The sequence below is a fragment of the Dryobates pubescens genome, chromosome 24 (genome assembly GCF_014839835.1).
Source record: "Dryobates pubescens isolate bDryPub1 chromosome 24, bDryPub1.pri, whole genome shotgun sequence".
Classification (NCBI taxonomy): Eukaryota; Metazoa; Chordata; class Aves; order Piciformes; family Picidae; genus Dryobates; species Dryobates pubescens.
Genome location: NC_071635.1, coordinates 15,667,221 through 15,802,451, shown reverse-complemented (window position 1 = coordinate 15,802,451; position 135,231 = coordinate 15,667,221). Strand labels below are relative to the sequence as shown.

At 59.0% G+C, this 135,231-nt stretch overlaps 3 protein-coding genes across 12 annotated transcripts; 2 read left to right on the top strand and 1 right to left on the bottom strand.

Annotated features, from left to right (window-relative positions):
• Positions 1-5,291: 5,291 nt before the first annotated feature.
• LIN54 (lin-54 DREAM MuvB core complex component) lies at positions 5,292-43,100 on the top strand. Of its 3 annotated transcripts, XM_054172724.1 has the most exons (13): positions 5,292-5,973; positions 16,175-16,295; positions 20,888-21,033; positions 23,112-23,267; positions 26,837-27,053; positions 28,345-28,418; positions 29,598-29,795; positions 31,827-31,918; positions 34,612-34,683; positions 37,167-37,269; positions 38,162-38,299; positions 39,758-39,960; positions 42,899-43,100. In XM_054172724.1, exons 1-13 carry the CDS (start codon positions 5,308-5,310, stop codon positions 43,098-43,100), a joined length of 2,388 nt encoding a protein of 795 aa, XP_054028699.1. In that variant the 5' UTR covers positions 5,292-5,307. The 3 variants fall into 3 exon arrangements, with proteins under 3 accessions (XP_054028699.1, XP_054028700.1, XP_054028703.1); XM_054172725.1 differs by lacking the exon at positions 23,112-23,267; XM_054172728.1 differs by lacking the exons at positions 16,175-16,295; positions 20,888-21,033; positions 23,112-23,267.
• A 4,284-nt stretch (positions 43,101-47,384) lies between these two features.
• THAP9 (THAP domain containing 9) lies at positions 47,385-56,492 on the bottom strand. Its single transcript, XM_054172518.1, has 10 exons — positions 56,393-56,492; positions 56,116-56,314; positions 55,760-56,036; positions 54,192-54,342; positions 51,290-52,979; positions 50,089-50,170; positions 49,265-49,500; positions 48,790-48,867; positions 47,690-47,827; positions 47,385-47,510 (listed from the first exon to the last, which is right to left on the bottom strand). Exons 1-10 carry the CDS (start codon positions 56,470-56,472, stop codon positions 47,385-47,387), a joined length of 3,057 nt encoding a protein of 1,018 aa, XP_054028493.1. The 5' UTR covers positions 56,473-56,492.
• Positions 56,493-58,383: 1,891 nt separating this feature from the next.
• SEC31A (SEC31 homolog A, COPII coat complex component) lies at positions 58,384-129,646 on the top strand. 8 transcript variants are annotated; one of them, XM_054172470.1, is made up of 30 exons: positions 58,384-58,573; positions 58,910-59,150; positions 59,719-59,801; positions 60,868-60,991; positions 68,001-68,199; positions 71,566-71,661; positions 72,964-73,104; positions 75,072-75,214; positions 78,845-78,944; positions 80,824-80,985; positions 82,041-82,193; positions 84,130-84,360; positions 85,941-86,015; positions 87,890-87,940; positions 89,330-89,407; positions 90,457-90,532; positions 91,985-92,163; positions 98,955-99,081; positions 101,014-101,159; positions 103,286-103,459; positions 105,573-105,746; positions 109,056-109,148; positions 110,393-110,522; positions 112,237-112,596; positions 116,768-116,806; positions 118,405-118,460; positions 122,500-122,769; positions 124,313-124,432; positions 126,651-126,722; positions 128,942-129,646. In XM_054172470.1, exons 3-30 carry the CDS (start codon positions 59,723-59,725, stop codon positions 129,119-129,121), a joined length of 3,828 nt encoding a protein of 1,275 aa, XP_054028445.1. In that variant the 5' UTR covers positions 58,384-58,573; positions 58,910-59,150; positions 59,719-59,722; the 3' UTR covers positions 129,122-129,646. The 8 variants fall into 8 exon arrangements, with proteins under 8 accessions (XP_054028445.1, XP_054028449.1, XP_054028447.1 ...); XM_054172474.1 differs by lacking the exon at positions 109,056-109,148; XM_054172472.1 differs by lacking the exon at positions 116,768-116,806 and having other exon boundaries at positions 112,237-112,551.
• The last annotated feature ends 5,585 nt before the right edge of the window (positions 129,647-135,231 follow it).

Here is a 135,231-nt window from a genome sequence, read left to right as displayed (position 1 = left end):
CTGGAGGCATTAAGAGGAGTGTGGCCAGCAGATCCAGGGAGGTTCTCTTCCCCCTCTCCTCTGCCCTGTTGAGACCTCCCCTGCAAGATTGCTTCCAGCTCCGGGCTGCCCAGCTCAGGAGGGACAGGGAGCTGCTGCAGAGAGGCCAAGGCAGGCTGCAAGGCTGCTGAAGGGACTGCAGCACTGCCTGGGGAGGAGAGGCTGAGAGCCCTGGGGGTGCTGAGTGTGGAGAGCAGAAGGCTGAGAGGGAGCTGAGCAATGGCTCTCAGGAGCTGAGGGCTGGGGGGCAGGAAGGGAGGCACAGGGACAGCCTCTGCTCACTGTGCCCTGGCACAGGCCAAGGGGCAGTGGATATAAACTCCAGCACAGGAGGTTCCACCTCAGCATGAGGAGGAACTTCTTGACTGTGAGGATCCCAGAGCCCTGGAGCAGGCTGCCCAGAGAGGTTGTGGAGCCTCCTCTGGAGCCTGTCAAGCCCCATCTGGATGTGTCCTTGTGTGACCTGTGCTGCTATGGTCCTGCTCTGGCAGGGGGGGTTGGATTGGATGATCTTTGGAGGTCCCTTCCAGCCCCTACCATCCTGTGAGCCTTTGTTTCCAGTTACAGGAGGCAAACCAAGCTGCTTTGAAGTGCCCCTGCTGCAGTGAATGTTCTTTCCAGCTCCTTCCTGGAAAGCTGCTGTAACTTAAGGTGTGTGCTGAGCAAGACTTTAACCTTACCCTGATAAAGTGACCTTAAACACCCTTCCTGGAGGGGGAAGGAGGATACCCAGATGTGGGTGGAGCCTTTCTGAGGTCATCAGCATGCATCTGGTGGGAATCAGAGTGTAAACAGCTATCCTAATTGCTTCTGTTTCTGCCCTTCCTTAGCCTGGGCCTGCTAATCCTTGACAAGACAACAAAAATCCATCCTGGTCTAGAGTAGAATTGAATCAACCAGGTTGCAAAAGGCCTCAGAGATCATCAAGTCCAATCTGTCACCCAGCACCATCTGAGCAACAATACCATGGCACCAAGGGCCTCAGCCAGGCTCTTCTTAAACACTTCCAGGGATGGGGACTCCACCACCTCCCTGGGCAGCTCATCCCAGTGGCCAATCTCTCTTGCTGGGAAGAATTTCTTCCTCACAGCCAGTCCAAACTTTCCCTGGCACAGCTTGAGACTGTGTCCTCTTGTTCTGTTGGTGATTGCCTTGGAGAAGAGACCAACCCCCACCTGGCTACAGCCTCCCTGCAGGGAGTTGGAGAGAGCAAGAAGGTCTCCCCTGAGCCTCCTCCTCTGCAGGCTAAGCAACCCCAGCTCCCTCAGCCTCTCCTCACAGGGCTGTGCCCCAGACCCCTCCCCAGCCCTGTGCCCCAGCCCCCTCCCCAGCTTTGTTGCCCTTCTCTGGACACCTTCCAGCAGCTCAACCTCTTTCCTACCCTCAGGAGCCCAGAGCTGGACACAGGACTCAAGCTGTGGCCTCAGCAGTGCTGAGCACAGGGCAGAATGACCTCCCTGCTCCTGCTGGAGGAAGGTCTAGTGAAAGGTGTCCCTGCCCATGGCAGGGAGGTTGGAACTAGATGGTCTTTAAGATCCCTTCCAACCCAAACCATTCTTTGGTTCTGTGGGGCTGCAAGCAGCACATGCTTAGTGATCATAGAATCACCAAGGTTGGAAAAGACCTCAAAGACCATCAACCTGTCACCCAAGACCTCTTGCCTGCTAGACCATGGCACCAAGTGCCACATCCAATCCCCTCTTGAACACCTCCAGGGATGGGGACTCCACCACCTCCCTGGGCAGCTCATTCCAACAGCTACCAACTCTCTCTGGGAAGAACTTTCTCTTCCCCTCCAGCCTCAACCTCCCCTGGCACAGCTTGAGACTGTGTCCTCTTGTTCTGCTGCTGGGGGCCTGGCAGAAGAGCCCAACCCCCAGCTGGCTCCAACCTCCCTTGCTGTAGGGAGCAAGAAGGTCTCCCCTGAGCCTCCTCTTCTGCAGGCTAAGCAATCATACCTCAGCTCTGCAGTGCTCTCTGGAGTTTGCTTAGCACCAGTGAGGATTAGACCCTGAAAGGGGACTAAGTAATTGTTGAGAAGCAGATTTATCCCCAGCTTGCAGATCCTGGTCCCTCTTCACAGCCACATGGAAGGGTTTGATGTCTGGCTTGCTGTGGGCTACAAACAGCAAGCACTGAGGGTGCTGCCTGGTGCCTGGGACGTAGCTGTGCAAACCTGAAAGGTAGATATGGCCTGAAGTGCAGGCTCAGGCTGCTAGAATGCTATGGGTTTGCTCCCTGGGCACTTAACTAGCGTGTGAGAGCTGGGTAACAGCTGTGAGCCAGGCTTGGAAAGCAATTTGACCTTTAAGTGGTTTAGTTTTCTAGATCCTGAGGGTTCTGGCTGAGTGCTGGGAGCTTTGCTGGCTGTGTTCTCAGGACTGCTGCTCAGTCTCTCCCAGTAGCTGGAGTGTTCTGCCTCCATCTTCAAGGTCTTTTCCAGCCTGGACAAGGCTGTGTTCCCGTGGTGTGGTTCCATCCTGGCTAAGCCCCCAGCAGTGAAATCTGCCGGGGTGGGGAAGCCTCCCCTGAGGCCGGCGGCTGGGTGAGGATTTCATTGTTGGGCTTTGTGTGTCTATTTCAGTCCCATCCCACAAGCCAGGAAGGAACACAGGGAGGGGTTTGTGTTGTGCCTCTGTTCTTGCCCTGCTTGCTGGGGCTGGCCTGAGTTGTCAGTGGCAGCTGCCTGTGGAATAGAATAGAGTAGAATAGAATAGAGTAGAATAGACCAGACCAGACCAGGTTGGAAGAGACCTTCGAGATCAAGTCCAACCTATCACCCAACACCACCTGATCAACTAACCCATGGCACCAAGCACCCTATCAAGTCTCCTCCTAAACAGCTCCAGTGATGGCAACTCCACCACCTCCCTGGGCAATCTCTCTCTGTAGAATTTCTTCCTCACCTCCAGCCTAAACCTGCCCTGGTGCAGCTTGAGACTGTGTCCTCTTGTTCTGGGTGCCTGGAAGAAGAGCCCAACCCCCACCTGGCTACAGCCTCCCTTCAGGTAGCTGCAGACAGCAATGAGGTCTCCCCTGAGCCTCCTCTTCTCCAGGCTGAACACCCCCAGCTCCCTCAGCCTCTCCTCACAGGGCTGTGCCCCAAGGAGTTTGCTGCCTCCTCCCCTTCATGCAGGCTGCAGCAGTCTGCTTTGGTTTCATCTGCTCTGCACTTAACCAGTTTGAGTTCAGGCCAGCAGTGCAGGAGTGCTGCTCCTGTCCTTGGGCACAAGCTGTGCTGTGCAGCACTGGTTAGCAGGCCTGGCACCCCTGCAGGCTGCAGCAGCATGACTTTGGGAGACAGGCTTTCCAGAGGAGGTATTTCTGGCAGTGGCATCAGATAACTCTGTCTCTTCAAATGCCTGCCAAGAAGTGAGCTGTGTGTGAGCCTGACCATAGGTCATCTCAGTGAGTTCTTTTGCAGCTTGGGCTTCTTGAGTGTGGTGGCAGTTTGTACTCTGGAGCTGAGGGCAGTCACCACAGCACCCTTCACGCTCAGGAAGGCTGTGGGCTGCTCCTGAGCTCAGCATGGAAGCCAGGGTGATGACAGCAGAGCCTCTTCTCCAGGCTGAACACCCCCAGCTCCCTCAGCCTCTCCTCACAGGGCTGTGCCCCAGACCCCTCCCCAGCTTCATTGCCCTTCTCTGGACACATTCAAGTGTCTCAATGTCCTTCTTAAACTGAGGGGCCCAGAACTGGACACAGGATTGAAGGTGTGGCCTAAGCAGTGCTGAGCACAGGGCACAAGGACTTCCCTGCTCCTGCTGGCCACACCATTCCTAATGCAGGCCAGGCTGCCCTTGGCCCTATTGGCCCCCTGGGCACACTGCTGGCTCATGTTCAGCCAGCTGTCAATCAGCACCCCCAGGTCCTTTTCTGCCTGGCTGCTCTCAGCCACTCTGCCCCCAGCCTGTAGCTCTGCCTGGGGTTGCTGTGGCCAAAGTGCAGCCCCTGGCACTGGGACTTGTTGAATGCCATCCTGTTGGCCTCTGCCCATCTGTCCAGCAGGATGACAGAATTCCATACAGGCTGTTTTGTTTTGATGACAATTTCTTGCTGTACCTCTCCTGTGCCTCCAAAATGCCTTCAGCCTGGGAGAAAATACTACTGCTGTTATTTTCTTCTCAGGTAACAGGGCTTGGAGCTGGAGGAGGGGAGATTGGAAGTGGAGATTAGGAAGAAATTCCTGAGAGTGAGGGTAGGGAGACACTGCAACAGGTTGCTCAGGGAGGTTGTGGATGCTCTCTCCCTGGAGGTCTTCAAGGCCAGGTTGGACACAGCATCAAGGAAAGTGTGGCCAGCAGGGCTGGGGAGGTTCTTCTCCCCCTTTCCTCTGCCTTGCTGAGACTACAGCTGCAATCCTGTGTCTACTTGTGGGCTCCCTAGTTCAAGAGAGACAGAGAGCTGCTGGAGAGAGTCCAAGGGAGAGCCACAAGGAGGATTTGGGGACTTGAGCATCTCCCCTGTGAAGAGAGACTGAGAGCCCTGGGGGTGGTTAGCCTGGAGAGGAGCAGGCTGAGAGGGATCTGATGAGGATGATTAGGGGACTTGAGCATCTCCCCTGGGCAGAGAGACTGAGAGCCCTGGGGGTGGTTAGCCTGGAGAGGAGCAGGCTGAGAGGGATCTGATGAGGATGATTAGGGGACTTGAGCATCTCCCCTGGGCAGAGAGACTGAGAGCCCTGGGGGTGGTTAGCCTGGAGAGGAGCAGGCTGAGAGGGATCTGATCAATGCCTCTCAATAGCTGAGGGGCAAGGGGAGAAGGCCAAGCTCTGTTGGGTGGTGTGCTGTGGTAAGCCAAGGAGCAATGGACACAAACTTGAACGTAGGAGATCTCACCTCAACAGGAGGAGAAACTTCCCTGGTGTGAGGGTGCTGGAGCCCTGGGGCAGGCTGCCCAGAGAGGTGGTGGAGTCTCCTGCTCTGGAGCCTTCCCAGGCCCACCTGGATGCATCCCTGTGCAGACTGCCCTGGGTGCCCCTGCTCTGGCAGGGGGGGCTGGACTCTGCTGATCTCTGGAGAGGTAGAGTCTCTAACGTGCTCCAGCCTCTAACGTTCTGTGACTGTACCCTGCTGTGGCAGCAGGTGACCCTTGCCCACGGCGGGGGGGGTTGGAAGGCGATGATCTTCGCGTTCCCTTCCAACCCAAAGCGTTCCGTGGCTGTCTGCAGCCGGCTGGTACAGCTTTGCCAGCGTCTGGGTTCCGGAAGCCAACCCTTTCTTTGCCCTTCTTGCAGCCCCGGCCGCCGCCGCCGCCACGGCCGCCGCCATGGAGGTGGTGTCAGCGGAGGTCAACAGCCTGCTCCCTGAGGAGATCATGGACACCGGCATCGCTCTGGTGGAGGAGGACGGCATCGAGGCGGTCATCGTGTCCTCCTCCGTGCCGGACTCCATCCCCATGGAGACAGAACTGGAAGACATGGTGACGGTGAGCTCGGCCGGCGACGCCTCCGCCGCGGTCACCATCAAGACGGAGGAGCCGGACGTGCCGGTGAGCGCCGCGGCCCCCAAAGCCGACGTGGCGGCCGTGGTCAAGTCGGCCTTCCCCGGCGGCCTGCGCAAGCTGGGCGCCCAGAGCCCCGTCACCATCTCGGCCAACCAGATCATCCTGAACAAGGCCGGCGCCGACATCAAGATAGGCGGCCAGAGCCTGAAGCCGGAGGGGCAGAAGCTGATCGTGACCACCCTGGGCAAGACCGGGCAGCCCATCGTGCTGGCGCTGCCCCACAGCCAGCTGCCCCCGCCGCAGAAGCCGGCGGCCCAAGCCCAGAGCGGCGACTCCAAGGTCCAAGGGCAGCCCATCAAGGTGGTCCTGGGGGGCCGGTCGGAGGCCAAGCCGGTGGTGGGCGTCTCGGCCCTGCCGCAGGGCGGCCAGCTGATCAACGCCGCGGCCCAGCCCTCCGTCCTGCAGACCCAGCAGCTGAAAACAGTGCAGGTAACCCCGGCTCTGCTGCTGAGGCAGCTCGGGAGCAGGGGGCTGGGGGGCGGAGGTGGTGGGGGTGGTGTGGCAGCCGGAGTCCCCTTCCTTCGCTGGCTGGCACCTGGCGGCTCTCCGGCTCCGCGCGGGCTCCTCGTGTTGAGCAGCGCAGCGCTGCCCTTACCCCACGCCTCCAGCTCGGCCTGAGTTGGCTGTTTGATGCCCTTTTACCTCTAGCTACTCCCTAGAAGCTCAGGGCTTGCCTCAGAGGAAACCAGCAAATGGAAGAGAGCTTTCCCAGTCCTTTCATGTACCTCCTGTGTGCTCTCAGGAAGACTGAAGGGAACTCTCTCTCTCTGCCTGTTGTTCTCTGTGCTGCTTCACTCCCCTAGCTTCTGCCTGCTTCGTGTAACCTGTGGACATAAACCCTCTGCAAAAAGCTTCCAGCCTCTGGAAAAGAGCAGAAAGGTAGAGCTGGTCTGCCTCAGGCCTGCCTGAGCTTCTTAATGGCTACTGGTAAGCTGGGTGCTACCCATAAGCTTAAGGACGCTGAAGGGCCTCGTTCCCCATCTCTGGCAGTGGCTCTTGAGATACTTGGAACCACAGAGGGCTCTGAGATTGGTGTTGCAGAGCCTTGGGCTGTGACCCCAGGGCTCTGATTTTCACCTGGGGCACGGCAGAAGTAAATGGGAGTGAGGGTTTAGGTGGTGTTCTGTAGCTGGCAGCGGGGCAGAAGGAAGACCTCAGGGAAGGGAAGGAAAAGTGGAACTCCGTGCAGGTTGTGATGGGAGGAAATGGTTTCACAGCCTAAATTCCAGAGGCCAAGGAAGAAATTCCAGAGGCCAAGGAAGAAATTCCAGCCCCTACCAAAAACCTAATTTGCTGCACATGAAATAAGAAGGGTGAACTTCCAAGCATGGCCTTAGCTGAATGGCAAGGCCCTGGCTTGCATGGCAGCCACTCTCAAGCTGGTTTTGAAGGTGCAGCTCATCCTTGCACCAATCTCTGCTTTCTCCCTTTGTATTTTTGGGGTTCCTGCATCCTGCCTGGGGGAAAGGTGTTGAGTGATGGCTGTGTGAAACACAGCCAACTCCCTGAGTGCCTTTTATTGTTGGACCTGGCTCCTTACTGCAAAGGTTGCCATTAGAGCTGTCAGAGGAGCCTCTGCTCTTGGCTCAGCACAGGAATGTTTAGGAGTGGGTCAGTGCCTCTTAGCTTGGCTTCAGTTAGTCACTGCCAAGTGGCAGGTACAGGAAACTGAGGAGAGTGCCTTAGCTGAGATGTGCTTTTGCTTGCATGAGCTTAGCTGTGCCATCAGTGACTGAAATGCAGTGACTTGGTGATTTGTCCTCTGCTTTTTGCCACCCTTTGGGGCTTTTGCCTCCATTTCTACATCTGCTTAACTGCAGTGGGAGGAAGCTGTCCTGCTGTGATCTCTCTGTTAAACCTTTGCTCCCATTTGCAGAGCACCTGGTATGGGCATGTCATCACACCATGCAGTGGTTTGGGATGGAAGGGACTGTAAAGGTCATCTAGTTCCAGCCCCCTGCCATGGGGGCTGCCATTGTTCAGGGTGCAGCCTGGCTTTGGAACACTTCCCTTCCATGGCTTTCCTGGGCAACCTTGGCCAGTGCCTCACCACCCTCCTGGGGAAGAATTTCTACCTCCTGGGGAAGAATTTCTACCTCATGTCTCATCTGAATCCAGCTTCTTCCAGCTGGAAGCCATTCCCCCTTGTTCTGTCACTCCAGACCTTTGTATGAAGTCCCTCCCCAGCAGCTTTCCTGTAGCCCCCTTGGAAGGCTGGTCTAAGGTCTCCATGGAGTCTTCTCCAGGCTGAACAGCCCCAGCTCTCTCAGCCTGTCCCAGCTGGAGGTGCTCCTGCTCTTGGATGATCTTCATGGCCTCCTCTGGCCCCACTCAAGCAGGTCTGTGTCTTTCATATGCTGGAGGCCACACAGGCCTCTGGGTGGGGTCTGAGCAGAGCCAAGGGGCAGAATCCCACCCTTGACCTGCTGCCCACACTGCTGGGCACGCAGCCCAGGATACAATTGGCTTTCTGGGCTAAGATGCCACACTGCTACCTCACATTGTTTCCCATCCACCAGCAGCCCTAACTGCTTCTCAGGGCTGCTCTTGAGCCATCTTCCACCCAGCCTGGATTTGTTCTTGGGATTGCCCTGACCCAGCTAGAGGACCTTGCACTTGGCTTTGAACTTCATGAGGCTGGCATGGGCCCACTTCTTGAGCCTGTCCAGGTCCCACTGGATGGATCCCTCCCCTGCAGCATGTCAGCCACCCCACACAGCTTGGTGTCCCTGGCAGACTTGCTCAGGGTGCCTCACTCCCACTGTCCATGTTGCTGATGAAGATGTTGCACAGCACTGGTCCCAGTACTGAGCCCTGAGGAGCACCACTCACCATTGGGCTCCACTTGAGGATGAAGCCATTGACTGCAGCTCTTTGAGTACAATCAAGCCAATTCCCTGCTCACTGAGTTGGAGACATGGATGGTGTCAAACACTTTGCCCTAGTCCAGATGCATTACATCAGTTGCTCTTTCCTTTTTCACCAGCACTTAACCACAGCCTAGAACTGTTTGGGTTGGAAAAGCCCTCTAAGGCCATGGAGTCCAGCCTTCAACCCAACACCACCATGGCCACCAAACCATAGCCACCCAGTGCCTTGGCCACACATTTCCTGAACACCTCCAGGGATGGGGACTCCACCACCACCCTGGGCAGCCTGTTCCCATCCCTCACCTCTCTGGCAGCAAAGAAACCTTTCCTCCTCTCCAACCTAACCCTCCCCTGGCACAATTTTAGGCCATTTTCTCTCATTCAGTCACCTGAGACTAGGGAGAAGAGGCCAACTCCCACCTGGCTCCAACCTCCTCTCAGGGAGCTGCAGAGAGCAATGAGCTCTCCCCTCAGCCTCCTCTTCTCCACACTCACCACCCCCAGCTCCCTCAGCTGCTCCTCCCCAGCTCTGTTCTCCAGACCCTTCCCCAGCTTCCTTGTCCTTCTCTGGACCAGTTCCAGCCCCTCAATGTCCTTGCTGGAGTGTGGGGCCCAAATCTGAAACCAGTCCTCAAGGTTTCCTCAAGGAAACCAGGCCTCCTCAGTGCTGAGCCCTGGGGCACCATCACTTCCCTCCTCCTGCTTTCTTGGCCACCTGGGCACACTGCTGGCTCTTCTCCAGCCAGCTCTCAACCAGCACCCCCAGGTCCTTTCCAGGCACTCTGCCCCAAGCCTGGAGCCTTCATGGGGTTGTTGTGGCCCAAGTGCAGGACTTGGCTCTGTTAAACCTCATACAAAATGACCTCAGCCCATCCAGCCAGCCAGGCCAGATGCCTCTGCACAGCCTTCCTACCCTCAAGCAGCTCAACACTTCCACCCTGTTTAGTGTCATCTGCAAACTCACTGAGGCCACCAAACTTGTCAGGCACCATCTGCCCTCAGTGAAGCTCTGCTGGCTGTCACCATTCACCTCCTTCCATGCTCTGTGCTCTAGCATGGTTTCCAGGAGGATCTGCTCCATGATCTGCACAAAAATGCAGGAAGGCAAAGTTCCCTGGGTTCCAAAGACCCAGGACTGCAGGGAGGAGGATGGCAAATGGCATTGCCCAGGCACTGCCTTTTCCTCTGGGAGGTTTCCAAAGGATCAGAGAGATGGGGTCAGGGAGGGAGTCATGGTCTGCCTTGTCAGGGCTGAGGGGAGGTAACCCTTGCTTGGAGGCCCTGGCTCTTTTACCCCTTCATCCTCAACAAGCCTCTTAACCTTGCAGTAAGTGGCACAGGAGGCTGTGAAGCCTCCTAGGGGCCTTGTGTAAGGTAGCCAACACTGGTCCCTGGCAGCCCAGAGCCAGCTGAGTGCTGAGCTGCAGCCCAGAGCAGGGAGAGCAGCAGCACAGGGAGGGGATTCTGCCCCTCTGCTCTGCTCAGTGCCCACCTGCAGGCAGTTCTGCACAAGAAGGACCTGGAGCTGCTGGAGAGGGTCCAGAGGGCTGAAGCACCTGTCCTGTGGGGCCAGGATGGGAGAGCTGGGGCTGTTCAGCCTGGAGAAGAGAAGGCTCCAGGGAGACCTCAGAGCAGCCTTCCAGTACCTGAAGGGGCTTCAGGAGAGCTGGGGAGGGACTTTGGACAAGGGCTGGGAGTGCCAGGCTGAGGAACAATGGCTTGGAGCTGGGAGAGGAGAGACTGAGAGTGGAGATGGGGAAGGAATTGTTGGCAGTGAGGCTGGGGAGCCTCTGGCACAGGCTGCCCAGGGAGGCTGTGGCTGCCTCCTGCCTGGAGGGGTTCAGGGCCAGGCTGGATGAGCAAGCTGGGGCTGGTGGGAGGTGTCCCTGCCCATGGCAGGGGGGTTGGAACTGGATGATCTTTGAGGTCCCTTCCAACCTAAACCAGCCTCTTGCAGGTTTGTGAGTCAGCTCCTGCAGATGCCAGGCAGCACAGCAGCTCCCCTGGCTGCTGCCAAGTTGATTGTTCAAAGAGTAGATGACAAAGAGCCCTCTTCAGTTCTCTTTGCATCCTCCCTGCTGCACAGGCTTCGCGGGTCATTAGAGAGCCTCGTTTGGCCTTGCTGTGATCTCATTGTGAGGTCTGAAACCTCAGCACTTGAGAAGAGGCACAGCTGCCAGAGCTGAGCACAGTGCTGCTTGGAATCTGCTGCCTCTCTGACTCCAGGTGTAGAGCTGTGGGGCTGGGAGGTGCCAAACCTGGCAGGACCTTGGGCTTCGTGTCCATGCAGAGGTTGTTTGTCTTTTACTGCCCTTTGGCAGCTTGTCCTGGCTTAGTTGAAACCCCTGCCCTGGGTGTGGGGACCAAAGTGGATGTGTAGCTAACAGTTCCTCCCAGAAAGAGAGGTTGCCCCCTGGAATGAGCTGCCCAGGGAGGTGGTGGGGTCACTGCCCCTGGAGGTGTTCAAGAAGAGCCTGGAAGAGGCACTTGGTGCCATGGTCTGGTTGATTCCCCATCACTGGAGGTGTTTAGGAAGAGCCTGGATGGGGTGCTTGGTGCCATGGTTGAGTTGATTAGATGGTGTTGGGTGAGAGGTTGGAGGAGAAAGTTCTTCCCAGAGAGAGTTGTTTGCCATTGGGATGTGCTGCCCAGGGAGGTGGTGGAGTCCCCATCCCTGGAGGTGTTCAAGAGGGGCTTGGATGTGGCACTTGGAGCCATGGTCTAGTAGTCAGGAGGTCTTGGGTGACAGGTTGGACTTGGATGATCTCTGAGGTCTTTTCCAACCTTATTGATTCTGTGGTTCTGTGATCTCAAAGGGCTTTTCCAGCCTGGTTTATTCTATTCTGTTAGTTAGGGTTGTGTGATTGGTTGGACTTGATGAGCTTGGAGGTCTCTTCCAGCCTGCTTGCTGCTGTGTGACAGAAGCAGAGAGCAAGTGGATCTGCTTCCAGCCTGTGGCTGCTGGCTGTGTGCTCTGCTGCTGTGCTGCCTCAGCCCCAGTGCCTGCAGCAGCAGGCTGACCTTGCAGATGACTCTCCAGCCAGATGTCCAGACCCATCACTGTTGCTGTCACTGAGCTAGTCTGACTTGAACCTGCCTTGGTGTGGTGAGTGGCTCTTGCAGGGGCACAGCTGCTCTGCCATGCCTGTGGCTTCACCTGCTCACAGAGGAGTGCCCTGGAGTGCTCCCTCCCCTCAGAGCAAGCTCCTGTTCCTAGCTCAGCCTTTCCACCTTCTCAGGAGCAGGCTCTCCTCTCCCTGCAGGCCCAGGCTGGCCTTGTCACAATTCCCTGGGGGCTGGCTCCCATGGAGTGGACTTGCAGTGTGGCAGCAGGCTGTGGCTGTTGAGTTGGTGAGAGCTCCATGTGCCCTGGGACAGCTGGAGGCTGAGGCCAGCCCTAGGCACTTGGGTGTTTGGGAGCTCCCATAGTGACCTTCTCAACACAGTCAGTCTCTTGCCTTCTGCAGGGGGAAGGCTGCTCTGTGCTTCTGAAGATCATTTCCTTAGGTCCCAGCCTGTTGCCCCAGGAAGTATTTCAGCAGTCTGATTCAAAATAACTTGCAGAGAGGGTGCTTGGCTCACATGGGCAGAGGGCTGACCTTAAGCTGCTTCTGCTTCCTACAGGCAGTAGCTGAGCTGACCTTAAGCTTCTTGTGGGTCCTCCAGGCAGTGGCTGAGGGCTCCAGAGAGCTTGCTCCTGCTGAAGCATCACAGGGGGCACTCTGTCACCTCAGTCATCACCTCTGGTCCCTCCAGCAGTAGCAAGCTTCCCACCAGTGCCTAGAAGGCTTTCACAGGTAGCTGGAGTTACCAGCTCCTCAGCAAGGCTGACTTGGCAGCAGGGAGGAGCAGGAGGATGCCAGAGGACCAAGGGCTGTTCATCAGCTGCAGCCAATGTTTGCCATGTTTCCTGAGCCCTGAGGGGGATTCACTCATTGCAGAACCACAGAGCTGGCAGGGCTGGAAGGGAGCTCCAGGCTCAGCCAGCCCCAGCCCCTGCCCTGGGCAGGGACACCTCACACCACAGCAGGTTGCTCACAGCCACCTCCAGCCTGGCTGCAAACACCTCCAGCCAGGAGGCTTCCACCACCTCCCTGGGCAGCCTGGGCCAGGCTCTCACCACCCTCCTGGGCAGCAACTTCTTCCTCACAGCCAAGCTCCAGCTCCCCACTTCTACTTCTGCTCCAGCCCCCCCACTCCTATCCCTCCCTCACCCCCTCCAAAGTCCCTCCCCAGCTCTCTTGCAGCCCCCTGCAGCTCCTGGGAGGCCACCAGAAGGTCTCCTGGGAGCCTTCTCCTCTGCAGCCTGCACAACCCCAACTCTCTCAGGCTGCCTCCATAGGAGAGGTGCTCCAAGCCCTTTTGTTCAACTCCCTTCAGGAGCAAACAGTTGACCCAAAAAGCAGGGGGGGTTTATTTGAGCAGGACATTGCAAGCCAGGGGGAAGCAGGGTGGGCCTGTGGTGAGCAGCTTTTGGGGGGGTGGATTTTGACTTCTCTTGTGGTTTGTGCAGTACTGGCTGTTAGCAGGCAGCTAGTGATCTGCACATGGTCATGGAAGTCATGCAAGCACACTCATTGAGTGTGACTGGGAAACAACTGCAGCTGCCCAGGGCTGGCTGGGCCTGGGGGGTGCTGATGGCCTTCTGAGCCAGGCTTTGCCCTCCCTTTGGTGCAGCCTGTTCCAGTAACTCCTTATGGCAGGGCAGGGCTGACTGCAGCAGAGGACATGAGCAATCAGGCAGAGGAAAGGTGGGAAACTTATCAGGGGTGAAAATTTCCCCTCAGAACGTGTTGGGGAGAATGTTTGCTCCTCTGCCCCCTTGGGGTGTGCTGAGAGGGCACTCAGGTGCCTGGGAGGTGGATTTGGCAGCTGGGCTGGCAGGGAAGCTTCCTCCTTCCACCACTCTTGTTTCCAGCCCTCACTTAATGTGTCTTCAGGAAGGCCCCAGCCTTGGCTTCTCTCTTCCATTTGAAGCCTTTCTCCTGCTGTGCCACCTGTGAAGCAGCTCCTGTGGCCTGAGCACAGCACAGCTGGGCAAGAGACAGCCACCTGCCAGTGCTCTGAGGGGCAGGAGTCATAGGGTGGGTGAGGTTGAAGGGGTCTTAAAGCTCATCCAGGCCATGGGCAGGGAGACCTCCCACCAGCCCCAGCTTGCTCAGGGCCTCATCCAGCCTGGCCTTCAACACCTCCAGGCAGGAGGCAGCCACAACCTCCCTGGGCAGCCTGTGCCAGAGTCTCCCCAGCCTCACTGCCAACAATTTCTCCCTCATCTCCACTCTCAATCTCCCCTTTCCCAGCTCAAAGCCATCCTGGCACTCCCAGCCCTTGTCCAGAGTCCCTTCCCAGCTCTCCAGGAGCCCCTTCAGGTACTGGAAGGCTGCTCTGAGGTCTCCCTGAGCCTTCTCCAGGCTGAACAGCCTCAGCTCTCCCAGCCTGGCCCCACAGGGGAGGTTCTGCAGCCCTCTGATCATCCTCATGATCTCCTTTGTACCCTCTCCAGCAGTCTGTCTGTCTTGTGCTGGGGGCCCCAGAGCTGGAGGCAGTGCTGCAGGTGGGGTCTCAGCAGAGAGAGAGCAGAGGGGCAGCCTCCCCTCCTGGTTCTGCTGCTCCTTTCTGGCCCTGCCTGCTGTCAGAGCTCCTTATTGTTGCCTCCCTTGCCTGGGCACAGCTCAGGCACACAGAGCTGGCATGGGAAGGCTGGAGGATGCCCAGTGCCAACTCAGGTGTGCTCTCCAGCTTCCCTGGCCCTGCTGTGGCTGTGCTGCTGGCAGAGCCTCACTGGTGTCCTTTGCAGGGCAGCTGGGGAACTCATTTTGTGCTGCTGAATGCCTGGAATGTTTTGGTGTTACTCTGCTGTGCAGGAGATGTTTTCAGTCAGCAAATTCTATAAATAGGGCTCTGTGTAGGACAGCCCCAAGTCCAGCCCCCTCAGTGCCTTCCTCCAAGCACTCACAGCTTGCTTCAGCTTGCTCTTCAAAGCAGCTGGCAGCTCTGGGGCTTTGCACCCCAGTGAGGTTTCCCCAGCTGCTTGAGTCACAAAGGTGGTTCTGCACCTTTGAGAGGTGTTGCAGAGCACAGTATGGAACAGAGAATGAACCAGGTGGGCAAAGACCTCAGAGCTCACCAAGGGAGCTCTCACCCTGCACCATCTGAGCAACTCAACCATGGCTCCAAGGGCCTCAGCCAGGCTCTTCCTGAACACCTCCAGGGATGGGGACTCCACCACCTCCCTGGGCAGCACATCCCAGTGGCCAATCTCTCTTGCTGGGAAGATCAGCAAATGTTTCAGAGTCCTCCTATTTCAGTCCCTCAAGGGGGCAAATTTTGTCCTGGCTGGCAAAAGAAAAAAGAATCATAGAATCAATAAGGTTGGAAAAGACCTCAGAGATCAGCAAGTCCAACCTGGCACCCAACACCCCCTGACAGCTAAACCATGGCTCCAAGTATCACAGAATCACCAAGGGTGGAAGAGACCTCAAAGGTCATCGAGTCCAACCTGGCACCACAGAGCTCATGACTAGACCATGGCTCCAAGTGCCACATCCAATCCCCTCCTGAACACCTCCAGGGATGGGGACTCCACCACCTCCCTGGGCAGCTCATCCCAGTGGCCAATTCCTCTTGCTGGGAAGAGCAAGAGTGGCCCCCTCTCTCTGGGAAGAACTTCCTCCTCACCTCAAGTCCAAACTTCCCCTGGCACAGCTTGAGACTGTGTCCTCTTGTGCTGGGTGCTAGAGAGAACAGACCAACCCCTTCCTGGCTACAACCACCATTCAGGTAGTTGTAGAGAGCAATGAGGTCTCCCCTGAGCCTCCTCTTCTGCAGGCTAAACAACCCCAGCTCCCTCAGCCTCTCCTCACAGGGCTGTGCTCAAGGCCTCTCCCCAGCCTCATTGCCCTTCTCTGGACATGGTGCCACATCCAGTCCCCCCTTGAACACCTCCAGGGATGGAGACTCCACCACCTCCCTGGGCAGCTCATTCCAGTGGCCAATTGTTCTCTCTGGGAAGAACTTCTTCCTTACCTCCAGCCTAAACCTCCCCTGGCACAGCTTGAGACTGTGTCCTCTTGTTCTGCTGCTGGGGGCCTGGCAGAAGAGCCCAACCCCCAGCTGGCTCCAACCTCCCTGCAGGGAGTTGGAGAGAGCAAGAAGGTCTCCCCTGAGCCTCCTCTTCTGCAGGCTAAGCAACCCCAGCTCCCTCATCCTCTCCTCACAGGGCTGTGCCCCAGCCCCCTCCCCAGCCTTGTGCCCCAGCCCCCTCCCCAGCCTCATTGCCCTTCTCTGGACACCTTCCAGCAGCTCAGTGTCCTCCTTAAATCGAGGAGCCCAGAACAGGACCCAGGACCCAAGGTGAGGCCTCACCAGGAGTAACCTATTGTTTTTTAAAGCTTCAAATGCTGAGAGTTGTGCACTTAATGAGTTTGGGGGTTTTCTGTATGGACCAATGGCTTGCAGGAAAGCATTCCAGGGCCTTGAGGAGGAGGTTGGTTTGCAGAGAGGAAGACAGAAAGGCTGGAAGGGATTTGGGCCGTCCTGCTTCGGCGGCTTGGCTCTCTCTCAAGTGCAGTGGGGGCTGGCCTGAGCTCTGCAGGAGCAGCCAGAGGGGTGAGATGAGCAATGACTTCATGGTGGGCAGGTGTTGGCCCTCTCCCCCCACCACCACCACCTTTTTGCACTCCTGATGTTCTGCACAGTGATAACTCAGCTCCCACCTGCTCCCAGTTACTTTGAGACCCTTTCTCTCCTCCGTCTTTCAGATCGCAAAGAAGACTCGAACCCCAACTTCTGGCCCAGTCATCACCAAGCTGATCTTTGCCAAACCAATCAATAGCAAAGCTGTGACAGGGCAGACCACTCAAGTGTCACCAGTCATTGCAGGTTGTACTCCTTTGACTTGGTTTGCTTTGCCATGTTGGGTGTTGCTGTTCAAGGCTTGCTGGGTGCAGACCTGTGCCGGGGGTCCGTGCTGTGATGGGAGCTCTGCTCTTGGAAGTACCTCAAGCAACTGGGGGGGGGAGGGGGAAGGGAGGGAGGGGGAGGCAAAAATAAAACCCCCCAACCAATCAGCTGTGGATTTTGTTGGTAGAAGCAGGTGAATGCTGTTGGTGGTCCCTCTGCACACAGCTCACTTGGAGCTACCTTGGGGACTGCAGAATTTGATGGGGTTTTGCCTTTACTCCAAGATGATTTTACTGGCTGCAGCCTGGGGAGGAGGGGGAAGAGGAAACCCCCTCCCAAAGAGAGACAAGGCTGCTTGAGAAGCAGGCAAGCATTTGTCAGTGCATTGTATGAGCACCCAGGGGAGCAAGGAGACACCTGCTCTTGTGTTATTTGTAGCCCTTTGTGGTTGGACTTCCATGCAAGTACCAGCAGAAGTGTTGGGAGTGAAGCTGTGTGGTTGCTGTTAAGCTGCTCCCCTGCTTCAGATAGAATCACAGAAGGGGAAGGGTTGGAAGGGACCTCCAGACAATGAGCCCAACCCCTCTGCCACAGCAGGGTCACCCAGGGCAGGACACACAGGAGCACATCCAGGTGGGGTTTGAAAGTCTTCACAGAAGGAGGCTCCACAACCTCTCTGGGCTGCCTGCTCCAGGGCTCTGTCACCTTCACCACAAAGGTTTCTCTTCATGTGGAGGTGGAACCTCCTGGGTTCCAGTTGGTTCCTGTTGCCCTTGTCCTATCACTGGGCAGCACTGAAAGGAGCCTGGCACCTTCCTCCTGCCAGTCACCCCTCAGATATGTAGAGACAACAGCCTTCTCCAGACTAACCACCTCCAGCTGTCTCAGTCTTTCCTCACAGGAGAGATGTCCAAGTCCCCCCAGTCACTCTTGTAGCTCTCTGTTGGACACTCTCCAGTAGCTCTCTTGAGCTGGGGGAGCCTAAAACTGGACACAGTCTTCCAGGTGTGGTCTCACCAGGGCAGAGTAGAAGCATCCCAGAGCATCCCAGAATCACCAAAGGTTGGAAGAGACCTCAAAGATCATCGAGTCCAACCTGGCACCACAGACCCCAGGACTAAACCATGGCTCCAAGTGCCACATCCAATCCCCTCTTGAAGCACCACAGAAGAGTCTGAGAGAGTAGCTCAAGCAAATAAGGGCAGGTTCATCTCTTTGGGAAACAAAGCCATGTTTGTCTCCTGTAAGAAGCAGCACAATGAGATTAACCTCTCCCCTCCCCTCCAGCAGCTGATTACAGCAGTGGGCCTGATGTGTCCCTTGCTAAATTATCTCAAAAGGAGAAGCCAGAGTCACCCTCAGACCTTTGAAAGATGCCTTTAACTGCTTCCAGGGTGACCAACCCAAGGAGGCCTAAAACCTTTGCCACAGAGTTAACCATTTGTTAAGACTTGACAGGACTGGGCCTCCAAGGTGCTTTCAAACAGGCAGCTTCTGTCTCCTGCACTCAGACCTTTGCTAGGCACAAGTGAGTGGCACAGGACTGAAGCAATCATTTCCTTGAGTTGTCAGCTTGCCTGCAGCCCAATTTGTGTTTCAGGTGCAAGGGGGATTGCTCATTCTCCTCCCTGGCTTTTACCCTTTCTCAAACAAGAAAGCCAAACCCCAAAGGAGTCACTTGCAGCTGCATCACCTGTTCACAGAGTCACAGATTGCAGTGGTGTTGGAAGGGGCCTTCCAAGGTCATCTTGTCCAACCTTCCTGCAGGCAGCAGGGACACCTCCAGCTGGGTCAGGCTGCCCAGGGTCCCATGGAGTCTAATCTTCAATGGCTGCAGGGATGGAGACTCAACCACCTCCCTGGGCAACCTGTTCCAGTGTCTCCCCACCCTCCCTGTGCAGAACTTCCTCCTGATGTCCAACCTCACTCTGCCTTGCTCCACTTTCAAACCCTTGCCCCTTGTCCTATCCCTACAGCCCCTCCCCAGCCTGCCTGTAGGTTCCCTTCAGCTGTTGAAATGCAGCTCCAAGATCTCCCCAGAGCCTTCTCTTCTCCAGGCTGAACAGCCCCAGCTTTGTCATCTGGCAGTACATGAGTACTGCTAAACAAACAAGAGACACACCAGAAAGAGCATGGCTGGAAGAAGAGAATAGAGTAGAACTAACCAGGTTGGAAGAGTCCTTTGAGATCATCCAGTCCAACCTCTCCCCCAGCACCATCTGATCAACTCAACCATGGCACCAAGGGCCTCAGCCAGGCTCTTCTTAAACACCTCCAGGGATGGGGACTCCATCACCTCCCTGGGCAGCACATTCCCATGGCCAATAATTCCTTCCATGAAGAACTTTCTCCTCACCTCCAGCCTCAACCTCCCCTGGCACAGCTTGAGACTGTGTCCTCTTGTTCTGGTGCTGGGGGCCTAGGAGAAGAGCCCAACCCTCACCTGGCTACCACCTCCCTTCAGGTAGCTGTAGAGAGCAAGAAGGTCTCCCCTGAGCCTCCTCTTCTGCAGGCTAAGCAACCCCAGCTCCCTCAGCCTCTCCTCACAGGGCTGTGCTCCAAGAAGCTTGCTGCCTCCTCCAGAAGGAAGGGTCCAAATCCACCCTTGCCTGCCTCACATTTACAAGCAGACATGCCACCAAGTGCACCACTGCCCAGCTTTCAACTCACTGTCTTGGAAACTCCTCAGTGCCTGCCCCTGTGGGAGAAGCATCACTGGGAGGTGTTGATGCTGCCCTGCTGGAGAGGGAAATCTTTTCAAACCTCTGCTTTTCCTCTTGCCACCCCAAGCAGCCAGTGTGGCTTGCCAGCTTTAAGAAGGACATGGAGAGACTTGAATGTGTCCAGAGAAGGGCAAAGGCCTTGAGCACAGCCCTGTGAGGAGAGGCTGAGGGAGCTGGGGTTGCTTAGCCTGGAGAAGAGGAGGCTCAGGGGAGACCTTCTTGCTCTCTCCAACTCCCTGCAGGGAGGCTGTAGCCAGGAAGGGGTTGGTCTCTTCTCCAAGGCACCCAGCACCAGAACAGGAGGACACAGTCTCAAGCTGTGCCAGGGGCAGTTTAGGCTGGAGGTGAGGAGAAAGTTCTTCCCAGAGAGAGCTGTTAGCCGTTGAAATGTGCTGCCCAGGGAGGTGGTGGAGTCCCCATCCCTGGAGGTGTTCAAGAGGGGCTTGGCTGTGGCACTTGGAGCCATGGTTTAGTTGTCAGGAGGTGCTGGGTGCCAGGTTGGACTTGCTGAGCTCTGAGGTCTTTTCCAACCTTGGTGATTCTGTTCTCTGCTCGTTGTGGGCAGGGTGTAAGGTGGGTGCTGTGTTCTGGGTTGCTGTGCATGTTTCTGTCAGCCTCACCAATGTTTCTGACTGCCTGGGCACTCCTGCAAGCTGCACCTCTGGAAGGTTTGGCAGTGTGAGCAAGGAGATTCTCCTGGGGAAGCTCCAAGGGGTGCAGAGGGGATGTAGTGAGAAAGGGAAGGGTGCCCCCAGGAGAAAACAGCCTCAGAGCATTCAGTAGTGTGGGTGGTGGAATCCCCCCCCGCCCCAGACTGGCACTATTGAGGTTTGCAGGTGGCTTTAGCAGCTCCTGGTGCCTCTCTGCACTGTTTCTTAGGCTGTTTGAGAGCCACACAGAGCTCAGCTGAAGGCAGCTTTCCACTTGACTGAGTTGTCACCCCACTAGTCTGGGCTGGAAGGGTTGGGCTGCTGTGGGTTTTGTTTCTTGTCTTGAGAAATGCAGTCTAGGAGAGGGGGTGACAGAGAAGCTGGGACAGAAGGGAGTCTGAGAGGAAAGCTCTGTGGTGGTGGTGGGTTGAAAAACCACCCCAGTGGTCAAGCACTCTTTGGAAAGAAAGGCAGAAGTGTTGAGGGGGGGGGGGAGGGGAAGAAACTGCTTCTCACTCTGGGAGGCTTGTGGTGTTCCTAAGACTGATGTCAGCATTTGGAGCTGCTGGGCTTTGTGCAGGTAAAAGCAGGGAGCTTGAGGATGAGGTTTGCTTGCAGAGAGAGGGAGGGATCCTAACCCCCCCCCCACCAAACTGTTCTCATGAGGATCATAATGCTGTCAGGCAGTGAGGAGAAAACTCAGCACACAGCACAAGACAGGGAGGCAGCAAAACCTCAGGGGGGAGCGGAGGCAGAGCCAACAGCTTCACCTTGGTCACTGCCAGGTGGTTCAGTCCTGGTGGCTGAGGAGTTCAAAGGAAGCAGTCTCTCAGAGATGTTCAGGTTCTCTGGCCATTGGCAGCAGCCCAGGGAGTTCCTGGGAGAATCCAGCTGGGTGTTGGGTGCTCCAGGCAGGTGTGTAAGAGGGCTGCACACCTCAGGATGCTGCCCTGGCTTCAAGGAGTTTCCAGCTGAAGGGCTCACAAAGCCACAGGTGCATTTTGGGGGTTTGGAAGCACAAGGAAACTGCCTTTTCACTGGCAAGAATGCCAGTGATTTTCTTCTTGCCCATGTCCTTCCTGGCTGGTCACACTCCCAGCAGCAGGGCTCAGGTGTTCTATGTGCAGAGGAAAGTTTGCTTGGGAAGTGGATGTGGAGAGGGCTGACTGTGAGCTGATGGTGTCTTCGTTGTTTGTAGGTAGGGTTCTTTCACAGTCTGCTCCAGGAACACCACCAAAGACAATAACCATCTCTGAGAGTGGAGTCATTGGATCATCCCTGAGCACACCACCACAGCAGACACCAAATAAAATAGCTATCTCACCACTCAAATCCCCTAATAAGGTAAGGACCTGATTCTGGCTGCAGCCTCCCATCCCTCCTGCACAGTCAGCTGCCTGGGGCTCCCAGCTCCAAGCTGGTTAGGGATCTCCCTGCTCCAGAGCCTCCACTGCACATCCTGCTGCTCTGCAGCAATGGCCTGAGATAGACTTGGTGCTCCTGGTTCCCTTTCTGTGGTTTCAATAACCCTGCATTCCTGGCTTCCCATCCCTGCCAGTCCTTCAGCAGCCATTCCCAGAGCAGCTGTTCTCTCTTAGCCAGGTGCTCAAACCTCTGACTGCCTTCCTGAAACGTCCCCAGGCTGTTGAAGAGGAGACCTCAATGGCATGAAGAGCTCAGCACTCATTGCCCATCACCTGCAGGAATAACTTGGGTCTTCTCTAAGCACATCTGGAGGCAATCTGTAGTGGTCCTGGACAAGTAGTGAGCTGGAGACTGGCAGAGGGGGGCAGGAGCTCATCAGCCATCCTGAGCTGTGTTGCAGAGGAGTGTCGTGGTGACAACTTGCATTTGAGACTTGATCCCATTGTCTTGGGCAGAGGAGTACTGCTGGAGAAAGGAAGGGCCTGGAGGGAAGCATGGAAATGCTTTAGACAATGACAGAATCACAGAGTGGTTTGGGTTGGAAGGGTCTCCCAAAGGTCACCCAGTCCCAACCCCCCCTGCAGTCAGCAGGGACATCCTCCACTGGAGCAGGCTGCTCAGAGCCCTGTCCAGCCTCACCTTGACTACCTCCAGGGATGGAGCCTCAACCACCTCCCTGGGCAACCTCTTGCAGTGTTCCAGCACTAACAGCATGAACATCACCTACAAAATCTAGCCTGAGATGGAATAATTCCTTGGTGGGCCTGTGCTGCAGCTGTGGAATGTGACAGAAATGGAGTGCAGGGCTTGTGCTTGAGAGGTGTTAGCGAGGGGAGCACACTGAAGAAGGGAGAAATAACAGCTGGAACCAAAAGTGTCAGTGGGCAGGGGTGAAAAGGCTTCCTGGGGTTACATCTTGAATGGAGACTCAGAGAATTGTCAGGGTTGGAAGGGAGCTCAAAGATGATCCAGTTCCAACCCTCCTCCAGGGACACCTCACACCACAGCAGGTTGCTCACAGCCACCTCCAGCCTGGCTGCAAACACCTCCAGCCAGGAGGCTTCCACCACCTCCCTGGGCAGCCTGGGCCAGGCTCTCACCACCCTCCTGGCCAACAACTTCTTCCTCACAGCCAATCTCCAGCTCCCCCCTTCTACTTTTGCTCCATTCCCCCCAGTCCTGTCCCTCCCTGACACCCTCCAAAGTCCCTCCCCAGCTCTCTTGCAGCCCCCTGCAGCTCCTGCAAGGCCACCAGAAGGTCTCCTGGGAGCCTTCTCCTCTGCAGCCTGCACAACCCCAACTCTCTCAGGCTGTCTCCCCAGGAGAGGAGCCCCAGCTGCAGGGAAGTCACTCTGAGTATCTCCTGAAAGCAAATGGTTTCAAACAATGGGAGCTGGCTTCAAGTAGAAAGCACAAAGTGCAGAACCCGGAGTATAAAACCCAGCTGGAAAGGGTTGTGGCTCCACAGCACAGGGTGCTCAGACCCTGTGCTCTGCAGCAGGGCTCTCAGAAGCCTCTGTGGGGATCTGGGAAGTAGCCTGGGAGATGCAGATGTGCATTGCCTTCAGCTGAATCAGGAGTGTGAGGGGAGACTTTCATTGCTGTCCCCCAGCTCTTCTTTTCCGTTGTCCTTGGTGATGCCAGCTGCCAGGCTGGGGTTAGAAACTGCATCCTGACGGTGTTCAAGCTTCAATGGGCTGCTTTCCTGGCCAAAAAAAAACCCAACCCTTCACTCAGCCAAACAACAGAACAGCCCCAAAGCCAGCCAAGCAAGGCAGAGCAGCTGTGCTGGCTTTCTGCAGCACCTCTTGGTGCTGGGAGCCAGCAGTGCCTTGAAGCTTCTCCTGCGTCAGACCTGTGCCGGCTGCGAGCTCCTTCGCAGCCAGGACTCCTTTGTCCCGCTGGGGAGCCGTGCTTCCTCGAGGAAGGGGAAGTGTGTGTACAGAGGGTGGTGTCCTGTGCAGAGATTTAAACTGCTTCTTTGTTTTGCCAAGCAGCTAACAGTGGTGTCAGTGGCCTCCCAGCCTCCCAGCTCCCCCCAGAAGACGGTGGGCGTCCCACTGAATGTAGCGTTAGGACAGCAGCTCCTGACAGTGCAGCAGTCAGCACCCTCCTCCCCTGGCAAAGCTGTAGCCAACCACACAAGCACCCAGGTACAGACTGGTTTTTTCCTCTGTGTTCTAGCTTGCCTCTGTCTCCTCACTTGTGTGAAGCTGGAGCCTGAAGGGGTCAGTCCCAAGGGGCTCCTGTGCCGGGGGACAGGCAGAAGCGCTGCCCCGAGGAGCGCAGGCTGCTTCGGGCCGGGGCTGCAAACCACTGCAGCAAGCAGCTTTCCAACCTGGAAAGCTCCCCTTGCTGCTGCTTCCCATCTCCCAAGTCAGCTGGAAGGAAGGCTTCCTGTGGCACAAGGAAGAGTTCTTGTGATGGTTCTGTCTCTTCTACCAGTGTTTCTATCCCGCTGACCAGAGCGGCTTTGGAGCGTTCCTGAGGTTTCACAGCATGCAGCAGGTTGGAAGAGACCCTCAAAGGTCATCCTGCTCAGCCCCCTTTCAGCCAGCAGGGACACCTCCAACTACATCAGGTTGCTCAGGGCCTTATCAAGTTTGATCCTTGAATGGCTTCAGGCAGGGGGCCTCAACCACATCCCTGGGCAGCCTGTTCCAATATTTCACCACTTCCCTGGTGCAGAACTCCCTCCTGGTGCCCAGCCTAAATCTGCCCTGCACCTGCAATGATGGAATCACAGTCACCAAGGCTGGAAGAGACCTCAAAGATCATCAAGTCCATGGCTAGACCATGGCACCAAGTGCCACATCCAAGCCCCTCTTGAACACCTCCAGGGATGGGGACTCCACCACCTCCCTGGGCAGCACCTTCCCACGGGCAATCTCTCTGTCTGGGAAGAACTTTCTCCTCACCTCCAGCCTAAACTTCCCCTGGCACAGCTTGAGACTGTGTCCTCTTGTTCTGGGCCTGGGGGCCTGGGAGAAGAGACCAACCCCCAGCTGGCTACAACCTTCCTGCAGGGAGTTGTAGACAGCAATGAGGTCTCCCCTGAGCCTCCTCTTCTGCAGGCTAAGCAACCCCAGCTCCCTCAGCCTCTCCTCATAGGGCTGTGCTCAAGGCCTCTCCCCAGCTTTGTTGCCCTTCTCTGGACACCTTCAAGTCTCTCAATGTCCTTCTTAAACTGAGGGGCCCAGAACTGGACACAGGACTCAAGCTGTGGCCTCAGCAGTGCTGAGCACAGGGCACAAGGACTTCCCTGCTCCTGCTGGCCATACTCTGCCTGATGCAGGCCAGGCTGCCCTTGGCCTTCTTGGCCCCCTGGGCACACTGCTGGCTCCTGTTCAGCTGCTCTCCACCAGCACCCCCAGGTCCCTCTTTGCCTGGCTGCTCTCAGCCACTCTGCCCCCAGCCTGTGGCACTGCCTGGGGTTGCTGTGGCCCAAGTGCAGCCCCTGGCACTTGGACTCAGGCTGTGCCTGAGTGTGAACAACTGGAGTGGCTGTAGCAGGGAGTGGACACAGCTGTATGCACAGCACAAGACCAGAGACTCAGCCAGATGTTACCTGGCTTGCCTTGCTGGTGCAGGTGATGACTGGAGTGCTGGATGTGGACACCAGCATGATCTGAAACTGTGTGGGGTTTTGTCAGACCAAACCTGCCCCAAGTGTCATCTTGAAACAGTCATTCACAGGTGAACTCACTCTGGCTGGAGCCAGGTGGAGATGGCTGTGCCAGAACACATCCTGAGTTCTGATCCAAAGCTCTCTGCCACCACACAAGGTTTTCACCTGTCTCTTCACTGCCTTCAGGAACTTGTCTTTAGCAGGAAGTGCCTCTTGGAGCATCCCATGGAGCTGGTTGGCAGCCCTTGGATGGCAGCCACCAGTTTGTGTGCTGGAGGGAACTTTGGCCCTGCTGCTCTGCCTGTGATAACCCTGAGGCTGGCACCCTGCTTGCTTGGAACTGCTTTCAGTAGGTCAAAGAAGGCCTGGCTTGTACTGCTGCTGGAAGATCTGCAAACTGGCATTGCCTTTGTGCTGCTGAAAGCTGGGGAGCTGGGAAAATCACACAATTGTCAGGGTTGGAAGGGAGCTCAAGGCTCAGCTGCCCTGGGCAGGGACACCTCACACCACAGCAGGTTGCTCACAGCCACCTCCAGCCTGGCTGCAAACACCTCCAGCCAGGAGGCTTCCACCACCTCCCTGGGCAGCCTGGGCCAGGCTCTCACCACCCTCCTGGCCAACAACTTCTTCCTCACAGCCAAGCTCCAGCTCCCCACTTCTACTTCTGCTCCAGCCCCCCCACTCCTATCCCTCCCTCACCCCCTCCAAAGTCCCTCCCCAGCTCTCTTGCAGCCCCCTGCAGCTCCTGCAAGGCCACCAGAAGGTCTCCTGGGAGCCTTCTCCTCTGCAGCCTGCACAACCCCAACTCTCTCAGGCTGTGCTCAGAGCAGCTCCAGCCCTCTGCTCCTCCTCCTGGCCCTGCTCTGGACACCTTCCAGCCCCTCCAGAGCCTTACTGTGATCCTTCTGTTTGAAGCCACATCATCCTCTCCCCCCCATTTTAGCATTCAATCTTAATGCCAGGGGCAGTGATGTATTTTATATCTGTGTCAAAAGAGACTGGGAATGAAAAGCTGAGCTCCAAAGGAAGTTAGATGGAAGGAGGAAAGGGAAGAACAAGCCAAGGTCTGAGGTGGTCAGCAGTGCTGTTATCAAACTGGCAGCTTCATGACTGTGAGGATGACTGTGGGCAGTCTGAGAGCAGTTGGAAAGCTGAAGGCTTGCCAGGTCCAGGTGTGTTGTTATTCCAGCTGTGGGGCAGCACAGCTGCCCAACAGATTTCCTTTCCCCTTTTTGCTTTGCTCCTCTCCATTGCTCTTGCTTCTTCCCCCTCTCAGATTGTGCCTTCCCTGGTGGCCCAGCTCTCAGGGGTGGGCTGTGTTGCCCTTCCCTCTCAGGCACTGCACAGCCATTTCTCTGTGGCAGTGCAAGCTGTCTGAGCAGGGCAGGTCTGCACCCAGAGAGGAGTCGTGCCAGGCTCCAGCACCAGCAGTTCTGCAAGCTCTCCCCAGGTGTTGCCTTGGTAGGGATCTTTCTAGCTTTGGTCATTGCTTGGTTTCCAGGACTGAGCAGTGCTCTCTGGAGTCACCTGCAGTGGGTTTGGCAGGCAGTGTGGCTGGGAACCTGGAGGGAGTCCCCCCCTGCCTGTGTCAGTGTCTGTGGTGGAGAGCAGTGAAAATGGAGCTCTGAGGCAGTTAATCCCTTCCCACCTCTTACTTTGGGAAGCAGAACTGGGGATAACTGACTTGCTTCTCAGAGGTCTCAGTGGAGGGAAGAGTTCTTCCCCAGCAAGCTGAGGACTGAACCTACTGATCAGAGAGCCATAGCATGGTTTGGATTGGAAGGCACCTCCAGGATCATCCAGTTCCAACCCCTCTGCCATGGGCAGGGACACCTCCCACCAGCCCCAGCTTGCTCAGGGCCTCATCCAGCCTGGCCTTGAGCACCTCCAGGCAGGAGGCAGCCACAGCCTCCCTGGGCAGCCTGTGCCAGTGTCTCCCCAGCCTCACTCTCTTCCTTCTCTCCACTCTCAGGCTCCCCTCTGCCAGCTCAAAGCCATTGTCCCTCATCCTGGCACTCCCAGCCCCTGCAGCAAAGCTGGTGTTGTTTCTGCCTTAGTGCAAGTAACTCTGTGCTCTCTGTGTTGGGTTAACAGGCTGTGAAATCAGCAGTGCAGACCCTCACTGTAGGAGGAGTGAGTACATCTCAGTTTAAGACAATCATTCCCTTGGCAACTGCACCCAATGTCCAGCAGATCCAGGTCCCTGGAAGCAAGTTCCACTACGTCAGGCTGGTCACTGCCACCACAGCCAACACTTCAACCCAGTCAGCCAGCCAGCCCCCCAGCACCAACACACAGCCTCTGCAGCAGGGTAAGTGCTGGTCTGAAGGAAGTCTCTCTTGATTTTTGCTTCTCTCCTCCCCCCTCCCCCTGCTCCCTGGCTGTTTTGTAAGGATTGAAATGAGTGGCTCAGAGAGATCTCCCAGCACTGCCAGGTGCCCTTGGGTTTGTGGGGCACTCCTGTGAATCTCACCCTGCTGGGCTGGGGGTGGTTGTTCTGTAGCTGGATCCTTAGAGCATTTTAGCTTGCTTTTCCCTGCTTTACCAGCTTTGTTGGGTGAGTCATGGCAAGTCCCAGGTCCTCTGTGTGAGAAGCCCCCAAACACCCTCCCAGAACTCCTGCACCATGAAGGTCCTTGCATTTCAAATGCTTTGGAAGGGGCAGATAGTCATGCTGCTTCCTGGCCTTATTCCTGATGGAATAAGATGGCAGGGGTTGGGAGGGACCTCTGGAGATGAGCAATTCCAAGCCCCCTGCTAGGGCAGGTCACACAGGAACACATCCAGGCAGGTTTTGAAAGTCTCCAGAGGAGACTCCACAACCTCTCTGGGCAGCCTGCTCCAGGCCTCCAGCACCCTCACAGCAAGGAAGTTTCTCCTCCTGTTGAGATGGAACTTCCTGGGTTCCAGTTTGTGTGCACTGCCCCTTGTCCTCTCACAGGCACCACTGGAAATAGCCTGGCCCCTTCTTCTTGCCCCCCACCCTTCAGATAGCTGTAACCATTCCTAAGCTCTCCTCTCAGGCTGCTCCCCTCCAGGCTAACCAGCCCCAGGGCTCTCAGCCTTTCCTCATCAGCCATGTTCCAGGCCCTTCATCATCCTCATAGCCTCCATTGGGCACTCTCCAGTATAACCCTGTCCCTATTAAACTGGGGAGCCCAGAACTGGACACAATACTCCACCTGGGGTCTCAGCAGGGCAGAGCAGAGGGAGACAGAACCTCCCTTGGCCTGCTGGGAGGCCACGCTGCTCTTCATGCGCCTCAGGAGACCATTTGGCCTTCTTGGCCCATGGATAACTTAGTGTCCACCAGCACTCCAAAGTCCTCCTCCATGGAGCTGCTGTCCAGCAGGTCAACCTCTAATCTGATCAAGCTGTGCTGTTTGTATCCCTCCTGCCAAGGGAGGGGCAGCGTCCAGAGGAGCTCTGCAGCCAGGCTGGGCTCTAAGCCGTCGCTGTGCACACAATCCTGTCCCCAGAGCTGCTGCCAGCAGTGTCCTTGAGCTCAAGGGGGGTGCAGGGTGAGGTACCTTGGTGCCACCTTCTGCTGGGAGCTCTGACTCAAGGCTGGCTGTTAACCTCTTCCTGTTTCCTGATCCCAGCAAAGCCAGTGGTGGTGAACGCCACCCCCGTCAGGATGTCGGTGCCCATCGTGCCAGCACAGGCTGTCAAGCAGGTGAGCACACAGGGACACAGGGACAGCCCTGCCTGGCCAGCACAGGCTGTCAAGCAGGTGAGCACACAGGGACACAGGGACACAGGGACAGCCCTGCCTGGCCAGCACAGGCTGTCAAGCAGCTGAGCACACAGGGACACAGGGACACAGGGACAGCCCTGCCTGGCCAGCACAGGCTGTCAAGCAGCTGAGCACACAGGGACACAGGGACACAGGGACAGCCCTGCCTGGCCAGCACAGGCTGTCAAGCAGCTGAGCACACAGGGACAGCCCTGCCTGGCCAGCACAGGCTGTCAAGCAGGTGAGCACACAGGGACAGCCCTGCCTGGCCAGCACAGGCTGTCAAGCAGGTGAGCACACAGGGACACAGGGACACAGGGACAGCCCTGCCTTGCCCTGCCTGGCCAGCACAGGCTGTCAAGCAGCTGAGCACACAGGGACAGCCCTGCCTTGCCCTGCCTGGCCAGCACAGGCTGTCAAGCAGCTGAGCACACAGGGACAGCCCTGCCTGGCCAGCACAGGCTGTCAGGCAGCTGGGGACACAGGGACAGCCCTGCCTTGCTCTGCCTGGCCAGCACAGGCTGTCAAGCAGCTGGGGACACAGGGACAGCCCTGCCTTGCCCTGCCTGGCCAGCACAGGCTGTCAAGCAGCTGAGCACACAGGGACAGCCCTGCCTTGCCCTGCCTGGCCAGCACAGGCTGTCAAGCAGCTGAGCACACAGGGACAGCCCTGCCTTGCTCTGCCTGGCCAGCACAGGCTGTCAAGCAGCTGGGGACACAGGGACAGCCCTGCCTTGCTCTGCCTGGCCAGCACAGGCTGTCAAGCATCTGGGGACACAGGGACAGCCCTGCCTGGCCAGCACAGGCTGTCAAGCAGCTGAGCACACAGGGACAGCTCTGCCTGGCCAGCACAGGCTGTCAAGCAGCTGAGCACACAGGGACAGCTCTGCCTGGCCAGCACAGGCTGTCAAGCAGCTGAGCACACAGGGACAGCCCTGCCTTGCCCTGCCTGGCCAGCACAGGCTGTCAAGCAGCTGGGGACACAGGGACAGCCCTGCCTTGCCCTGCCTGGCCACCAACCACAGCCAGCTCCAGGCCTGCAGTGAAATGTTCTGCTCCTGAGAGCTGCCTCCTGGAGCCACCCAACTGTGATCTCATCAAGACCTTTCTCCTCTGCAGGTGGTGCCCAAGCCAATGAACCCAACCTCCCAGATTGTCACTACCAGCCAGCCCCAGCAGAGACTCATCATGCCAGCCACTCCACTGCCACAGATCCAGCCCAACCTCACCAACCTGCCCCCTGGCACTGTGCTGGCCCCAGCCCCTGGCACAGGGAACGTTGGCTATGCAGTGCTTCCAGCCCAGTATGTCACACAGGTATGCTGGCACCCTGGAGAGACTGAAGGAAGCTGTAGTGCACACTGCCTTCTTCTGGAAGGTTCTTGCTCCCCAGCTGTCCACCTGGCACTGAGGGGACAAACAGTTCCTCCTGGGGCCCTCAGGCAGAAGGCTGCCTGCACTGAATCCCAAGTTACAGCTCAAAGGGTTTTCTTCTCTTCCCAGGGACTGTTTGGTTCAGCACTGATCATCAGAGCAGCACAAGGCTGTATCAGCAGGAGCAGTGGGCTGCAGTTTTATGGGTAGCATGCTACAGCCTTTGTAATAGAACTTCAGGCCCTTCCTGATCACCCAGGCTCTCTGCAAACCTTACTACATGGTTTGCTTTACCAGTGGGACAGCCTCAATCCAGCTCTGAAAGCCATGTGAGAGAGAAAGAGATGAAGCATACAAGAGTCTGAGTCACTCAGTCCTTGGAAGCAGGAGATCACAGAATGGTTGAGCTTGGAAGGGACCTTTAAAGATCATCCAGTTCCAACCCCCCTGCTGTGGGCAGGGACACCTTCCACTACAGACCTGCTCAAGGTCCTGTCCAGCCTGGCTTTGAACACCTCCAAGCTTGTGCCAGTGCCTCACTAGCCTCATGGAGGACAGCTGATGGTGGAGGTGTCCCAGCCCATGGCAGGCTCACAGGTCTCCCTGGCCAGCAGCAGCTCTGGTCCAAGCTCCTGCCTTAGGACTGCTAACCAAATGATTTCACTGACAGCAGCCTGCATGCTGCTGTGCTTCCCTCTTCTGTGCCAGGGTCACCACCTCCTGCCTCTCTGGGTGCCTGCCACCTTCATGGCCCCTAAGGAAGGGACCAGTCAGCCTGGTGCCTAGCAACCCTGAGGCCAGCAGGGAAGGCAGGCCATGAAGGGAAGAAGGAATGTGTCTGTGCTGTCCTGGTGGCTCACAGGGCCTTCAGGGCCTGGGGATGCAGGGCAAAGCACCAAGCCTGAGAAGGGTCACAGCATGTCTGTGTGGCTGTGCTGTCCTGGTGGTTCACAGGACCTTCAGGGCCTGGGGATGCAGGGCAAAGCACCAAGCCTGAGAAGGGTCACAGCATGTCTGTGTGGCTGTGCTGAAGGGCTGGCACTTAGGTGACCATGTTGCCAGGGCTCAGGAGCAGGCTCACACCAACCCAGGTCTAGGGATTAGCTCTCTGCCAAGGGCTGAGCAACACTCAGAATGCAAAGGGGGATCCATGAACCGTTCTGCTAAGGCCAAGGAGCCAATCTGTACAGACCAGGGCTCTGCCAGCTCCTGGCTTGACTCCCACCAGCCTCACTGCTGCTTCCCTTCTGGTTTTGCCACAGCTGAAGAATTCTGCTTTCCTTCCAGTCCACTTCCACCAACCTAAACCAAGTAACACCACTGGGCCTCTCCTCAGAGGTTCTGTGCTCTGGACACAGCCTGTGTCCTCTCTGGGCTGGTCCCAGTGGCTCCCAGCCCTTGTCAGCTGCCCATCTGTCCTCAGAACCTGCCCCAGCAGGAGGGAATGGCTGCACCTCAGCCACACAACAGAAGGCAGTTTGCCTCTTAGGGGGCTTGGGGGTTTCTCAAGGTGCTGAAGCAAGCTGTGGCTGCAGGTGTGCAGAGCAGCTGGGGTGTCAAACATGTCGCTGGTTGGGGTTTCATCCTGCACTCAGTGACAGTCAGGAGGCTGCTGGGGTAATCCGTGCAGAGTGACCCTGCTCCATGAGGGACAGGGCTGCTTAGCAGGAGGAGAGGGACAAGGAGCATGGCTGTAGGAGCTGGAACTGTTTGTGGTCTGAAGGTTGCTTCTGTGTGTGAGCCCTGGTAGCTGTGTGGCTGGGGGCAGTGTGCTGGGGAACAAACCCAGCAGCTACAATCAGGCTGGCATGCGAAGGGTGGAGGCAGGAGGCTGCTGCCCGGGCTGCAAGGGGGGCTGCTTGCAAGGTGCCACTTTGGCAGCAGCCTGTTGGGAAGCTCCTGGGAAGCTGAGCCCCACATCCTCCTCCTGAGCAGCAGGGACTCTGCTAAGCACTGATGGTTGTGTTTTGCCAGCTCCAGCAGTCCTCCTACGTGTCCATAGCCAGCAGCACGGGCTTCACGGGCAGCGCCAGCACCCAGTCCCAGGCACGCCTGCCCTTCAACGGGTGAGTGCTCCCCAGCCTGCAGGGGCCCAGGGCCTTCCCCCAGCCCCTGCCCTGCCACAGGCAGCTCCCACCAGCCCCAGCAGAGGCCTCAGCCAGCCTGGCCTTCAACAGCTCCAGGGCGGGGGCAGCCACCCTGGCCGGCCTGTGCCAGAGGCTCCCCAGCCTCACTGCCAGCAATTCCTTCCTCATCTCCAGCTTCACTTTCCCCTCCTCCAGCTCAAAGCCCCCTGGAAGCTTCAGTTTCCCCTCCTCCAGCTCCAAAGCCCCTTGGAAGTCTCTTCTTTCAATTGGAAAGGCTCTCCCTGTCCCTAAGCACCCAGAATCCTGCCCTCCCCAGCAGCCCCCAGGGCTCTCCTGTCCCTCAGCACCCAGAATCCTGCCCTCCCCAGCAGCCCCCAGGGCTCTCCCTGTCCCTCAGCACCCAGAATCCTGCCCTCCCCAGCAGCCCCCAGGGCTCTCCTGTCCCTCAGCACCCAGAATCCTGCCCTCCCCAGCAGCCCCCAGGGCTCTCCCTGTCCCTCAGCACCCAGAATCCTGCCCTCCCCAGCAGCCCCCAGGGCTCTCCTGTCCCTCAGCACCCAGAATCCTGCCCTCCCCAGCAGCCCCCAGGGCTCTCCTGTCCCTCAGCACCCAGAATCCTGCCCTCCCCAGCAGCCCCCAGGGCTCTCCTGTCCCTCAGCACCCAGAATCCTGCCCTCCCCAGCAGCCCCCAGGGCTCTCCCTGTCCCTCAGCACCCAGAATCCTGCCCTCCCCAGCAGCCCCCAGGGCTCTCCTGTCCCTCAGCACCCAGAATCCTGCCCTCCCCAGCAGCCCCCAGGGCTCTCCCTGTCCCTCAGCACCCAGAATCCTGCCCTCCCCAGCAGCCCCCAGGGCTCTCCTGTCCCTCAGCACCCAGAATCCTGCCCTCCCCAGCAGCCCCCAGGGCTCTCCTGTCCCTAAGCACCCAGAATCCTGCCCTCCCCAGCAGCCCCCAGGGCTCTCCTGTCCCTCAGCACCCAGAATCCTGCCCTCCCCAGCAGCCCCCAGGGCTCTCCTGTCCCTCAGCACCCAGAATCCTGCCCTCCCCAGCAGCCCCCAGGGCTCTCCTGTCCCTAAGCACCCAGAATCCTGCCCTCCCCAGCAGCCCCCAGGGCTCTCCTGTCCCCAGACACCCAGAATCCTGCCCTCCCCAGCAGCCCCCAGGGCTCTCCTGTCCCCAGACACCCAGAATCCTGCCCTCCCCAGCAGCCCCCAGGGCTCTCCTGTCCCTCAGCACCCAGAATCCTGCCCTCCCCAGCAGCCCCCAGGGCTCTCCTGTCCCTCAGCACCCAGAATCCTGCCCTCCCCAGCAGCCCCCAGGGCTCTCCCTGTCCCTCAGCACCCAGAATCCTGCCCTCCCCAGCAGCCCCCAGGGCTCTCCTGTCCCTCAGCACCCAGAATCCTGCCCTCCCCAGCAGCCCCCAGGGCTCTCCTGTCCCTCAGCACCCAGAATCCTGCCCTCCCCAGCAGCCCCCAGGGCTCTCCTGCCCCTCAGCACCCAGAATCCTGCCCTCCCCAGCAGCCCCCAGGGCTCTCCTGTCCCTCAGCACCCAGAATCCTGCCCTCCCCAGCAGCCCCCAGGGCTCTCCTGTCCCCAGACACCCAGAATCCTGCCCTCCCCAGCAGCCCCCAGGGCTCTCCTGTCCCTCAGCACCCAGAATCCTGCCCTCCCCAGCAGCCCCCCGGGCTCTCCTGTCCCTCAGCACCCAGAATCCTGCCCTCCCCAGCAGCCCCCAGGGCTCTCCTGTCCCTCAGCACCCAGAATCCTGCCCTCCCCAGCAGCCCCCAGGGCTCTCCTGTCCCTCAGCACCCAGAATCCTGCCCTCCCCAGCAGCCCCCAGGGCTCTCCTGTCCCTCAGCACCCAGAATCCTGCCCTCCCCAGCAGCCCCCAGGGCTCTCCCTGTCCCCAGCAGCTTTGTGTCACTTCCTTTCAGGCTGTCAGGCCCAGCTCCCTGTGTGCTCACTTCCCTTTGCCAGCCCAGCAGGCTTTGCTGTGGTGGTGTCTGCTGGAAGCTCTCAGTGCTCTGGTGGTTGTTGCAGCCTCAGATGATGCAACCTAATCCCACATCCAGCTGCAGCTCCTCAGCTGAAGGGCTTTGGTTTAATCTCCCTGCTGGGAGCTGCAGCAGTTGCTGGGCAGGGCTGGGACCCCATCTCACCCCAGGTGATTAGGGATGATCCCAGCTTGCAGAGCAGCTGGAAGGCTCTGGCTGCTGGGGCAAGTGGGGTTCATCCACTCCAGACCACCCTGTGCTTTGCTTTCCCATTTCCTTCCAGCTCTCCCAAGGCTCTCCCTGTCCCTAAGCACCCTTCCTTCCAGGATGGATCCAATCCTGCAGTGTCAGCCTTGGCTGCATGCAGAGGGATTCTGGGCTGGGGGTTTTTTCCCCACCTCCCCATTTCCAGCCTTCAGTGGCTCTGAGCCTCACTCCTGTGCTTCAGGCACACAGCCAGGCCTGCAGCAAGCAGCTCAGCTCCTTCTGGGCTGGGAGAGCTCTCTTAGCCTACTGGTTCCTTAAACAGGCAGAGAGGGGAGTGGAAGAGGAGCTTGTGAAGAGGTGTTGTGATGGGCTCTTGGCTAGGGTGTAGGCTGAGCACGCTGGGGTGGGCAGGCATGCACTCTTGTGTCTGTTTGTTTGTTTCCCTTTGGTCTCTTTTGTCTCCCCTCGGCAGAATCATTCCCTCCGAGTCTGCAAACCGCCCCCGGAAGCCTTGCAACTGCACCAAGTCTCTGTGCTTGAAACTGTGAGTACAGCTGGGGCTTGGCTGCTTGCAGCCTCCCTTCCCACAGGACATCAGCTCTGTGGAGTGGCTCAGGAAGGTTGTGGCTGGCTGCTGAGCTTGGGGCTGCTGCTGCTGCTGCTGGAGACCTTCCAGTGCCTGTGTAACTCTGCAGCACCTGGGAGCTGTGTGGCTTTCACACATTCACAGGCTGCAGCAGGTTGGAAGGGGCCTCAAAGGTTATCCAGCCTCCTCCAGGGACACCTCACACCACAGCAGGTTGCTCACAGCCACCTCCAGCCTGGCTGCAAACACCTCCAGGGATGAGGAGGAGGCTTCCACCATCTCCCTGGGCAGCCTGGGCCAGGCTCTCCCCACCCTCACTGTGCAGAGCTTCCTGCTGCTGTCCAACCTAACTCTGCCCTGCTCCAGTTTCAAACCCTTGCCCCTCATTCTGTCCCCACAGCTCCTTCTAAGCAGTCCCTCCCCAGCCTGCCTGTAGGCCATAGAATCAGTAAGGTTGGAAAAGACCTCAGAGCTCAGCAAGGCCAAGCTGGCACCCAGCACCTCCTGACAGCTAAACCATGGCTCCAAGGGCCACAGCCAAGCCCCTCTTGAACCCCTCCAGGGCTGGGGACTCCACCACCTCCCTGGGCAGCTCATCCCAGTGGCCAATTCCTCTTGCTGGGAAGAACTTTCTCCTCCCCTCCAGCCTGAGGGTCGAGGTCCCCTTCAGCTACAGAACTGCAGCTCCAAGGTCTCCCAGCTGCTAGCCTCTTGTTCTGGCTGGCTGGGAGCTCCTGGAGGCTGCCTTGCACTGGCTGTGAGGTGGCTGCAGCAGGCCAGGCCTCCACCTGTGGGTCAGCCCCCCTTGGAGATGCCCTAGAGACAAGCCTCATTAGCTTCTCTTGCTGAGGGCACTTGAGCTAAGTGACCACAGAATCAACCAGGTTGGAAAAGACCTCAAAGATCATCAAGCCCAACCTGTCACCCAACACCTCATGGCTACTGGACCATGGCACCAAGTGCCACATCCAGTCCCCTCTTGAACACCTAAACATCATCTCAGCCCCACTGGAGCTGCACTGCAGCCAGCAGCCAGCTCTGGGGAGCAGAGCTCAGGGTGACCAACATGGATTGAGGAAGGGCAGCTCCTGCCTGACCAACCTGATCTCCTTCCATGCCCAGGGGACTGCCTGGGGGATGTGGGGCAGGCTGTGGATGGACTCTGCCTGGACTGCAGCAAGGCCTTTGCCACCATCCCCCCCAGCAAGCTCCTGGCCAAGCTGTCAGCCCCTGGCTGGGACAGCAGCTCTGAGCTGGGTGAGGAACTGGCTGGAGGCTGAGCCCAGAGAGTGGTGGTGAATGGTGCCACAGCCAGCTGGCAGCCAGGCACCAGTGGTGTGCCCCAGGGAGCAGGGCTGGGCCCTGTGCTCTTTAACATCTTCACTGATGATCTGGAGGAGGGGGTTGAGTCAGTCAGCTGCAAATGTGCAGCTGACAGCAAGCTGGGGGCAGATGTTGGTCAGTTAGAGGGCAGAAGGGCTCTGCAGAGGGACCTGGCCAGGCTGGGCAGATGGGCAGAGGCCAACAGGATGGCATTCAACAAGTCCCAGTGCCAGGGGCTGCACTTTGGCCACAGCAACCCCAGGCAGAGCTACAGGCTGGGGGCAGAGTGGCTGAGAGCAGCCAGGCAGAGAGGGACCTGGGGGTGCTGATTGACAGCTGGCTGAACATGAGCCAGCAGTGTGCCCAGGGGGCCAAGAGGGCCAATGGCATCCTGGCCTGCATTAGGAATGGTGTGGCCAGCAGGAGCAGGGAGGTCATTGTGCCCTGTGCTCAGCACTGCTTAGGCCACAGCTTGAGTCCTGTGTCCAGTTCTGGGCCCCTCAGTTTAAGAAGGACATTGAGAGACTTGAAGGTGTCCAGAGAAGGGCAACAAGGCTGGGGAGGGGTCTGGGGCACAAGGCTGGGGAGGGGTCTGGGGCACAAGGCTGGGGAGGGGTCTGGGGCACAGCCCTGTGAGGAGAGGCTGAGGGAGCTGGGGTTGCTTAGCCTGCAGAAGAGGAGGCTCAGGGGAGACCTTCTTGCTCTCTGCAACTCCCTGCAGGGAGGTTGGAGCCAGCTGGGGGTTGGTCTCTTCTGCCAGGCCCCCAGCAGCAGAACAAGAGGACACAGTCTCAAGCTGTGCCAGGGGAGGTTCAGGCTGGAGGGGAGGAGAAAGTTCTTCCCAGAGAGAGTTGTTAGCCATTGGGATGAGCTGCCCAGGGAGGTGGTGGAGTCCCCATCCCTGGAGGTGTTCAGGAGGGGCTTGGCTGTGGCACTTGGAGCCATGGCTTAGCCATGAGCTCTGTGCTGCCAGGTTGGACTGGATGATCTTTGAGGTCTCTTCCACCCTTGGTGACGCTGTGCTGCTGTGACCCTGACCAGCACGTGTCTGTGCCAGCTGCCAGCAGTCCTGCCAGCAGTGCCACAGATCCCAGTGCCTCCTGCACCTTCTCTTCCAGGTACTGTGACTGCTTTGCCAATGGGGAGTTCTGCAATAACTGCAACTGCACAAACTGCTACAACAACCTGGACCACGAGAACGACCGCCAGAAAGCAATAAAGGTGAGGGGCTGGGAGCTGCTTCCTGGGCTGCCACAGCATGCCTGGCCTTGGGAGGCACCTCAAAGAGCAGCCCCTTCCAGCCCCCTGCCCTGGGCAGGGACACCTCCCACCAGCCCCAGCTGGCTCAAGGCCTCACCCAGCCTGGCCTTCAACACCTCCAGGGCAGGGGCAGCCACAGCCTCCCTGGGCAGCCTGTGCCAGAGTCTCCCTAGCCTCACTGGAAAGAATTTCTTCCTCATCTCCACTTTCAGTCTTCCCTGTCCCAGCTCAAAGCCATTGCACCTCAGCCTGGCATTACAACCCTTGTAAAGCATCCCTCCCCAGCTCTCCTGGAACCCTTTCAGGTACTGGAAGGCTGCTCAGAGGTCTCCCTGGAGCCTTCTCCAGGCTGAACAGCCCCAACTCTCCCAGCCTGGCCCCACAGGGGAGGGTCTGCAGCCCTCTGATCATCTTCATAGAATCAACAAGGTTGGGAAAGAGCTCAGAGCTCATCAAGTCCAAGCTGGCACCCAACACCCCCTGACTACCACACCATGGCTCCAAGTGCCACATCCAAGCCCCTCTTGAACACCTCCAGGGATGGGGACTCCTCTGGACCCACTTCAGCAGTTCTATGTCCCTTTTGTGCTGGGGGCCCCAGAGCTGGAGGCAGTGCTGCAGGTGGGGGCTGAGCAGAGCAGAGCAGAGGGGCAGAATCCCCTCCCTGTGCTGCTGCTCTCCCTGCTCTGGCTGCAGCTCAGCACTCAGCTGCTTGTCCCTCAGAAGCTCTGGCGCGGGGCAGGGGGTGTCCACGCTGCCCCCATCTCCTGCCAGGCTGAATGTCTTCTCTTGGACCTCTACATTCTGCTCCCCCCCACATGCAGTGAGTGACCCTTTGGGTCTGCATTGACAGGCCTGCCTGGACAGAAACCCTGAAGCCTTCAAGCCCAAGATAGGGAAGGGGAAGGAAGGCGAGTCGGACCGGAGGCACAGCAAGGGCTGCAACTGCAAGCGCTCGGGCTGCCTGAAGAACTACTGCGAGTGCTACGAGGTAGGCAGCACCTCCTCCCCCCCAGCCACAGCCTCCTTCCCTTCACTGCTGGCCCTGCTCATCTCCTCTCCCTCTTGCTGTGGTGTTTTCCATTGCTGTAACGTTGGGTGGCAGAGCTGCAGGCTTCCCTCGGGTGAGGTGGATTTGCCTTTGTAAAGCGTGCAGCAGGGTTGAACTCAGGCTTGGATTTGGCCTTTGAGAGCGGAGTTTGAAGGGCTGTGCTGCCTGCAGAGAGCTCCACCAAGGAGCTGCTGAAGCAGCATAGAATCAATAAGGCTGGAAAAGACCTCAGAGCTCAGCAAGTCCAAGCTGGCACCCAACCCCTCCTGACAACTAAACCATGGCTCCAAGTGCCGCATCCAAGCCCCTCTTGAACACCTCCAGGGATGGGGACTCCACCACCTCCCTGGGCAGCTCATCCCAGTGGCCAATTCCTCTTGCTGGGAAGAACTTTCTCCTCCCCTCCAGCCTAAACCTCCCCTGGCACAGCTTGAGACTGTGTCCTCTTGTTCTGGTGCTGGGGGCCTGGGAGAAGAGACCAACCCCCACCTGGCTACAGTCTCCCTGCAGGGAGTTAGAGAGAGCAAGAAGGTCTCCCCTGAGCCTCCTCTTCTCCAGGCTAATCAACCCTCAGCCTCTCCTCACAGGGCTGTGCCCCAGCCCCCTCCCCATCCTTGTGCCCCAGACCCCTCCCCAGCTTTGTTGCCCTTCTCTGGACACCTTCCAGCAGCTCAACATCTTCCTTAATCTGAGGAGCCCAGAACTGGACACAGGACTCAAGGGGTGACCTAACCAGCATCCCACAGATGCTCTGGCCCAGAACATCTCTGTGCAAGACAAAAGACAAAGTTGCTCTACATCAGGCTGCTGTAGAGGCAGCTACAGAGATATATGTCATGGAATTGTCAGGGCTGGAAGGGAGCTCAAGGCTCAGCCAGCCCCAGCCCCCTGCCCTGGGCAGGGACACCTCACACCACAGCAGGTTGCTCACAGCCACCTCCAGCCTGGCTGCAAACACCTCCAGCCAGGAGGCTTCCACCACCTCCCTGGGCAGCCTGGGCCAGGCTCTCACCACCCTCCTGGGGAAGAGTTTCTTCCTCACAGCCAATCTCCCTCTGCCCATTTTTGGTGTTCTTCTCTTTGCTACATGCATTTCTATGTTTGTTTGCCTGCTTTCCCATGCACATAGCAGATGGAGAGCCAGAGGCAGGCTGACCTCTCAGAGCTCACCAGCAAAAGCATCCTGGGGAAGACAGGGATGAGTGGGGAGCCCCTGACTTGCATTGGCTCCCAGGAGACATTGTGGGGAAGGCTTCTGGCTTGGAGAAAGCTACTACCTGGGGCTGCCTTCTGGTGGCCACCTGCTAAGAGAGTCCAAGCAGACCTTCTCTTTGTGGCTTGGCACAAAGGGAGTCCAGGCTGCAGCAGGTTCCTCACCTTTGGTTTTGTTCCCTTCAGGCAAAAATCATGTGCTCTTCCATCTGCAAATGCATTGGCTGCAAGAACTTTGAGGAGAGCCCAGAGAGAAAGACTTTGATGCACCTAGCAGACGCTGCAGAGGTCAGGGTCCAGCAGCAGACTGCTGCCAAGACCAAGCTCTCTTCCCAGATCTCAGACCTGCTGACAAGGCCAGCACCAGCACTCAGCAGTGGTGGTGGGAAGTAAGTGAATGCAGTGCTTCAGTTCCTTTAAGGTCTTTTGTCTGGTGAGGGGTGAGGAGGGGGGCAGGGAATCACAGACCCACAGAATGGGAGGGCTTGGAAGGGACCTCCAGAGATCATTGAGTCCAAGTCCCCTGCCAGGGCAGGGTCACCCAGGGCAGGCCACCCCAGGAACACAGCCAGGTTGGCCTTTCAAACCTCCAGAGCAGGAGACTCCACAACCTCTCTGGGCAGCCTGCTCCAGGGCTGCAGCAGCCTCCCAGTAAAGAAGTTTCTCCTCATGCTGAGGTGGAACTTCCTGGCTTCTAGCTCACATCCATTGTTCCTTGCCCTGTCAGTGGGTGCCACTGAAAAGAGCCTGGCCCCTTCCTCTTGCCCCCCCAGCCCTCAGCTATTGATAGGCATTGATCAGATCCCCTCTCAGCCTTCTCTTCTCCAGACTAAACACCCCCAGGGCTCTCAGCCTTTCTTCACAGGGGAGATGTTCAAGTCCCCTCATGGACTCTCTGTTTCTGTTGAACTGGGGAGCCCAAAACTGGACACAATATTGCAGGTGGGGATTGACCAGGGCAGAGTAGAGGAGGAGGAGGAGGAGGAGAACCTCCCTAGACCTGCTGGGCACACTTTTACTGTAGGCCATTTGCCTTCTTGGTCACAAGGGCACATTGCTGTCCCATAGATAACTTACTGTCCACTAGGCCTCCAAGGTCTCTCTCTTTGGAGCTGCTTTCCACTGGTGTGGTCTGTGTGAGCTGGAGCAGCAGGGGCACACAGGTGGATGGAGCAGCCAGCCCTGCCCTCTGGAACCTGGGCTCTTAACAGCTGGACTCAGGGATCTGAAATGTCCTTTCCAAGCCAAAGGGTCCAACAGCTGTGTGTAACCACAAGCTGGCTTCTCCTGGCTGCCCCTGTGCTCACAGAAAGCATCAGGCACCCCATTTGTTGTGGGGATGTCATCCTTGAGCTGCCCTGGCAGCACAACCTGGGGCATTTCAGAGTCCCCTTTCCAAAGGCACATTGCTGGAGGCACAGTGGCCTCCCAGTTTGTTTGAGCCTAGCAGCTTTCCCTCCCTGTTGGTTGTCTAAAGGCTCTTGGGATCATGGAATTGCTTCAGCTGGAAAAGCTTCAATCCAGCACCACCATGGCCACCAAACCATGTCCCCACATCTTTCTGGAACACCTCCAGGGATGGGGGCTCCCTGGGCAGCCTCTGCCAGGCCCTGACCACTCTGGCAGCAAAGAAATTGTTCCTCACCTCCAACCTAAGCCTCCCCTGGCACAACTTCAGGCCATTGCCTCTCCTTCTATCACCTGAGACTAGGGAGCAGAGCCCAGCACCCCCCTGGCTCCTGCAGAGAGCAAGGAGGTCTCCCTCAGCCTCCTCTGCTCCACACTCCCCACCCCCAGCTCCCTCAGCTGCTCCTCCCCAGCCCTCTTCTCCAGACCCTTCCCCAACTTTCTTGCCCTTCTCTGGCCCTGCTCCAGCTCCTCAAGGTCCTTCTTGCAGTGAGTGCCCCAAAACTGAACCCAACCTCACAAATACAGAGGGAGAATCCCTGCCCTGCTCCTGCTGATCCAGGCCAGGCTGCTGGTGGCCTTCTTGCCCACCTGGGCACACAGTGCCTCATCTTGCCCAGCCCTGCAGCTGGCAGCAGTGGGTGCTTTGCCCACATTGGGAGCCAATTGGGTTGAAATTTGTCCCCCCAGCATTACCTTTGCCAGCCCAGCCCAGCTGGAAGCAAGGGAGAGCTGTGTTTCCAGGCAGAACTGCAGTCTGCAATGGGCTGCAGGGGATGTGGACAAAACATCCAGGAGTTACAATAGTGACAGGGATCTGCAACTCATGAACAGCACAAGAACCCACCCAGGTCAAAGAGCAGGGGGAAGCTGCCAGCTTCTCCTTCCCTGCCTCCCCCTGAGCAAAAGGGACAAGAGAAAGGAGCAGAGAGAGGTTAATACCAAAACAGTGCAGCCAAGGTGAAGCAGAAGCAAGTTAGGATCTCTCCCAGAGCGAAGATGCAAGAAGAGAAGAGAGATTGTTTTGGTCCAAGCAGTTTTAGTGCCTTCTCTCTTCCCATGGCATTGGTGAGAATTATCTTTGTCTTTCCTTCTGTACACCCAGTGGTGATTCATTGACATTTGTAGAGTCACAGAGCTGCCAGGGCTGGAAGGGAGCTCCAGGCTCAGCCAGCCCCAGCCCCCTGCCATGGGCAGGGACACCTCACACCACAGCAGGTTGCTCACAGCCACCTCCAGCCTGGCTGCAAACACCTCCAGCCAGGAGGCTTCCACCACCTCCCTGGGCAGCCTGGGCCAGGCTCTCACCACCCTCCTGGCCAACAACTTCTTCCTCACAGCCAATCTCCAGCTCCCCACTTCTACTTCTGCTCCAGCCCCCCCACTCCTAGCCCTCCCTCACCCCCTCCAAAGTCCCTCCCCAGCTATCTTGGAGCCCCCTGCAGCTCCTGGGAGGCCACCAGAAGGTCTCCTGGGAGCCTTCTCCTCTGCAGCCTGCACAACCCCAACTCTCTCAGGCTGTGCTCAGAGCAGCTCCAGCCCTCTGCTCCTCCTCCTGGCCCTGCTCTGGACACCTTCCAGCCCCTCCAGAGCCTTCCTGGCACAGAGGCTGCAGAGCTGGCCCCAGAGCTGCAGCTGTGGGCTCAGCAGAGTGGAGCAGAGGGGCAGAATCCCCTCCCTGGCCCTGCTGGCCACACTTCTCTTGCTGCAGCCCAGGCTCTGCTTGGCTCTCTGGGCTGCAAGTGCTCCCTGCTGGCTCCTGGGGAGCTTCTCCTCCCCCAGCACCCCCAGGGCCTATTCTTCAAGCCAGTCCCTGCCCACTACTTACCTGCTTGGTGTTCGGGCTCTGTGGGGAACCGCTCTGGAGGCGCAGGCTGCAGCTGCGTGTGCCGAGGGTGAGCGTCTGTGTGTCCCCTGCAGGCTGCCCTTCTCCTTTGTCACCAAGGAGGTGGCGGAGGCGACCTGCGAGTGCCTGCTGGCGCAGGCGGAGCAGGCGGAGAAGCTGGGCAAGTCCAAGGCCGAGGCCGAGAGGATGATCCTGGAGGAGTTTGGGCGCTGCCTGATGAGGGTCATCAACTCGGCGGGGAAGTCCAAAAGCGACCCCGGCGCCATGAACTGCTGAGCGGGGGCAGGGCAGCGCCCCCTGCCGGCGGACCGGAGCGGCGGCAGGCGCTCGGCGCAGGGAGCGCTCGGGCCGGGCACGCAGGAGTTCCCCAGAGCCGCTCACCTGGTGCTTGGCTGTGCCACCCAGCTGCCCGAGCCCCACGGGAGGATAAACCTGTTCTAATCGAGGTGTAGAGCCTTTGAAACCTTAGCTTGAAACCCTCTTCTCCTTCAGGCAAGGCCTCCAGCTCATTCTTCTTCCTAATGTGCAGCTTTTAACCTTCAAAATTAGTGGTGGGTTCCTTCAAACTTGGCTGTGTGCTCCCTCTCCCTCCCTCCCCCCACCCCCAGATCCCCTGCCTGAAGGGCAGCTGTAAATTATTCTAATGTATATTGTTGGCAGTCTGTGGAGCTGATGCCAGCAGCCAGGTGATGCTTTGGGGTGCCAGGCCCGAGATGAGGAGGGGCCAGTGCCGAAGGGCAGTGTGTGACAAGGAGCATCTGAAGGGAAGGTGGCAGCTGACACATTCCCTGGGGCACAGAGCCCTGTGCAGGTAATACCAGAGGGGCTGGCTCACAGGTCTGGAGCAGAGCCCAAGGAGTTGAAAAGAATGATTTGGAATCTTTTGGTAGGAATGTGGCTGAGCTCAGGTGGCTCTGAGGCTGGAAGCTGAAGGTGAGGACAGGGAGTGGCCTGTCCTCAGAAGTGAGGAAGAGCAGCCAGGGTAGTGTTACCAGAAGCTTGGTTTCTCAGAGGCTCTGCAGCAGCCTGATCCCTCACTGGAGGCAGGGCTCTGCCATCCCTTGGTTTCTAGGATCAAGCTGTAACCCTGCAAGTGTTTTAAGCCTGAGGTAGTGGCAGATGGGGGAACCACAGCTGTCTTAGTGAGGGCTGGAGACAATCTGCATTCAAATGGCCTTGCAAACTCAGGCAGGGATCATGTTCAGCCTGGGTGTTGGTCTGCAGGATGCTCCTTCTCTCTGTGCTGACAATTTACTTGGCCTAAGGCCTTTTTAGTGTTGAGCGTGACTGAGAGCCATGGTCAGAGAGGGTGCAGGTGCAGAACCAGGAGTGGGCACCAGACAGACATCTGGATCCTGTGGCACAGAGCTGGGGGCAGCTGTGTGTGCACTGGGGCAGAGAGCTGGTGAGTACTGGTTCCAGGCCACCTCAGGTCACACTTCTCATAGTGCAACACATCTGCACTGCTCAGCTGGCAGGTGACTGCCCTGCCACGCACACCAGGAAGGATGTTTTATGCCAGGCAGTGCTGCTGGGTGTCTCCCTTCGGCCTGGCAGACTCTCCCCAAAGGGATTTGCTCATTTCTGCTGTCAAACCCTAACCACAGAGAAACGCAGCGGGGCTCAGCCTCCTGGGGAAGGGCAGGGCCCAGGCAGAGCAGCAGCAGAGCCAGGTGTGATGGTGGGGAGGTGGGAGCTGGTGGGGAGGTGGGAGCTGGTGGGGAGATGGGAGCTGGTAGGGAGATGGGAGCTGGTAGGGAGGTGGGAGGTGGTGGGGAGATGGGAGCTGGTGAGGAGGTGGGAGCTGGTGAGGAGATGAGAGCTGGTGGGGAGGTGGGAGCTGGTGAGGAGGTGGGAGCTGGTGAGGAGATGAGAGCTGGTGGGGAGGTGGGAGCTGGTGGGGAGGTGGGAGCTGGTGAGGAGATGGAAGATGGTGGGGAGATGGAAGATGGTGGGGAGATGGGAGCTGATGAGGAGGTGGGAGCTGATGAGGAGGTGGGAGCTGGTGAGGAGATGGAAGATGGTGGGGAGATGGGAGCTGATGAGGAGGTGGGAGCTGGTGGGGAGATAGGAGAATGCCTCCCCTCCTGCCTGCACCCCACAGTCCTCTGCACCGAGCCCTCCCTCCCTCCTTGCCTCTTCTCTGCCCCCCTCCTCCAAGCGCTCCGGGGCGCGACAGGCCTGGGAGGCAGCCACTGGCTGCCTTTGCAGACGGCTGCCCTGCAGCCACCCTCTGCTATCCACATCTCCCTGAGCACAGTGCACCTGTGCACACCCCCAAGAAGGGAATCCACCTCTCCTGTCAGTAAGTTCTCCTCAGCAGGAGGAGGAGGAGGAGGGCCTGGCTTGGGCAGCGCAGGCGGCCGCCGGACTGCTGGGCCCCTGTACAGTTTGTACAAATGTAAAGTAGTGTAAGTGAAAACAGAGTCAGAGCTGCTTAGGGGCATTTCTCACACTGCAGTTTGCCTTCTTGGGGTGCTTTTTTTTGGGGGGGGTTGGTTTGGTGGGGTTTTGTTTAGGCTCCATGTTTCTTTTGTACATAGCTCCCCTCCCTCCCCGGCTTCCTCTCAGCCGCACCTTTCGTGCTGTGTATTTATATCCGGCGTGCAAGAGCAGCCCCTGGGATGTAGCTGCCAGCTGTAATTATGTATGATGGGTAGTGTGGGAGAGTATTTTGCTTGTAAAGACTCTGGAGGTGCAATCAAACGCTCTTAAGTTCCTTCCCTCTTTGGTTTTGACCAAGCTTTCCCAGACAGGGAGCTTGGGGGTTCCTCTCTCTCTCTCTCTCTCTCTCCCCCCTGGTGTACGGAGTGTGTGAAGTGGGTTTTGTACTTCCCCAGCCATCTGCATCACACTGCTGGACAAGACTGGCAGGAGCCAAGAGTTCCTCCAGCTCCATACCAGCGCTTGGGAAGGGGGCAAGGGTTCATTTTCTAGTTCTGTTTACATCTGAGGGCAGGCAAATGACATTTGTATTTCCTAGGCCTTATGCAGAGAAGAGAACTTTTCTATCTTGTACAAATGAAGCAGTCAGGTAAATCACCAAGGGGGGGGGGCAGGGGGGGGGAAACAAACCATAATAAACATTTATACTATTCTGTAACTGTGATTTTTAGGTTTGGTTTTGCACTCCTTTCCTGCAGCACTGCCAGAAGAGGGTGGTTTTTTCACCCCATGGCTAGCACCGGGCTGCTTCTGAAGCAAATCTTGGCTTGGGTTGTCAGGATCGGAACAAGCCCTGCCAGAGACAGCCTTTGCTTCCTCTCCTGTCCTGTCCTGCACAGCAGCTGGTGCTACATGGCAGCCAAGCTGAGCCACAGAATCACCAAGGTTGGAAGAGACCTCAGAGCTCAGCAAGTCCAAGCTGTCACCCAACACCTCCTGACAACTAAACCATGGCTCCAAGGGCCACATCCAAGCCCCTCTTGAACACCTCCAGGGAGGGGGACTCCACCACCTCCCTGGGCAGCACATTCCAATGGCCAACAACTCTCTCTATGAAGGGTAGGGTTGGGAAAGGGATCCCTGGAGATCATAGAATAGAATCATAGAATTAATTATGTTGGAAAAGACCTCAAAGATCAGCAAGTCCAACCTGTCACCCAGCACTTCCTGACCACTAAACCATGGCTCCACATGCCATGTCCAATACCCTCTTGAACACCTCCAGGGACAGGGACTCCACTACCTCCCTGGGCAGCACATTCCAATGCCTAACAACTCTCTCTGTGAAGAACTTTCTCCTCACCTCCAGCCTAAACTTCCCCTGGCACAGCTTGAGACTGTGTCCTCTTGTTCTGGTGCTGCTTGCCTGGGAGAAGAGACCAACCCCCACCTGGCTACAGCCTCCTTTCAGGTAGTTGGGGACAGCAATAAGGTCTCCCCTCAGCCTCCTCAGGGGATTGTTGAGTCCAACCCTTCTGCCAGAGCAGCATCACCCAGGGCAGGTCACACAGGAACACAGCCCTCTTGAAAGGCTTCGGAGTCAAGTCTCCGGGGGGGCAAGTGCCTGAAAGGGTTGATTTGGCAGCCTGCAAACTGACAGCGGCGGGGGTCGAGCGCTGATGACGCACAGGGGGGGCGGGAGCGGGACCGCAGCTCTCTGTTCCTCTCTGCGGCAGCTTTGCTCTCTGCCAGGCGCTCGCCGGAGCAGGGAGGCGGGACACGAAGGCAGGGGCTGGCAAGCAGGGGCTCCTCACGGCAGGCAGTGACCGCCCCTTCCCCTCTCAAGCAGCTCCCGAAGCAGACCCTTAAGCAGTTTCCCAAGCAGCTCCTTCAGCAGTCTCCCAAGCAGCCCCCAGGCAGTCTCTGAGCAGCCTTTCATCGTTCCGCACCTCGCCGCCAAGCAGCTGCCACTGCCCGGACTGGCCAGCAGAGGGCGCCCCTAAAGCCCTGCCCCTGCTCCAGGGCTTCTGCTGCCTTCGCCGCCAGGGAGTCCCCAGGCTCCTAAGTCTCGCCGGGGGGGCTCCCGCGTTCAGAGCCCCTCGTTTGACCCCAGGGGGCCAAGTGCCAAACTCCTGCACCCCAAACGATTATCCCAAATGATCCTGAGCCACAGATCTATTCCCGGCCCCTTACACCACCCCCCATCACCGCCACCGTCAGCGGCGCTCCTCGCAACAGTACAACAGCAGAGAGCAGCAACTGTGGTACAGCGCGGAGCTCATTCTGCGCTGTGCGGCCGCGCTGTGAGGGGCACGCACAGCTCTGATTAGGTGCATGAAACAAGCGATGGTTCCAAGCACCAGGAATGCCAATCCACCTAACAGACAGAAAGAGTCCTTTCGCCCGGGGTCCTGCTGGCACCGGCATGTGGCCATTAGGTTGAAAGTATGTGGTGGCATTTAGCGGCCCCAAAGGATTACGGTCCCATCCTCCAGAGTCTCTTCTACACCATTTGCATCTCCAAGCCCCAGCCCGAGGCTGCCAAGTGCGATGGGTGCCTCCAGCTTGACACCCACTTGACTCCCTGTGCCCACTCCCGTACCCATTGTACCCATTGTCTGATCGGATAGAGCTAGGCTTCGGGAGGGAGCTAAGCCAATTCCTCGAGGCTCGCATTGCTCTTTCCCTCGGTCCTACGGCTGCTGCGATTAGCGAGTCCCCTTTGGTATTCACGGGGAGTTAACTGCCTGATCCATCCTCTGTTCCTCACCTCCCGGGGACAGAGGGATTCATTTCCTGCCGCCGCCTTTAACCGGCTTCTCCCCAAGGTCTGTCAAGGGTGGTGCATTAGGGGTTGTTTGAGGGGGGATTTCCTGCACTGCCCGTGTCTGGATGAAGCTTTCTAATGTCTGGGTTGGGAGCCCGTCCATGAGGTCCCGGGGAATGACCTTCTGAAGCTCCATCTGCCACCGTCCCTGTCGGGCTAGGGACCTCTCTCTCCCGAAGCTGTCGCGGCGCAGCCCCAAGTCCTGACTTCTCCCGACGGATGGTGGCTGGCTGCTAGCCTGCTCTGTAGCCCCTGCTGCCCTGGTTTCGGCTCTTTGGGACCATACCTCCTCCCGAAGTCAATTCCTGAGCTACCTCTCCACATAGAATCATTAGGGCTGGAAGGGAGCTCCAGGCTCAGCCAGCCCCAGCCCCCTGCCATGGGCAGGGACACCTCACACCACAGCAGGTTGCTCACAGCCACCTCCAGCCTGGCTGCAAACACCTCCAGCCAGGAGGCTTCCACCACCTCCCTGGGCAGCCTGGGCCAGGCTCTCACCACCCTCCTGGCCAACAACTTCTTCCTCACAGCCAATCTCCAGCTCCCCACTTCTACTTCTGCTCCAGCCCCCCGACTCCTATCCCTCCCTCACCCCCTCCAAAGTCCCTCCCCAGCTTGCTTGCAGCCCCCTGCAGCTCCTGCAAGGCCACCAGAAGGTCTCCTGGGAGCCTTCTCCTCTGCAGCCTGCACAACCCCAACTCTCTCAGGCTGTGCTTGAAACCGGTGGGGTTTGGCCCAATCTTGCCCCTGAACGCAGGGGGTGGCATCGGTGCGCTCCTGAAAGATCAATGCATCGATCTCCTCGGCCGCCTTCCTGCGCTGCCGTTGTTTCTGTCACAACAGGGGCAAATCCGTCCCGTGGAGGCTGCACCTCATTACCCACTAACCCCTCTTTAGCCGCAGGAGGCCACACCTGAGGCTTCACGCTTCAACGAGGCACCTTCTGCCCTGGGGCAAACCTTCCTGAAGGGGTCACACCACCGCAGTTTACCCTTCTCTCCTTCAGGAGAACACACCTCAGACACCCAGGACAATTAGGCAGTATCGCTTCCGGGGGGGCTGGTCACACCTTAGTACCCACTGCCCCCTCTTCACCCCCAGGAGGGTACACAAGCACTTTTCTGTTCCCGGGCAGTATCTCTCCTGGGGGTGGTGGGGTGACACCTGAGCAGCCAGCGCCACACTATCGTACCTAAATTAGGCACTTTGTTTCCCGAGAATCCCGTACCCTGACGCCAATCAAAACCCTCCCGGTGCCGCGGTGGATAGCGCGGCAGAAGTCACAGCCCCTCGCGTTCCAGCTGGGGCTGCCTGCGGCTGAGTCGAGCTCCTGCCTGCGGCTGAGTCGAGCTCCTGCCTGCGGCTGAGTCGAGCTCCTGCCTGCGGCTGAGTCGAGCTCCTGCCTGCGGCTGAGTCGAGCTCCTGCCTGCCGCCCCACCGCGCCTCCCATGCGACTAACTTGACCTTCTCGGGAACAGAATTCAGACCCCACCAGAGTCAAGCCCCTGAAAGGCAGACTGCAAATAGATACCGGCGGGGGTCGAGCGGTGATGACGCACGCAGGGGGCGGGAGCGGGGCCAGGCGGGACCGCAGCTCTCTGTCCCTCTCTGCGGCAGCTTTGCTCTCTGTAACCAGGGCAGGGCAGGCAGGAACCGCCCCTTCTCCCAGCAGACAGCTCTCAAGCAGCTCCCGAAGCAGGCCCTTAAGCAGTCTCCCAAGCAGCCCCCAGGCAGTCTCTGAGCAGCCTTTTATCGTTCCGCACCTCGCCGCCAAGCAGCTGCCACTGCCCGGACTGGCCAGCAGAGGGCGCCCCTAAAGCCCTCCCCCTGCTCCAGGGCTGCTGCTGCCTTCGCCGCCACGGAGTCCCCAGGCTCCTAAGTCTCGCCGGGGGGGCTCCCGCGTTCAGAGCCCCTCGTTTGACCCCAGGGGGCCAAGTGCCAAACTCCTGCACCCCAAACGATTGTCCCAAATGATTCTGAGCCACAGATCTATTCCCGGCCCCTTACACAGCTGCCTTCCACCTCCGTGGTACAGCGGCTAAGGGGAGCTACCGCGCAGCAGCTCTGCCAAGCTTGGCTCCTCAAGCTCAGCTCTCGATGCCAGGGCAGCTTCCTCGCCACTCAAATGAGCTGCCTGAGGGAGCATTCAAGCCACCAGTGGAAACATCTGAGAGCCTGCCTCATGCCCGGGACTGCAGGCAGCTGGAAGGATGAGGCCATGTGGTACAACTGAGTGGGTAACCTGCTGGGGCCACGTGGTGGGACCTGAAATGTTCACCCTGCTGCAGCACACCCCTGGCTGGCTTCTGCCCAGAGAGGAGGGTTTCAGTGCCCCAAGTGCTGCTAGGCCCAGCAGCCTTATCACAGCAGCCTCAGCATCACCCTCTCACCTTCACAGCCAAGTCTCCCCACCAGGCATCCAGCACCTCGCTTGGGAACCACAAGTGATGCTTTAAGGGCTGCTCTTTGCTACTGCTGTGTCCCCTCCTCAACAGCTTCTTGAGCTGCCTGAGGAGAGACATGCAGGAGTGGAGGTGAGAAGGGGCAGACAACCTGAGTGCCATTTTCATTTCACAGCTTTATTCTGCAAGTCAAAGCTTTGTAGGCTTGCTTTCCTCCAGCTCTTTTAAAGCAGGTCTGCTTTGGTAAGGTCAAATTGCCAGCACACACGATCCCCACACCAACCATGGAAGACACATCCATTCTCTTCTGCCAAGAGCACTCACAAGCCCTCAGCCACCCAGCACCTCCAGGTGTCCCCTACCACTTCCCCAGGCATCCTGAGCTCATCCTGACCTGCCACCCAAGCCTCATGAAGTCTGTGCCTGCTTTGCAGGATTCTAGATCAACACAGGATGTGCTTTTGCTCAGATGGCTTGCAGGGGCCCAGCACACCACCGCTCCTCACCGCCAGTTTTGCCAGCTCAGTGACGGCAGGGCACTCCCCTGTGCCCTCACCGTGGCACCTAGAGGCTGCATACCTGGGACCAGCATTGAGCGCTCAGGACTCTGCGTGGGTCCGGCTTGACTTACAGCTACCTGGTGGTGTCCCCTTCAGTCTCTTCCACCTGTGCCTCCCACACTGGTGGCTCAAGTTCGGGTGCCTGGCGGGGTCTGTCCTGATGTCCAAGTACCGGCGCATTACCTGCTTCACTAAGGTGGTGTAGTGATTGTCAACACACAGCTCCCTCTCCAGGAAATGGGCAGTGAGGCTGGGGAAGAGAGGCCTTCCTCCCAGCAGCTCCTGGAGGACTTTCTGCTCTAGAGACAAGCGCCGCAGCTCGGTGGCTTTGCCGCCATCTCCTCCTTCGCCGTGCCACCTCAGGACGCGTTCCGAGGCGCCTGCGATGCGGCACAGGCTGGCCGAGGGCAGGGCCGCGCCGGCTGCCTTCCTGACGTAGAGCACCGCCCCGTGCCCTGGCCTGCTCTCGTCCAGCTGGAAGAGGGAGGCCAGGCAGTCCTGGCAGCCCAAGCCCTCGGCCAGCTGCTCCGCCACGCGGCCCACGGCGCTGGCGAGGCTCCGCGCCCGCAGGGGCAGGTCTGTCAGCGCCTCGCTCAGCGCAGAGCTGCCCGTGGGGGCCGCACAGCAGGGCCGCCGCGCCGCCGGCGGCCCCCTGCCCGCCGGGGCGCACCGAGCGCGAACGCTGCCCAGGGTCAGGTCCCTGCTGCCCGCCGGGGCCAGGCCCAAGGAGCCGGCGTGGCCTGAGCCGCTGCCGTGCGCCGAGCCCGGGGCCAGGCTGCAGGCCCCCAGCAGTTTGTGGTAGGCAGCCTGGAAGGCGGCGCAGGTGGGGCTCCTGCTGCCACAGGCTTCCAGCAGGGCCCTGACAAACTGCTCCAGAGGGGCGAGGCTGAAGGCAGAGGCGAGGAGGTGGTGGGAAGGAGAGTCTTCTGAACACAGGTAATTGGTGTAGAGCCACCTGAGGCTCTTGGTGTTGAGCAGGAAGCTCAGGAAGCCCAGCTTACGTTTGCCCTTGAGAACCAGTCTGCCCCTGGAGTCCCTGAGGGCGGTAAAGCAGCTTCTGATCTCCTTGGAGAGGTGGCCGATTTTGGTGTGATTTCCAGTCAGCAAAAGCCCCTTCAGCTGCCTTCTGCAGGCGCCTCTGCCGTCAAACAGGGCACACAGCCTGCTCATCAGGCGCAGGAACTTGGCGGTACCGCTGCAGTTCTGGAAGGAGGCCAGCCCCAGCTTCTGCAGGTGCTCCAGAGCGTCAGCAGCACCCTCGCTGAACACCAGGGTGGCAAGGTTGACCTTAAGGTAGGAGCTCTCCTTACCCCTGGGCCTGCGTGACTTGGGGCCGCTGGCTCTGGAGGCCTTCTGCTCCCGCAGAGCCGCCAGCTCCACCACGTGCTGCCACTGCACGGCGTCACCGAGCCACTCCACCTTCTGGAAGTCCTGCAGGGCGTTGCTCACCAGCTGCAGAGCGTGGCAGACGTCGTACAGGTAGGTGACGCTGTGCGCGGAGCCGGGGGGGTGCCGGAAGGTGCACTGCACCCTCTCGGGGTCCACCCTGATGCCCAGGGCGGCGGCGGCGGCGGCGCCGCGGGCGGTGGCACCCGAGGTCACGGCCAGCACCGTGACGCCGATGTTGTTCAGCTTGCTGATGGTGTGCCGAAGCAGCTGGGCGAGCAAGGGGCCGCTGGCGCCGCTCACCAGGAAGTAGCCCAGCGGGGCAGCCCAGGGGCTGGAGATGCCCACGGCCATCAGCAGGACGGCCTCCGAGGCCAGCGGAGCCTCGTCGGCGTCCAGGGCGCCCGTGCCCAAGTCGATGAAGCCTGCCCGGCGCCGGCCCTGCAGCTCCCACTCCTGCTGCCTCTGCAGGGGCACGTCCTGCACCATCAGGGCACAGTAGCAGTAGGCCTTCTCCCCTCTCTCCAGCTTCTCCTGAAGGCGTGCGAAGATGCTGCTGCTGAAGCCTGCAGCAGCCTCGCTGGTGGACAGCCAGCTGGAAGAGAAGAGGGAGGGACACAGTTAGGAGGCGGACTCCTGAGGCACCTGCAGCAACACCCAGCACCTCGCGCCACCGTGCCCAGAGCTGCAGAGCAGGGCACGCAGAGCAAGCAGCCCTGCCTTCCTCAGGGCACGCTCTCAGCTCTGTTTGGCCCTAGTGAAGGGGAGCCAAGCCTGGGGGGAAGCAGGCAGGCACCTTCCTGACATACAGGAGATCAGGAGAGACAAAAATAAACCAAACACAGACGTGCAAGTCAGGCCAATGTCAGCAACACCAGGCTGCTGGCCTTCCCCACTGCCTTTCTCCAGACTGCCAATCCAGTTTGGAAGAGGTGAAAGCCTCAGCAGCCCACATGGAATGCTCCTGGCAACCCCTTCCAAGCAGGTGCTCTGAGGGACTCGGTGTGAACACCACCCCCCGCCCGGGCTGGCATGGATAACGTCTATCTGTTGGGCATCCTCCAACTGCACCTCAGGAGTCTGCAGGGGGAGAATTCTTTCAGCTTTTTCTGGTGTGCTGTGAGGCCTTCACTGCTCTTTAACAGGTCTCACAGCAGCTCAGGCAGTAAATGCTGAGCCTACACCACCCCCTGGGCTGGGCGATGCAGCTGAGCTATGGGACACAGAGACATCTCCCTGTGCTGGCTTTCCAACAGACACTTGTCAAGATCCACTTGTTGACCTCCCAGAGTCCTTCTAAGCCCTCCCCTCATTGCTTTATGCAGTCCTTCACTTTCTCATGCTCCCTTCTTGACTTCTCCTTTCCTCAGAAAAGGCTTCCAAACGTTTCCATGACCTTACTGGGACTTGCCCCCACACCCACTACCTGGCTGGTCCCTCCCCTCTCTGGATATTACAGAGCAGGAGCATGTGCTCCTCTTTGCTCCCCAGGGAACAGCCACAACAGCCCTCCCAGGGGGCTTTTCCCACACATCTGGGAACACCTGGCACTCTCCACACTAGCCCTGAAAGTGGTGCTGGGAGGAACAGGCAACTCCCATGCTGTGACCATGAGCAATATCTCAGCTTTCAGAGATGAGGGCTATCAATAGTTCTGGGTGCCTGCTGCCCACTCTGTTTCTGTTACTAAACCAAAACAGGGGGTGGAAAAAATGCTCCTGCTGGATACTTTCAGGACAGATCCATCAGACTCTTTCCACACAGGAAAGAAGGGAGATGCTTTCTGAGAGAATGAGTGAAAACTTGCTTTGTCAGGCTGTAAGGATTAGGGAGGGGAAACATCTTCCGCAGACAGTCGTAGGCCTTTCTGTTGTAGAGTTGGAGAGCACAGGCAAACTGCCTCATCTCTAGGGAGTACTCTGCCATCTTCCTCCAGCTCTGCTGCTCACAAGGTAGATCTGCTCAGAACAAAACAAACCAAGCCTTAGAGAAGCAAACTAAACACCTCAGAACTTCACAGAGGTCAGCAGGGGACACAACACACAACACTGGCAAGAAATGCAGGCTGGGTGAGGAGTGGCTGGAGAGCAGCCTGGAGGAGAAGGCCTTGGGGAGGTCAGGTGGTGACAAAGTGCCCAGGAGCCAGCACTGGTCCCTGGCAGCCCAGCAGGCAGCTGAGTGCTGAGCTGCAGCCAGAGCAGGGAGAGCAGCAGCACAGGGAGGGGATTCTGCCCCTCTGCTCTGCTCTGCTCAGCCCCCACCTGCAGCACTGCCTCCAGCTCTGGGGCCCCCAGCACAAGAAGGACCTGGAGCTGCTGGAGAGGCTCCAGAGGAGGCCATGAAGATGATCAGAGGGCTGGAGAAGCTCCCCTGTGGGGACAGGCTGGGAGAGTTGGGGCTGTTCAGCCTGGAGAAGGCTCCAGGGAGACCTCAGAGCAGCCTTCCAGTCTCCGAAGGGGCTCCAGAAGAGCTGGGGAAGGACTTTTGGCAAGGGCTGGGAGTGACAGGACAAGGGACAATGACTTTGAGCTGGGAAGAGGGGAGATTTAGCCTAGAGATTAGGAAGAAATTCTTGACAGTGAGGGTGGGGAGACGCTGGAACAGGTTACCCAAGGAAGTTGTGGATGTCTGTTCCCCAGAGGTGTTCAAGGCCAGGCAGGATGAGGTCTTGCACAACCTGGCCTAATTTTCTAGAAGCTGTCCCTGCCCATGGCAGGGGGATTGGAACTGGATGGTCTTTGAGGTCCCTTACAACCATTCTATGAGCAGGGTGGCTGCTGAACCACACAGTCCTGTAAGCTGATGTAAGGTTACAGCTCAGCAGTGACACCTCTGTGCCTCACCCTCCTGATGGCCACGCAGTGGCCCAGCAGCACAGGCCCCACCAGGCTGTCTGGGGCCTCTTCCTACCCAGTGTCACACCATGCCTGAGGGAAGGTGTGTCCTACATGTGGCTGCTGCTTAAAAACTTGCTGGACAGGAGAGAACCCACTGATTTATGGCTGACTGTGCAATGGCTTCTTCAGGGTGTACTCAACAGAGCTGGCTTCTGGAGAGCACAAACAACAAGGTTTTCCCAGCTAAATGCCCCCCAGTCTGGAGTCACTGGTCAGCTGGAGCGGGGCATGGTTTGATCTGGCAGCCTTGGCCACAGGGCTGCAGCCTCCCTCCAATAATTGCATTTTTCAGAGAGATTTAATCCCTTGCATCCCTTGGGTGCTGCAGTTCTGACCTACATGTCACAAAGCTTCTGGGCCTCGGAGCCCAACGCTGCTCAGGGATTGCAAACCTCACAAACCTCAGCCAAGCTCACACAGCCGGGGGTGAGGGAGCAGCCCCCGAAGCACTCTGCCTCAGCAGTCCCTCCAGCAGTACCTGAGAACTGGGCCAGCAGCAAGCTCAGGGTTTCCTCAGGCAGGTGCTGCTTCTCCGCCAGCTCCCGGAGGATGGTCCCCACCGTTCGGGGCTGGGGCGCGGGGTCGCAGCTCTTGACCGCAGGCGGGGTCTCCGGCGGCGGCGGTCCGGCGCCTGCCTCCTCCTCCTTCAGGCTGTAGTTGTGGTCGCCGGCCGCGATCTCCGCGGCGGGGCTGGGCACAGGCTGCTTCAGCGCTCGGATGGAGGGCTTGCACCACCAGCCGATGCCCACCGGCTCCTAGAGGGGAAGGCAGAGGGGAGGTCACCCCGGAGCGGCGCGGCCCCGCGGAGGGCAGAGCCCCGTTACCCGCACGCACCAGGACGGGGAAGAAGCGGGAGGGCACGGCCCCCCGCCGCAGCTTCCGCCGCATGCCGTAGCGCTCGAAGTCGTCCTCGGTAAAGTGCCTGGAGCAGAGGATGGCCCCCGGGCCGGGCCGCCAGGCCTGGCGGCTCCGCGGGTCCATACGGTTCACGGCGCGGATCCATTCGCGGCGCTGCGCGGCGTCCACGGGGAACCTGCGGGAGAGGGAGGTGAGGGCAGGGAAGGCGCGGCGCCCGCGGGGCTATCCCCGCCGAGCCCCGGCCCGCACTCACTGGTGGAAGGAGATGCCGCGCTCCCGGCTGCGCCCCGTGTCGCGGGCGGTGCAGCCCAGCGCCGAGCAGCTCCGCGTCATGGCTGCCCCCAGCGCCGCCGCCGCCGGCAGCTCCGGCCCCCAGCGCCGGCTCCTATTGGCCGCCGCCGCCCGCCCGGCCTCCCCGCGCGGCATCGCCCTGTCACGGCGCGGCCTGGGCGGGAAGGCACCGCCGCAGCCCGCCCGCGCCTGCCCCCGCTGTGCGCTCAGCGCCGCCAGGCTGCCCGCAGCCCTGCCGAGCCCCGCGGGGAACGTCTGCAGGGAAGGAGCCTCAGCCACCTCCCTGGGCGACCCCTTCCAGTGTTCCACCACCCTCACGGTGAAGAGCTCTCCTGCCCAGAGGGAGGAAGAGGGCTGAGGGCAGGGTAAAGAACCCTGCAGCATAGCATAGAATGGTCCAGGCCAGAAGGGGCCTCCAAAGCTCAGCCAGTTTGACCTCCCTGCAGTCAGCAGGGACATCCCCAGCTAGATCAGGTTGACCAGGGCCTCGTTGAGCCTCACCTTGAATGTCTCCAGGGAAGGAGCCTCAGCCACCTCCCCGGGCAACCTGGTGCAGTGTTCCAACACCCTCGTGGTGAAGAACCTGTACCTAATATCCAGTCTAAGTCTCCTCTAGCCTGAAGCCATTGCCCCTGGTCCTATCCCTGCAGGCCTTTGCAAACAGTCTCTCTCCGTCCTTCTTGTAGCCCCCTTCAGGTACTGGCAGGCTGCTGTTAGGTCTCCCTGGAGCCTTCTCTTCCCCAGGCTGAACACCCCCAGCTCCCTCAACCTGGCCTCAGAGCAGAGCTGCTCCAACCCCCTGATCGTTTTTGTGGCCATCCTCTGGATCCCCTCCATCAGGTCCAGGTCCTTTCCGTGTTGTGGGCTCCAGAGCTGCACACAGCACTGCAGGTGAAGTCTCACCAGAGCAAAGTGGCAGAATCACCTCTGGATCTTTGGCAACGCTGCTTTGGATGCAGCCCAGGCTGCCACTGTTCTGTGCTGCAAGCTCACACTGCCTGCTCCTGGCCAGCTTCTCCCCCACCAGCACTTCCAAGGCCCTTTGCTCAGGGCTGCTTTCCATCACCTCCTCCCCCAGTCTGTATTGATAGTGAGGATTGTTCCAGCCCAGCTGTACAACCCTGCACTTGCTCTCATTGAAGCTCATGAGGTTGCCCTGTTGCCATCTCTCCAGCTTGTCCAGGCCCCTCTGGATGCCATCCTGTGCCTCTGGTGCGCTGACAGCACCACTCAGTTTGGTGCCATCTGCACACTTGCTGGTCCCAGTGTGGACCCCCGAGGGACACCACTGTCACTGCTATTTGAACTTCAAGCCATGGGGCACCACCCTCTGGATGCAACCACCATCCAGCCAATTCCTTATCCACCCAGCAGATCCACATGTCTACAACTTGGTGAGCAGGACGTTGTGTGGGAACCGTGTCAAAGGCCTTGCTAGATCACATCCACAGGGTCACATCCACAAGTCGTCCCTTATCTCCTGACACAGTCACTGTATCGTAGGAAGCCACTAGGTTGTCCAGGCAGGATTTGCCCCTAGGAAAGCCACGGTGGCTGTCTTGAATCAGCTCCCTGTCCTCCGTGTGCCTCAGCGCGGCATGCAGGAGGATCTCCCCGGGCACGGAGGGGAGGCTGACAGGAGCCCGCTTCCCAGGGCCCGCCTCCCTGCCTCCTCAAACATGGCTCCCATTGGCTGCTCAGCCGCCACTCCCGCCGGAAGGAGCTGCTGCCCTATGGGGCGTGGCGGCGGCTGCCGCACTTCCGCCTCGGTTTGACGGAAGCGGACAAGCCAGGCGGCGGGAACCGAGCCAACCAGTGAGCGGCAGTAGAAGGAGGAGCAGCCAATGGCAAGCAGCGATCCTCACAACCAATGGGAGCCGCGCTCGCAGTCCCTATATGTAGCGGGCGCGGGAGCGCGGGCTCCCTCTCCCTGCGCGCTCTGCGCCGGCGGCGCCGCTCGCCCGAGAGCTGTTCGGCTGCGCCTACGCTGGCCGCGGCCGCTCGGCTGCGCGCAGCGGGGAGCCGCAGCCGGGCCATGGGGCCGAGGCAGCGCCCGCCCCGGGCGCAGTGTCTGCCCGCTAGGCGACCGCGGGACCCGGCGGCAGGAGGCAGCAGCGGGGCTGCGCTCCGGCTGTTGTGAGAGGTGGGTCGGGGGCCGTGTCCAGAAGCCCCCCTAGCCACGCCCGCAGCCTGCCCCCGCCCCGGGCCGGTGAAAGGCGCCGAGTCGCCGCGGCTGGGTGGCTGACTCGGGCTTGTTGGAGCTGCTCCCCCGCGCCGAGAGCCGGGGGAAGCCCCGCTCCCGTGTCTGGCCCCGCTCCGATGATGAGCCTCACTGCTGTTCACATCATGACACTGCCATGATTACTGCTGTTGAGCTGAGGACAGGCGGCACCGGAGCTCCCGAGTTACGGGCGCCTTCCCCCGGCTCCTCGACGCCTCCCCGGGGCAGCCCCTTAACGCCTGTCTCCCTCTTCCCCAGGGCCGACCGCCGCTACTGCCCCGAGAAACCCGGAGAGACACCCCCCACACACACCCCAAAGGAGGAGGTGGCAGCACCCCCCCGACCCCCAGGACGCTCTTCCTGCGAGGGGCAGGCGGAGCTCCGCTGCCGGCCGCCCGGAAGCGGCGGGGCGCGCCCGGAAGCTGCGGCGAGCGGGAGGCGGTGCCACGGCTGCCACGTTGGAGCGGGCCGGGGACGTGTGAGCGCCGGGGACGCGGAGGTGAGGGGAGGGGGGAAGCCCTTCCTTTCCACCTTTCTCTTTCGGTTTGTGTCGGAAACGGGGCGCAGGTGCCGGTGAAGGGACGCCCCCCGCCCCCCGGCCGCGCACGGTGCGTCCGCAGCTGGAGGAGCCCTGGGGCGTGGGGAAAGGATCCGAAAAGGAGGAGGTGGATGGGGTTTAAACCGTTTTTTGCTCTCCCACCCGGCTGGCTGCTGAGGGGTCTTGAGCGAGAGGCGAGGGGGCGGTTTTTGGAGGGGGCTCTGTTCCGTGGGTTGCTGCTGTGGGCTGCTTGGTGTGTATCCTGGTGCCGCTGGAATAAGGGTTTCAGGGCAGTTGAGGCTCTGCTCAGCAGCCATCAGCCCCCTTTACGCGTCGATGTTACTCTGCAGAGGGAGACTCCTTCATCTCCTGCGGGTATGCTGTGCAGGGGATGGCCTGGCTGGCCGTGCGATGGCTTTGGGCTCACCCTGGCTGCTTCTGCCACGTCTCAGTGCAGCTGCCGGGCCCCTGGCAGTGCGGTCTCCCCACGCTCCCTTTAAGCATCACCTCTCACGGTTTTGTTTCCTAGCAAGATGAAGCTGAAGGAGGTTGATCGAACTGCCATGCAGGCATGGAGCCCTGCCCAGCAGCACCCCATTTACCTGGCCACAGGTGAGTGTCTCGGGAGCTTGCAGGCCTGGGGCTGTGTGTGCTGGCTGCTGTGAAGTGCAAGCTGGAGGGGAGGTATTTCAGGTCCTGAAGGCTGCAGCAGGTTCTATGCTGTGGTGCCCTCAGTGGAGTTCTCCAGGTGCTGTGCCTGCTGCAGGTGACAGCAAGCATTCTCTGCTCTCTGCCCAGGGTGCAGTGCTAGCAAGCCTTAGCTGCTAGTTCCCTGCCCCTCACTGCTTGTTTGTAACCTCAGTCCTTTTCTGAGTGCTGTCAGGGAGAGAGCTGTGCGTGGCCAAAGCTTTTCCTCTTCATCCTGGTTAAGAAACTCCCAACAGGCAAAGAACCCAGCAGTGGTTAGGCCACCCCTTGAGTCCTGTGTCCAGTTCTGGGCTCCTCAGGTTAGGAAAGAGGTTAAGCTGCTGGAAGGTGTCCAGAGAAGGGCAACAAAGCTGGGGAGGGGTCTGGGGCACAAGGCTGGGGAGGGGGCTGGGGCACAGCCCTGTGAGGAGAGGCTGAGGGAGCTGGGGTTGCTCAGCCTGCAGAAGAGGAGGCTCAGGGGAGACCTTCTTGTTCTCTCTGACTCCCTGCAGGGAGGTTGTAGCCAGCTGGGGGTTGGTCTCTTCTGCCAGGCCCCCAGCACCAGAACAAGAGGACACAGTCTCAAGCTGTGCCAGGGGAGGCTTAGGCTGGAGGTGAGGAAGAAATTCTTCCCAGAGAGAGAGATTGGCCGTGGGAATGTGCTGCCCAGGGAGGTGGTGGAGTCCCCATCCCTGGAGGTGTTTAGGAAGAGCCTGGCTGAGGCCCTTGGTGCCATGGTTGAGTTGATCAGATGGTGCTGGGTGACAGCTTGGACTTGATGATCACTGAGGTCTTTTCCAACCCGGTTAGTTCAACTCTGTCCTAACCATGAGGAGAGTTATGTGCAGCCACACTGAAGCAGCAGCAGCCTGACTCCATCCCAGGGTCCCTTCTTGCAGAGGCAGTGTTTCTGTGCCCCTCCTCCTGCTGCTTCTGCAGTTGCTTTTCTGTGCCTCATGGCTCTCTGACAGCCCAGCACACTCCCCTGCAGGCACATCAGCTCAGCAGCTGGATGCAACCTTCAGCACAAGTGCTTCTCTGGAAATCTTTGAGTTGGACTTGGCAGACCCTTCGCTGGACATGAAGTCCTGTGCCACTTTCTCATCTTCTCACAGGTAAGCAGTGGGGTTCCAAGGGAGCAGCAGTGGCTGTGGAGCTGCTGTGTGTGGTGGGCTGTGGCAAGACCACTTCAGGCTTATCTGCAGTAGTTGAGGAAAGAAGTTCAGCACTGGAGGGTGAAGGTGTGGTGAGTGCCAGTGGTGGTGTGGGAGACTGTGAAGGCAGTGAGCTTGGACTTGGAGAGCTGCAAGTGGTTTGTGCTCTGGCATAAGTGTGAAAGCTCTGACATGGGCTGGTGTGTTTTGATGCTGGCTATCTCAGGAGCCTCTGGGACTCTCCAGGGAGCAGCAGGAAATGTCAGGCTGTGAAAAATGCAGTCACAGCTGCCCCCACTGCCCCATCCTCTTTGCATTGAGGTGTTTCAGGGAGACTCCTGTAACTGGGCTAAACTGGGCTGTGTGTATCAAACCTCACCCTGCAGCTGGGCAGCCACCTTCCTGACTCTGCAGCTCCCTTTAGCTCTTAGCTTCTTACTCTGTGCCTGTCCAGAGTAATATTGTTCACATCAGAGGCTCCACTTTCCATCCCAGCAGTGCCTTGTAGCTGCTCTCTGGTGGCTGGTGCAGTGCTGCTCCTTGTTGTCAGCCAGCTGGAAGAACATGGTTGGAAGTGTAGGATGTTCCTGTGGGTAGAGCAGGTGGAAATGTTCATTGCCATTGGGCTGGATCTGTGACTCCTCTGCACCAGCCACAGTGTCAGAGTGGCCACTCTTTCCCTTGGGCATGGCAAGGTGCAGGCAATTATTTCACCTGTGTGTTCAAGGGAGAATTTGACCCTTTTGGAGGGGCAGCTGCTGTCTCTCTTACCTCTGGCACAAGCAGAAATTGATCAGATTCCATCACTATGTGTTCTGAAGCTCTAACTTCAAGAGCTAAGAGCCTGCAACTCTTCCCTGAAGCTCTTGAGCACCTGCAGTTTGGGCTCCCAGAGGCTGTGTTGAGAGGGGTTGAGAGTGTGTGCAGCTGAACACAGGTCCTGCCCTGCTTTGGGTGAGCAGTGGCTGTGGTAGGCTCTGCAGCAGGAAGCACAAGCTGCAAGGTGCTGCCTTTGTGCTGTGTCAGTCCTGGGTCTGGCAGAGCAGTGGTGCTGGCAGGCAGCTCCCAGCCTCTGCCCTGCAGCTGTTTGTGCTGTAGTGCAGAGGAGCTTGTGAGAAGCAGCCCCCCAGTCTCCACTGAGTGCCCTGCAAGGTGGGCAGTGCTGCTGTTAACAGATCTCTGGAGCTGCTGAGAGCAGGAGGAGGTGTTGGATCTCTCACAGTGTGCTTGTGCTGTGCTGTTTTACCTGGGACTGAAGGGACATTTCACAGTCTCACAGTATCACCAAGGTTGGAAGAGACCCCAAGGATCAGCAAGTCCAACCTGGCACCACAGACCTCATGACTAGACCATGGCTCCAAGTGCCACAGCCAAGCCCCTCTTGAACACCTCCAGGGATGGGGACTCCACCACCTCCCTGGGCAGCACATTCCAATGGTGAACGACTCGCTCAGTGAAGAGCTTTCTCCTCACCCCCAGTCTAAACCTCCTCTGGCACAGCTTGAGACTGTGTCCTCTTGTTCTGGTGCTGGGGGCCTGGGAGAAGAGACCAACCTCCACCTGGCTCCAACCTCCCTGTAGGGAGTTGTAGAGGGCAATGAGGTCACCCCTGATCCTTCTCTTCTCCAGGCTAAGCAACCCCAGCTCCCTCAGCCTCTCCTCACAGGGCTGTGCCCCAGACCCCTCCCCAGCCTTGTGCCCCAGACCCCTCCCCAGCCTTGTTGCCCTTCTCTGGACACCTTCAAGTCTCTCAATGTCCTTCCTAAACTGAGGAGCCCAGAACTGGACACAGGACTCAAGGTGCAGCCTAACCAGTGCAGAGTACAGGGCACAATGACTTCCCTGCTCCTGCTGGCCACACTGTTCCTGATGCAGGCCAGGATGCCCTTGGCCTTCTTGGCCCCCTGGGCACACTGCTGGCTCATGTTTAGGTGGCTGTCAATCAGCACCCCCAGGTCCCTCTCTGCCTGGCTGCTCTCAGCCACTCTGCCCCCAGCCTGTGGCACTGCCTGGGGTTGCTGTGGCCAAAGTGCAGCCCCTGGCACTGGGACTTGTTGAATGCCGTCCTGTAGGCATCTGCCCATCTGTCCAGGTCCCTCTGCAGAGCCCTTCTGCCCTCTACCTGACCAACATCTGCTCTCAGCTTGCTGTCAGCTGCACATTTGCTGATGACTGACTCAATGCCCTCATCCAGATCATCAATGAAGATGTTAAAGAGGCTGGGGCCCAGCCCTGCTCCCTGGGGCACAGCACTGGTGCCTGGCTGCCAGCTGGCTGTGGCACCATTCACCACCACTCTCTGGGCTCAGCCTCCAGCCAGTTCCTCACCCAGCACAGAGTGTTGCTGTCCAAGCCACGAGCTGAACTGCACAGACCACTCCTTACAGGGTGCAGTGCTCCCTTGCAAGCACTTCCCTTGATGAGCAGCACCAGGAGTCGACTTTGCCCCAGGAAATGCATTGCCCTGGAGCCTGGATTCATTTATTAATTGACCTTTAGCTCAAGATGAGGAGAAGTGCCCCAGCTGGGAGTAAATCAGGCTTGGCTTGGCTTTGCAGCAGGTGCAAGTGGCCACAACAGATAAAGCCTCCACCAAGCTTCTGCTGGTTCATCCTTCAGGGAGAGTTGTGCCCTGGTTTTACAGAGCCATGCTGTGTCTTGGCAGGAGCAGAGGGCAAGAGGAAGGCAATTGCTCACTTCACTCTGGGGGTGGTTCCTCACTCTCCTCTCCTTTCACTGGGGATTAAGCCATGCAGTGGTTTGGGTTGGAAGGGAGCTCCAAAGCTCCTCCAGTCCAACCCCCCTGCACTCAGCAGGGACATCCTCCACTGGAGCAGGTTGCTCAGAGCCCTGTCCAGCCTCACCTTGAATACCTTTAGGGCTGGGGCCTCGACCTGTTCCAGTGTTGCACCACCCTCCTGCTGCAGAACTTGTTCCTTACTTCCACTCTACATTTCCTCTTCCCTAATTTCAAAGCATTGTCCCTCAGGCTACCACTGCAGGCCTTTGCCAGCAGTCCCTCTGCAGCCTTCTTGGAGCCCCCTTCAGGGACTGGCAGGCTGCTGTTAGATCTCCTCAGAGCCTTCTCTTCTCCAGGCTGAACACCCCCAGCTCCCTCAGCCTGTCCCCATAAGGAGTGGTGCTCCAGGCTCTTGGTCATTTCTGTAGCCTCCTGGACCCCCTCTCCATCAGGTCCTGTGTTGAGAGCTCCAGAGCTGGGCACAGCACTCTGCTGGTGCAACAGTGATGCCTGTGTGACCTTAGGCCTTCCATTTCTCATAACCTTGCCTTGTGAGGTGCTGAAGTGTGAAAATCCTACCTAAGGAAAGGCTCTGCCTGGTGTCCCTGACCAGTTTCTGCTGCTCTTTGGTGAACCCCCACTGAACACTGCCCCAGCAGAGCAATGCTTCATTAGAATAGAATAAACCAGGTTGGAAGAGACCTTCAAGATCATCAAGTCCAACCTATCATCCAACACCACCTAATCAACTCAACCATGGCACCAAGCACCCTATCAAGTCTCCTCCTGAACACCTCCAGTGATGGGGACTCCACCACCTGCCCAGGCAGCACATTCCAATGAGCAATCACTCTCTCTGTGTAAAACTTCCTCCTAACCTCCAGCCTAAACCTCCCCTGGTGCAGCCTGAGACTGTGTCCTCTTGTTCTGGTGCTGGGGGCTTGGGAGAAGAGACCAACCCCCAGCTGGCTCCAGCCTCCCTGCAGGGAGTTGGAGAGAGCAAGAAGGTCTCCCCTGAGCCTCCTCTTCTGCAGGCTAAGCAACCCCAGCTCCCTCAGCCTCTCCTCACAGGGCTGTGCTCCAAGCCCCTCCCCAGCTTTGTTGCCCTTTTCTGGACACCCTCCAGCATCTCAACCTCTTTCCTAACCTGAGAGGCCCAGAACTGGACACAGGACTCAAGGTGTGGCCTAACCAGTGCAGTGTACAGGGCAGAATGACCTCCCTGCTCCTGCTGGCCATACTCTTCCTGACCCAGGCCAGGATGCCATTGGCCCTCCTGGCTGCCTGGGCACACTGCAGGCTCATGTTCAGCCTACCATCAACCAGCACCCCCAGGTCCCTCTCTGCCTGGCTGCTCTCAGCCCCTCTGCCCCCAGCCTGTGGCACTGCCTGGGGTTGCTGTGGCCAAAGTGCAGCCCCTGGCACTTGGCTGTGTTCAATCTCCTGCCCTTGGCCTCTGCCCCTCTGCCCAGCCTGGCCAGGTCCCTCTGCAGAGCTCTGCTGCCCTCTCACAGCTCAGCTCCTGCCCCCAGCTTGCTGTCAGCTGCACATTCCCTGCTGATGGACTCCATCCCCTCCTCCAGATCATCAATGAAGATATTGATCAGGCTGGGGCCCAGCCCTGCTCCCTGGGGCACACCACTGGTGCCTGGCTGCCAGCTGGCTGTGGCACCATTCACCACCACTCTCTGGGCTCAGCCTCCAGCCAGTTCCTCACCCAGCTCAGAGTGCTGCTGACCAAGCCAGGGCTTGGCTGTGGCAGTGTTTCTCAGCCAGTCTGTGCTCTGACTTGCTGCAGTGTGTGTGCTCTCATGCTGAAGCTGCTGTGGTTTGAAGAGATCTCTTGCAGGCTGCTCAGAGATCCCAAGCTTCATAACAGCAGAGTGACTGCCAAAGAGCTCCTTGCCCCCACCTGGCCAGGGTGGGTTTGCTCTCTGCTTGCCTGGGGGCTGGTCTGTGGCAGCTGCCCTGGGGTGTAGGTCATGGCTGAGCACACAGGAATGAGGGTTTGCTTGTGCAGCAGCTTCAGTGAGGTGAAGGAGGTTGGGTTCTTTTGGGTGTGGATGGGTTGTTCCTCCTGACTTAGCCTGGGAAATGGACAGGAGCCAGCCCTGGGCAGCACAGGAGGCCAAGGGCAGCCTGGGCTGCATCCACAGCAGTGTGGTCAGAGATGGAGAGAGAGGGGATCCTGCCCCTCTGCTCTGGGGAGGCCTCACCTGCAGGGCTGTGTCCAGCTCTGGAGCCCTCCACACAGGAAGGGCATGGGCCTGATGGAGTGCATCCAGAGGAGGCCACAAGGATGATGAGGGGCCTGGAGATCCTCTGCTATGGGGACAGGCTGAGGGAGCTGGGGGTGTTCAGCCTAAAGAGAAGGCTTCAGGGAGGCCTTAAAGCAACCTTCCAGTACCTGGAGGGGGGGTCCAAGAGGGCTGCAGAGGGGCTGCTTGCAAAGGCCTGCAGGGACAGGACCAGGGACAATGGCTTGACATTATACAAGAGGAGACTTAGATTGGATGCTTGCAACAAGTTCTGCACCCTGAGGGTGGTGAAACATTGGAGCAGGTTGCCCAGGGAGGTAGCTGAGGCCCCATCCCTGGAGATACTCCAGGTCAGGCTCTACAAGGCTCTGGGCAACCTGACCTAGTTGAAGATGTCCCTGCTGACTGCAGAAGGCTTGGGCTGGATGAGCTTTGGAGGTCCCTTCCAACCCAGACCATTCTAGGATGCTATGAAAATAGATTGTGGTCCAGGAGATGTCTCTGATGTGAGCAAAGCACTTCCTGATCCTGCAGCACAGCAACAGGAGCCAGCAGGGAGCACTTGCAGCCCAGAGAGCCAAGCAGAGCCTGGGCTGCAGGGCCAGGGAGGGGATTCTGCCCCTCTGCTCCACTCTGCTGAGCCCACAGCTGCAGCTCTGGGGCCAGCTCTGGAGCCTCTGTGCCAGGAAGGCTCTGGAGGGGCTGGAAGGTGTCCAGAGCAGGGCCAGGAGGAGGAGCAGAGGGCTGGAGCTGCTCTGAGCACAGCCTGAGAGAGTTGGGGTTGTGCAGGCTGCAGAGGAGAAGGCTCCCAGGAGACCTTCTGGTGGCCTTGCAGGAGCTGCAGGGGGCTGCAAGAGAGCTGGGGAGGGACTGTGGAGGGGGTGAGGGAGGGATAGGAGTGGGGGGGCTGGAGCAGAAGTGGGGAGCTGGAGCTTGGCTGTGAGGAAGAAGTTGTTGGCCAGGAGGGTGGTGAGAGCCTGGCCCAGGCTGCCCAGGGAGGTGGTGGAAGCCTCCTGGCTGGAGGTGTTTGCAGCCAGGCTGGAGGTGGCTGTGAGCAACCTGCTGTGGTGTGAGGTGTCCCTGCCCATGGCAGGGGGCTGGGGCTGGCTGAGCCTTGAGCTCCCTTCCAACCCTGACAGCTCTGTGATTCTCTGGGTGTTGCACATCCAGAAGCAGAGATGTGGAAAACAAATTGGGGTTTTTCCTGTATTTCCACTCTTTTTCCCCCCTCCAAAGGCAGCCTGGCCTGCATCAGGAACAGTGTGGCCAGCAGGAGCAGGGAAGTCTTTGTGCCCTGTGCTCAGCACTGCTGAGGCCACAGCTTGAGTCCTGTGTCCAGTTCTGGACTCCTGAGGTTAGGAAAGAGGTTGAGCTGCTGGAAGGTGTCCAGAGAAGGGCAACAAAGCTGGGGAGGGGTCTGGGGCACAAGGCTGGGGAGGGGTCTGGGGCACAGCCCTGTGAGGAGAGGCTGAGGGAGCTGGGGTTGCTTAGCCTGCAGAAGAGGAGGCTCAGGGGAGACCTTCTTGCTCTCTCCAACTCCCTGCAGGGAGGTTGTAGCCAGCTGGGGGTTGGTCTCTTCTCCCAGGCCCCCAGCAGCAGAACAAGAGGACACAGTCTCAAGCTGTGCCAGGGGAGGTTTAGGCTGGAGGGGAGGAGAAAGTTCTTCCCAGACAGAGAGATTGGGCACTGGGATGAGCTGCCCAGGGAGGTGGTGGAGTCCCCATCGCTGGAGGTGTTCAAGAGGGGCTTGGCTGTGGCACTTGGAGCCATGGCCTAATGGTCAGGAGGTGTTGGGTGCCAGGTTGGACTTGATGAGCTCTGAGGTCTTTTCAACCTTCTTGGTTCTGTGATCCTGTGGATGCAGGCAGTGCTGTGGTGGCTGTGCTGTGGGAGCAGCAGGCTGGGGCCCAGCAGTGGGTGTGGAGCTGGTGGTGGATGGCTGTGGCACGCTGGGGACCTCTGTGCCTTGCAGGTACCACAAGCTGCTGTGGGGGCCCCACAGCATGGCCTCGGCCGAGAGAGTCTCTGGAGTGCTGCTGGCTGGGGGGGAGAATGGCAGTGTCATCCTCTATGACCCAGCCAAGATCATTGCTGGGGACAAGGAAGTCATCCTAGCCCAGAAGGACAAGCACACAGGACCAGTCAGAGCCCTGGATGTCAACATGTTCCAGGTGGGTTTTTGCTGCTCCTCTTCCTCACTCGCTGGCACAGAGGAGTGACCTGAGGGCCTTGCAGCCTTCCCTCCTCCTCTCCCTTTCTCACCCCCTAAAAGCCAGGAACTGAAGTTTGGTGTGGGAGTGTCTGCTGGGAGCAGGACAGACCTGGCCTCTTACCTGCCCTTCAGGATGGGGGGGTGAAAGTTGAAGGGGTCTGGCCCAGGTTCATTCCTTCCTCAGCTGGTGTCACCTCAGTGGGGCTGTTCAGCTGCCTTGCCTGCAGAGTAGAGGCAGTGCTCTGTGGTGTGGGAGTTTTAGGCTGTACCTTCAAGATTTCCCACAGAGCTCAACAATTCTTTCTTCCTCTCCACTCTCAGTCTCTCCTCTCCCAGCTCCAAGCCATTGTTCCTCAGCCTGGCACTCCCAGCCCTTGGCCAGAGTCCCTCTCCAGCTCTCCTGGAGCCCTTCAGGTGCTGGAAGGCTGCTCTGAGGTCTGCCTGGAGCCTTCTCTTCTCCAGGCTGCACAGCCCCAGCTCTCCCAGCCTGTGCCCCCAGGGGAGGTTCTGCAGCCCTCTGATCAAGCCATTGTCCCTCACCCTGGCACTCCCAGCCCTGCTCAGAGCTCCTGGAGTAGCTTTAGGCTATGCCTTTGAAATGTTCCCCAGATCTTGAACAGGAGGTGGTCAAATGTAACTGAGTCCCTCTGGGCTGTGGAAAGGGAAATGCTGACAGTTCTAAACAAGAATCCCCTCTTCTCCCCCTCTTCTCCCCCTCTTCTCCCCCTCTTCTCCCCCTCTTCTCCCCCTCTTCTCCCCCTCTTCTCCCCCTCTTCTCCCCCTCTTCTCCCCCTCTTCTCCCCCTCTTCTCCCCCTCTTCTCCCCCTCTTCTCCCCCTCTTCTCCCCCTCTTCTCCCCCTCTTCTCCCCCTCTTCTCCCCCTCTTCTCCCCCTCTTCTCCCCCTCTTCTCCCCCTCTTCTCCCCCTCTTCTCCCCCTCTTCTCCCCCTCTTCTCCCCCTCTTCTCCCCCTCTTCTCCCCCTCCCTTGGCTGCATTGTTTTGCCTAAGCTCTAACTATCCTCTGCTCTTTCTCTTGTCCCTTTGTGTGCAGGGGGGTAAGAAGGTGGTGGTGAGCTCAGGGAGTGGGAAGCTGCTGTTGGCTCCCCTGGTTTGTGGCCTGGGGGAGGTTGGTTTCTTGTGATGCTTATGAATGGTGAATGCCATGGTTGGGTTGATCAGATGGTGCTGGGGGAGAGGTTGGACTCAGTGATCTCCAAGGTCCTCTCCAAGCTGGTTAATTCTGTGCTAACTGTTGTGTATTCTGTACACATTCCTTGCATGCCACTGTGGGTTGCAGTTCTGCTTGTGAGCACAGCTCTCCCTTGCTTCCAGCTGGGCTGGGCTGGCAAAGTTCATGTTGGAGGGGGGCAGAGGAAACATTCAGCCCACCACAGGTGCTCCCAGCAGCACTCCTGTGCCAGCCCTGCCACTCTGTGCCCATGTTCTCACCACCCAGGGAGGCTTTCCCTGCTCCCACTCCTGTTTGTGGTGACATCAGATGCTTGGCTGTCCCCTTGGGTGTTGGCTTTGCAGCCCTCTGAGTGTTGTTCCTTGGAAGGAGGAGGCAGAGCAGAGGAAATGTGGTGAGGTGGCCTCTGGCAGAAGAGCTCTCAAAGCCAGCAGGCTCTCCCCTCTCACTGCAAGTGTTTCCTTCCTCCCAGAGACAGTGAGCTGTGCCTGCCTTGTCCCCACCAGCTGGGCCTGAGGGGTGTTGCCTGAGTAGCCCTTCTGTCCCTGCACACTTGCTTCCAGCAGGCCCCCCTGTGCTCCCTCTCCTCTGAAGTGCTTCCCTTTGCTTTCTGCCCCTGATGAAGTCCAGGCTTGCTTGGCACCAGCCCCAGGATGTGACCAAAGGGCACTGCCTGCCCTCAGCTCCTGGTGCCCTGCCTGGACTCTTGCATCCCAGAGGCAGGACTGCTCTGGGTGGTTAGAATACAATTAGCCAGGTTGGAAAAGACCTTTGAGATCATCCAGTCCAACCTCTCCCCCAGCACCATCTGAGCAACTCAACCATGGCTCCAAGTGCCTCAGCCAGGCTCTTCCTAAGCACCTCCAGGGATGGGGACTCCACCACCTCCCTGGGCAGCTCATCCCAGTGGCCAATCTCTCTTGCTGGGAAGAATTTCATCCTAACATCCAGGCTGATCCTCCCCTGGCACAGCTTGAGGCTGTGTCCTTCTGTTCTGTTGCCCTCCCTCAGGGCAGGGTGCTGGACTCACAACCCCCACATTCCTTCCAGATGCCCAGACCAAGCCCCTGCAGCACCCTCCCCCTGATTCCTCCTCACCTGCCCCCTCCCAGCATTGTCCCTGCTCTCTCCACTCTCTTGCCTGTGGCTGTAGCCCCTCCATGGGTGTTTGCAGTGCAGTGGAGGAGCAGCCCACAGCAGGGGAGTCCTGGGCTTGGCAGGCCAGCCTGGTGCAGGGGATGGATTTGAGACTGACTCAGCCTTGCCTTGCTCTCTCTCAAACCCAGAGGCTGTGTCCTGAGCTGACAAGAGGAACTGGCACAGTCATGGAGCTGCTCCCACTGTGAGAACTGAAAATCATGGAGTCACAGAATGGGTTGGATGGGCAGGGACCTTCAAGCTCCTCCAGATCCACCCCCCCTGCCATGGGCAGGGTCACCTCCCACCAGCCCAGGTTGCTTCAAGGCCTCATCCAGCCTGGCCTTCAACACCTCTAGGGAGAAGACATCCACAGCCTCCCTGGGCAGCCTGTGCCAGAGTCTCCCCAGCCTCACTCTCAACAATTTCTTCCTCATCTCCACTCTCAGTCTCTCCTCTCCCAGCTCAAAGTCATTGTCCCTGGGCCTGGCACTCCCAGCCCTTGTCCAAAGTCCCTCCCCAGCTCCCCTGGAGCTCCTTCAGGTACTGGAAGGCTGCTCTGAGGTCTCTCTGGAGCCTTCTCTCCTCCAGGCTGAACAGCCCCAACTCTCCCAGCCTGTGCCACACAGGGGAGGTTCTGCAGCCCTCTGATCATCTCTGTGGCCTCCTCTGGACCCACTCCAGCAGCTCCAGGTCCTTCTTGTGCTGGGGGCATAAGATGAAAAAGAGGGTTCAAAAACCTGTGCTGAAAGGCTCTCAAGGCTTAAGCAGATGTCCTCTAGGGGAAAGGACATCCACAGCCTCCCTGGGCAGCCTGTGCCAGAGTCTCCCCAGCCTCACTCTCAACAATTCCTTCCTCCTCTCCACTCTCAATCTCCTCTCTCCCAGCTCAAAGCCAATTTCCCTTATCCTGTCACTCCTAAGCCTTGTCAAAAGTCTCTCCTCACCTCCCCTTTAGCCACTGGCACTACTCTTTAACATCTGCTCCTGTGTCTTGCAGACCAATCTGGTGGCCTCTGGTGCCAATGAGTCTGAAATCTACATCTGGGACCTGAACAACTTTGCCACACCAATGACCCCAGGAGCCAAGACTCAGGTACCAGACCTGGTGCTTGTTACATGCTGCAGAGCAGACTGCTGTCTGTGTGGATGGCACTGAGGTTGAGAGCACACTGGAAGCTGCAGCTGTAAAGCTCTGTCAGGATGGGGGGAGCATGGGGGGACCCTCTTCAAGAGCAATGTGGGTGGCAGTTAAGGGTAGTCAGCCATGGGCTGCCTGCTGCTGTTAGATACAGCCCTTAAGCTCTCCCATCACAGAATGGTTTGGGTTGGAAGGGACCTCCAAAGGTCATCCAGTCCAACCCTCCCCTTGCAGTCAGCAGGGACATCCTCCACTAGATCAGGCTGCTCAGAGCCTTGTCCAGCCTGACCTTGAATGTTTCTAGGGCTGGGGCCTCAACCACCTCCCTGGGCAACCTGCTGCAGCCCCAACCCCCCTGCCATGGGCAGGGACACCTCACACCACAGCAGGCTGCTCACAGCCACCTCCAGCCTGGCTGCAAACACCTCCAGCCAGGAGGCTGCCACCACCTCCCTGGGCAGCCTGGGCCAGGCTCTCACCACCCTCCTGGCCAACAACTTCTTCCTCACAGCCAAGCTCCAGCTCCCCACTTCTACTTCTGCTCCAGCCCCCCCACTCCTATCCCTCCCTCACCCAGTATCACAGTAACCCCCTCCAAAGTCCCTCCCCAGCTTTCTTGCAGCCCCCTGCAGCTCCTGGGAGGCCACCAGAAGGTCTCCTGGGAGCCTTCTCTCCAGCCTGCACAGCCCCAGCTCTCTCAGCTGGTCCTCATAGGAGGGGAGCTGCAGCTGCAGGGAAGTCACTCTGAGTATCTTCTGAAAGCAAATGGTTTCAAACAATGGGAGTTGGCTTCAAGTAGAAAGCAACAAGTGTAGAACTCAAGAGTTTAAAACCAAGCTTGGGAGCCTTCTCTCCAGCCTGCACAACCCCAGCTCTCTCAGCTGGTCCTCATAGGAGGGGAGCTGCAGCTGCAGGGAAGTCACTCTGAGTATCTTCTGAAAGCAAATGGTTTCAAACAATGGGAGTTGGCTTCAAGTAGAAAGCAACAAGTGTAGAACTCAAGAGTTTAAAACCAAGCTTGGGAGCCTTCTCTCCAGCCTGCACAACCCCAACTCTCTCAGGCTGTGCTCAGAGCAGCTCCAGCCCTCTGCTCCTCCTCCTGGCCGTGCTCTGGACACCTTCCAGCCCCTTTCCTGTACTAGGGGCTGCAGAACTGGCCCCAGAGCTGCAGGTGGGACCTGGGGTGAGGGTTGTGGGTTGGGGCAGGCTGTGGCTTGGGGCAGGCTGTGAGAGGGCTGCTGTGTGTTGTGCCCCCAGCCTCTGGAGGACGTCAGCTGCCTCGCCTGGAACCGGCAGGTCCAGCACATCCTGGCCTCCGCCAGCCCCAGCGGCCGAGCCACCGTCTGGGACCTCAGGAAGAACGAGCCCATCATCAAAGTCAGCGACCACAACAACAGGGTGAGTCAGCCCTGCTGGGGCTGGGCAGCTGCTGCAGGGGGCTGGGCTGCCTCTGGCAGGGGTGGGGACCCCTCAGAGCCTCTCCCAGCAGCTCTGAGCTGGGTGAGGAACTGGCTGGAGGCTGAGCCCAGAGAGTGGTGGTGAATGGTGCCACAGCCAGCTGGCAGCCAGGCACCAGTGCTGTGCCCCAGGGAGCAGGGCTGGGCCCCAGCCTGATCAATATCTTCATTGATGATCTGGAGGAGGGGATGGAGTCCATCAGCAGGGAATGTGCAGCTGACAGCAAGCTGGGGGCAGGAGCTGAGCTGTGAGAGGGCAGCAGAGCTCTGCAGAGGGACCTGGCCAGGCTGGGCAGAGGGGCAGAGGCCAAGGGCAGGAGATTGAACACAGCCAAGTGCCAGGGGCTGCACATTGGCCACAGCAACCCCAGGCAGTGCCACAGGCTGGGGGCAGAGTGGCTGAGAGCAGCCAGGCAGAGAGGGACCTGGGGGTGCTGGGGGAGAGCAGCTTAACATGAGCCTGCAGTGTGCCCAGGCAGCCAAGAGGGCCAATGGCATCCTGGCCTGCATCAGGAACAGTGTGGCCAGCAGGAGCAGGGAAGTCATTGTGCCCCTGTACACTGCACTGGTTAGGCCACAGCTTGAGTCCTGTGTCCAGCTCTGGGCTCCTGAGGGTAGGAAAGAGGTTGAGCTGCTGGAAGGTGTCCAGAGAAGGGCAACAAAGCTGGGGAGGGGTCTGGGGCACAAGGCTGGGGAGGGGGCTGGGGCACAGCCCTGTGAGGAGAGGCTGAGGGAGCTGGGGTTGTTTAGCCTGCAGAAGAGGAGGCTCAGGGGAGACCTTCTTGCTCTCTCCAAGGAGGTTGTAGCCAGCTGGGGGTTGGTCTCTTCTCCCAGGCCCCCAGCACCAGAACAAGAGGACACAGTCTCAGGCTGCACCAGGGGAGGTTTAGGCTGGAGGTTAGGAGGAAGTTTTACACAGAGAGAGTGATTGCCCATTGGAATGTGCTGCCTGGGGAGGTGGTGGAGTCACCATCACTGGAGGTGTTTAGGAGGAGACTTGGTGGGGTGCTTGGTTGCATGGTTTACTTGATTAGATGGTGTTGGATGATAGGTTGGTTGGACACAATGATCTCAAAGGTCTCTTCCAACCTGGTTGATTCTATTGTTCTCCACTGTGGGTTGGAAGGGACAGAGTCTCAGCAACATTCAGCTTGGGTCACTCAGGATCTTCCTGTCCAACCATTACCCCTGCTCTGCAAGGTTCAGCCCTAAGCCACATCCCCAAGCACCACATCCAGACCACCAGGGCTGGTGACTCCACTGTCTCCCTGGGCAGCCTCTGCCAGTGCCTGACCACTCTTGCTATGGGAAAAACCTTTCCTAATGCCCAGTCTGAACCTACCCAGTTGGAGCTTGAGGCCATTAGGCTTGTTCTGTCACTAATTACCTGTGAGAAGAGACCAGCACCAACCTCTCCACAACTTCCTTTCAGGCAGTTGTAGACAGCCAGGAGGTCTCCCCTCAGCCTCCTCTGTTTCACACTAGCCATCCCCAGCTCCTTCAGTTGCTCCTCATCAGATTTATTCTCCAGGCCCTTCCTCAGCTTCCTTGCCCTCCTCTGCCCTGGCTCCAGCACCTCCACATGTGTCTGGCATTGAGGTGCCCAAAAATGGGCACAATACTCCAGGTGTGGCCTCCCCAGAGCTGAGTACCAGGGGACAGTCGCCTCCCTGCTCCTGCTGGACACAGCATTGCTGATCCCAGCCAGGATGCCTTTGGCTGTTGTGGCCACCTGGGCACACTGCTGGCTCCTCCTCAGCTGCTTGTCCATTAGAACCCCCAGAGGGGAGGGCAGGCAGCCTCAGCCAGAGCAGAGCTGCAGATTCACGTAGCTACACTTGGTCTAGTTCTGTGTTGCCCTTCTGTGCTGCTTGGTTCTTACCAGCGTGGTGCCCTGTTGTCCCTCAGATGCACTGCTCGGGCCTGGCTTGGCACCCTGACGTGGCCACCCAGATGGTTTTGGCCTCCGAGGACGACAGGCTGCCTGTGATCCAGATGTGGGACCTGAGGTTTGCCTCCTCGCCTCTGCGGGTTTTAGAAAGCCACACAAGGTATGGGTCTTGCAGAGCACAGCTGGCGCTGCTGCTGCCTGCTGGCGCTGCTGCTGCTGGCGCTGCCGGCGCTGCTGCTGGCTGCCGGCGCTGCTGCTGGCTGCCGGCGCTGCTGCTGGCTGCCGGCGCTGCTGCTGGCGCTGCTGCTGCTGGCGCTGCTGCTGCTGGCGCTGCTGCTGCTGCTGGCGCTGCTGCTGCTGGCGCTGCTGCTGCTGGCGCTGCTGCTGCTGGCGCTGCTGCTGCCGGCGCTGCTGCTGGCACTGCTGCTGGCGCTGCTGCTGCTGGCGCTGCTGCTGCTGCTGGCGCTGCTGCTGGCTGCCGGCGCTGCTGCTGCTGGCGCTGCTGCTGCTGGCGCTGCTGCTGGCTGCCGGCGCTGCTGCTGCTGGCGCTGCTGCTGGTGGCGCTGCTGCTGCCGGCGCTGCTGCTGCCTGGCGGCACTGCTGCTGGCGCTGCTGCTGGCGCTGCTGCTGCTGGCGCTGCTGCTGGCTGCTGGCGCTGCTGCTGCTGCTGGCGCTGCTGCTGCTGGCGCTGCTGCTGCTGCTGGCGCTGCTGCTGCTGGCGCTGCTGGCTGCTGGCGCTGCTGCTGGCTGCTGGGGCTGCTGCTGCTGGCGCTGCTGCTGCTGGCGCTGCTGCTGGCTGCTGGCGCTGCTGCTGCTGCTGGCGCTGCTGCTGCTGCTGGCGCTGCTGGCTGCTGGCGCTGCTGGCTGCTGGCGCTGCTGCTGGCTGCTGGGGCTGCTGCTGCTGGCGCTGCTGCTGCTGGCGCTGCTGCTGGCTGCTGGCGCTGCTGCTGCTGGCGCTGCTGCTGGCTGCTGGCGCTGCTGCTGCTGGCGCTGCTGCTGGGGCTGCTGCTGCTGGGGCTGCTGCTGCTGGGGCTGCTGCTGCTGGCTGCTGGGGCTGCTGCTGGCTGCTGGGGCTGCTGCTGGCTGCTGGCGCTGCCTGCTGCCGGCTGCTGGCGCTGCTGCTGCTGCCTGCTGCTGGTGCTGCTGCTGGCTGCTGGTGCTGCTGCTGGCTGCTGGCGCTGCTGCTGGCTGCTGGCGCTGCTGCTGCTGGCGCTGCTGCTGGTGCTGCTGCTGGCTGCCGGCGCTGCTGCTGGCGCTGCTGCTGCCTGGCGCTGCTGCTGCTGCCTGCTGCTGGTGCTGCTGCTGGCTGCCGGCGCTGCTGCTGGCGCTGCTGCTGCTGGCGCTGCTGCTGCCTGGCGCTGCTGCTGGCACTGCTGCTGGCGCTGCTGCTGGCGCTGCTGCTGGCGCTGCTGCTGCTGGCGCTGCTGCTGCTGGCGCTGCTGCTGCTGGCGCTGCTGCTGGCGCTGCTGCTGGCGCTGCTGCTGGCGCTGCTGCTGGCGCTGCTGCTGCTGGCGCTGCTGCTGCTGCCGGCTGCTGGCGCTGCTGCCGCCTGGCGCTGCTGCTGCCTGGCGCTGCTGCTGCCTGGCGGCACTGCTGCTGGCGCTGCTGCTGGCTGCTGGCGCTGCTGCTGCCTGGCGCTGCTGCTGCTTGGCGGCGCTGCTGCTGGCGCTGCTGCTGCTGGCGCTGCTGCTGCCGGCGCTGCTGCTGCCGGCGCTGCTGCTGGCGCTGCTGCTGCTGGCGCTGCTGCTGGCTGCTGGCGCTGCTGCTGCTGGCGCTGCTGCTGGCACTGCTGCCTGGCGCTGCTGCTGCCTGGCGCTGCTGCTGCCTGGCGGCACTGCTGCTGGCGCTGCTGCTGGCTGCTGGCGCTGCTGCTGCCTGGCGCTGCTGCTGCTTGGCGGCGCTGCTGCTGGCGCTGCTGCCGGCGCTGCTGCTGCCGGCGCTGCTGCTGCCGGCGCTGCTGCTGGCGCTGCTGCTGCTGGCGCTGCTGCTGGCTGCTGGCGCTGCTGCTGCTGGCGCTGCTGCTGGCACTGCTGCCTGGCGCTGCTGCTGCCTGGCGCTGCTGCTGCCTGGCGGCACTGCTGCTGGCGCTGCTGCTGGCACTGCTGCTGGCGCTGCTGCTGCCTGCCGGCGCTGCTGCCGGCGCTGCTGCCGGCGCTGCTGCTGGCGCTGCTGGCTGCTGGCGCTGCTGCTGCCTGGCGCTGCTGCTGCCTGGCGCTGCTGCTGCTTGGCGGCACTGCTGCTGGCGCTGCTGCTGGCGCTGCTGCTGCCTGGCGCTGCTGCTGGCTGCTGGCGCTGCTGCTGCCTGGCGCTGCTGCTGCCTGGCGCTGCTGCTGCCTGGCGCTGCTGCTGCTGGCGCTGCTGCTGCCTGGCGCTGCTGCTGCCTGGCGCTGCTGCTGGCTGCTGGCGCTGCTGCTGCCTGCTGCTGGTGGCTGTCTGCCAGTCTGTCCAGCCCCTTCCTGCTGCTGGCACTGCTGGTGGCTGCCTGCCAGTCTGTCCAGCTCCTGCCTGCTGCTGGCACTGCTGGTGGCTGCCTGCCAGTCTGTCCAGCCCCTGCCTGCTGCTGGCACTGCTGGTGGCTGCCTGCCAGTCTGTCCAGCCCCTGTCTGCTGCTGGCACTGCTGGTGGCTGCCTGCCAGTCTGTCCAGCCCCTTTCTGCTGCTGCTGGCACTGCTGGTGGCTGCCTGCCAGTCTGTCCAGCCCCTGCCTGCTGCTGGCACTGCTGGTGGCTGCCTGCCAGTCTGTCCAGCCTCTGCCTGCTGCTGGCACTGCTGGTGGCTGCCTGCCAGTCTGTCCAGCCCCTGCCTGCTGCTGGCACTGCTGGTGGCTGCCTGCCAGTCTGTCCAGCCCCTTTCTGCTGCTGCTGGCACTGCTGGTGGCTGCCTGCCAGTCTGTCCAGCCCCTTTCTGCTGCTCCCTGGTGCTGGCACTGCTGGTCACCACCTATCTCTTCCGGCTCAGTTCCCTCTGGGGTCTCACTTGGTTGAAGGCAGTGACTCCAGCAGCAGGCAGTGTGGCATGTTGGCTTGCTGACTTGCCAGCCCTCTGTCCTTAGGGGCTTGAAGTGTTGGGGCCTGCTGGTTTGAGGGGCACAGGCCCCAAAATAAGCTCTCTGCCATCCTGCTGAGACACTGAAGCTGTTAGGTTGCTGCTGCCTTGCTCAAGAAGATGCAGAGAGCAGTGCAGGATTTTGCTTGAGTGATGGACTTGAGGCTTACCCCATGGCACATCCTCACATGTGGACTGAGTTTCCCTGCCCCTCAGTTCTCTAAATGCCTTAAATTTGGGTTCAGGAACAGGTTTGGATTCTTGTCTGTCCTCAGCTGTCAGTGAAAGTTTCTCTCCTGCCCTAAACCAGCTCCTGGTACAAGGGCAGGGGAGAGAGCAGCAGCTGCTCTGTCTTGGGGTTGCTGCCACCACTGCTGCCAGTGGTTCTGCTGCTTGGAATCTGCTGCTGGCAGAGCTCCTGGTCCCTGATTGTTTGCACACTGCAGGGTAATGATACTGCAGGCAAACAAAGCACTCTGTAACCTTGGTGTCCAGCTTCTCCCTCGTGGCTCCTGCATTTGATTTTCCAACACTCCTGCTGCACCTTTGTGCCTCTGGAAGCAGAGAACAGGAAGCATCTTTCACTCAGTGAAGTGCTGGTGACACTGAGCAGTTTGCCCTCTTGGAAGAGGGGAGGAGTGGGGAGGGGGAATGCTCAGCTGAGGCAGAAACTCAGCCCCTGGATGTGCTGTGTCTGTAACCACTCTGTGCTGACATGAACCTCCTGCCTCTGGCTCTTCCCACAGGGGTGTATTGGCCATTGCTTGGAGTATGGCAGACTCAGAGCTGCTGCTGAGCTGTGGGAAGGATGCAAAGATCCTCTGCTCCAACCCCAACACAGGAGAGGTATGGCACAGCCCTCCCCACACTTCTTCAAGGCATCTCCCTTCAGGGGTGGGAAGTGCAGAGCAGTTGGTGGTGTGCTTGCACTCCTGGGCAGGGTGTTCCTGTGGGATGGCCTTCCCTGTCCTGTGGCCCTGTGGCTGGTCCTGTGCTGATGCTGAAGGATTCCCTCCTGATACTGCTGGCCTACAGCTTTCCACTCACTGCTGCTCCTCCTCAGTGAGGTCCCTGCTCAGTACAGGGCTTGGGAATGGCTCCACTCTGCTCTTCTGGTGGCTGCTGTGGCTGGGCTGCTGCTGCCTTGTTCCATCTGGGAGTGGAACTTCAATCCAGCCCAGAGGAACCTGGAGGCAGATCAGTGAGGGGCTCGTGGATGTGTTCCCCCCCTTGCCCTTTTGGGCCTGGAGAATCATGGGATGGTTTGGGTTGGAGGAAACATTAGAGACCATCTAGTTCCAACCCCCCTGCCATGGGCAGGGACACCTCCCACCAGCCCAGGCTGCATCCAACCTGGGAACCCCTTCAGGGAGGGGGCAGCCCCAGCCTGCCTGGGCAACCTGGGCCAGTGCTTCCCCAGCCTCACTCTCAGGAGTTTCTTCCTCATCTCCACTCTCAGTCTCCCCTCTCCCAGCTCAAAGCCATTGTTCCTCAGCCTGGCACTCCCAGCCCTTGGCCAAAGTCCCTCCCCAGCGCTCCTGGAGTCCCTCCAGGTACTGGAAGGCTGCTCTGAGGTCTCCCTGCAGCCTTCTCCAGGTTGAACAGCCCCAACTCTCTCATCCTGTCCCCACAGGGGAGGTTATGCAGCCTCTGATCATCTCTGTGGAGACAGGAGGATTATAGAATAGAATGGAATAGAAGTAACCAGGTTGGCAAAGACCTTTGAGATCATCAAGTCCAACCTCTCACCCAACACCATCTGATCAACTCAACCATGACACCAAGGGCCTCAGCCAGGCTCTTCCTAAACACCTCCTGGGATGGGGACTCCACCACCTCCCTGGGCAGCTCATTCCCATGGCCAATCTCTCTTGCTGGGAAGAACTTTCTCCTCACCTCCAGTCTAAACCTCCCCTTGCACAGCTTGAGACTGTGTCCTCTTGTTCTGGTGCTGGCTGCCTGGGAGAAGAGACCAACCCCCAGCTGGCTACAACCTCCCTGCAGGGAGTTGGAGAGAGAAATAAGGTCTGCCCTGAGCCCTTCTCCAGGCTAAGCAACCCCAGCTCCCTCAGCCTCTCCTCACAGGGCTGTGCCCCAGACCCCTCCCCAGCTTTGTTGCCCTTCTCTGGACACCTTCAAGTCTCTCAATGTCCTGAACCTGAGGAGCCCAGAGCTGGACACAGGACTCAAGCTGTGGCCTTAAGCAGTGCTGAGCACAGGGCACAAGGACTTCCCTGCTCCTGCTGGCCACACTCTTCCTGATGCAGGCCAGGATGCCCTTGGCCTTCTTGGCCCCCTGGGCACACTGCAGGCTCCTGTTCAGCTGCTCTCCACCATTACTCCCAGATCCCTCTTTGCCTGGCTGCTCTCAGCCCCTCTGCCCTGAGCCTGTGGCACTGCCTGGGGTTGCTGTGGCCAATGTGCAGCCCCTGGCACTTGGACTTGTTCAGTGCCTATTGGCCTCTGCCCATCTGTGCAGCCTGTCAAGGTCCCTCTGCAGAGCTCTGCTCCCCTCTAACAGCTCAGCTCCTGCCCCCAGCTTGCTGTCAGCTGCACATTCCCTGCTGATGGACTCCATCCCCTCCTCCAGATCATCAACAAAGGTGTTGAACAGGCTGGGGCCCAGCCCTGATCCCTGCAAACTTACTGCTGATGCACTCAGTCCCCTCGATGGTTGCTGCTGGATGTGGTGCCCTGATCTGTGGGCCTTGTTTTTGCTGCCCAGGTGCTGTATGAGCTGCCCACAAACACCCAGTGGTGCTTTGATATCCAGTGGTGCCCCAGGAACCCCTCAGTCCTCTCTGCAGCTTCCTTCGACGGCCGGATCAGCGTTTACTCCATCATGGGAGGCAGCATGGATGGCCTGAGGCAGAAGCAGGCTGACCAGGTACTGAGAAACTCCTGGGCTCAGGGGGAGCCTTCAGTGGCTATCTGCAGCCCTGCTTGCAGGTACAAATAAGTCACAGCATGGTTTTGGTTGGAGAAGCTCTCTAAGCTCACCCACTCCAACCATTCCCTAGCTCTGCCCAGGCTGGGGCTGAGCCCTGGCCCTCAGCACCACAGCTCTGCCTCTCTGAAAGACCTCCAGGGATGGGCATTCAACCACCTCCCTGGGCAGCCTGGGCCAGGCTTGCAGAACCCTTTCACAGAAGAAGTTTCTCCTGATGCCCAACCTAAACCTCTCCTGGGGCAACTTGAGGCCACTTCCTCTTGTCCTACCCACCTGGCTCTTCTCAGGGAGTTGCTGAGTGAGATCCTCTCCCCTCAGCCTCCCCTTCTCCACACTCAACACCTCCAGCTGCCTCAGCTGCTCCTCCCCAGCCCTCTTCTCCAGACCCTTCCCCATTGTTGCCCTTCTCTGGACCTCCTCCAGCCCCTCAATGTCTGTCTTGGAGTGAGGCACCCAGCTCAGTACTGAAGCTGTGGCCTCACCAGTGCTGAGTCCAGGGGTGTGATCACTTCCCTGCTCTTGCTGGCCACACCATTGCTGCTCCAGGCTAGGCTGTTGGTGGCCTTCCTGGGCACCCCCTGGCTCATCTTCAGCCAGCTGTTGAGCAGCACCCCCAGGGCTTTCTCTGCTGGGTGGTCTCCAGCCACTCTGCCCCAAGCCTGGGGCCTTCATGGGGTGGTTGTGACCCAGGTGCAGGACCCAGCCCTTGGCCTTGTTGAACCTGGCCTTGGCCCAGCCAGCCAGCCTGGCCAGGCTCCTTCTGCAGAGCCTTCCTACCCTCAAGCAGAGCAACACTGCCACCCATTTTAGTGTCCTCTGCAAGCTTACTGAGGGGGTGCCCTCAATGCCTTTGTGTCCCCTTTATCAGTGATAAAGATACTCCAGGGAGCTGTCCCCAGCCCTGAGCCCTGGGGAGCAAATGGTTTCGTGTATTGGAGATATGACACTCGTCTTCTTGTGGTGTTTCCTCCTCCCCCCTTTTGTTACTGAAGCTCTCATCATCTTTTGGGAACCTTGATCCATTTGGTACAGGCCAGCCCCTGCCACCCCTGCAGCTGCCCCAGCAGGCTGCCCCCCAGAGCATGGTCCTGCCCCTCAAGAAGCCACCCAAGTGGATCCGGCGCCCCGTGGGAGCATCCTTCTCGGTGAGCAGCAGGCAGGGCCGGGGCAGGGCTGGCCAGGCAGGGGGGGAGAGGGGAGGTGGCACCTGCAAAACACTCCAGGGTGAGGGGAGGTCAGTGTTGTGCTCCCCCTGGGGAGAGCTGCTCCTGTTTGCCATCGTAATGGGAGCTGGATCGGGGCAGCAGCTTCCAGGCTGGGCACCTGAGGGCTGCAGGCCGGCACAGGGCGGGCAGAGCTGCTTGGGAAGAAGGGAGGAGGAGGAGGTGTGAGGCCAGCAGGCAACTGCTCCTCTCTTTGGGGGTTAGGGCTGTGCTTTGCTTTGAGAAGTGTTTGCTTGGAAGGAAACCAATAGACACTGGGATAGGCATTGAGCTGGGCCGGTGTCTGAGGGGCTGGGAGAGGAGGAACTGAGCTGGGCAAGTGTCTGAGAGGCTGGGAGAGGGGGCACTGAGCTGGGCAACCATCTGAGGGGCTGGGAGAGGGGGCACTGAGCTGGGCCTGTGTCTGAGAGGCTGGGAGAGGGGGCACTGAGCTGGGCCAGTGTCTGAGAGGCTGGGAGAGGGGGCACTGAGCTGGGCAACCATCTGAGGGGCTGGGAGAGGGGGCACTCAGCCGGGCCAGTGTCTGAGGGGCTGGGAGAGGGGGCACCCAGCCAGGCCTGTGTCTGAGGGGCTGGGAGAGGGGGCACCCAGCCAGGCCTGTGTCTGAGGGGCTGGGAGAGGGGGCACCCAGCCAGGCCTGTGTCTGAGGGGCTGGGAGAGGGGGCACTGAACTGGGCAAGCGTCTGAGGGGCTGGGAGAGGGGGCACTGAGCTGGGCAAGCATCTGAGGGGCTGGGAGAGGGGGCACTGAGCTGGGCAAGCGTCTGAGGGGCTGGGAGAGGGGGCACTGAGCTGGGCAAGCATCTGAGAGGCTGGGAGAGGGGGCACTGAACTGGGCAAGTGTCTGAGGGGCTGGGAGAGGGGGCACTGAACTGGGCAAGCGTCTGAGGGGCTGGGAGAGGGGGCACTGAGCTGGGCAAGCGTCTGAGGGGCTGGGAGAGGGGGCACTGAGCTGGGCAAGCGTCTGAGAGGCTGGGAGAGGGGGCACTGAGCTGGGCAAGCGTCTGAGGGGCTGGGAGAGGGGGCACTGAGCTGGGCAAGCGTCTGAGAGGCTGGGAGAGGGGGCACTGAGCTGGGCCTGTGTCTGAGGGGCTGGGAGAGGGGGCACTGAGCTGGGCAAGCGTCTGAGAGGCTGGGAGAGGGGGCACTGAGCTGGGCAAGCGTCTGAGAGGCTGGGAGAGGGGGCACTGAGCTGGGCAAGCATCTGAGGGGCTGGGAGAGGGGGCACTGAGCTGGGCCTGTGTCTGAGGGGCTGGGAGAGGGGGCACTGAGCTGGGCAAGCGTCTGAGGGGCTGGGAGAGGGGGCACCCAGCCGGGCCTGTGCCTCAGAGGCTGGGAGAGGGGGCACCCAGCCAGGCCTGTGTCTGAGGGGCTGGGAGAGGGGGCACCCAGCCGGGCCTGTGCCTCAGAGGCTGGGAGAGGGGGCACTGAGCTGGCCCAGTGTCTGAGGGGCTGGGAGAGAGGGGGCACCCAGCCAGGCCGGTGTCTGACAGGTTGGGTGATCCCTGATTCCTGGGGTGGTTCTTGCCCAGCTGCAGGACTGCCCGTGGTGAATGGCATTTGGCTGCTCCCTGCCCAGCTCTGCAGCCTGTCCAGGTCACCCTGGCTGGCAGCACAGCCTGACAGGGTATCAGCCACTCCTCCCAGTTGGGTCCCATCAGCAAACTGGCTGAGGGAGCAGCTCTGCCCTTTGTCTATATCATTGATCAATGTATTGGGTAGGGCTGCAGGCTGTAGCCAAGCTCATCAGCTGGTGTCAGGAAGGGTTTTGCTCTTTGGGCAGCAGAAGCTGCGTGCATGTGTGTGCCCTGTCACCCCCCCTCCAGTCACACCTGTGCCTTCCTCTGCCTTGATTCCAGTTTGGAGGCAAGCTGGTGACCTTTGAGAACCCCAAGGCTCAGCAGCCAGGCTTGGAGCAGCAGCAGTGTCACCTTGTCTACGTCAGCCAGGTGGTCACGGAGAAGGAGTTCCTGGCCCGCTCAAACCAGCTGCAGGAGGCTGTGCAGTCTGAGGGCTTTGTAAGCTACTGCCAGGAGAAGGTGGACATGGCCCAGACTGACTTTGAGAAGAATGTCTGGGCCTTCCTGAAGGTAAGAGCAGCCTGGGAGCTTCCCACTCCCTTGGGGAGCCAGGGCAGGAATCCTGCCCGTGGTGGTGGTGCAGCAGAAGAGGTGCTGGGAGCCAAAGGCGGAGCTGTGCCCACAAGCCCTGCTCTGGGGGGTTGAAGTTTCCCCCAGCATTGACTTAAGCCAGACTAACTCACTTTTAAAGGCATAGCCTAAAACTACCCACCCTGTCTTGGGAGGTGGCTCACCAGAAGAAGGAGAGTCCCCAGGGTCTGGGCTCATTTCAGGAGAAACCATGGCAGCAGCCAAGGCTTGGGGAAGGTAGTCTGTGGGGTTTGACATCCTCCAGCAGCACATCTTTGTGGAGGGAGCTGGTGACAAGGGATGAAGCTTTGGGATAGCTCTAGGTGCACTTTTCACTGCTCACTATGAGCACTTTGCTTCAGGATGCACTTGGAACCCTCAGGCTGTTCACCTGCAGTCCCCAGAGTGGAGCCCTGCCTGCTCAGTTGCCCAACTCACTGAAGACCACCTCAGCTCTTTCCTGCACTCAGTCCCCACAGTCAGCAGCCCTCTCTGGTAATCTGTGACAGGGAGGGAGATAAATCATAGCATCAATAAGGTTGGAAAAGACCTCAAAGATCATCAAGTCCAACCTTTCACCCAACACCTCATGACCACTGAACCATGGCTCCGAGTGCCACATCCAAGCCCCTCTTGAACATCTCCAGGGATGGAGACTCCACCACCTCCCTGGGCAGCTCATTCTGGTGGCCAATTCCTCTTGCTGGGAAGAACTTTCTCCTCCCCTCCAGCCTAAACTTCCCCTGGCACAGCTTGAGACTGTGTCTTCTTGTTCTGCTGCTGGGGGCCTGGGACAAGAGACCAACCCCCAGCTGGCTACAACCTCCCTTCAGGGAGCTGGAGAGAGCAAGAAGGTCTCCCCTGAGCCTCCTCTTCTCCAGGCTAAGCAACCCCAGCTCCCTCAGCCTCTCCTCACAGGGCTGTGCCCCAGACCCCTCCCCAGCCTTGTGCCCCAGACCCCTCCCCAGCTTTGTTGCCCTTTTCTGGACACTTTCCAGCATCTCAACCTCTTCCTTAATCCCAGAACTGGACACAGGACTCAAGCTGTGGCCTCAGCAGTGCTGAGCACAGGGCACAAGGACTTCCCTGCTCCTGCTGGCCACACTCTTCCTGACCCAGGCCAGGCTGTCCTTGGCTTTCTTGGCCCCCTGGGCACACTGCTGGCTCATGTTCAGCTGCTGTCCACCATTACCCCCAGGTCCCTCTCTGCCTGGCTGCTCTCAGCCCCTCTGCCCCCAGCCTGTGGCACTGCCTGGGGTTGCTGTGGCCAATGTGCAGCCCCTGGCACTTGGCTGTGTTCAATCTCCTGCCCTTGGCCTCTGCCCATCTGTGCAGCCTGGCAAGGTCCCTCTGCAGAACTCTCCTCCCCTCTCACAGGTCAACTCCTGCCCCCAGCTTGCTGTCAGCTGCACAATTGCTACTGGTGGGCTCCCTCCCCTCACCCCCAGCTCATCAGCAAATGAAGCCTTGTGAATTGCAGTGGTTTTTAACTCTTCCCTTTTTTTGGCTCCTTTCTGAAGGTGAACTTTGAAGAGGATTCCCGTGGTAAATACCTTGAGCTCCTGGGGTACAGAAAAGATGAGCTGAAGAAGAAGGTAAATGTGCCTGGCAGCTCTGCTGCTCTTCAGTGCTTCAGTGGTCCAAAGTGCTGACCCATGGCAGGGATGGCTGCAGTGCCCTGTGGGACATTGGAAGAGCAAATCCCAGTGTCCACAGGCTGCTCAGGACAGCAGGCCTCCTGCACACCACTCTTCCAAGCAGCTGCTGGCTGTCAGGGCTGCAGCTCTCCTCCTGCCCATGGTGCCAGAGCCTCTGACTTGAATGTGGCTGGAGGAATTCCTTTGTCTCAAAGGACACTGGAAGTCCTGCACTGCTTTTAAATAAAGCACTTGTGAGGAAGTGGGGGGCTCCCATGAGGGAGCTGGAGCTGCTGGAGGGGGGCCAGAGTGGGACACCATAATCAGGGGGCTGGAGAACCTCCCCTGTGGGGATAGGCCTGGAGAGTTGGGGCTGTTCAGCCTGGAGAAGGCTCCAGGCAGACCTCAGAGCAGCCTTCCAGTACCTGAAGGGGCTCCAGGAGAGCTGGGGAGGGACTTTTGGCAAGGGCTGGGAGTGCCAGGCTGAGGAACAATGGCTTTGAGCTGGGAGAGGGGAGACTGAGACCCTTGTGAGGCTGGGTGAGGAGTGGCTGGAGAGCAGCCTGCAGGAGAAGGCCTTGGGGGTGTCAGGTGGTGACAAAGTGCCCAGGAGCCAGCACTGGTCCCTGGCAGCCCAGAGCCAGCTGAGTGCTGAGCTGCAGCCAGAGCAGGGAGAGAGCAGCACAGGGAGGGGATTCTGCCCCTCTGCTCTGCTCTGCTCAGCCCCCACCTGCAGCACTGCCTCCAGCTCTGGGGCCCCCAGCACAAGAAGGACCTGGAGCTGGTGGAGAGGCTCCAGAGGAGGCCACAGAGATGATCAGAGGCTGCAGAACCTCCCCTGTGGGGACAGGCTGAGAGAGTTGGGGCTGTTCAACCTGGAGAAGGCTGCAGGGAGACCTCAGAGCAGCCTTCCAGTCCCTGAAGGGGCTCCAGGAGAGCTGGGGAGGAACTTTGGACAAGGGTGGGAGTGCCAGCATGAGGAACAATGACTTTGAGCTGGGAGAGGGGAGACTGAGACCCTTGTGAGGCTGTGCAGGTGTTTCTGCAGAGGGGTTGGGGACACTTCAGAGCTTCTCACATGGCATACAGATATCAGTGCCTGGCTGGTTTATGAGCCATGGTAAGTCCTAGAATGGTTTGAGTTGGAAAGGACCTTAAAGATCATCCAGTTCCAATCCCCTGCCTTTGGCAGGGACACCTCACACCAGAGCAGCTTGCTCAAGGCCCCATCCAACCTAAGCCTTGAACACTTCAAGGCTTGGAGCCTCCAAATGGGAACAACCTATTCCAGAGTCTCCTCACCCTCACTCTCAACAATTTCTTCCTCATCTCCAGTCTGAATCTGCTCTCTCCCAGCTCAAAGCCATTGTTCCTCATCCTGGCCCTCCAAGCCTTTGTCCAAAGTCCCTCCCCAGCTCTCCTGGAGCCCCTTCAGGTGCTGGAAGGCTGCTCTGAGATCTCCTTGAAGCCTTCTCTTCTCCTGCCAGGCTCCCTGCTCCCCAGGGGTTACCACCACTTCCTTTTCCCTACCAAGAGCAGAAAAAGTTGGCACCTGCTCTGATCCTGTGTTTATTGCTGTGCTTTCCAGCAGCTGCAGTGAGGTTTGAGGTCCTTGAGTTCCCAGCTCTGAGATCTCAAGCCACAGAGCAGCTGTTGTTGCCATCAGAGCTTGGGGTGCAGCAGGCTTAGCAGGGAATCCATCCCCAGTCTGGCAAAGTGCTTGAGTTCCCTGTGAGGTGTTCTGGAAGCCACACAGGTGCCAGCCCTGCAGCCCAGGAGGGGAGTGAGAGCTCTGTACAAGGGCACTTACTGAAGCCTTGGTTGCCTTCCAGATTTCATCCACCCTGAAGAAAAACCTCCTGGCAGATGGTGACTTGGGAGAGGTATGCAAGCACGTGGGCACAGCTCTGCCTGCTTGGTGGTGCCACAATCAGAAGCACTTCTCTTGCTGCTTGGTAGCTGCCCCCCAGGTCACTCACAACCCAGCCTCTGCCAAGGTCCTGTCTTCAGTCAGCTGAAAGCATTTCAAATGGCAACCACTTCTCCCACTGCTTGTCCAGCACAGGGCTCTGGCACAGCTTTTGCTTCAGGGCCTCACTCAGGTCCCCACTTTTTGCTGCCTCTCTCTTGCCCTCTGGGACACTTTGTGGTGCCTGTGAGACAAGGCAAGAGCCTTGCTGCCTGGCAGCTGATTGCAGCCTTGCTGCTCTAGTGCTGGTGGTGCCCTGAGGTCCTGTTTGCTCCAAGCACTTCTTTTGCCTTTGAGCTGTGGCTGTGTTAGAAGCCACTTGGTGCACAGCTGCTGTTGTGTGGTCTCCCATGCTAGGAAATCCCTCTCTGCAGCACAGCTCTGCCTGCCTGCCCTGGATCTGGGCTTCCCCTGCAGTGAGGAGGCTTCTGCAGGGCTACCCTGAGGAGCAGCTCTCCATGTCAACACCCAACCACTTTTTCCCAGTCAGCTGTTGCCCCCTTCTCCAGCACAGGGCTCTGGCACAGCTTTCAGTTCAGGGCCTCAGCCAGGTCCCCACTTCTTGCTGCCTCTCTCTTGCCCTCTGGGACACTTTGTGGTGCCTGTGAGACAGGGCAGAGCCTTGGTGCCTGGCAGCTGATTGCAGCCTGAGTTAAAACCTCTGTGGTGTGAGGCTGCTGGAGGCCTGGAGCAGGCTGCCCAGGGAGGTTGTGGAGCCTCCTTCTCATGGAGCCTTTCAAGACCCCTCTGGATGTGTTGCTGTGTGACCTGCCCTGGGTGACCCTGCTCTGGCAGGGGAGCTGGGCTTGATCTCCAGAGGTCTTTCCCAAGCCCTCCCAGTCTGTGATTGAAGAGCAGCTCCTTGGCCAGGCTTTAGGCACAGGCAGGGTTGAGAGTGTGGTCCTGCAAGAGGGAGAGCCACACTTCAGGCATGGCCTGAGGCAGCTGCAGTGGCCTCAGGCTGCCCCAAGGGGCCTGCCTTGCTGTTGTGCCACAGGCACTCTGGATGCCATCTGCAGGTTTGAAGAGGGGAGGAGAAGTTTTGCTGCCTGTTTGCAGGCAGCTGAGATGAAAAGAGCAGCAGGTGCTGTGCAGTGCCCCAGAGCTAGGGCACGGAGGGCCTCTGCCGTGCTGCTTGTGCTCAGGCAGGGTGTTCCAGAGCCCTTCTCTGATGTCCAGCCTGGTTGTGGCTGCTGCTGGTGGTGGTGGTGGTTGTGCTCTGCAGGGCAAAGGATTGCTTCCTCTTCTCCCTGGCTTTTTGGGTTTGTTGTGGTTTAATTGTGGCCTCCTCTCCCTGCTGAAGGCTCCTGCAGGATCTGATGAAGCTGTGCTGAACGATGGGGACAAAGGCCTGGCTACAGAGGAGCAGCTCCTGGGGGAGGTATCTGTTGCCCACCAGACTGGGGCCCTCTTGGCTGGGTGCCTGCCTGCCTGCCTGGGAGGGGGTCCCCTCTGGGCCCTGGGTGGCTGCCTGCCTTGGAGGGGGTCCCCTCTGGGCCCTGGGTGCCTGCCTGCCTGGGAGGGGGTCCCCTCTGGGCCCTGGGTGGGTGCCTGCCTGGGTGGGGGTCCCCTCTTGGCCCTGGGTGAGTGCCTGCCTGGGAGGGGGTCCCCTCTTGGCCCTGGGTGCCTGCCTGCCTTGGAGGGGGTCCCCTCTTGGCCCTGGGTGCCTGCCTGCCTGGGAGGGGGTCCCCTCTGGGCCCTGGCTGGGTGCCTGCCTGCCTTGGAGGGGGTCCCCTCTGGGCCCTGGCTGGGTGCCTGCCTGCCTTGGAGGGGGTCCCCTCTGGGCCCTGGCTGGGTGCCTGCCTGCCTGGGAGGGGGGTCCCCTCTGGACCCTGGGTGGGTGCCTGCCTGGGAGTGGGGGTGGTCCCCAGGGTGCCATGTGGCTGACTGCTGGGGTGGGTGCCTCTTGGCCCTGGGGGTACCTGCCTGCAGTGGGGGACACCCTGGGGGCTGTGGGGGTGTCTGCTTCGGGGGGGGGGGGCTGTCCCCAGGAGCCAGGTGTGTGGCTGCTGGTGTTGGTGCTCTCCCTGTGTGCACATGGCTCCTGCAGAAGCCTTCCCTGGTGGTTTGAAATCTGGGCCTTCCAGCTCTTTCCCCACCCCCCCTTGACAGCCATGTTTCAAGTGCTCCTCTCTTCCCTCCCAGAGCAATGATGTAACAGTGCTGGGGTGACTTGCACTGAAGGTCCCTTGGGCCCAGGCCTTCCTCAGTGTGCTTAGGAGGTGGCTTTGTGCTGGCACCAGGGGCAGTTTCCTTACCCTGTGCTCTGATGGTGAAGGGCAGGGGTGCACTTCCCTTCTGAGCTAATGATCTCTTAGCTGGTTGGGAGTCTGAAGGGCTGCCCTTAACCTGGAATGCAGGAGCCAGCTGTGTGTCTCCTGGGCATGCTTGTTCCCTTGTGCCAGCAGTGATGCTTTTCCTTCCTCTTAGGGGCTGAAGGACCACAAAAAGGAAACTGAGGATCTGGGACCTGCCAAGAAGACTTTCAACATCTCTGTTAGTGGAGGTAAAAATCCACTTTAGGTACTGGTGTGGGTTGTAGGTGCTGGTGGGTGCTGATGGTGGTGCTGGGGCAGCAGAATGACAGCAGAATTTCTGCACAGGATGTGGAGGGATTATCTTAGGCTAGGTGAGGAGTGGCTGGAGAGCAGCCTGCAGATGAAGGCCTTGGGGAGGTCAGGTGGTGACAAAGTGCCCAGGAGCCAGCACTGGTCCCTGGCAGCCCAGAGCCAGCTGAGTGCTGAGCTGCAGCCAGAGCAGGGAGAGCAGCAGCACAGGGAGGGGATTCTGCCCCTCTGCTCTGCTCTGCTCAGCCCCCACCTGCAGCACTGCCTCCAGCTCTGGGGCCCCCAGCACAGGAAGGACCTGGAGGAGCTGGAGAGGGTTCAGAGGAGGCTGTAGAGGGCTGGAGACCATCCCCTGTGGGGACAGGCTGGGAGAGTTGAGGCTGTTGAGCTGGGGCTGAAGAGGAGAAGGCTCCAGGGAGACCTCAGAGCAGCCTTCCAGTGCCTGAAGAGGCTCCAGGAGAGCTGGGGGAGGGACTTGGCCAAGGGCTGGGAGTGCCAGGCTGAGGAACAATGGCTTTGAACTGGGAGAGGGGAGACTGAGAGTGGACATGAGGAAGAAGCTCTTGAGAGTGAGGCTGGGGAGACTCTGGCACAGGCTGCCCAGGGAAGCTGTGGCTGCCTCCTCCCTGGAGGTGTTCAAGGTCTTGAGCAGCCTGGGCTGGTGGGAGGTGTCCCTGCCCATGGCAGGGGGTTGGAACTGGATGATCCTTAAGGTCCCTTCCAGCCCAAACAAGAGGAGGGGGTGGCAAGTCTGGGGGGAGGGGAGGGGTTTGGGGGCAACACGGCCGAGGCAGGGCAGGGAGGGGTCTGGGGGTGGCGAGGCTGGGGCGGGGAGGGGAGGGAGGGGTCTGGGGGTGGCAAGGCTGCGGCGGGGAGGGGAGGGAGGGGTCTGGGGGTGGCAAGGCTGCGGCGGGGAGGGGAGGGGTTTGGGGGGGCGAGGCCGGGGCGGGGAGGGGAGGAGTCTGGAGCACAACCCTGTGAGGAGAGGCTGAGGGAGCTGGGGTTGCTCAGCCTGCAGAAGAGGAGGCTCAGGGGAGACCTTCTTGCTCTCTCCAACTCCCTGCAGGGAGGTTGTAGCCAGCTGGGGGCTGGGCTCTTCTGCCAGGCCCCCAGCAGCAGAACAAGAGGACACAGTCTCAAGCTGTGCCAGGGCAAAGTTCAGGCTGGGTGTGAGGAGGAAACTCTTCCCAGCCAGAGGGACTGGCCATGGGAATGAGCTGCCCAGGGAGCTGGTGGGGTCCCCCTCCCTGGGGGGTGTTGAGGAGCAGCCTGGCCGAGCCGCTTAGCTGGTGCCGGGGGCTGGGTGCTCTCCTTTCCCTCCCGGGTGATGCTGCGCCCTGAGGGCTGTGTGGCCGTGTGCCCGCGGCTGGCAGGCCCCCGTGTGGTTGCAGATGTGGATGGCTTGCTGAGCCAGGCGCTGCTGACCGGGGACTTCGAGGGGGCGGTGGAGCTGTGCCTCTACGACAACCGCATGGCCGACGCCATCATCCTGGCCATCGCCGGCGGCCGCGACCTGCTCGCCAGGACCCAGCGCAAGTACTTTGCCCAGATGCAGAGCAAGATCACCAGGGTACTTCTGCCTTGCCTTTCTTCCTCCTCCTCCTCCTTCCAGTTCAGCTGCTCTCCAGCTCCCCTCTCTTGTTTTGGTCCCTTACAAGTGTGTTTCCGTTCCTTGCTCCGCCCTGGCTTTGGTTCGGGTCCAGCCGGCGCCTCCCTGTGGCGCCTCTGTGTCTTGAGAGCAAGCAGAGCTGGGCCACCTCTTGCTGACAGGAGGGGGTGAGGGTCGAGACTGCCCCTTCAGGGCTGATCTTGCAGCACAGCAACAGGAGCCAGCAGGGAGCACTTGCAGCCCAGAGAGCCAAGCAGAGCCTGGGCTGCAGCAGGAGAAGTGTGGCCAGCAGGGCCAGGGAGGGGATTCTGCCCCTCTGCTCCACTCTGCTGAGCCCACAGCTGCAGCTCTGGGGCCAGCTCTGCAGCCTCTGTGCCAGGAAGGCTCTGGAGGGGCTGGAAGGTGTCCAGAGCAGGGCCAGGAGGAGGAGCAGAGGGCTGGAGCTGCTCTGAGCACAGCCTGAGAGAGTTGGGGTTGTGCAGGCTGCAGAGGAGAAGGCTCCCAGGAGACCTTCTGGTGGCCTTGCAGGATCTGCAGGGGGCTGCAAGCAAGCTGGGGAGGGACTTTGGAGGGGGTGAGGGAGGGATAGGAGTGGGGGGGCTGGAGCAGAAGTAGAAGTGGGGAGCTGGAGCTTGGCTGTGAGGAAGAAGTTGTTGGCCAGGAGGGTGGTGAGAGCCTGGCCCAGGCTGCCCAGGGAGGTGGTGGAAGCCTCCTGGCTGGAGGTGTTTGCAGCCAGGCTGGAGGTGGCTGTGAGCAACCTGCTGTGGTGTGAGGTGTCCCTGCCCATGGCAGGGGGCTGGGGCTGGCTGAGCCTGGAGCTCCCTTCCAGCCCTGCCAGTTCTGTGATTCTCTGGGTGTTGCACATCCAGAAGCAGAGTTTTTTTCCTGTATTTCCACTTTTCCCATCCCCCCCTCCTGCCTGCAGACTTGCACAAAGAGAAGAGGTTTCCCTGCAGTCCTGCAGTGGGTGGGCTTTCAACCCTTCCTCTGGTTACTCCCATGGCTTGGCAGTGGTGAGCTCCAAGTCACTTGGTGGCTGGGAGCACTCAGCTGGGTTGGCAGGCAGAGATCTTAGCAGGTTATTGGTTGTACCTGTGGTGCCCCTGTGTCTTGAAAGCAAGCAGAACTGGGCCACCTCTTGCTGACAGGAGGGTGTGAGGGTCACTGGAGAGGTCCCAGAGGACTGGAAGCTGGCCAATGTGATGCCCATCCACAGGAAGGGCTGGATGGAGGAAGCTGCAAACTCCAGGCCTGGCAGCCTGACCTCAGGGCCAGGGAAAATGATGGAGCAGATCCTCTTGGGGGCAAGCACTGAGCACCTGAAGGATGGCCAAGGGCTCAGGCCCAGCCAGCATGGAGTTAGGAAGGCAGGTCCTGCCTGACCAACCTGATCCCCTTCTATGCCCAGGGGACTGCCTGGTGGCTGTGGGGCAGGCTGTGGATGGAGTCTGCCTGCACTTCAGTAAGGCCTTTGACACTGTCCCCCCCCAGCAAGCTCCTGGCCAAGCTGTCAGCCCCTGGCTGGGACAGCAGCTCTGAGCTGGGTGAGGAACTGGCTGGAGGCTGAGCCCAGAGAGTGGTGGTGAATGGTGCCACAGCCAGCTGGCAGCCAGGCACCAGTGCTGTGCCCCAGGGAGCAGGGCTGGGCCCCAGCCTGATCAATATCTTTATTGATGATCTGGGGGAGGGGATGGAGTCCATCAGCAGGGAATGTGCAGCTGACAGCAAGCTGGGGGCAGGAGCTGAGCTGTGAGAGGGCAGCAGAGCTCTGCAGAGGGACCTGGCCAGGCTGGGCAGAGGGGCAGAGGCCAAGGGCAGGAGATTGAACACAGCCAAGTGCCAGGGGCTGCACTTTGGCCACAGCAACCCCAGGCAGTGCCACAGGCTGGGGGCAGAGGGGCTGAGAGCAGCCAGGCAGAGAGGGACAGGGCCAGGGGCAATGGTTTGAAATGAGTGCAGAGCAGATGGAGATTGGATGTGAGGAACAAGTTCTGCCCCAGGAGGCTGCTGGAACACTGCAACACATTGCTCAGGGTGGCTGTGGATGCTCCCTCTGTGGAGGGACAGGGCCTTGAGCAGCCTGGGCTGGTGGGAAGTGTCCCTGCCCATGGCAGGGGATTGGAACTGGATGGTCTTTAAGGTCCCTTCCTTGTTTGCAGTGTGTCTGAGTTGCATGTCCATTAGGAGACTCACTGCTAAAGATGAGCACCTGCAGGGATGGGCACCTGCAGGGCCCCACCTTGCAGCCTGTTCCCTTGTCAGCTGTCTCCAGAGCTGCTCAGAGCAGCAGCCTGATGTTGATTTCTGCCTGGGATGACTCTCAGCAGGCCCTGCCAAGGCTTGGTTTCACTGCATGCCCAGCAGGGAGCTAAGCATGCCAGGGCAGATCAGGCACCCTTTGTCCAGCAGCCAGCCTGTTCCCAGCCAGCTGCTTGTTATTCTTTGCAGCTTTTTGCAGTGCTAGCAGTTGCTGTGGCTGCTGGTTCACAGCTTTTGTCCTTCTCTACCACCATGAGAAAGTAGCAGCAGCAGGGCTGAAGCAGCAGCAGACTTCAAAGAGCACAGGACAACGGGGTGGGCACATGTGGCTGCTTTCAGTTGCTCATGGTCACCTCCTAGCAGTCCACTGTCCAAGAAGGGCACTTGAGAGAGTAGCAGGAGGCAGGCTGTGAGGTGGGCATGTGCTTCAGGTTGCTTTCCTGGAGCAGGGCTGAAGGCCACAAAGCTCTCCCCAAAGGCTTGGGGAGTCAGGGTGCACAGCACCACATGCTGGGGGGGCTGGAGGTGGCATTTTGCTGACCACCTGGAATCCAGCTTCAGGCAGGAATCATTTGCATGTTTGTCAGGGGAGCACTGATCAACAGCTGGCTGAAGGGGAGCCAGCAGGAGCAGGGCCAGGATTGTGCCCCTGTGCTCAGCACTGGGGAGGCCTCACCTCAAGTACTGGGTTCCCTCACTGCAAGGAGGACATTGAGGAGCTGGAGCAGGGCCAGAGAAGGGCAAGAAAGGTGGGGAAGGGTCTGGAGAAGAGGGCTGGGGAGGAAGAGGGATGGGGAGGAGCAGCTGAGGGAGCTGGGGTTGGTTAGGCTGGAGAAGAGGAGCCTGAGGGGAGACCTTCTGGCTCACTACAACTCCCTGAGAGGAGGTTGGGGTGAGGTGGGGGTTGGGCTCTTCTCCTTAGCAACAAGGGACAGGAAGAAAGAAAATGGGCTCAAGTTGCCCCAGGGGAGGTTTATGTTGGACATCAGAAGAAGCATCTCCACTGAAAGGGTTCTCAAAGCCTGGCCCAGGCTGCCCAGGGAGGTAGTGGAGTCCCTGTCCCTGGAGGTGTTTCCAAGAGGCAGAGCTGTGGTGCTGAGGGATGTGGTTGAGCCCCAGCCTTGGCAGAGTTAGAGTTGGTTGGGCTGGGTGCCCTTAAAGGACTTCTCCAACCCAAACCATTCTGTGGTCCTGGCCCAGCCTCAACACCACTCAGCTGCTTGTTCACCCTTCCCCCAGAGGACAGGAGGGAGGATCAGGAGAAAAGAAGGTGAAACCTCCTGGGTTGAGATGAGGAGAGCTTAACAGAGCAGCACAAAGAGAGAGGAAACAACAGAAACAGGAGTAATAGCAGTGAAGCCCTGTAGAAAATGGGATGTACAGCACAGCTGCTCAGCACCCAGAGCTGGCTGGCTGCCTGTGGGAGCTGCACCTCTCCCTCAGCCAGCTCCTTTATGATCCTGTGCTTGCCTGCTTGGTAGTTCAGCTGGCCAGCCTGCATCATAGAATCTCTGGGCTGGGCTGGAAGGGACCTCCAAAGCTCAACCCTTCTGACCTCCCTGCAGCCAGCAGGGACATCCCCCAACTAGACCAGGCTGCCCAGGGCTTCCTTGAGCCTCAGATGTGGCCACTCTCAACTTCTTGGGACAATTAGCCCCATCCCAGCTGAACCTGAGACACATTTCTAGTAGTGGATGAGCATTAAGAAGGAAATCTCAGGTGCTGAGGTGGAGCTGGGGGTGTTCAGCCTGGAGAAGAGAAGGCTCCAGGGAGACCTAACAGCAGCCTGCCAGTACCTGAAGGGGGCTACAAGAAGGATGGAGAGAGACTGTTTGCAAAGGCCTGCAGGGATAGGACCAGGGGCAATGGCTTCAGACTACAGGAGACTTAGACAGGACATTAGGTACAGGTTCTTCACCATGAGGGTGTTGGAACACTGCAACAGGTTGCCCAGGGAGGTGGCTGAGGCTCCTTCCTTGGTGACATTCAAGGTGAGGCTCAGCAAGGCCCTGGGCAGCCTGATCTAGCTGGGGATGTCCCTGCTGACTGCAGGAAGGTCAAGCTAGCTGAGCTTTGGAGGTCCCTTCTGGCCTGGACCATTCTATGACTGGCTGCAGGATTCCTCACCCTGCCCTCAGCCCTTTTCCTCCCTCTGGGCTAATGCAATGCAGGAGAGTTTGGTGGTCTGGGGAACATTGTCCTACTGCAGTTCCATTCTTTGGGCAGAGGTCTTTTTGTGGAGAGCTAACCAGTGGTGACCTTGCAGTTAGGACCTGGCAATCTGTTCCTCAGGTGTGTGTGTTGTTGTTTCCTGGTCCCAGAATGCAGACTTGACTGCTTGTTCAGCTGTTCCTGGGCTTGAGTTCTTGGCATGACAAGGGCTTTGCTCACTGAAGAGCCCCAGAGCTGCCAAGCCTGCTTTTGATCTGAAGCAAAGTGACTGGGAGCAGAGCTTGAGGTAGAGGAAGCTGGAATCCTCCCCTGAGAGCTGGGTGCAGGGTTAGGGGTGCTGCAGCCAGCTTGGCTTGGTCCTGCTGCCAGTTTGCCTCTTAAAAGCAGCCCTCCTCAGCTGCCTCTCACTGCTCAGCCTGAGGCCAAGAGCTTAAAAGCCTACTGAAAGCAGTCTGACAAACAAAAGCAATGCCCCTTGTGGGCATGGTGACAAAAGCTTCGAGCTAAATACAGTCATAGAAGTGTCAGGGCTGGAAGGGGTGGTACAGCACAGCTCTCACATCACAGAATGGTCTGGGTTGGAAGGGACCTCCAAAGGTCATCCAGTCCAAGCCCTTCCCCTGCAGTCAACAGGGACATCCTCCACTGGATCAGGTTGCTCAGAGCCTTGTCCAGCCTGACCTTGAATGATTCCAGGGTTGGAGCCTCAACCACCTCCCTGGGCAGCCTGCTGCAGTGTTCCAGCAGCCTCCTGGTGCAGAACTTCTTCCTCACATCCAAACTTAAAGAATCATAGAATTGTTAGGGTTGGAAGGGAGCTCAAGGCTCAGCCAGCTCCAACCCCCTGCCATGGGCAGGGACACCTCACACCACAGCAGGTTGCTCACAGCCACCTCCAGCCTGGCTGCAAACAAAGAAACAAAGAAGCCACTGCCCACTGTAGGGGTGGGTAAAACACTGCATTAGTTCCACTCTTAGCTCTTGAAAATACACAGGGATGTGTCACAGACTCAAAATGGTTTGGGTTGAAGGGACCTTAAAAGACCATCTAGTTCCTAGCCCCTGGGCTGGGCAGGGACACCTTCTCCTAGAGCAGCTTGCTCAAGGGCCTTGAACACCTCCAGGGTGAGAGCATTCACAACCTCCCCTGGGCCACCTGTGCCACAGCCATTGCTAAACCTCTCCTTGAAATGGAAATCACAGAGCTGGCAGGGCTGGAAGGGAGCTCAAGGCTCAGCCAGCCCCAGCCCCCTGCCATGGGCAGGGACACCTCACACCACAGCAGGTTGCTCACAGCCACCTCCAGCCTGGCTGCAAACACCTCCAGCCAGGAGGCTGCCACCACCTCCCTGGGCAGCCTGGGCCAGGCTCTCACCACCCTCCTGGCCAACAACTTCTTCCTCACAGCCAATCTCCAGCTCCCCACTTCTAGCTCTGCTCCAGCCCCCCCACTCCTATCCCTCCCTCACCCCCTCCAAAGTCCCTCCCCAGCTTTCCTGCAGCCCCCTGCAGCTCCTGGGAGGCCACCAGAAGGTCTCCTGGGAGCCTTCTCCTCTGCAGCCTGCACAACCCCAACTCTCTCAGGCTGTGCTCAGAGCAGCTCCAGCCCTCTGCTCCTCCTCCTGGCCCTGCTCTGGACACCTTCCAGCCCCTCCAGAGCCTTCCTGGCACAGAGGCTGCAGAGCTGGCCCCAGAGCTGCAGCTGTGGGCTCAGCAGAGTGGAGCAGAGGGGCAGAATCCCCTCCCTGGCCCTGCTGGCCACACTTCTCTTGCTGCAGCCCAGGCTCTGCTTGGCTCTCTGGGCTGCAAGTGCTCCCTGCTGGCTCCTGGGGAGCTTCTCCTCCCCCAGCACCCCCAAGGCCTTTTCCTAACTTCATCCTAACATCCAATCTCCATCTCCCTACTTCTAGTTCTGCTCCAGCCCCCCCAAGTCCTATCCCTCCCTCACCCCATCCAAAGTCCCTCCCCAGCAGCCCCCTGCAGATCCTGCAAGGCCACCAGAAGGTCTCCTGGGAGCCTTCTCTTCTCCAGCCTGGCCTTGGCGTTGTTCTCTTAGTCAGCAAAAGCAGTGCTGGGAGGCACTGCAGTAAGTGCCAGCCTGCAGAGAGCTGTGCATTCCCCTCCTGTGCATTTCATGGCAGGGTGAGCAGTGCTGCCTGTGCTACCTGGAGCTCGTTCTGGAGCTGCACTGAAGAGGTTTGGAAGCCTCTCGTGCAGCCGCCGGGAGCTGCGGCGCGGCGACCTGCTGGGGTGGGCGAGTTCCCAGAGGCCCTTCCTCCCCAAGATCTTTTTCACTGTGCTCTCTCTCTCTCCTGCTGTAGCTCATCACTGCAGTGGTAATGAAGAACTGGAAAGAGATTGTGCAGTCCTGTGACCTGCAGAACTGGAGAGAGGCTCTGGCTGCTGTGCTCACCTACGCCAGGCCAGACGAGTTCGCAGCCCTCTGCGGTAAGGTCGCCCTGTGGGCTGGGTGCCACTTGTTCCACTTGGAGCAGCACTGCCCCTTGCCAGGGCTGTTTTCCTCTCAGCAAACTGCTCTAATAACTTGCTGGCTTCTTTGCTGGGTAATACACTGCTTTGGGCCTGTTGCAGAGCTGGAGGGGAGCCTGCAGCCTGCTGTGTTGCCTGGCTTCCCGGGTGCCGAAGGCGCCCAGGCCTTTGTGAGCAGCGGTGTCCTGGCATCCCCTGCGGCCTGCACAGCTGCTGGGCGCTTACCACTTCCAGATGGGGGATGGTGGTGCTGATGTGGCAGCCAAGGGACCAGTGTCTTAGTGTCTGGGACACAAATCAGAGTCACCAAGGTTAGAAAAGACCTCAAAGATCATCAAGTCCAACCTGTCACCCAAGACCTCATGGCTAAACCATGGCACCAAGTGCCACATCCAATCCCCTCTTGAACACCTCCAGGGATGGGGACTCCACCACCTCCCTGGGCAGCTCATTCCAGTGGCTAACTCCTCTCTCTGGGAAGAACTTTGTCCTCACCTCCAGCCTAAACCTCCCCTGGCACAGCTTGAGACTGTGTCCTCTTGTTCTGGTGCTGGTTGCCTGGGAGAAGAGACCAACCCCCAGCTGGCTACAACCTCCCTGCAGGGAGTTGGAGAGAGCAAGAAGGTCTCCCCTGAGCCGCCTCTTCTCCAGGCTAAGCAGCCCCAGCTCCCTCAGCCTCAGAAGTGTTCAGGTTGGAAAAGACCCTCAGGATCACAACCATTAACCCTGCTCCACAAGGCTCACCCCTAAGCACCACATCCAAACCACCTTTAAACTCCTCCAGGGTTGGTGACTCCACCACCCCCCTGAGCAGATCATTCCACTCCCTGTCCACTCCTTCCATGAAACAATGTTTGCTACTGTCCACTCTGGACCTCCCCAGTGGCAGCTTCAGGCCATTCCCTCTTCTTCTGGCACTAATTACCTGTGAGAGGAGGCCAGGGAAGCTTTCTGCTCTTCTTTCCCTTCTTGGAAGGAGTCCTCAATTCCCAGGCAATGGGCATGCCTGCCCTGCTGTGTGCTGCCTGGGTTTAACTCACAGGGCAGCTATTGCCCATAGCTGTGTGCCTGGCACCCATGTGCCACTCAGCCATGGTGTCTGGGGAGCTGCCTGACTCCTGTAGGCATGCCTCTGCTGCTCACTGCCCCTTGGCTGCTTGCAAGCTCAAGTGGTGCTGCTGAAGTGAGGGGTTTGGAGCACAGCCCTGTGAGGAGAGGCTGAGGGAGCTGGGGGTCTTCAGCCTGGAGAAGAGGAGGCTCAGGGGAGACCTTTTTGCTCTCTCCAACTCCCTGCAGGGAGGTTGGAGCCAGGTGGGGGTTGGTCTCTTCTCCCAGGCCCCCAGCACCAGAACAAGAGGACACAGTCTCAAGCTGTGCCAGGGGAAGTTTAGGCTGGAGCTGAGGAGAAAGTTCGTCCCAGAGAGAGGAGTTAGCCACTGGAATGAGCTGCCCAGGGAGGTGGTGGAGTCCCCATCCCTGGAGGTGTTCAAGAAAGGCTTGGATGTGGCACTTGGAGCCTTGGGTTGGTTGTCAGGAGGTATTGGGGATTAGGTCTTAGGTTGGACTTGATGATCTCTGAGGTCTTTTCCCAACCTGGTTGCTTCTGTGACTCCAAAGAGTGGGTGAGAAAACTGAACCCTGGCCTCTTGCCATGTGTGCAGGTCCCCTCTGACCTGTCCTGGGTTTGGAGGCAAGTCACAAGTCCTGCTTCTGAAGCGCCCTGGGCTCCCATCAGACACTCTGCTGGACACCAGGGCCCATGGTGCAGAGCTGATATCCCTCTGCCCTGTGCTGAGCAGAGGCACAGCAGGTGGTGCAGATTTCCTCAGCAGTGCTGGAGGGGTCACCCAAGGAACTCATCAGCACCTCCTCTGCTCCTGCTCTTGCTAGATCTGCTGGGGAGCAGGCTGGAGAGCGAGGGGGACAGCCTGCTGCAGACACAGGCCTGCCTCTGCTACATCTGTGCTGGCAACGTGGAAAAGCTTGTGGCTTGTTGGACCAAAGCTCAGGATGGCAACAGCCCCCTGGCCCTGCAGGTGGGTAAAGCCCTGCAGCAAGGGCTGGAAGGTAACACAGCCCCCTGGCACTGCAGTCACCCAGTGGGCAGCTTTGATGCTGGCTCAGCCCTGCCTGCGTTTCAGGCTGCAAGCCTGTTCCCCCTGGGGCTGGAGGGCTTTTTGGGGGGGGATGCCTGTTCCCCCTGGAGCTGGGTGGCTTGGGGGGGGGGGTTGGATACCTGTTGCCCCTGGAGCTGGGTGGCTTTGGGGGGGGGGGGGGGGGGGGGATGCCTGTTGCCCCTGGAGCTGGGTGGCTTTGGAGGCGGGGGATGCCTGTTCCCCCTGGAGCTAGGGGGGCTTTGGGGTGGGATGCCTGTTCCCCCTGGAGCTGGGTGGCTTGGGGGGGGTGGCATGCCTGTTGCCCCTGGAGCTGGGGGGCTTTGGGGGGGTGGGGTGGGTGGGATGCCTGTTCCCCCTGGAGCTGGGTGGCTTGGGGGAGGGGGGGGATGCCTGTTCCCCCTGGAGCTGGGGGGGCTTTGGGGTGGGATGCCTGAGCTGGGTGGCTTTGGAGGGAGGGGATGCCTTTTCCCCCTGGTGCTGGGGGGCTTTGGGGGGTGGGATGCCTTTTCCCCCTGGAGCTGGGTGGCTTGGCGGGGGTGGGATGCCTTTTCCCCCTGGAGCTGGGGGGCTTGGGGGGGAGGGATGCCTTTTCCCCCTGGAGCTGGGTGGCTTTGGAGGGAGGGATGCCTTTTCCCCCTGGAGCTGGGGGAGGGGGGAGTTTAGATGGGTGTTGATCAAGGTGGTTAAAAACTGACTTCCTGAAGTGCTGCCAATGAATGTGCAGCACCCCAGCAGTAGCAGTGGTGAGGAGTGGGATGTTTTCTCTCTGCTGGCTCTCCCCTCATACTTTGCCAGCTCACTCTTTTGGTGGCCATGCTCTAGTGCTGGTGGTGCCCTGAGGTCCTGTTTGCTCCAAGCACTTCTTTTGCCTTTGAGCTGTGGCTGTGTTAGAAGCCACTTGGTGCACAGCTGCTGTTGTGTGGTCTCCCATGCTAGGAAATCCCTCTCTGCAGCACAGCTCTGCCTGCCTGCCCTGGATCTGGGCTTCCCCTGCAGTGAGGAGGCTTCTGCAGGGCTACCCTGAGGAGCAGCTCTCCATGTCAACACCCAACCACTTTTTCCCAGGCAGCTGTTGCCCCCTTCTCCAGCACAGGGCTCTGGCACAGCTTTCAGTTCAGGGCCTCAGCCAGGTCCCCACTTCTTGCTGCCTCTCTCTTGCCCTCTGGGACACTTTGTGGTGCCTGTGAGACAGGGCAGAGCCTTGGTGCCTGGCAGCTGATTGCAGCCTGAGTTAAAACCTCTGTGGTGTGAGGCTGCTGGAGGCCTGGAGCAGGCTGCCCAGGGAGGTTGTGGAGTCTCCTTCTCATGGAGCCTTTCAAGACCCCTGTGGATGTGTTGCTGTGTGACCTGCCCTGGGTGACCCTGCTCTGGCAGGGGAGCTGGGCTTGATCTCCAGAGGTCTTTCCCAAGCCCTCCCAGTCTGTGATTGAAGAGCAGCTCCTTGGCCAGGCTTTAGGCACAGGCAGGGTTGAGAGTGTGGTCCTGCAAGAGGGAGAGCCACACTTCAGGCATGGCCTGGGGCAGCTGCAGTGGCCTCAGGCTGCCCCAAGGGGCCTGCCTTGCTGTTGTGCCACAGGCACTCTGGATGCCATCTGCAGGTTTGAAGAGGGGAGGAGAAGTTTTGCTGCCTGTTTGCAGGCAGCTGAGATGAAAAGAGCAGCAGGTGCTGTGCAGTGCCCCAGAGCTAGGGCACGGAGGGCCTCTGCCGTGCTGCTTGTGCTCAGGCAGGGTGTTCCCAGAGCCCTTCTCTGATGTCCAGCCTGGTTTTGGCTGCTGCTGCTGGTGGTGGTGGTGGGAAGGTGGCTGTGCTCTGCAGGGCAAAGGATTGCCTCCTCTCTGGAGACTTTCAGGACCCTCCTGGCTGTGTTCCTGGGTGACCTGCCCTGGGTGACCCTGCTGGGGCAGGGAACGTCGCACTCTGCCTGCAGTGTTCTCTTCCATCCCCTCCCATCCTGAGACTCTCAGCTGCCCTACTTCACCCTCCTGTTCTCATTTGTGATTTGCTTTAGGCTTTATGATGTTTTTTTCCTCCCCTCCTCTGGCAGGATTTGATTGAGAAGGTGGTGATCCTGCGCAGAGCTGTGCAGCTCACCCAGGCTGTGGACCCCAACGCCGTGGGGGCCCTCTTGGCTGAGAAGATGAGCCAGTATGCCAACCTGCTGGCTGCCCAGGGCAGCATTGCTGCAGCTTTGACCTTCCTGCCTGCCAACACCAACCAGGTACAGGCCCCTAGGGCCTCTTCTCTATTCCTCTAGTCTGTGTGAAGAGATACACTTCAAGGCAAGGTCTCTTGCGTGGTGAAATGTGCCTCAGGATGTGGCAGGCTGCTTCCCCCCTGCCTGCCCTGGCCTTGCTGAGCTGCCAGAAGGACATGGCCTTGTTGGCCTCCTTCTTTGTTTCACACTCCTTGTCCTTGCAGCCAGTGGCTGCCAAATGGGGTAGCTGTACCTCCTCCTGCAAGCCAGACCCAGCCAAACAGCAACCTTGGCACTTGGTTGCTTTTGCTTGCTTTTGATTTCTTCTCTTACATGAGGAGCTGGCCCAGGGCTTGTGAGCTGGCCCAGGGCTTGTGAGCTGGCCCAGGGCTTGTGAGCTGGCCCAGGGCTTGTGAGCTGGCCCAGGGCTTGTGAGCTGGCCCAGGGCTTGTGAGCTGGCCCAGGGCTTGTGAGCTGGCCCAGGGCTGATGTAGCCCAAGATAGGAGGCAGGCAAACATCTCTTGTGCAGAAGAGACTCACTCCAATCAGACAGAGCACAGCAGGCTTCTGAGAGAGGGCCTCATCATCAGTGTGGCCAGTTGTGGTGGGTTGAAATTTCACCCCCCCACCCCCCAACATAAAATTGCCAGACCAGCTCAGCTGGAAAGCAAATGAAGCTGTGTTTACAAGCAGAAGTACAATTTAAACCATGGAATGCAATGGATCTGTCCAAAACAGGCAACATTTACAGGTATTGACCATTCACAAACAGCACAAGAACCCCCCTGGACAAACCAGGGGGCTACCAACAGCTTCCCCTGCTTCCTGCTCCCTTCCCTCCCCACTGTACACAGGACAGGAGGAGAAGAGCAGAGAGAGCTCTCTATTCATAGCTAGCCACAACAAAGCAATGCAGCCAAGCCAGCAGGTAGTATCTGCTGGAGTGAAGGAGTCAGGGAGGAAGTTAGTGCACAGAACTAACTTCAGTGCTGGGCCCCAGCCTCTTTAACATCTTCACTGATGATCTGGATGAGGGGATTGAGTCAGTCAGCAGCAAATGTGCAGATGACAGCAAGCTGGGAGCAGGAGTTGAGCTGTTAGAGGGTAGGAGAGTTCTGCAGAGGGACTTTGCCAGGCTGGGCAGATGGGCAGAGGCCAACAGGATGGCATTCAACAAGTCCCAGTGCCAGGGGCTGCACTTTGGCCACAGCAACCCCAGGCAGAGCTACAGGCTGGGGGCAGAGTGGCTGAGAGCAGCCAGGCAGAGAGGGACCTGGGGGTGCTGATTGACAGCTGCCTAATCAGGAGCCAGCAGTGCGCCCAGGTGGCCAAGAAGGCCAAGGGCAGCCTGGCCTGCAGCAGGAAGAGTGTGGCCAGCAGGAGCAGGGAAGTCCTTGTGTCCTGTGCTCTGCATTGGTTAGACCACAGCTTGAGTCCTGTGTCCAGTTCTGGGCCCCTCAGTTTAAGAAGGACATTGAGAGACTTGAAGGTGTCCAGAGAAGGGCAACAAAGCTGGGGAGGGGTCTGGGGCACAGCCCTGTGAGGAGAGGCTGAGGGAGCTGGGGTTGCTTAGCCTGCAGAAGAGGAGGCTCAGGGGAAACCTCATTGCCCTCTACAACTACCTGAAGGAAGGTTGTAGCCAGGTGGGGGTTGGTCTCTTCTCCCAGGCAACCAGCAGCAGAACAAGAGGACACAGTCTTAAGCTGTGCCAGGGGAGGTTTAGGCTGGAGGTGAGGAGAAAGTTCTTCACCGAGCGAGTCGTTCGTCATTGGGATGTGCTGCCCAGGGAGGTGGTGGAGTCCCCATCCCTGGAGGTGTTCAGGAGGGGATTGGATGTGGCACTTGGAGCCATGGTCTAGCCATGAGGTCTGTGGTGCCAGGTTGGACTCGATGATCCTTGGGGTCTCTTCCAACCTCAGTGATCCTGTGAGACTGTAACGTTGCTGTCAGAGATCTGTCCCCTGGGCACTCTTTGGACCTGATCATTGTTTCCCTCTTTCACCTCCAGTGGTGACTGATTGACATTCTCCCACTTGGCTCTTCCAAGACCTGAGGCCCAGCCTTAAAACTTCCCCCCCCAGTCTGTCCCCTGCTGTGCCATTAACCTGCCTCTTCCTGTCCCTTCTCTGGTTGCAGCCAAACATCGTGCTGCTGCGCGACCGGCTCTGCAGAGCCCAGGAGGAGCTCCCCGGGGCCCAGCAGCCCCTCAAGGCAGCCACTGAGAGGCAGCCTGTGCCCAAGGGACGAGCTGGCCCCGGGGCTGGCCAGCTGCAGGGGACCCAGCCTCCAGCCCAGCAGTATTACCAACAGGTATGGGGGTTTAACTTATGGGGGGCGGGGGGGCACCATACCTGGGGACAGAGGAATTGGTTTCCTTTCTTGTGACCTGAGAAAGGGCTCAGATCTCTGCTGAGAGCTGCTTGGTCTCCTTAGGGTAGCTCTCAGTAGATCTTCACTCAGACCTGAGGTCTCTTTGTACCTCTGCTGAGAGCCCTGTGGTGCTGCTTTTCAGGCAGTACAGGGCTCAGATCTCTGCTGAGAGCTACTTGGTCTCCTTAGAGTAGCTCTCAGTAGATCTTCACTCAGATCTGAGGTCTCTTTGTACCTCTGCTGAGAGCCCTGTGGTGCTGCTTTTCAGGCAGTACAGGGCTCAGATCTCTGCTGAGAGCTACTAGGGCTCAGATCTCTGCTGAGAGCTGCTTGGTCTCCTTAGAGTAGCTCTCAGTAGATCTTCACTCAGACCTGAGGTCTCTCCATACCTCTAGGGAGAACCCTCTGGAGCTGCTTTTCAGGCAGTACAGAGCTCAGATCTCTGCTGAGAGCTGCTTGGTCTCCTTAGGGTAGCTCTCAGTAGATCTTCACTCAGACCTGAGGTCTCTCCATACCCCTAGGGAGAACCCTCTGGAGCTGCTTTTCAGGCAGTACAGGGCTCAGATCTCTGCTGAGAGCTACTTGGTCTCCGTAGAGTAGCTCTCAGTAGATCTTCACTCAGATCTGAGGTCTCTTTGTACCTCTACTGAGAGCCCTGTGGTGCTGCTTTTCAGGCAGCACAGGCACAGCCTTTACTCCTCTTCTGGAAACATTCCTCACTCACCTTGTCCAGAAGCCTACTCCTGAGGCTTAAGTGTTTGGCAGTGTGCTTCAGTGCCAGGAATGGTGGTGTGGGAGAGCACAGTGGGATTGTGCTGTGCTTTGCTGTCACAGCCCCTGATGTCCTCCCATCCCTGCAGGCCTTGTGCTGCTCACCAGACTCTTCTGGGCCTGTCTCTTTCCACCCCCAGCTCTGCTGTTGGCTGCAGAGGCTGCTGAGTGGTGGCAGTCAAAAACAGCCAGTTCAGCAGTTGTGGATGCAGCCTGCAGTGAGGACATCTCCCTGGCCTGGTGTAAGGGGGCACAGGCAGGGATGAGGGGAGTGTGGCAGGGCAGGCCTGGGCTGGCAGTCAGCTGTGCCAGAGGAAAGGTGAGGGAGAAAGCTGGGGGCTGTGCAGGGAGGGAAAGGCAGGCAGGAGGGCAGCTGCCTTGGGTTTTATCTTTCTCCTGAGGATATCAGACCACATTGGCCATCACTGGAGGGTGGTGCTGGGGGGCAGCCCTGACTGTGGGCATGCTTAAAGAGGGTGGCCACATCCCTCAGCACAGAGCTGGGGCTCCTCTGGCCCTGCTCTGCACAGCAGCTTTGGGCTGGGCTGTGCTGAGAGCAGAGCTGTGCCCGTGCTGCTGGTGCTCCCCTCCTGCAGAGCAGACTGGCAGCAGCTCAGGCATGGCTCTGGCAGTGCTGGCCAGAAAAATGGGGCCAGGAAGGAAGGGCTTGAAAGGTGTTGGGGGGTGGGTGTAGGGTGGGGCAGCTGGGCTTTGTTTGTTCTCCCTTGGTGTCACCAACTGTGTGTGGCTTCCCCTTCTCCCCGGGGTGTCAACAAGGTAGATCTCAGAGGGACAAAGCCTTCACCCTGCTCACCCAGGATCACCTTGCTAACACCCCTGCAGCTGACTGGAAATGCATCAGTGTCAATCATTAACTCTCTGCTCTTCTTTCCTGTGCCCTTGGCCTTCCTCCCTGCCAGCAGCCACCTGCCCCACGCAGCTGGGCTGCCCTGTGCCCCAGGGGGCTGTGGCAAGCAGCAGCTGCCTCGGTGCTGTGGTCTGAGCAAGGCTTTCTTTAAAGCAGAGCTTTTCCCCTTGTGTCTCCTGTTTCAGGGACACCTCAAGCTGTTCCTTAAGCCTTCCCTCATTAAGAAAAGGCTGGGTGCCTCACAAGCTCATTCTGTGTTCTCAGGCTCAGCAGAAGCTTGGAGGAGAGAGGGGCCAGGAAGGTGCCCAGCAGTATGCTGATGAATGAGAAGGGGGGGGGAGGAGGGGGGGGGGGGAGGGGGGCAAAAAAAATGCCTGGTTTGAGTCTTGGGAGATCTCTTTTGTGCTTTTAAGGAAGTTTGTGAGCTTGTTCAAGCTTGAGGAAGCCCTTGTTGAGCTGCTGCCCCAAATAGGATCATCTGCTTAAGCCTTGATAGCCTTTCAGCCCAGGGTTTTGAACCCCCTTTTTTCATCTTATGCCCCCAGCACAAGAAGGACCTGGAGCTGCTGGAGTGAGTCCAGAGGAGGCCACAAAGATGATCAAAGGGCTGCAGAACCTTCCCTGTGTGGCCAGGCTGGGAGAGTTGGGGCTGTTCAGCCTGGAGAGGAGAAGGCTGCAGGGAGACCTTAGAGCAACCTTCCAGCACCTGAAGGGGCTCCAGGAGAGCTGGGGAGGGACTTTGGACAAGGTTGGGAGTGATAAGATGAGGAACAATGGCTTTGAGCTGGGAGAAGGGAGATTGAGGCTAGAGATTAGGAAGAAATTGTTGGCAGTGAGGCTGGGGAGACTCTGGCACAGGCTGCCCAGGGGAGGCTGTGGCTGCCTCTTGCCTGGACGTGTTCAAGGCCAGGCTGGCTGAGACCTTGAGCAGCCTGGGGCTGGTGGGAGGTGTCCCTTCTATGGCAGGGGGGTTGCAACTAGATGATCTTCAAGGTCCTTTCCCACCCAACCCCATCTCTGGATCTATGCAGAAGGAAGCCAGAGGAGAGGAGCAGTGGGAGCCTGGCTGGGAGGCCCTCAGCACCCAGCTGCCTGGCGGTGCATGTGCAGGAGCCGAGTGCCAGCGTCTAACCTGTCTCAAACTCACCTTGAGCTTGATGTGAAGCAGGCTGCTTTTGTGTGAGGCTGAGTTTAACATGGGATCCCAGCTGTGTCATGCAGTGGCCTGGAGGTGGGAGGGAGCTTCTGCCACAGGCAAATGTGACAGAGGAGGAGGAGGAGGAGGAGGCAGACCTGGCTCACCGGCACCTGTAACCCCGCACTGGCTCCACGGCCTCCTGGTGCTGCATCCCCACTGTGCTTCATCTTCACTTCAGCTCCAGTGCAGTGATTCTTTTTTGTGTCTGTCTTGAATGCACTTCCCCTTCTTCCTCTGAGGTGATTTATGTGGGTTTTTTTTTTCCCTTATGGCTGTGTGACAAGTGCCAGCATGCAAATCCCCCCCCCCACCCTTGTGCAGCTCCTTTGGTGGCCACCCTGCAGGTTCTTCTTGGGTCACTGTTGTCTTTTGCTTTTGTTTTCCATGATTGGTATTTCTTTGTTCAATTCAGGTTAGAATTGCCCCTACTGTCACTACCTGGAGTAACAAAACTCCTACTGCCCTTCCCAGCCATCCTTCTGCAGGCTGTCCCTCTGACACACAGGTATAATACCTTCATTATTCCTCTCTGAGCCCCTGCTCCACCCCACTCAAGTCCTTCCCCTGGCATAGCCTGGTACAGGGAGTTGGAAGGAGCAAGCTTCCAGATGTGCTCTGGCTTTGCTCCTCTGCATCTCAGGGTTTTTTGGTTTGGTTCCTTTTTGGTTTTGCTGTTTGGGGTCTTTGTTTGATGTGTTGCTCTGGAAAGCCTGAAGCCTGGGAGCTCAGTGTGACCTGACCCTCCCCCTCCTCACCCCTTGCTCCACACTGGAATATTGGAAGTGTGATGCTAGATTCTTGGGGGTTTTTTTCCCCCCCTTTCTCATGGCAATCAGAAGGTTCAGAGTGAAAGTCTCAGGTGTGGAGCTGAAAGCTGTGGATGGCAGGGAGCTCTTGGGCTGCCTTGGGTAGTGCTGGTGGGGACCTCCTGGGGGGAGCAGGCAGGGAGCTCCTGGGCTGCCCTGGGGGGGAGCAGGCAGGGACCTCCTGGGCTGCCTCCTGGGGGAAGCAGGCAGGGACCTCCTGGGCTGCCTCCTGGGGGGAGCAGGCAGGGACCTCCTGGGCTGCCTCCTGGGGGGAGCAGGCAGGGACCTCCTGGGCTGTCCTGGGGGGAGCAGGCAGGGACCTCCTGGGCTGCCTTCTGGGGGGAGCAGGCAGGGACCTCCTGGGCTGCCTCCTGGGGGGGAGCAGGCAGGGACCTCCTGGGCTGCCCTGGGGGGAGCAGGCAGGGACCTCCTGGGCTGTCCTGGGGGGAGCAGGCAGGGAGCTCCTGGGCTGCCTCCTGGGGGGAGCAGGCAGGGACCTCCTGGGCTGTCCTGGGGGGAGCAGGCAGGGACCTCCTGGGCTGCCTCCTGGGGGGAGCAGGCAGGGACCTCCTGGGCTGCCCTGGGGGGAGCAGGCAGGGAGCTCCTGGGCTGCCCTGGGGGGAGCAGGCAGGGACCTCCTGGGCTGCCTCCTGGGGGGGAGCAGGCAGGGAGCTCCTGCTGGAGGAGGCAGGGTTTGTGCTGCTCTGCTGCTGGGATCCCAGCACACACACAGAGGCTGTGCCTCCAGCATCAGGCTGGGCAGCAGGAGGCACTGCAGGGTTGGAGGCTTTCAGCCCTGTGGCCCTCCCAGGGCGCCTGGTTTCAGGCCTCCACACATCTGAGCCGCTCCTGCCGTGGCACGGTTTGGCTTCAGCGCTGCCTCCCTGCTGCTGACTGAACCCCATCTCCCCCTTCCCCTTTCTCCTGCCATCTCTTTCCACAGGGAGACAACCCTCCTCCTGCAGGCTTCATCGTGCCAGCTGCCCTCAGCCCTGCCGTGCCGGCGCAGCAGGCCCCAGCCTCCGGCTACAGCCTCTACTCGCAGGCAGGCGCCCGCCCAGCCTACCCTCAGAGTGAGTACCAGCAGCTCCCCTGCCCCCAGCCAGCTGGGACACCAGGAAAATGAGGATAAGGGCTAAAGAATCCCACCACCTTCACCTGAGGATAGCCACTCACCCTCCTGGGGGCTGCGAGGGCTCAGACCAAGCCAGTCTCACTTTGCAGCTGGGTCAGGCCGATCCCAAGCACTGATCCAGGCTAGGCACGGACTGGCTGGAGAGCAGCCCTGGAGAAAAGGCCTTGGGGGTGCTGGGGGAGGAGAAGCTCCCCAGGAGCCAGCAGGGAGCACTTGCAGCCCAGAGAGCCAAGCAGAGCCTGGGCTGCAGCAAGAGAAGTGTGGCCAGCGGGGCCAGGGAGGGGATTCTGCCCCTCTGCTCCACTCTGCTGAGCCCACAGCTGCAGCTCTGGGGCCAGCTCTGCAGCCTCTGTGCCAGGAAGGCTCTGGAGGGGCTGGAAGGTGTCCAGAGCGGGGCTGGAAGGTGTCCAGAGCAGGGCCAGGAGGAGGAGCAGAGGGCTGGAGCTGCTCTGAGCACAGCCTGAGAGAGTTGGGGTTGTGCAGGCTGCAGAGGAGAAGGCTCCCAGGAGGCTCCCAGGAGGCCTTCCAGGATCTGAAGGGGGCTTCAGGAAAGCTGGGGAGGGACTATGGAGGGTGTCAGGGAGTGAAAGGAGTGGGGGGAATGGAGCAGAACTAGAAGTGGGGAGCTGGAGATTGGCTGTGAGGAAGAAGTTGTTGGCCAGGAGGGTGGTGAGAGCCTGGCCCAGGCTGCCCAGGGAGGTGGTGGCAGCCTCCTGGCTGGAGGTGTTTGCAGCCAGGCTGGAGGTGGCTGTGAGCAACCTGCTGTGGTGTGAGGTGTCCCTGCCCATGGCAGGGGGCTTGGAACTGGCTGAGCCTTGAGCTCCCTTCCAGCCCTGACAACTCCATAATGCTGGGGCATGGGGAAAGCTCCCAAGATGACATCTGAGGACTGTTATGCCTTGCTGTGGTCCAGACATCAGGCACCTCCTGTCAGACACTGTCCTGTGCTGAGGTGTGTGCCCACAGCTCACTCCTCAGCTGGCCCTTCCCAAGGGTGTGCTGGGATCAGAACCCTCCTCAGTGTGAGTCCTGGAGAAGCAGCATGGGCCTGGCAAAGAGGAGCCCAACTCCTCCACGTGGGGCTGCTTCTCATGTGGCCTCTGTGAAGATGCAAAAGGGGGTGAGGAGATAAGGGCAGGAGCAGAGGGCAGTGAGGAGGGGGGCAGAGCCCTGGCCCAGTCAGAGCAGGCAGACAGTGGTTACAGCTGGGCAGAGGCAGTGTTGCTAAGCTGCAGTGGGAGGCTGTGAGCCTGCATTCACCTCAGAGACTTGCTCACCCCCTTGGCCTAGGCTTTCCCTTTGTGCAGGCCTGGGGCAGGGCTTCCCTTCCCTGAGGGGCATGGTGGAGGGTTCCAGTGCTCTGCAGAGCAGCAGTTGGCCACATGCCTCAGCCCCACCCTGGGCAGCAGGAGAGTCTGGGGGCAGAATGGGAGCCCTTCCAGCCAAGGAAGCTCTTCCTCTGGCATCCTGTCCCCAGTGCCATGCTGAGGTCTTGAGCAGTCCTTCAAGTGCAGGCAGAGTTGTGGGAGCCAGGGGGGAGGGAGGAAGGGTCAGGATGAGGGAAGGGTCAGGTGGAGAAGGAAGCAGAGGCAGGTGGAACCTGCTCCTCGTCGTCAGCTCACTGACCCAATGTCTTTTCTCCCTGTTTGTAGTGTATCAGGCCACACAGCAGTACTCTTGTGGAACAGGGGGACCAGCACTCTATCAGCTTCAGCAGCCTCTCACTGCCCCTGCTTCAGCCTCTTACCCTAACCCTGCTCCCAACACCACCCCTCCCTACCTCTCCTCTGCCCCTGCCCACTCCGTGCCCTCCCCGCTGTACCCCGGGCAGCCTCAACCCTCCCCGACCAGCCTGACCCCAGCCTCCTCCTTCCCTCCTCCTCCTCCTTCTGGCACCTCCTTTCAGCATGGCAGGCCAGGACCACCAGCAACCTCTGTGGCTTATGCATTACCTACTGGACCAACAGGTACTCTGCCTGCAACCAGTGACCTTCCTGCATCCCAGAGAACAGGTCTGCGCTTGGACAGCAGGGCAGGCAGGGAGGGGGAGGGAGGTGCTGCTGTGCTTCCTCACACAGTGAAGCCTGCCCCTTTGCCTGGGGAATGCTCTCTGCAGAGTCTGCTTTTGCTTCTAAAGGGTCAGCTGAAAAGCATTTCTAAAACACACTCCCCCTCCAGCCTTCCCCACAGAGGTGGCAGTGATACGGCCGTGGTGCTGCTGCAGCAGCGGTGTGAGCTGGCCCTTGCCACTGGCACAGCTCTTTGTCTGGCTCAGGGCAGCACTGGATGGATGGAGGCACAGTTTCCACCTTGTGAGGCTGGCCTCAGAGCCTGCTGTGTGGTGGAGAGCAGGATACAGAGCCCAGCAAGCTTTCCCCAGTGCTGCGGGGGAGAGGTGATCCCAGTCCTGACAGAGGAGGTCTGCAGAGGGAAGGTGTTCCTGCAGCCCTGCTGGGGGAGCAGCAGCAGCAGCAGCTTTCCTTCCAACAGCATTTGCTGTGGCATCAGCTTGCTTCCATGGTGGCTCTCCCTAACCACTCAGTGGAAGTGGTAAAGGCCAGGCTGGAGGAGGCCTTGAGCAAGCTGATGTGGTGGGAGGTGTCCCTCCCCAGGGATGATCTTCAAGGTCCCTTCCAAGCCAACCCATCCTGTGGGTATGATTCAGGGGAGCTGTGAAGGCCTTCCAAGATGAGCAGGAGTGATTTAGAAATGCTTTTGCATGGCCTTTGAGTGTCCATGTGTGTGGCTGAGCTGTTAAGAGCATGTTGGAGTGTGCATGGGGAGAGAGCAGGAGCTGAGCTGGGGGCTCTTAGGTCTTCTTGGGACTGCCTGGACATAACTGTGTGCTGTGGGACAGTGACCTCACCTGCTGGTAACAAACCTGTCTTTTTGGTCAGCAGCCTGGGGGAGCAGCTGTGCAGGATGTGCTGAGGGATCCTGCTCTGGTCCCAGCCACCAACACACTTCACAGCCAGGTGGAGAGAGGAGGCTCAGATCTGCAGAGCAGGGAGCAGAGGGAATTGGCAGGCAGGATTGGAGGGCTGCTCCAGGGATGCTTACTCTGCTGAGGACCACACTGGGCCTTCCCTCTCTTGTTTCCAAAGCCAGCTGGGGTGGTGCAGTGCAGTCAGAGCATTTTGCCTTTGTCTTGGCTGCAGCACTCCTGGGAGCCCACAGCTCTCCTGGCACTGCCTTCACACTCACACAGCATGTGTCAGGGAGAAAGACTCTTTTGTTCTCTCAAACATCAGAGGGGTCTGCTGTTGAGCAGCCAGCAGGGCTACAAGGCAAGAGGAGGCCTTTTCCCTCCACCCTGCAGCCAGGGTCAGTGTCCTGCCTGTGTAGCAGATGCTGCAGCCTGGGCTCACCTGTCAGCCTTGTGGCCTTCAGGCAGAAGCCTTTAGCACACTGGACAGAGGCAGAGGTGTGCTGGATGGGATTCCAGGCTGGGCTGCAGAGCAGCACATTGTAAAGCAGAGAGCACAGCTCCTGCACCTCCAGAGGAATGCAAGGAACAAGCAAATGGCTCTTTCTTACTGCCCTGCTTGCATCACTGGCAGGCACTGAATCTGAAGCAGGAGTCAGGGGTAGGCCTGGGGGGAATGGAACAGTCTAGAAGTGGGGAGAGTTCTACACTTTGTGCTTTATACTTTGAGCAAACTCCCTTTTTTGGAAGCCATTTGCTTTCAGAAGGTGCTTAGAATGACTTCCCTGCAGCTGGAGCTCCTCTCCTGTGAGCACAGCCTGAGAGTTGGAGTTGCTCAGTCTGGAGAAGAGAAGGCTCCCAGGAGACCTCCTTGTGGCCTTCCAGGATCTGCAGGGGCTGCAAGAAAGCTGGGGAGGGACTTTGGAGGGGGTGAGGGAGGGATAGGAGTGGGGGGGCTGGAGCAGAAGTAGAAGTGGGGAGCTGGAGATTGGCTGTGAGGAAGAAGTTGTTGGCCAGGAGGGTGGTGAGAGCCTGGCCCAGGCTGCCCAGGGAGGTGGTGGCAGCCTCCTGGCTGGAGGTGTTTGCAGCCAGGCTGGAGGTGGCTGTGAGCAACCTGCTGTGGTGTGAGGTGTCCCTGCCCATGGCAGGGGGCTGGGGCTGGCTGAGCCTTGAGCTCCCTTTCAGCCCTGCCAGCTCTGTGAATCCAAGCTTAGTGTTAGCAGTAAAATGACCCAGTCAGGGTGGTTTGCTCAGGGCAGATGAAGCTGTAGGAATGAGGGACATCAGTGACCAATACATCTTCCCTGTGTCATTTCCATGGCAAGGGAATGGGGGCAGTCATTGTCATTGCTGCAGAGCAGCTCTGGGGAGAAGGACCTGGGAGTGCTGGGGGACAGCAGGATGCCCATGAGCCAGCAATGTGGCCAAGAAGGCCAAGGGCATCCTAGGGTGCATCAAGAAGAGTGTGGCCAGCAGGCAGAGGAAGGTTCACCTTCCCCTCTACTCTGCCCTGGTGAGGGCTCACCTGGAGTATGGTGTCCAGTTTTGGGCTTTTCAGCTCAGGAAGCACAAAAGAGCTACTGGAGAGAGTCCAGCAGAGGGCCAGTGAGGTGCTGAGGGGCCTGGAACATCTCTCCTGTGAGGAGAGGCTGAGAGCCCTGGGGCTGGTCAGGCTGGAGGAGAGGAGGCTGAGGGGCAGCTGCTCAGTGCTTACAAATACCTCAGGGTGGGTGTCAGGAGGATGGGGCCAGACTCTTCCCAGTGCTCCCCAGTGGCAGGACAAGGGGCAATGGGCACAAACTTGCCCACAGGAGGTTCCATCTAAGCATGAGGAGGAACTTCTTGAGTGTGAGGGTGGCAGAGCCCTGGGGCAGGCTGCCCAGAGAGGTGCTGGAGTCTCCTCTGGAGACTTTCAAGGCTCCCCTGGATGTGTTCCTGTGTGACCTGCTTTAGGTGCCCCTGGTCTGGCAGGGGGCTTTGGACTTGATGATCTCCAGAGGTCCCTTGCAACCCCTAGAGTTCTGTGATTGTCCACATTGCCAAATTGCCTTCCAGGATTAGAGGTTGTCCATACCAGGCTTTGCAGAAAACTTTCTGAGAACTATCAGTGCTGCTTGTGTTTCCCCCAGCAGCCAATACAGAATGTCAGACCTTCAGGAACCCAGACATGGGCAGGAGGTGGACTCCAGGGCACAGTGAGGGGCTGAGGCCAGATGGCTCATGTGTGTGGGCTGCTGGCACACAGCTCCTGCCTGCAGCTGGAGAGCTGTGGGGAAAAGATAAGAGCTGTCTGAAGAGCACACTCTGTCCTCCTCCAGCTTTTAGATGAGTCCCAGAGAACTCCAGATAAACAAGAAGGAAAGAACCCTAACATCAGCCAAGAAGGCCAAGGGCAGCCTGGCCTGCAGCAGGCAGAGTGTGGCCAGCAGGAGCAGGGAAGTCCTTGTGCCCTGTGCTCAGCACTGCTGAGGCCACAGCTTGAGTCCTGTGTCCAGCTCTGGGCTCCTGAGGGTAGGAAAGAGGTTGAGCTGCTGGAAGGTGTCCAGAGAAGGGCAACAAAGCTGGGGAGGGGTCTGGGGCACAAGGCTGGGGAGGGGTCTGGGGCACAGCCCTGTGAGGAGAGGCTGAGGGAGCTGGGGTTGCTTAGCCTGCAGAAGAGGAGGCTCAGGGGAGACCTTCTTGCTCTCTGCAACTCCCTGCAGGGAGGTTGGAGCCAGCTGGGGGTTGGGCTCTTCTCCCAGGCCCCCAGCAGCAGAACAAGAGGACACAGTCTCAAGCTGTGCCAGGGGAGGTTTAGGCTGGAGGGGAGGAGAAAGTTCTTCCCAGCAAGAGGAATTGGCCACTGGGATGAGCTGCCCTGAGAGGTGGTGGAGTCCCCATCCCTGGAGGTGTTCAACAGGGGCTTGGATGTGGCACTTAGAGCCATGGTTTAGTTGCCAGGAGGGGTTGGGTGCCAGCTTGGACTTGCTGATCTCTGAGGTCTTTTCCAACCTTACTGATTCTATCCTGGGAGCCCTTGCTTTGGAAGGGCAGAGATGTGTGCCTATGCTTCCTGGCCTGGACCACCAGAGCAGCTGCAGTGGTCAGAGAAGGACACCTTGGTGTGAGGTCCCCCAGGCACTTCAGAGGCTTCTCCTCTGACTCCTCCTGCTTGATGGAAGCTCCCTTGCCAACCAGGAATTCCAGAGCAGTTCTTTCCCAAGGACAATGTTGGGCTTGCTCTTTTGTTTTCAGCTCTCTTTGCATTTTATCTGCAGATCACTTCCCAGCTCCAGACCAGGCCTCTCTCCTCACAGGTACCACCTGAGCTGACCCTGATCACAGCCCCTCCATCCAAACCAATCAAGCCAGACCCCCAGCAGTGGGCATCCAGTGCCATGCCTGCTTGCCAATCCAACCTGAATCAACTCTAGTGGTGGTTAATTCCTTCTTTAAAAGCCAATAACCAGGCATCTGCCATTCTGAACCACAGAAACAAATGCTGGGGGCTGAGGGGCAGAGCAAATGACTGCAGGCAATGAACAGCTGGGAGATTGCCTTCAGGCCTTGCCACTGCCACCAGGGATCCCATCTGGGATTTCTGTGGCTAGGGAGGAGCAGGGGAGCCCCCAGGGGCCTGTGGCTGCCAGGAGGTAGCAGTGCAGGTGTGGAGAGGCTGGAGCAGTGTTTTCACTTAGCCCCTTTTGACCTGCTCTGGGTGTGGAACTTGCTCAAACAAGAGCTCAGAGGCAGATGGAGCACATTCTGCAGCAGTGGTGGAGCTCTGCTGCCTGAGGTGAAGTCATCTGCTAGGTGGGAAGATAAAAAGCTGGGGGGGGAAGAGTCCCCTGGGTTCTGTGGGGGGGTTGTGGCTTTGTGCAGTACATCCTGATTGCTCTGCAGGGCTGTGGTGATGCTGGGGACAATCACAGGCTCTCTGATGGCATGGGGGGCAGCAGGGCTGAGGCACTAATTGTGGGCTTGGGTGTAGCAATCTTGCACACAGGGCAGCCCAGAGTGAGCCAACTGGCTCAGACATCCTCTGTGCTGCTTCTGCTCTCCAAGGGATTGCCCTGGGTGTGCCAAGCTACAGGTTTGCCACCTTGCCCCAGCAGCTCTGCTCTGTTTGTGGGATACCAAGCAGCCAGAAACACCTTGGCTGGCAGGGCAAACCTGCACTCATGACCCTGCTGTGTCACCAGGGATGGCTGGATGAAGCTGCCCTGAAATATTGAAGGCCTCTTGTTGCCTCTTGGGCCTCTTTTTCCTTATGCCTTGACTGTCATGGAGACAGTTGGCTGTGCCTGGGCTGTCCTGTGTCTTGTCACAGCAAGCAGCTCATGGGAAGTGGAGGCAGCTTCATGATGTCCTCCTTTGCCTGTGGTTTCTGACATCTGTGCTGCTGATTGATGTTTATTATAAGGTTAACATTGATCAAGGAAAGCAAGCCAACAAAAAGTGGGTCCAAACCAGTTCTGATTTCCTCTGTGGCACCAATTCCCTGCTAGCTGAAGCTGTCCTCAGGCACCCAGGCTGTGGGGCAGAGCTGCTTGGGGCATGGTTGGCAATGTCTGCTTCTTCCAAGCATGTCTGCTCCAAAGAGATTTGTCCTGCAAGAGTTAAAGATACAGTTAATTATAATGATTAAAAACCCCCAACTAATCAGCTTCTCTCAAAGCCAAGAGCAGATTGGTCCTGCTGCCAAACCTGAGCAGTGGGTGCAGAGCCCAAAGGGTTTGATGGCTCTGGTGGGGTGTTGGGAGGCTCTGGTTGGCACAGCAGCTCTTCTGCCTCCCAGTGAAGGGCAGAAGCCTCGGCCAGTAGAGCCATGGTGGGGAGCTGGCCCTGCTGAGCTCCAGAAGGCATCACTGTCCTCCTCTGAGGTACTCAGAGTTTCTCTTTTCTTCCTGTCCAGGACCTCAGAATGGATGGAATGACCCTCCTGCCCTGAACAGAGCTGCCAAGAAGAAGGTACCCTAGAAAATCCTACCTTGACACAGGGGAGTGCTGGGCCCTTGATAAGCAGGAGCTGAAGTTGCTCCTGGGAAGCCAATTGGCAGGGGAAGGGTGGGGGGGAGGGAGGGAGAGTCAGCAGCAAACAAAAGCTGCAGCTCCAAGCCCCTGGCTTGGACAGGAGCACACTGCATTGGGTTAGGAACTGGCTGGAGGCTGAGCCCAGAGAGTGGTGGTGAATGGTGCCACAGCCAGCTGGCAGCCAGGCACCAGTGGTGTGCCCCAGGGAGCAGTGCTGGGCCCCAGCCTGATCAATATCTTCATTGATGATCTGGAGGAGGGGATGGAGTCCATCAGCAGGGAATGTGCAGCTGACAGCAAGCTGGGGGCAGGAGCTGAGCTGTGAGAGGGCAGCAGAGCTCTGCAGAGGGACCTGGCCAGGCTGGGCAGAAGGGCAGAGGCCAAGGGCAGGAGGTTGAACACAGCCAAGTGCCAGGGGCTGCACTTTGGCCACAGCAACCCCAGGCAGTGCCACAGGCTGGGGGCAGAGGGGCTGAGAGCAGCCAGGCAGAGAGGGACCTGAGGGTGCTGGTGGAGAGCAGCTGAACAGGAGCCAGCAGTGTGCCCAGGGGGCCAAGAAGGCCAAGGGCAGCCTGGCCTGGGTCAGGCAGAGTGTGGCCAGGAGGAGCAGGGAAGTCCTTGTGCCCTGTGCTCAGCACTGCTGAGGCCACAGCTTGAGTCCTGTGTCCAGTTCTGGGCTCCTGAGGTTAGGAAAGAGGTTGAGCTGCTGGAAGGTGTCCAGAGAAGGGCAACAAAGCTGGGGAGGGGTCTGGGGCACAAGGCTGGGGAGGGGTCTGGGGCACAGCCCTGTGAGGAGAGGCTGAGGGAGCTGGGGTTGCTTAGCCTGGAACAGAGGAGGCTCAGGGGAGACCTTCTTGCTCTCTGCAACTCCCTGCAGGGAGGCTGTAGCCAGCTGGGGGTTGGTCTCTTCTCCCAGGCAGCCAGCACCAGAACAAGAGGACACAGTCTCAAGCTGTGCCAGGGGAGGTTCAGACTGGATGTTAGGAAGAAATTCTACAGAGAGAGAGAGTGATTGCCCATTGGAATGTGCTGCCCAGGGAGGTGGTGGAGTCCCCATCCCTGAAGGTGTTCAGGAGGAGACTTGATGGGGTGCTTGATTGCATGGTTTAGTTGATTAGATGGTGCTGGGTGAGAGGTTGGACTTAATGATCTTGAAAGTCTCTTCCAACCTGGTTGATTCTATTCTAAAAGACCTTTAAGATCACTGAGTCCACCCATTATTGAACTGTAGTTCCAGAAGGCTCCCAGGAGACCTTCTGGTGGCCTTCCAGGATCTGCAGGGGGCTGCAAGAAAGCTGGGGAGGGACTTTGGAGGGGGTGAGGGAGGGATAGGAGTGGGGGGGCTGGAGCAGAACTAGAAATGGTTAGGTTGAGATTGGCTGTGAGGAAGAAGTTGTTGGCCAGGAGGGTGGTGAGAGCCTGGCCCAGGCTGCCCAGGGAGGTGGTGGAAGCCTCCTGGCTGGAGGTGTTTGCAGCCAGGCTGGAGGTGGCTGTGAGCAACCTGCTGTGGTGTGAGGTGTCCCTGCCCAGGGCAGGGGGCTGGGGCTGGCTGAGCCTTGAGCTCCCTTCCAACCCCAACAATTCTCTGATTCCTGAGCAGAAATGGCCCTTTAATTCCTCTCCAATGTGCATTCTCTCTTTCAAAACAGTTAAGCCTCTGGAGAGCTGGGGGCTTGTTGCTGAGGCTGTGGTTGTTCATGGCAGCATTGATCCTGGTTTGAGGGAACAAACTACCTGGGACTGTTTCCATCTGCAGCCAAGATGATGAGTTGAGCAGGGGATGAGCCTTGGGCAAAACCATGAGGCCCTGCAAGTTGTCATCAGTCACAGGCTTGGCTGGAGCTGCAAGCAGCTGATGTCAGTTAAGGCTCTGACCCTGAGCCATCTGCTGAGAGGGAGACACTTTGTGTGATGGAGGCAGTGTGGGGTTGGCAAACAGATGCAGGCTGCAGCAGGATAGAATAACTGGGGGGAGCCTTTCCATCCTCTGGGGTGCACCATGCAGTCAGCATCAGCCTCTGCTCTCTGAGCATGCTGCATGTAGGGAGCAAGAGGGGAAAGTGTGGGGAGGGGAGGGGGAAAAAAAAGGTAGTTGGAGCAGGCAAGATAAGGTCTGGGTGAGGGTGATGGCAGAAGTGGCCCTCAGCTTTTGGCTTGGGGTCTCTGAGTCAGGAGGGTGGGCAGGGGATGCTGTGTGTGCTCCTTACTGTCCCCCAGCAGCCAGCAGAGAATCAGTTGTCAGGGTTGGAAGGGAGCTCAAGGCTCAGCCAGCCCCAACCCCCTGCCATGGGCAGGGACACCTCACACCACAGCAGGTTGCTCACAGCCACCTCCAGCCTGGCTGCTAAAACCCCCAGGCAGGAGGCTTCCACCACCTCCTGCTCTTCCTGCCCTTTCCCAGCTAGCAATTAGCTCAGGGGGATGCTTATGGCACATTTTTTGTGTTAGGGCTGGAAGGGGCCTCAAGGATCAGTTCTGAGCCCTCAGTTCTAAGCCCTCTACCATGGGCAGGGACACCACACACTGGATCAGGTTGCTCACAGCCCCACACCCCCTTCCAAACCTCCGGGGATGAAGCTTCCACCACCTCCCTGGGCATGCTGCCTCCTGGAGCTTCAGGCTCTAAAGTAGGAGGAGAAAGAGGAGGGAAGCAGCCTGAGAAGAACTGCTGGCCCTCAGAGCACAGCAAGCAGCAGCCTCCTCCAAAGAGCTGCTGCTGCTGTGTGTGTGTGTGCCCCAGGCAGGGCTGGAGGGCTGCCTCCCTTGAAGCTGTGTGTGTTGTGTTTTCCTTGCCGGGCATGGAACAAAGCCCTGCCAGAAACGGTTCTGTGTTTGTTTCCCCGATGTCCCCCGCGGCAGGGGGGACGGTTCAGGATGTTGTCAGTGACTCACCACAGGGGCTGTTGGCAGCTAGAAGCATCTGGCAGCTTTCTAAGCCCCAGCAAGCCTTTGCAACTGTTTTCCACCTCAGGGAGGCTGTCCCCCCCCAGCCCTTCCAAAGGGTCTGGCTGTGATTCACTGCTTTTACAGCTTGCCTTTGCTGCTGGCTTGGGTTTGCTTTCTCCAGCTGAAGCCTGGCACCACTGCTTCACACTTGGCATCCAGGGGGCTGTAATCTTCCTCTCCCATGTAGTTCAGTAAGGACAAGTGCAGGGTGCTGCACCTGGGGGGGAATCAGGCACCAGGACAGGGTAGGGGCTGTCCTGCTGGAGAGCAGCTCCACAAAGACCTTGGAGTGCCGGTGGGCAGCAAGTTCTGCATGGGACAGGGAAATGCCCTGGTGGCCAAGAGAGCCAATGGGGGCCTGGGGGGCAGTAAGAAGAGTGTGGCCAGCAGGGCTGGGGAGGTTCTTCTCCCCCTCTGCTCTGCCCTGCTGAGACCACAGCTGCAATCCTGTGTCCAGTTCTGTGCTCCCCAGTTCCAGAGAGACAGAGAGCTGCTGGGGAGAGCCCAAGGGAGAGCCAGGAGGAGGAGTTGGGGACTTGAGCATGTCCCCTGTGCAGAGAGGCTGAGAGCCCTGGGGGTGGTTAGCCTGGAGAGGAGCAGGCTGAGAGGGAGCTGATCAATGCCTCTCAGTAGCTGGGGGGCAAGGGGAGGAGGCCAAGCTCTGTTGGGTGGTGCTCAGCTATAAGCCAAGGAGCAAAGGCCACAAACTGGAGCAGAGAAGGTTTCACCTCAACTTGAGGAGAAACTTCTTTCCAGTGAGGGTGAGTGGCTCTGATTTGAGGTGGCTCCTGTGCCAGGGGCAGGCTGGGCAGAGCAGACAGGAGTGGGGGCTCTTGCTGCCCCAGGGCACTGCCCCCTGTGCAGTGCAGCCAGGGGAAGGGTTGGTGTGGCCAGGCTGCGCTCCTGTGCTGCCTGCCCCTGGGGACTCTGCAGAGCAGAGCTGCTGGGGGGGAGAGGGGTGGTCTGTGGGAGCTGGGGGCTGGGCTGTGCCCACAGCAGCACCAATGCCCTGTCTGCTTTTGTTGCCCAGGTCCCTGATAACTTCCAGCCCCCGGTGCCCATCACCTCCCCCATCATGAACCCGCTGGCAGACGCGCAGTGCCCGCTGCAGCAGCCCGCGGCTCCGGCCCCCCTCCTGGGCACGCCTGGCTTCCAGCCCCCACAGCTGCTGCCAGGGCCCCCAGGCCAGGGGGGCTTCTCCCCTGCAGCCCAGCCCCCAGGGCCCTGCATCCTGCCTCCTGCTGCCTCCAAGCCCAGCACGGAGGGGGCTCCCGGGGCCCCCATCGGCAATGCCATCCAGGTAAGGCAGCCCCAGCGGGCACGGGTGGCCCCCCTCGCCTGGGGGCCCCTCTTGTGCTCCCCAAGGGCTCTGCAGAGTCTTTGGTCACCAGCTCTGCACCACACTGGCACTGTGCTCCTGCCATCTCCACCCAGACACTGCTGCTTTGCAGTTCATCTGGATAGGAGCTACAGCACAGGAGGCTCCACCTCAACATGAGGAGGAACTTCTTCACTGTGAGGCTCACAGAGCTCTGGAACAGGCTGCCCAGAGGGGTTGTGGAGTCTCCCTCTCTGGAGACTTTGAAGACCCATCTAGATGTGCTCCTCTGTGACGTCTTTAACATCTTCATTGATGACATGGATGAGGGGGTTGAGTCAGTCATCAGAAAGTTTGCAGATGACACCAAGCTGGGAGCAGATGTTGGTCAGTTAGAGGGCAGAAGGGCTCTGCAGAGGGACCTCAACCGACTGGACAGATGGGCAGAGGCCAACAGGATGGCATTCAACAAGTCCCAGTGCCAGGGGCTGCACTTTGGCCACAGCAACCCCAGGCAGAGCTACAGGCTGGGGGCAGAGTGGCTGAGAGCAGCCAGGCAGAGAGGGACCTGGGGGTGCTGATTGACACCTGCCTAAACATGAGCCAGCAGTGTGCCCAGGTGGCCAAGAGGGCCAAGGGGATCCTGGCCTGTATTAGGAACAGTGTGGCCAGCAGGAGCAGGGAGGTCATTGTGCCCTGTACTCTGCACTGGTTAGGCCACAGCTTGAGTCCTGTGTCCAGTTCTGGGCCCCTCAGTTTAAGAAGGACATTGAGAGACTTGAAGGTGTCCAGAGAAGGGCAACAAGGCTGGGGAGAGGCCTTGAGCACAGCCCTGTGAGGAGAGGCTGAGGGAGCTGGGGTTGCTTAGCCTGGAGAAGAGAAGGATCAGAGGTGACCTCATTGCCCTCTACAACTACCTGAGGGGTGGTTGTAGCCAGGAAGGGGTTGGTCTCTTCTCCCAGGCAACCAGCACCAGAACAAGGGGACACAGTCTCAAGCTGTGCCAGGGGAGGTTTAGACTCGAGGTGAGGAGAAAGTTCTTCACTGAGCGAGTCGTTCGGCATTGGGATGTGCTGCCCAGGGAGGTGGTGGAGTCCCCATCCCTGGAGGTGTTCAAGGGGAGATTGGATGTGGCACTTGGTGCCATGGTCTAGTCGTGAGGTCTGTTGGAACAGGTTGGACTTGCTGATCCTTGGGGTCTCTTCCAACCTTAGTTACTGTGATACTGTGCTGGATGCTATGGCCCTGCTCTGGCGAGGGGGGGTTGGACTGGATGATCTCCAGAGGTCCCTTCCAACTCCTGACATCCTGTGGTCCTATGAATGTTCTGGAGCAGCAAGCTGCTTCCTTCTGCAACTTCCCAGCCCTCCAGAGGGAGTGACAGCAGCTGCTGATGGTGTCACCTCCACACAGGGAAGGAGCTGGGGTTGTGCTCGGCTGCCCAGCAATGCCACGGGGGTGAGCTGGAAACAGCACCTGGGCAGAGCCCCCTGGAACAGCCTCACCCTGCTCCCTTCTTTCTCAGCATGTGCAGGCCCTGCCAACAGAGAAGATTACCAAGAAGCCCATCCCTGAGGAGCACCTTGTTCTGAAGACCACCTTTGAGGCCCTCATCCAGAGGTGCCTGCTGTCTGCCTCCGACCCGGTAGGTCTCTGGGGTGTGTCCAGAGTGCTTGGGCTGAAGGCACAGCTCACCACAGCCCCTCCTCAGGCAGCTTCCTTCTGCTTGGGGCAGCCACAAGCAGTGTGTAGCAAAGTGTGTGGTGGGTTGAAATTCCCCCTCCCTCCCCACCATTACCTTTGCCAGCCCAGCTGGAAGCAAGGGAGAGCTGTGTTTCCAGGCAGAACTGCAGTCTGCAATGGGCTGCAGGGGATGTGGACAAAACATCCAGGAGGTACAATAGTGACAGGGATCTGCAACTCATGAACAGCACAAGAACCCACCCAGGTCAAAGAGCAGGGGGAAGCTGCCAGCTTCTCCTTCCCTGCCTCCCCCTGAGCAAAAGAAGGGAGAGAGGAGCAGAGGAGTTAACACCAAAACAGTGCAGCCAAGGTGAAGCAGAAGCAAGTTAGGATCTCTCCCAGAGCAAAGCATCAGGAAGAGAGGAGGAAATTGTTTTGGTACAACCCATCTTGTGGTAGCTCTCTCCAGTGGGGGAGGTTTAGATTGATCTTTGTTTTCCTTTTTCCACCCAGCAGTGACTTACTGACACTTTAACTGCTTCTCTGGTCAAGATCTGTGGGGGAAAAAAATGTAAAGGCACAGCCTGAAACTACCACAGGACTTCTGCCAAGGGCTGGGAGTGACAGGATGAGGGACAAGGACAGCTTGATCAGAGGGCTGCAGAACCTCCCCTGGGGACACAGGCTGTGGGAGAGCTGGGGCTGTGCAGCCTGGAGAAGAGAAGGCTCCAGGGAGACCTCAGAGCAGCCTTCCAGTGCCTGAAGGGGCTCCAGGAGAGCTGGGGAGGGACTTTGGCCAAGGGCTGGGAGTGCCAGGCTGAGGAACAATGGCTTTGAGCTGGGAGAGGAGAGACTGAGAGTGGAGAGGAGGAAGAGATCCTTGAGAGTGAGGCTGGGGAGACTCTGGCACAGGCTGCCCAGGGAGGCTGTGGCTGCCTCCTGCCTGGAGGTGTCCAAGGTCTTGAGCAGCCTGGGCTGGTGGGAGGTGTCCCTGCCCATGGCAGGGGGGTTGGAACTGGATGATCCTTAAGGTCCCAAACCATTCCATGTCCCACCCACTATCACACAAAGCCTTGTGCTCAGCTGGGACAGTCTGGGGCCAAGAGCACAGCTTCCAGCAGGTGAAAGGTGGCCATGTGGCAAGAAGACTCTGAGCTCTTCATGACACTTCTTGTGGTCAGCTTCAGCAGGGATGAGCATGAGCTCCCCTGTGGGGAAGAAAGCCCCCCAGTGCTCTGCTCAAGCTGGGAGCACTGGGAAGTGTTCAGTTCCAGCTCTCTTCTTGTTCTGGGGCACAGAAGCAGGCTGGTTTGGGTGGAGGCAAAGGAATGAACTGGCTGTGGGCCTAGGCCACTTTGCTCTGCTCTGGTGAGACCTCACCTGGAGTACTGTGTCCAGGTCTGGAGCCCTCAATGTAGGAAGGACCTGGACATGGAGAGGGTCCAGAGGAGGCCATGAAAATGATCAGGGGGTTGGAGCAGCTCTGCTCTGAGGCCAGGCTGAGGCAGCTGGGGGTGTTCAGCCTGGAGAAGAGGAGGCTTCAGGGAGACCTAATAGCAGCCTCCCAGTACCTGAAGGGTAGAAGCCATTGCCCCTGGTCCTGTCCCTGCAGGCCTTTGCAAAGGCCTGCAGGGACAGGACCAGGGGCAATGGCTTCAGATTAGAGCAGAGGAGACTTAGACTGGATATTAGGAGCAGGTTCTTCACTATGGGGGTGGTGGAACACTGGAACAGGTTGCCCAGGGAGGTGGTTGAGGCTCCTTCCCTGGAGATGTTCAAGGTGAGGCTCAGCGAGGCCTGATCTAGTTGGGGATGTCCCTGCTGACTGCAGAAGGGGTTGGACTGGATGAGCTTTGGAAGCCCCCTCTGGCCTGGACCATTCTATCATTCTGTGAGGCCCCACAGCCTCCACACACCTGGGGGCACCTGAGGGTGCACAGACCTTCCTCTGGGTGATTGCAGCTGCAGACCCACGGGAGGAGCAAACGCAGGGAGCAGCCAGCTGCCTTCTACCCCAGAGGAGCCAGCACCTGGCTTACTGCTTCAGGAGTCTGCATTTGGTTTTCCTTCCCCCCTGAGCAATTTGGGTTGGGTTGATGGTCAGACTGGCTGATCTTAAAGGTCTCCTCCAGCTGCCATGGATCTGTGGCCCTGTGCTAATGAGTTCCTTTCTCTTGCAGCAAACCAAGAGGAAGCTTGACGACGCCAACAAGCGCCTGGAGTTCCTCTATGACAAGCTTAGGGAGCAGACAGTAAGTCCTGCTGCGCTTCCCCCCAGCCCCAGCAAGTGTTGCAGGGGTGGCCTAGAGCCTCAGCAGTGGTGTGGGCTCCTCTGCAGGTGCTTGCTCTTTCTCTGGAGTCACTCTACTGGAGAGCTGGGGAGGGACTTGTGACAAGGGCTGGGAGTGCCAGGCTGAGGAACAAAGGCTTTGAGCTGGGAGAAAGGAGATTCAGACTGGAGATAAGGAAGAAATTGTTGAGAGTGAGGGTGAGGTTGTTCCCATTTGGAGGCTCCAAGCCTTGAAGTGTTGAAGGCTTAGGTTGGATGGGGCCTTGAGCAAGCTGCTCTAGTGTGAGGTGTCCCTGCCAAAGGCAGGGGATTGGAACTGGATGATCTTTAAGGTCCTTTCCAATTCAAACCATTCTAGGACTTACCATGGCTCATGAACCAGCCAGGCACTGGTATCTGTATGCCATGTGAGAAGCTCTGAAGTGTCCCCAACCCCTCTGCAGAAACACCTGCACAGCCTCACAAGGGTCTCAGTCTCCCCTCTCCCAGCTCAAAGCCATTGTCCTTCAGCCTGGCACTCCCAGCCCTTGCCAAAAGGCCCTCCCCAGCTCTCCTGGAGCCCCTTCAAATACTAGGAGGCTGCTCTGAGGTCTCCCTGCAGCCTTCTCTTCTCCAGGCTGAACAGCCCCAGCCCTCCCAAGCCTGTCCCCAAGTGCCTGCAGAGACCTTGCAGTGCTCTGGAGTTCATGCCATGAGTATGATGGTGCTGTGCAGGGCCTGCAGCAAGCACTGGATGAATGCATCAGGGAGGCCCATCCCCAGCAAGGTCCCCTGCTGCTAGCAGGAAGTGAGACTTGCAGCCTGGGGGCAAAACCAGCTTTCTACCCAGCACCTCTATGGCCACCAGGCCATGTCCTGAAGCACCACATCTACTCCTTGATAGAATCAGTAGGGTTGGACAAGACCTCCGTCCCCCACAGCAGACTGCTGGCCAAGCTGTCAGCCCCTGGCTGGCACAGCAGCTCTGAGCTGGGTGAGGAACTGGCTGGAGGCTGAGCCCAGAGAGTGGTGGTGAATGGTGCCACAGCCAGCTGGCAGCCAGGCACCAGTGCTGTGCCCCAGGGAGCAGGGCTGGGCCCCAGCATCTTTAACATCTTCAACATGATCTGGAGGAGGGGATGGAGTCAGTCATCAGCAAATGTGCAGCTGACAGCAAGCTGGGGGCAGATGTTGGTCAGTCAGAGGGCAGAAGGGCTCTGCAGAGGGACCTTGCCAGGCTGGGCAGATGGGCAGAGGCCAACAGGATGGCATTCAACAAATCCCAGTGCCAGGGGCTGCACTTTGGCCACAGCAACCCCAGGCAGAGCTACAGGCTGGGGGCAGAGTGGCTGAGAGCTGCCAAACAGAGAGGGACCTGGGGGTGCTGATTGACAGCTGGCTGAACATGAGCCAGCAGTGTGCCCAGGGGGCCAAGAAGGCCAAGGGCATCCTGGCCTGGGTCAGGCAGAGTGTGGCCAGCAGGAGCAGGGAGATCATTGTGCCCTGTGCTCAGCACTGCTGAGGCCACAGCTTGAGTCCTGTGTCCAGTTCTGGGCCCCTCAGTTTAGGAAGGACATTGAGAGACTTGAAGGTGTCCAGAGAAGGGCAACAAGGCTGGGGAGGGGTCTGGGGCACAGCCCTGTGAGGAGAGGCTGAGGGAGCTGGGGTTGCTTAGCCTGCAGAAGAGGAGGCTCAGGGGAGACCTTCTTGCTCTCTACAACTACCTGAAAGGTGGTTGTAGCCAGGTGGGGGTTGGTCTCTTCTCCCAGGCCCCCAGCAGCAGAACAAGAGGACACAGTCTCAAGCTGTGCCAGGGGAGGTTTAGGCTGGAGGGGAGGAGAAAGTTCTTCACCGAGCGAGTCGTTCAGCATTGGGATGAGCTGCCCAGGGAGGTGGTGGAGTCCCCATCCCTGGAGGTGTTCAAGAGGGGATTGGATGTGGCACTTGGTGCCATGGTCTAGCCATGAGGTCTGTGGTGCCAGGTTGGACTTGCTGATCCTTGAGGTCTCTTCCAACCTTGGTGATTCTGTGATCACAACCTCCTACCCAACACCTCTGTGACCCCCAGCCCACGTCCTGAAGCACCACATCTACTCATTGCTAGAAGCATTGGGGTTGGACAAGCCCTCCAAGCTCTCCTAGCAGGGAGGGTGTGTGCAGGGCTTGCTTTCTGCTGACCTGCCTTGCCTGCCTCCCTTGCAGCTCTCCCCAGCCATCCTCAGTGGCTTGCACAGCATGGTGAAGAGCATCGAGGGCCGCAACTACCAGGAGGGGCTGAACATCCACACGCACATCGTCAGCACCAGCAACTTCAGCGAGACCTCTGCTTTCATGCCTGTCCTGAAGGTTGTCCTGACCCAGGCCAACAAGCTGGGGGTCTGAAGGGAGCCTGCTCTGGCCAGGCCTTTGAGGGTTGCTTTTCCAAAGAGGTTCACCTCCACAGCCGAGGTGCGGGGGCCGGAGCAGGAGCCCTGCTCCCCGCGGCGCAGGCGAGCGGCGCTTCCACTCTCCCTTCTAGGAGGGCCCTGGAGCCCTGGTGCTTTCCTTGTTTTCCTCCTCCTCACCCCCAACTCTCCAGGTCAGCCTGTTTAATGGATGCTGCCCATCCTGTCAGTTTTTAGATGCATGTCTTACTGCTACCCAGTGGCTTTTAATGCCGGATCTGTGTTCAGGCGAGGCCCGAGGCTGTGTATCAGAGCCCGAACCAGATGGTTCCCTTCACCACCCCCCACTCTCCCTGCTCCACCAGATTAAAGAGCCTGATCCCTACTATCAAGTGTAGTTGGTCTTTCATTCTATGGAGCTGCTTTGGCACTTCTCCATGGTCAGTAGCTTCCTTTTGCACTGGGCCCAAAGAGCAAACTAAAGGCTGCTGTGATATTTTCAATAAATGTTAATTTATAAGAACCTGTCTCTTCTCAAGTGCACCTTGGAGGGGCTTGAACCCACACAGCTCTTGGTGTGTGCTGGGCACCATCACTGAAACCTCTGCTTAACATCCCCCCTGACCTTGACAGGCTGCAGAGCTGGGCCCACGACAACCTCAGGAGGTTCAACAAGGCCAAATGCTGCAAGGTCCTGCAGCTGGGGCAGGGCAATCCCAGGCACTGATCCAGGCTGGGCAGGGACTGGCTGGAGAGCAGCCCTGGAGAAAAGGCCTTGGAGGTGCTGGGAGAGGAGAAGCTCCCCAGGAGCCAGCAGGGAGCACTTGCAGCCCAGAGAGCCAAGCAGAGCCTGGGCTGCAGCAAGAGAAGTGTGGCCAGCAGGGCCAGGGAGGGGATTCTGCCCCTCTGCTCCACTCTGCTGAGCCCACAGCTGCAGCTCTGGGGCCAGCTCTGCAGCCTCTGTGCCAGGAAGGCTCTGGAGGGGCTGGAAAGTGTCCAGAGCAGGGCCAGGAGGAGGAGCAGAGGGCTGGAGCTGCTCTGAGCACAGACTGAGAGAGTTGGGGTTGTGCAGGCTGCAGAGGAGAAGGCTCCCAGGAGACCTTCTGGTGGCCTTGCAGGAGCTGCAGGGGGCTGCAAGAGAGCTGGGGAGGGACTTTGGAGGGGGTGAGGGAGGGATAGGACTGGGGGGGATGGAGCAAAATAGAAGTGGGGAGCTGGAGATTGGCTGTGAGGAAGAAGTTGTCGGCCAGGAGGGTGGTGAGAGCCTGGCCCAGGCTGCCCAGGGAGGTGGTGGAAGCCTCCTGGCTGGAGGTGTTTGCAGCCAGGCTGGAGGTGGCTGTGAGCAACCTGCTGTGGTGTGAGGTGTCCCTGCCCAGGGCAGGGGGCTGGGGCTGGCTGAGCCTTGAGCTCCCTTCCAGCCCTGCCAGCTCTGTGATTTCCATTTCAAGGAGAGGTTTAGCAATGGCTGTGGCACAGGTGGCCCAGGGGAGGTTGTGAATGCTCTCACCCTGGAGGTGTTCAAGGCCCTTGAGCAAGCTGCTCTAGGAGAAGGTGTCCCTGCCCAGCCCAGGGGCTAGGAACTAGATGGTCTTTTAAGGTCCCTTCAACCCAAACCATTTTGAGTCTGTGACACATCCCTGTGTATTTTCAAGAGCTAAGGGTGGAACTAATGCAGTGTTTTACCCACCCCTACAGTGGGCAGTGGCTTCTTGCAGCCCTCTGGAGCTGCTGCTCTGCTGGCTCCTGTGGGCCTCTTCTGCTGGCTGTGAGCAGCTTGGGGCTGGAGCGGGGAGAGTTTCCCAGGTGTGTTTTCCTAGGGCACAGCTGGAGCTGGCTTGGAGTTCTCCACATCTGCAGTGGTGTGCCAGGAATAGCAAGGGTGCCAAGGAAGGAAAGGAGTTGCAAGACAGCCCCAGGAGAGGGGGGAGAGAAAAAAATAGAGCAGCTTTGCCTGAGAAACACCAAAAATAATCAGTGCCTGTGGGCTGCAGGCTTGGCAGCTCATCCTGTGGGAAGTATTATCACTCACAGAGCTTATCAGTGGGACTGTTCAGCCTGGAGCTGAGAAGGCTGCTGGAAGACCTTGGAGCAGCCTTCCAGGGTTTGAAGGGAGCTACAGGAAAGCTGGAGAAGGCTTGTTACAAAGGCCTGGTGAGACAGGGTGAGGGCTAGTGGCTTCAAACTGGAAGAAGCTGGCTTTAGATCAGACATTAGGAGGAAATTCTTCCCTGGGTGGGGGTGGTGAGGCTCTGGAGCAGGTTTCCCTAGAGGAGTTGTGGAGGCTCCAAGCTTCCAAGTGTTGTAAGCCAGGTGGGACAGGGGCTTGAGCAAGCTGGGCTGGGAGGAGCTATCCCTGCCCAGGGCAGTGGGGTTGGAACTAGATGATCTTTAAGGTCCTTTCCAGTTCCTAAGCTGGTGTCCCTGCCCAGGGCAGTGGGGTTGGAACTAGATGATCCTTGAAGTCCTTTCCAGCTCAACAGCTGGTGTCCCTGCCCAGGGCAGTGGGGTTGGAACTAGATGATCTTTAAGGTCCTTTCCAGTTCCTAAGCTGGTGTCCCTGCCCAGGGCAGTGGGGTTGGAACTAGATGATCCTTGAAGTCCTTTCCAGCTCAACAGCTGGTGTCCCTGCCCAGGGCAGTGGGGTTGGAACTAGATGATCTCTAAGGTCCTTTCCAGCTCCTAAGCTGGTGTCCCTGCCCAGGGCAGTGGGGTTGGAACTGGATGATCTCTAAGGTCCTTTCCAGCTCATAAGCTGGTGTCCCTGCCCAGGGCAGTGGGGTTGGAAGTGGATGATCTTTAAGGTCCTTTCCAGCTCAACAGCTGGTGTCCCTGCCCAGGGCAGTGGGGTTGGAACTAGATGATCTTTAAGGTCCTTTCCAGCTCCTAAGCTGGTGTCCCTGCCCAGGACAGTGGGGTTGGAACTGGATGATCTTTAAGGTCCTTTCCAGCTCATAAGCTGGTGTCCCTGCCCATGGCAGGTGGTTGGAACTAGATGATCCTAGAGGTCCCTTCCAAGCCTAACAATTCTATGATCTCTATTCTATGAACAAGAGGAGCCAGCAGGACCTGAAAGGATGAGCTAGGAGCAGTGGCTTTGTAAAACCAAGGAAGGTTTCCAGGCATTGCAGAAGCCTTTGTGAGACTTCCATCCATCTAAAAGAGGATGCCAGGTGAGGAGGGACCCAGCAAGGCATGGAGAAGTTGGGGTCTGAAGAGTTTGTTGAACAGGAGGAGACTTAAACACACTTGTTCACCCAGGGAAGAGCAAGGAGGGAAGCAGGTTGAGTGGAACTGAAGAGCAGTGTTAGCATGAGAACAAATGTGACCTTAGCTGGCCACAGGTAAGCTGGGTTGGGACACTGAAGTGGTCAAAAATGAGACCACCAGCTCAGAGAGGAAGAGTGAGGGGTTTGAGGTGATGGCATCTTGGGGTGCTGTGATGTTGCAGCACCAGCCTGGACTCTGCACCAGCTCTCCTCACTGGAAGCAAAGGTATCCTTGGCCTCAGCTGTCCCCAGGAGCTCAGGCCTGGAGCACTGCCCAGCCCTGCCCTGCCCAAGCACTTCACAGCAGTGGGGGGCAAAAATCTGTGCCTCTCCTGAGAGCAGCTGAGATGAATAAGAACAGTTCATCAGCTCTGCTGCCATCTGGTCAGGTCTTCAAGGAGTGCCAAGCAATTAGCCCCCCAGGTGCTGGTACAAATGCAAATGGCCCTCTCCATTTACAGAAGGCAAAGAGGCTCTGCCAGTTTATACCAGAAAAAGAATCTGGCCCAAAATAACCTAATTTTGATCTCCATGAGTGGGAAGAGGCTGATACCCTGGCATCACTGCCAGGCTGCTCCTCTTGGTGGCCCCTCCAGCCTGCAGATTTAGAAGGAAAAAGGATGGAAGGGAACTCAGGGCTGTGGTGTGCACCAGGGGTGCTGCCCAAGAAGGGCAGCTGCCAGCAGGAGGTATCTGCCTCAGGAGTCACCATCCAGGCAGGAGCTCCAGCAGGAGGGCCTGTGGGGAAGGGCAGCATTACTGCAGCTCTGCTGCTGAGGAGGAGAGTTGGGGTGCAGCGGGGCCAGCGCTGCAGAGCTGACCGTGGGCCGAGTGTTGGAGAGGGGTGTCCAGTGAAAAGCTTTTCCCTGCCTCTGGAGCTCTGTGCCTTGGTTTTCATAGCATCAATAAGGTTGGAAAAGACCTCAAAGATCATCAAGTCCAACCTGTTTTGATGGCAGAAGCCCCAGGTCAGCACTAGACAGGGCTGCTGGAGATGGGGTGTCAGTCTCTGCAGCGCTGCCAGCCTGTGTGGTGTGTAGCAGCCTTGCCCTGTGCTGTGCCTTTGGTGGGGCTGCTGCTCACAGGCTGTTAAGGGTTGGAAGGGACCTCTGGAGATGATCCAGTCCAGCCCTCCCCTGCCAAAGCAGGGCCACAGAGTCCAGCACAGGTCACACAGGAACACATCCAGATGGGGCTTGAAAGTCTCCAGAGAAGGAGGCTCCACAACCTCTCTGGGGAGCCTGATCAGTAGCTGTGTTTCCTCTGCCCAGAAGCCAGCAGATGTTAGCCTGACTGGGCTAGTGAAAGAAAGGAGGGGGGGTCTTGCTGCCAGAGCCCCCAAAGCCGTGGAGGAGAGGGGGGCATGCCTGGCAGAGGCAGCATGCAGAGCCATGGCACCACTCCCCAGAGCCCTGCAGCCCCCTCTCAGCTTCGTCCTCGCCCTCCTCACCACGCTGGTCCTTTTCTCCAGCAGCACAAACCCAGCAGGGCTGGAGGGCTCTGTTATGCCTGAAAGGGGTAAACAAGGAGGCTCTGGGTCGGCTGTTTCCCTCCCTTGTCTCCCCTCACCACACCCAGAGTCCTGTGTGGCTCCAAACCCAGAAGGGTTTGCTGTTGTGGGCTTTGTTAAGCCCCCACTGCAAAGCCAGGGCAGCACAGCTGGAGCCAGGCACGGCTCAGAGCTAAAGGCTCGTGTGGTCAGAGGGCTGCCCTGACTGATTCTGCCTCCCTGGCCAGGGGTGCTGAGCAGCACTGAGCAGAGTCACTCAGCCTTCAGTGAGAGCCAAGGCCACTGCCAGAGTACACTGAGGGAGGCTGATAAATGAGGCCCTGACACCAGAAGGGCCTCAACACGTCCAGTCTTCAATGGGCACCTTCGGGATCGTCTCCCAGCCTTGACTCACCGCAGGCTGAGCTGGTGGCTCACATTTCCCCCTCCTCTAAGCCCTGTGGGTCAGGCAGGTAACAGCAGCAAAGGCCAGGGAGGAGCTATGGATGCAGTCGGTGCACCTCTCACCCCCAAGAGACCAGAGACAACTCCTACAAGCTTCCCAGCTGCAGGTTAGCCAGAAGAGAGTTTAACCAGGAGAGGGTTTACCTTCAAAGGGCAACTGCAGCTGACCTCACCTGTAGGTCTGTGCCTGCCTGGACAGCACAAGGGAGGCTTCTTGGGAGCTTGTTGCTCAGCTTCTTTGCCAGGTACATGAGGAACTCTTCAATACATGAACACTTGTTCCTCTGATAGAAGGGTCTGGGTTGGAAGGGACCTTCCTGGTCAGCCTATGCCAGAGTCTCCCCAGCCTCACTCTCAAGAGCTTCTTCCTCATCTCCACTCTCAGTCTCCCCTCTCCCAGCTCAAAGCCATTGTTCCTCAGCCTGGCACTCCCAGCCCTTATCAAAAGTCCCTCCCCAGCTCTCCTGGAGCCCCTTCAGGTACTGGAAGCTGCTCTAAGGTCTCCCTGGAGCCTTCTCTTCTCCAGGCTGAACAGCCCCAGCTCTCCCAGCCTGTCCCCACAGGGGAGGTTCTGCAGCCCTGTGACCTCCTCTGGACCCTCTCCAACAGTTCCATGTCCCTCTTATGGTGGCTGGGGGGGGGGGCACCAGAACTGGACACAGTGCTCCAGGTGGGGGGGGTCTCATGAGAGCAGAGCAGGCTTCATTTCCTTCTTTACCATGTAAAGCCTTCATCTGAACAATGCTTTGGGGGCATTGCTTCATTTTTCATGGCAAGATAGAAGGAGAAGAAGAACAAAAAAAGGCTTTCCAAGAGCTCTGTGCTGAAACGTGGAGGGAGCAGGCAGCAGGGGCATTAGAATGATCCTCACTCTGTCCTGCTGTGAAG

Excerpts from the sequence above, each read along its gene's own strand:
- THAP9 (XM_054172518.1), bottom strand. The coding sequence starts at position 56,472 with ATGACGCGGAGCTGCTCGGCGCTGGGCTGCACCGCCCGCGACACGGGG. Across the intron at positions 56,315-56,392 it reads CGCGGCATCTCCTTCCACCA|GTTCCCCGTGGACGCCGCGC; the intron begins GTGAGTGCGGGC and ends CCTCTCCCGCAG. Across the intron at positions 47,511-47,689 it reads AGACTCTGGAGGATGGGACC|CGCGGCCGCACAGCGCAGAA; the intron begins GTAATCCTTTGG and ends TGCCCCTCACAG.
- SEC31A (XM_054172470.1), top strand. The coding sequence starts at position 59,723 with ATGAAGCTGAAGGAGGTTGATCGAACTGCCATGCAGGCATGGAGCCCT. Across the intron at positions 73,105-75,071 it reads TCAGCGACCACAACAACAGG|ATGCACTGCTCGGGCCTGGC; the intron begins GTGAGTCAGCCC and ends GTTGTCCCTCAG. Across the intron at positions 126,723-128,941 it reads ACAAGCTTAGGGAGCAGACA|CTCTCCCCAGCCATCCTCAG; the intron begins GTAAGTCCTGCT and ends CCTCCCTTGCAG.
- LIN54 (XM_054172724.1), top strand. The coding sequence starts at position 5,308 with ATGGAGGTGGTGTCAGCGGAGGTCAACAGCCTGCTCCCTGAGGAGATC. Across the intron at positions 23,268-26,836 it reads CCAACCACACAAGCACCCAG|GCTGTGAAATCAGCAGTGCA; the intron begins GTACAGACTGGT and ends TTGGGTTAACAG. Across the intron at positions 34,684-37,166 it reads AAGTCTCTGTGCTTGAAACT|GTACTGTGACTGCTTTGCCA; the intron begins GTGAGTACAGCT and ends CTTCTCTTCCAG.